At 35.7% G+C, this 121,896-nt stretch overlaps 1 protein-coding gene across 1 annotated transcript; it reads right to left on the bottom strand.

Annotated features, from left to right (window-relative positions):
- Nucleotides 1-4,821: 4,821 nt before the first annotated feature.
- On the bottom strand, nt 4,822-66,902 carry LOC105212557 (uncharacterized). Its single transcript, XM_054227648.1, has 8 exons — nt 66,716-66,902; nt 66,018-66,173; nt 63,248-63,376; nt 58,825-58,962; nt 41,025-41,189; nt 40,303-40,362; nt 33,672-33,752; nt 4,822-12,097 (listed from the first exon to the last, which is right to left on the bottom strand). Exons 1-8 carry the CDS (start codon nt 66,771-66,773, stop codon nt 10,422-10,424), a joined length of 2,463 nt encoding a protein of 820 aa, XP_054083623.1. The 5' UTR covers nt 66,774-66,902; the 3' UTR covers nt 4,822-10,421.
- Between the last annotated feature and the right edge of the window lie 54,994 nt (nt 66,903-121,896).

Here is a 121,896-nt window from a genome sequence, read left to right as displayed (position 1 = left end):
CTGCATCGAACACTTTCAGGGCTGGAGTGTTTTCGTCCATTCGGACAACATGACCTAGCCAGCGTAGCCGCTGTCTTTTTATTCGCTGAACTATGTCAATGTCGTCGTATAACTCGTACAGCTCATCGTTCCATCGTCTGCAGTATTCGCCGATGCCAATGTTCTGAGGACCATAAATCTTACGCAAAATTTTCTTCTCGAAAACTAATAGCGTCGTCTCATCTGATGTTGACATCGTCCAAGCTTCTGCACCGTAAAGCAGGACGGGAATGATAAGCGACTTGTAGAGCTTGATTTTGGTTCGTCGAGAGAGGACTTTACTGTTCAATTGCCTACTCAGTCCAAAGTAGCACCTGTTGGCAAGAGTTATTCTGCGCTGGATTTCGAGGCTGACTCATATATTAGCAATGTTTCATACCGTTTCCAGTTTTGGAATATTTTTTCGGGTTTGGAATAATGCCTTGGAATAATTAGGTTCTCCGAGAAATTCCAGCATATAAATATAAATAGTCGTTATCATTGATTCTAGACCTTGAGAATGAACCAGATCTGGTATGGACTTCGCATAGCTTTTTGGCATGAAATTGGTACTGGAAAGTGTTAATCTCTCCATCTATCAAGTGGAGTATCTTGGAATTGATATTCGAGAACATATATCAAGCAACAGTGCTCCGTTACAAATTTTATGACATTTTATACCACAAGCGAATTTGTAAAGTGTGCAATTTAAAGTTTAATTGTAAAATAATTCTTAAATTCATTTATAAATATATTAAGCAGATTTTCTTGTTGGCTACACTTGATTCGCAATATTACATTTATTTTTCAACTCCTCTCCAAAAAAGCATTACACAATGGCGTTTAAATTTGTATTTAGACACGAAGGTGTTATTGCAAAGGTGTTATTGAAAAATATTTACTGCAAATACGCAATATTATTAAACGCAATAACTATATACACATACATATATATAAACTCATATTGAAAAGAAAACGCATAAAACCGATTTCAATATTTTTATGCAATTTATTTAAGTTTTTATTATGTCAGGTTTATTTTGCCAGCTTTTTAAATTAAATGTAAATATTTATACAATTTATTTTCTGCTTACTTAAATCGATAGTATTCATAAATATTTTGGGAAATGAATAAAAAAGGAAATACACAAACAAATGCATACAAATATTTAACACTAAATTAGAGAATTAACGGTTGTTGTTGTACCTGCTGGTACATACTACATACAATACTTAATACTATGCTTATATATATAACATATATATTTATTGTTAATATTAAACTAATACTATTGCAAATCACAAATACATACTCACAAATTCATTTGTATGTATTGGTTTTGATTCTCACTTAAATATTTATGTACAAAGTATGCAGTTTATCGAAGCTTCGCTTTAATTGGTTCATTTTTTTCGTTCTGCTTCTCTGATTTAGCCTCTTAATCTGCATATAGTTTTAAGTCTTCCTTAACTTACTATTTATTTGTAATTTGAATGAACGTTTTGTTGTTGTGGAAAGTTTAGCTGCTATATAATACATATTTGTAGTTGTAAACTTTTGAGATTTCATTTTCAGCTTAGTGGAACACTCTCGAATATTTCTAATAAAATGCTTTTGAAATTAAAAATTAAAAACATTTTTAATTTTTTGAAAATATTTTAATTTTAATAATTTATATTATGGAAGTTTATAATTCGAAATTAATTAATCACCTAATATTAATCAAAAAAATCCTGAACTCCTTTTATTATAAAATTATTGATGAATAAGTCGGAGACACAAACAGGTTCTTTGGAGTTCTATAAAGGAAGTGCGAAATGACAATTATAAATACCTGGTTGAGGATTCAAATTTTCGACAATTATAGACTCGCTAGAATTGGCTCGATAAACTTGATGAAAGATGAAAGATAAGCTACTTAATGCCAAGTTGAAACTGATCTAGAACTTAGGAGCAACCGAGGGAATTTTGACAATATAAAACAGTGGCACGAGAGAAATTGTGACTGTATAGGTGAGCACGAAATACTGAATACCCAGTGGGAACTCTGTAGCCTAACATTTTAAGAATGCTTTTAATTTTTTCATAAAACATGAATTTTTGTGGCTCATTTATTCATTTTAGTTATTTTATTATTTAAACAAATATATTAGAACACAAAAGCATTAACTTTTCTGTTTTAAAATAGCTTAAAACCATAAATATAATACATAACATAAAACGACATTAATAAAAGTAGGCATTTCGCGCAGGGCACTTATGCAAAGTGCCATAGACATCCACGATGTTTACCGTTGCTGGTTCGACTGAATGGTAGAGCGTAAGCGTACGTGTGACTTGAGTCGGCACAATTGTGGTATGGAGTGCCGACCACTGATTTAAAAACTAATTGTTCTAAATTTATCTCAATTAAAATTGAGATTGAGATTAATTGTTTGTTTAATATTGAATGGACCATAAATTAGAAAAGGAATTTGCATGCAACTCAGGGAAGTATTTTATTTGAGAAAAGGATATGCTAAATGAGAGAGCGAATTATTGATCTATTGAGTAGAATTATATTAATTATATATTGTAATTTCTCGGTTCTTAACGCCAGAAGGGTCGAATAACTGTCAAGTTTTTAATTTTTTTTTTCATATACAGTACTAGTCCACATACAAAATTTGTTCTCTGACTGGAAAACTTCAATATTTTATTGTATTGAAGTTGTTATAACTTTATATACGGGGAATTTTTCAAAAACGCATTATTTAAATTGAGTACATTTAGTACATATGTACATTACAACACCAAGTGCTATGAGTTAATTAACATCTTAATTACTTCAACTAATATACCTTGGGTGATGAGCCATTTACGAAAGGAAGGAAAGCTTTTGACTGACATTCAGTTGAGAGTGGACAGCAACGATTCTTCTCCACATGGTTCAAGCTCACAACTTCCGATCTTAAACCAAGTATCCTCTGCGTAGTCAATAATCTTCCGTTTGGAAGTGAGCTAAAATGAAAAGGCGTAAATGGGTTTGGGACCCACCATATAAAAAACGTGTCCTCTGATGACACACCCATCTATTGTTGACGACCCCTTAATTCAAAGCTGAGTCATAAGTCATAAGAATAGGGTTTGAAGTTCAACTTAATTCAATTAAGTGACCTAAGCTACTTCCTAAAATTTTTTTAACAAAGCAAAAAATGATTATATTGTTTATTGAGTTTGTTTAAAACTTGAACAAGCAAATGCTGAAGCGATATAATATAATGGGGATATCACTTTAGTGAGGCATACTGATACTCTCTATGTTGATTTGTAATTTCTCGGTTCTGCTCGCTCTCTTTTAGCGCTGCTCTCAACAACATAGTAAAAAAGTAGCGAGTTGAAATTATACAATAGAATATGGGGATATCCGATCAAAAAATATATATTTAATGCTACCAAGCTTTATTTTACAGATGATATATTAACGCTAGTTTGCTTCATAAGTATTGATATATTAGTTTTTCGATTCGCTAGTTTCTTACGGTTGACGAATCGAAGACAACATGTATTGAAGGTGAACTTTCTAGAGCTCAATTTTTTGCTTTATTATGGATTATAAAGATGCTTTGTGCATAGCATAAAATATTATAACAAAAATATAATGTATTTATATATGTAAATAAATATAATAATTTAAATTTTTTTTTGAACATTTGCTTCAATTATCATAAATCAAAATATACACAGAAATATTAAATATTTCGCTATTTTTGATATTAAGTTTTTATTCATTTCTTTACACATCAATAAATAAATTAGTATTCATTTACAGCTTATGTATGTACATATAGAATTTCTATATTTTATATTGAATTTGGAGAACTCAAAACTTTGCGAGTAATCGCCAGCGAGTTTTTTTTAATACTAAGAGCATGTTTATTATTTATATACAAAATTTTTATATATTATATTTTGCTTTTATTTACAATAATTTTTGATATTTTATACATTAAAATAACCTATGATTTTTACATGCTCGTATATTAATTCTTAATAAATGCTTTTTAAGCTGTACATTAAATATATTATTTTTTTTTGTTTTATTCCACAATTATAAATAAATTTATTTTACTTTTACTTTTGCTCATATATTAATTACTTATTTATTTTTAATGCTTGTTTTGCAGCAAATACCTATATATATATATTTATTTGTTTAATAGTTTCCACTTAAATATGCTGATGTACTTTCATTTCAAGCTGTCCGCTTCAGTAAATTTATTTTATATTTGTGTAAATTCGCATACACGTACTCGTTTGTATTAATATGTAAAATCTAAATATTTGTACATATATAAATGTAATATATATATAAGTATTAGTTGTCAGCTAAATGCAAATTTGATTAACAGCTTTCAATATATTGTAGCATACATACAAACATACTTACACATATACATATAAACTCGCTCTTTAGTCATTTTCATATGTATATATGTTTGTATGTATGTATGGATTTTTCTGAATTTGATATCGTACTTATTTCATTTCTAAATTTTTTTCTATGCCATTAACATTACAACGAGGCGCAAAAACCAGCAGCAATCATATTTCTTTTCATATATTTTTTAAATTTTTTTCAATAATTACCTAATACTAATTTTCTAACATCCTTAACAATTTATAGTTTTCAATATTTTTTTCAAAATATTTTTAAAATATTTTTTTTAGTATTTTTTACTTTTTTTCTTATATTTTTTCAAAATTTTGTTTATACTTTTTTCCTTATTGATATATAATTTTTTATGTTTGATTGTTTTTTTTTTGTTTTTGTAACTTAAAAACAATCCATTTGTTGAGCTATACACTTACATACATAATATTTATTTTCTCTCATAAACTAGAAATGCAATTATTGTTATTGTTTTTTGGTTTGATGAAATTCTTTCATTTGTTTTTCAACTTTTTGTCTTGTTTGCAATTAGTTAATTCTCAGTTATGTTGGAAAATGTTGAGATCCCCTAAATCTGATAAGAGTATTCTTTAAGAAATAAATAATAGAACACTTTTTTTGGTGACTTAACTAGCAATTTTATCGCAAGCTTAACAGAAATCAGGAATATTGTAGAAAATATTAAAAAACATATTATATTTTACCGACCCCGCTTTAAAACATAGGTTTAAAAATTTTTTGTGTTGAAAATAAGGGCTCTTTAATTTAACCTATATAGCTTAAAGCTTTGAGCTTTTATAAGGTAGAGTTTTAAGTTTAGTAGAAGCTTTCGAAATATTCTTCGGGATTCATATTGTTATATATAAATTTCAATTCCAAAAGTTTTTGAAAAATAAATCTTCGAGCAGTCAATAAAAAAGGTGGCAATTAGATCTATAATAGAACATTTAGATGGACCTGTTAATTAATAATTTTTTGGAAGAACTTTGGAAAAGTTTCAATTTCGGTATGCTTCTAAAATTGTATAGGGTTATCCCAGGTTTCGAAAAAAAACTTCGAGTTCGAGGCTACTTTCAGGGGAGGCTATAAGGGGACCCCTCCATTCTCGATTTCAAATTTTGACGATTCTCAATGGGCTGGTAAATGAACATAAATTATTTTTTAAGGCTGTAACTCTGCATGCATTTATTGAAAGACTTAAACAAGAAGAAACAAATTTTATATAATTTTTTTTTGTTGTTGTTTTTTATGGTCAAACAAAAGCCCTTCTTTTCAGCAGCGCTTGTGATTTACGCTCATTGGATCATCTGAAACCAAAAATTCCAATGGGATTAGAAATAGTACATGTTTGACTCTGGTATGAACTAGGATTATTAATTTCGCACAAAAATTAACAAAATGGTGGACCTTTGAATTTTTTTTGAAAATCGCCTTTTTTAGTCACAAATAAAGTTGAAAAGTAAAGAAGATCTTCTCCCTGATTTGATTTATCCTAGTTCATACACACATAGCTATGTATGTATAGAATAACTTATTAAAATTTGGAACCGATTTGATTAATAGGTTTTGAGTAACCTCATGCACTAGTCGTAAAAACACTGATTCGAGAAAAACCCGTTTAAAGTTTTGAGAAGCTCTCGCCGCCGCCTGACGCTTCCACCATAAATCGGCTATATCTTCTAGAGTTTTTGAAATTTTAACTTGAAATTGTAAAGGAACATTCTTGAATAGTTATAGGTTCGAAGTAAATGAAAAAAAAAAAATCGATTTTTTGAAACCGAGAATGAGGGGGTCTACTTAAGTCAATTGACGTTTTGAAGAATAATTTTCAGTTATATTCAAAGGTTACAATGCTATTATATTTAAATCGGTATAACCTGATTGAAAGCTATCATTCCTGGACTGAGCTGTAGTACCAATAAAGAAACAGGTTGGAATAGATAGAATATTAAAATGAGTCAGCGAATAATAAGACGACCACACTAATAGACTGACTTTTCGGAATACGACTATAGGCTCAAGTCTCCGAGTAATTGGTACAATCAGGATGTCATTAGGGATACATTATCTTTGTACACGTAATATCATATTTTCTGTTACCGGACTTTAGTTAAGCTTTTGAATAGTGAAAAAATATATATCGAAGACTAATCTGAAATGATTATTCTTACATTCAACTGAGATTGTGGACAGACATTACAACCATAACACAGTACCCATTTTCACATCAAAATACTCTTCAAATAATCGCCTGTTGATAATTATTTTTATTTCGTTTTCGATTTATTTTCAACTAAATATTTTCCTGATGTATACTTTGTGAAGTTGAATAATAACTAATGTACTCAGAGAGCACCTGAACCAGTATGGGACTTGCAATGCTGAGATGATTTCAATCTTAACTACGTTACTTCCCTTGTAGCCACTGACTATTCATCACTTTTTGAAGAAAAAGTCGGAATAAAACCCAAATTTTGTAAAGAATTTGTCAATGAAATGGATTTTTGCTGTCTCAGTTTTACTCTCCAATTCCTTTAAGAGTTCTATTTTGTGTGCTAGACTTTTATAAAATATTATACATAAAGACAAACAGAAGAAGAAGACAATATTATTGTTTTCCAGTAAGTGTTTCTTTGACAGTGTTTCTTTATTTCTGAAAGCTCCATTAAGTTCAAACAACTTCATCCTCGAAAGCTCAGCGCTTGCATTAAGTGCATTTCACAGAAGTGGTTTTGGGCTCTCTTTGCTTGAAGCACCTTTATTTCCACTTCCGCAAGCCCGGCATGCCCACATGTAAGCACTTATTTTCCTTTTCTCTGCTCAATGAAGGCATCGTTTCCAATATTCATTCATTCATTCATTAGCCATACAAAGTACGGCAATCATCAAATCAAGCAATCAGTACTCCCACGCACTTATAACGCTTTTGACGGCAACCCACTCATTTCTATGTAAATCTGTGCGATTGTAGCATTCATTAAATCTCGGCGAAATCAACATTTTCCAACAACAAAAACATGTATGGTACGAGTGTATTTAACTGTCGGTTTGCGGAAGTCCTTATTGGAGTGTGTGCCCACATGCATATAGGATTGAGTGTATGAGTATTTATGTATTTGTTTGAATGTTTACGTATGTGTAGGAGTGTTAAGCCTGGAGTACATCAGCATTTTACCGATTTCTGCTACTGCAAGTAAATTACGTCGGTTGTACCCGTCGCTGCGTCTTGCCATTTATTTATCGCGGCAATAAACGTTTGATTCAAGGATATGTGAGTTATGTGTGTTTAGCAATTTTCCGCGTTTCGCTTTGCGGTATAATTTTCCTATTATTTACATGTTCTTTTTATGTTTTTTATGCGTCTCGATTTCCTTGTTTGTTGGTTTACAATTTTCGCGACAATTGCGATTTCGCTTTCATGATGTTTTTGGTTTCTTTAGAAAGCGCCGCAGTGTTTCTGGTTACATTAGGGTGGTGAGGAAATATTAAGGACATTCAAATAATGTTACTTTATTTTAAAGCATAAGCTTCTTCTAGAAAACATAATTTATTTGGTAAGAGAAGTAAGAAAACAATAAGAACTGTTTGAAGGAAAATTTTCTTCCACAGCTGAAAACAAGTGGAACAAGATTTAAGTTATAGAGAAACTCTAAAAAGGCTAGTTAAGTCAGAGGTCTATGTTTGTTTAAAGTTAGGACGATGAGACGCATCGTAATACATCTATGGTTAAAATTTTAGGAAAAATAAGTGAGAAGGTTATTGATGCGACAATTTTAAATAAACTTTACAAAATACATGTGCTTTATATATAAAGTACTATTAAAAAAAACTAATAAAATCCAAGTATTATACTTTTTCAAATAATTTGAAAATTCATTGACTTTCATTTAACACTTTCTAACCAACTTAATATCTGATTGTGCGAAACAACAAAGTACACTCAGCGACAATAAAGTGTACAGGACTAGAAATTACGTTCTTTTATTTAGGTTGGTTGCAATTTCACTAATTATTAATAAACATTTCAATTGGACTCGTTTTAAGAGACACAATACAAATATTTTTTAAAATGCAGAATTATGTACTACCTTATACAGTCCAAAAATGGAGGAAATCTGATTATAACCTTACCTACCTCCCATACAAATTTTATGTTGAAAACTACTAAAAATGCTTTAATTCAGTAAGGGAAAACATCAGAAACCTTAAATTTCATTATAAAGAAGGTACGGAAGAGCTACACTCAAATTGGTATACAAAATTTTAAATGGGTGTGGCTCCGCCTACTTATGGGTCAAAAACCATATCTCCGAAACTGCTCGACAAATTTCAATGAAATCGGATTGTAATATTTTCCTTACATCCCAATGATATGTTGTGAAAATAGTCCAAATCGGATCACAAGCACGCCTCTAGTTCCCATATACCAGAACTTTGAAGTCGGTTTGAATAATTTACTTTACAATATATAAAGTAAGCACTAGTGAAGATATCGGAACAGAACTTTGCATAAATTCTGCATTTATAGTTTGGCAGTCCCTTTCGAAAAATCGCCAAAATCGGACCATAAATTTTCATGGTCTCATATATGTATCGAACATGAGGACCTCAGTGCTTATGAATCGATGCCAATCGACGACAACTATAGACACATACTTAAAAAAACTGTTAAACTTTGCCCTTAAAGTTAATAAACTTGATTAAAATTAGATTTTGAAAAAAAAAGATCCTTAAAATTACTTATTAATCTGTAAAGTCCAGCTTAATGATCATTCATACCAGAGAGTTCAGAATGCTTAAGGTTTGATTGACGTTCTACTTCGACTGAAAATTTATTGAATTTTTTTATAATTGTCTTTTCGAAGTTTCTCATATGTTAAGATCTGATGGTGAGTATGTTTGTTCTCAATTTCTTCGGCATCGTTGCAATTGACATACCGGCCTATGTACACAGTATGAAGTTCAAACTGTAATTTTAATAGCAGCAGAACATACAATGGCTCTTCGCTAAATGACGTTACTTACTATTGATATCGTTTTCATAACCCCTCAGATTTACCTCAATGAAGCTTCTTTAACTGTTAACGGACTTTAGCCCAAAGAACTTAATACCATTATCGTTAAAAAAAGAAGTGAATTAAACTTGCTGTCTCTAGTAAGTCTTTACTAAAGCACTGTAGGCTCTGAGTCAAGTAATAAGAAGAACTAAAAAGGTTATGTTAGTTCATGAAAAAACAAATCTAAAGCCTTTTGAGTCCTTTTTCGTTACTTAACGAATAAGTTATCAAACTTTTGTCCTGTTTGAAAGCTTTATACTGGTTTAACACTCCCAAAGCGTATACGTTTTAATTCCATCTCATTGCAAGAGATATACACATTTCTTGCTCGAAATTGTACTGATAGTACGAATGAATAGATTTGGTTAATTGATCAGAACTTAAGGAAATAGTATGAAAGTAAGAATGAACAAAAAAAGTTGAATGGAAATATTTATACTACCGCCACCAGATGTCGCAGAGTGTAAACTTCCATAGCTTCCCAACAACTAAGCGGATATCAGAGACTTACCTATGTACATTCTCAAGGGTTTCATGTTTTGATTTTCTTGGGCTTCTTTGCATCTTGTGTGTATGTGTATGATGAGCATGTGTGTGTGTTTACTCGTATGTATGATTATGGGCACATGTTCTTGAAATTCACTCTTTGCAACTTTTGTCTTTGTATATTTTTTTGTATATGTCTACATATGTTGTATACAATGTTTACATACATACATATGTACTAAATAACTGTGTAAATGTATACGCTTATGTGATTTCTTTCGTTTTTTCAATTATAAATATTGTACCTATTGTGCGCCTACTCTCTAGCCTTGGCTGATGGGTTTTCGCAAATCATCAGCGTCATCAACCGCAAATACCGAACCCCGCCCCCTTCGCTTATACGCCGACAGCATGTAATCATTTGATTTCATCTGAATGAGGCGGCGCAGCAGAGCACACGTAGGCGCGTTACGATTGCAGTAGTCGTTAATGTTGCCCTCACGGTAACTGATGCGCTACACGTTGTTGTTGCTTTTGTTGTTGGTGTGTTTATTGTGCTACATGCAGCCACTGTGGCTGGCACCGCTAAGTTGCGGTTTATTGTTGGCCTCTTGCGGCTGTCGATTGTTGCTGGCCGTTGTGAGTTGGTGGCTGCTGTTGGTGTTGCTGATTTCCACAGCACGCATTGCCCTTGGCGCAGCAATCTTATTATTCGGGCGTATGAAATGTTCTTCATGGCTTTGCTTAACCTTTGGCAGCTAATCGGAAATGCTTCTGTTGTTGTTGTTGTTGTTTTTATTGGTGTGTTGTTGTTGCCGCTGGCATTGCTATGCGCAGCCTTTTGGTGGCGTCGTGCGCCTACAGTCAACATTGGTGGCACTCTAGTTCGCACTTGCTCACATGCTTGTTGTATTTGTTTTTGTACATAAGCCTCACTTGCATATGCCGCTAATAATAGCGGCGATAAATAGCGCTCTAAGATAATTGCGATGTCTGCGTGTGTCAGCAGCAGCAGCACAACGGCTGCCAACAACAATGCGAACATGAGCTTTGTAGGTGACACAAGAAGGTTAACGGTTGTTTTGCTGTCAAATACATTGTAACGGCACAAATTAGCACAAACTTTGTAGACGGTCTTATTGCCAAGCTTGTTGTTGTTGTTGCAGAAATTTTTGTTTGGCTCAGCGTCTTTATGCGTGCGCTCACTCTCACGCACACACGTGAGAGCGGCATAACTGTTACCATTTGCATTTTCACTATTGTTGTTGTTATTGTTGTTCCCATTATTGTTGTTACTGTTGTTGTTGTTGCCTTCTAGTGCGTCTGTGGAATTTCCATCGCTATTTGTCGCCATTCTCTCTACAAGCAACAAATTCCTGAGCAATTGCATAGATCGCCTTGTTGCTTTTGTTGTTGCCGATGTGTTGGCGTGTAAAAATGACGCTGTCAACGCAAGTTGCCGCAAAGTCATATGACTGACTTTGTTACGCAACTCATTAATTTTCGCGTTTTCACATTCCATTTGCACCTCACTGTCCTCGAGAGCCGTCTTCAGCGCATCAATTCGCCTTATCAGCCATTGAGATGGCTGCTGTAAGCCACCGCATTGCGTGTAAGCAACAACATCACAAGTAGACCCGGCATCCACCTCCACTTCCATTTCCATCTCCATCTGCTCTGCTTTGTCTCGCCCGGCTGTTGATTGCTCATACGCACTGGCGCACCGCTGAAGCGAAGAACAATGATTTTTTGGTCGGCACATTAATGGTAGCCATTTAATTTGTTGTTGTTGTTGTTGTTGTGCGTGTTGTTTTCCCGCTTTTTGCTGCTTCGCCGCCAGCTGTTGTGGTTGTCTTTGCTTTTGCTCCGGTTGCGTGGTGGCTTGCCATTGGCGTTGGTGTTGGTGTTGTCGTTGCCGCTTGCTTTGCCACCAACCCGATAAACGCTTGTAAATCCCAAATGATTGCATTTTAATCCAAAGAATTATGCCGCCAAGTAGATTATGTTGCGCCAGTGAGTTTGCTGAATTGTGAAAAGCGCCCGGAGGATTACGCACTGGCGTTTGATTATTATCGCCCAACGAATTGCCTGCCACGTCGTTGCCTGTAGCAGCCGGAAGTGTAGTGTGTGCAGTTATGAAAAGAGAGAATGAAAGAGAAAGTAGAAAAACGAAGGCTTGTGAGTTAAGCAGTACATTGTGTTAAATAGCAAATATCGAAAATTCATTGAAAATACATACTTAATATAAACATTAAAAATATACTAGTGCTGCAGCGATATTTGGTACTCGATTTGAGGAGATATACAATTCTTATATGTATTTATTTAATACTAGCAGACCGCTCCGGCTTCGCACGGGTTCAAACAAACATTTCAAAAGTTATAATTTTTTACAAACTTAACTCTCCCACTCTCCCATACATATGTATGTACTTTCCCGTTTCTTGCGTGGGGTCAGATAAAAAAGTAAAATTAGTAATTTTATTTGTAATAAGCTAAAACCTATTACGACCTCTAGTCTTTTGTGTCCGTTGTCTTTCTATCTGATTATGAAGGCGTTGGAAACGCTCAGAGTTCGACTCCCTAGTGCGAGCTTGTATATTTCTAATATTTTGTTCTTCAAGCCGCTGCACACGCTCCGCACTCGACTCTCAAGCGCGTAGTCTTCTCCGCGTATTAGACTCCATCAGGGAGTCTTTCTGATACCCTCACCTTGGAACTATTTCCAGAAAGTTGAGATTCTTAAAAAAATATAGCCTATGTTACTCGGGGTGAGTGTAGCTTTCCAATGGTGAAATAATTTTTGAAATCGACACAGTAGTTTTTGAGTTTATTCAAACCTACATACAAATCTTTCCTCTTTATAATAGTAGTATAGATATACTGTAAATATGAAAATAAAGTTTTAATTTTTTTTTTTTTTTGAAATTCTTCTTCTTCTTAACTGGCGTAGAAACCGCTTACGCGGTTATAGCCGAGTCCACAACAGTGCGCCACGCATCTCTCCTTTTGGCGGTTTGGCGCCAATTGGTAATACCAAGTGAAGACAGGTCCTTCTCCACCTGGTCCTTCCATCGGAGTGGAGGTCTCCCTCTTCCTCGGCTTCCACCAGCGGGTACTGCATCGAAAACTTTCAGAGCTGGGGCACTTTCATCCATTCGAACAACATGACCCAGCCAGCGTAGCCGCTGTCTTTTTATTCGCTGGACTATGTCTATGTCGTCGAACAACACATACAGCTCATCATTCCATCTTCTGCGGTATTCGCCGTTGCCAATGTTTAAGGGACCGTAAATCTTCCGCAAAACCTTTCTCTCGAAAACTCCTAGTGCCGTCTCATCGGATGTTGACACCGTCCACGCTTCTGCACCATAAAGTAGGACGGGAATGATGAGGGACTTGTAGAGTTTAGTTTTTGTTCGTCGAGAGAGGACTTTACTTTTCAATTGCCTACTCAGTCCATAGTAGCACCTGTTGGCAAGAGTGATTCTGCGTTGGATTTCAAGGCTGACATTATTATCGGTGTTAATGTTGGTTCCTAGGTATACGAAATTATCTACAACTTCAAAGTTATGACTGTCAACAGTGACGTGGGAGCCAAGACGCGAATGCGCTGACTGTTTGTTTGATGACAGGAGATATTTCGTCTTGTCCTCGTTCACCACCAGACCCATTCGCTTCGCTTCCTTATCCAGGCGGGAAAAAGCAGAACTAACGGCGCGGGTGTTGTTTCCGATGATATCAATATCATCGGCGTACGCCAGAAATTGGGCATAGGAAATTCGTGAACTCGGATAGCAATACAGATTTACAGGTTTGGATCATATATTATATTAACTTAGAATTCACCCATTTTTTCCACGAAGATAGATTACTCGTTCACTGATTTATGCTATTATATAATATCTCACTTATGACCCAATGTATACGGTATAAAGTCCACTAATCGATAGGGACAGCAAACAATACCATATTTTTTCCGCTCTTTTGACATTTATCTTCAGTTAAATTTGCCGTTTCATCATGGAAAGATATACGATCCAACAACGAGTCCAAATTATCAAAATTTACTACTGAAATTCGGAGTCAGTGGCCTGAACTTTAAGAGCGCTACGTCCAATTTATGGTCGTCATAATCATCCTGTCAGATCAACAACTGAGCGTCTAGTGGAAAAATTTGAATCCGCAGTCACAGTACAAAATGTTCCCGTTCCAGTCAGACAAAGAGTGCCCGTAGGTCGCGAATATTGCTGCCGCTAGCGCGTCAATTGAGGAATCAGTCTCTCACACCTCGTTCTCAAGCGTTGAGAATCTCTGTGACGTCGTTGTGGCGAATTCTGCGAAAGGATCTTGGCCTTCATCCTTATAAGATCAAATTGACGCAAGACCTGAGGCTGCTTGACCATCAGAATCGTCGTATGTTCCTGACTTGGGCTGAGCAACAACTTGAAAATGATCCAGATTTTCATTGAAAAATCATCTTCGGCGATGGCTGAATGACTGCGTCAATAAGCAAAATATGAATTATTGGTCAGACAGCAACCCACACGTACTCCATGAGTCACCATTGCATCCCGAAAAAATTACGGTTTGGTGCGGTTATATGGGAATCGCTACCGCTCAATGATAACCGAATATTTTTGGACCGAATTGATATGGACTTGCATAATATATGGTTCCAACAGGACGGCACCACAAGCCGCGAACGCTTTATCTCACGAATTGGCCCAGTCAATTGGTCACGGTCGTGCATCGTTAGACTATTTCCTGTGGGGCTACGTCAATTTTATGGTCTATGCCAACAAGCTAGTTTGATATGCCAAACCGATTTTTGTAGCGTTATCGCCTTAGGGTAAAACAAGTCGGTCCTCTATCTCGAAATTTACGAATTTGTTAATTTTTTTGCCGATTTTGTATAGAAGTCTTCGTTAAATATGATTTTGATTTTTGACACAATTTGAGGTACGAGAACCTTTATATATATATATATATGCAGTTAACTACACTTGTATGTGATATAAGCCTAATATATACACAATCGAACTCATTAAAAGCCACATTGAGGTAGTTAAAATATAATAAATATTAAGACAGTAAGTAGAATGAAGTGAACCACAAAGCCCTAAATGCTTATACAAACAAAGAAAAATTGCTATAGGAAACACAATGAAGTCATGATGACAGAGCGCTTTCATGATAGTCCTTTTCACTTCCACTCAAGCGTTGCTCTTATGCTTGCCTAAACCGTTATATATTGCTTTTCTCACTTTCGCTCTTTCTCTCTCTCCATATATCAGGCTTTCCCACCTCCAATTTCTACTTGTTTGCTCAAGCATATCAAATTGCTTGACTCCACCTCGATAATTTCCATTCAAACATATCAATCATAATTCAACAAAAGCCCGACGTTTATATATAGGTATATATCATAAATATAAATATAAGTAACTAATAACTGCCTTATTGTCCTATTATTATGCCTAGACAAAGCTCCATGCATATAGTGAAAAGGTGGAGTAGCTGTTGTTGTGGGGTGCGATGTGCTACTTGAGGTGCTTATGATGACAAGTGCGGATAAGCGAAAACAAAAACAACAATTTGATTGTATAGCTTTAACGCTTAGCGAAATGTAAGCATAAATCGGTCCTTAAACAAATTTATTTATATGCACATATCGATATGTGATATGACTATATATGTATATATGTCGAACTCATATGTTGCCCGAAAATCATAATATCGTATACAGTAGTATGCTTTCTTAGAAATCAATACATATTATTTGTTGTTGCCTTCTCCGTTTGCCCTTTGGCGTGTCAAATTTACATGTGAGCAAAAGATGTTTAAGCAAATCTCTTAATATCTTTTGTAATCGCCTTGAGAAGCGGTCAATTAATGATGACATTGCTGGCGTCTTAAAGCAACTAAGAGAGCTTGAGGTATACATATGAAATCATATTACATTTTACAGTTATTTACCAATTTTTGGCAACTTAAAATATTTATTTAAAATTTTGCGTTTTACTTCTCAAAAGATTAATCATGTATTCAGAAATACGTGTCAATATGTAACATGTTGGAAGGAGATGAAAGCTATTCAAAATGGACAACATTTGTAAGTTTAATGAGATTAAAACATATTTGGGGGCGGGGCCACGCCCACTTTCTCAAAAATATTAAATCAAATAATATAACGCTTCTTAGTGCGATTCTTTCTACCAAATTTTACTTTTATAACTTTATTTATGGCTTAGTTATAACACTACATGTGTTTTCGGTTTTCGCCATTTTGTGGGCGTGGCAGTAGTCCGATTTTGCCCATTTTCGAAAGCAATGTCTCAATTTTTACTCAAGTTATCCGTTGCACGGATAGACGGACGGACGGACAGACAGATATCGGATTTGAACTCCACTCTTCACCCTGATCATTTTGATATATATAACCCTATATCTAACTCGTTTAGTTTTATGACTTACAAACAACCGTTATGTGAACAAAACTGTAATACTCTCTTAGCAACTTTTGTTGCGAGAGTATAAAAAATTTTCCTAAATAATTTTTCAAACTGACATAACTTGATTGGCGGTACTTCAAGGGTATAACTCTTAAAATAGTACTCGGATCAATATGATACTTTTGGATAACATTTTAAACATATTGGGGGTATTCATACCGAACGTGTTAATTTGTTAATTCGTTAGTTAATACTTCGTTAATGCTCTTGACCGTGAACATACTCATCTCAGTAGTGGGGAAATTTTAAATTTAAATGAAAACAAATAGAAAATTTGATGTTATTAAGTAACGAAAAAAATAACAAGCATGTCAGACTGGTACTTCGTTAGTCGGTAGAGCAATACTTTGTTTATTTTTACAAAAACAAAATACACATAAAAAACTATCGAATAATGACTAACGAACTAACAGAGCTGATCTGAATACCCCTATTGTACTACAGTGGAACTTCTATAACTCGAACATCTATAACTCGAATATCTCCATAAAAAAAAAAAGCAAAATTACATAGAGATTTCTTTTATAAATCGAACTTTTCGACCAGGGCATAATACAAAAGTTAAAATTTTACTATCAAGGCAGAATTTTATTTGTGTGGAAGTGAACAAAAAATATGATATTATACTTATGGATTGTATAAATCATGTAACAAAGGCATGGGATACAAACGTCTAGAGCCAAATTATAACAAACTGCAACAAACAAAATTGTTGTTTTAAAATGTATAAATCTATATTTTACAGATTTTTGAAACATATATATTTTAATGAAATTATCTCTAACTTGAAGTGGTGATCCTATTTGTGGAAATTTCAAAGTTTTGTAATTTTGAACTCACTTGTGACACCCTCAGTCTTTTCTTATAATAGAACCAGATAATAAGCGATTCATCTCTTTGAAGTTAAGTGTATTTAAGGTGTGTAGTAGAGAAGTATTAAATTTAGATTAACATTGCCTTTAACACTATATGTATATGCAATATATTTCAGAGCTACTATTTATATTCAGTGATTGGTTTAAATGTCACTGTACAATATTGAATACAATTTTTCGAACAAATCTTAAGAACTCAGACTGAGGATCAGGCGTTACAATAGTAAATCATTTGTATCGTTAGATACTGACTACCGGCTTACCTAACGGGATAATACCATGTAATTCGTCTTAGACGGCCGACTAAGAATTATTATATTATTATTTTTTTATTATTATATTTCTCCAGTAGCATTTCCTTTTCTTTTATTTAAAATTTTGCTTACTTTAGGCCAAAAACAAAATTTTGGAGTTTTTATTTATAAAATAACAAATTATTTATTTCTGGAACTCGCTAAATTTATATCACACTTTCGGAGGTTTGGTTTATAGCAGATTTTATACATTATAGCCGTCATCGATTTCTGCTCGCTAACTTTGTGCTTCTTTATTCAGCAAAAATTTACATGAGAAGGCAACACAAAAATTAGCAAGTTGAATGCGTTACAAGAGAGTAAACGGAAACCTCATTAATGTGGGGAATAATAGTTTTCAAATGTCAAGTTTTGTTTTAAAGATTTTAGACCAGTTATACCCCAAAACATAAACTGCTGTCAAAAATTAAAATATTAGTTTACTGACTTCAAAAATTCGAATCTAGAAATACGATATAATATTTTACTGAAAATGTGAAGTACGGACACTACCTGAAACCATTCCAGTCTGTTTGAATAACTGGTATAATATGTTCTATTCGGTAGTCTCTAACGCGAAGGTGACTTCTTAGAAACTCTTTTGTATCAACAACACACTCGGGTATTGCCTTCCGCGGCTCAATCGTCTTTAGAAGAACTCTTTTCTAAAATTTCAAACCAACATATTCCATAGAGCTGCGAAAAATCTCTTTCTTATTAAAAAGTGTGGCTAGACAGCCTCACTGCCAGACGATAAATTAATGCTGCTAATTTATATATGTTAAATTGTCTCGATATATCTTGTTCGCCATGCACAAATGGCACAACTCATGGCATTACTCCCACTGGGGTTATTAAATTCGCTTTTCGTGACAAACGTTAACCACTGAGCTTTCATCAATATTGTCATAAATAAAAGCGACAGCAGTAACAACAACAACAGCAGCAGCAGAGCAATGAATAGAAAACGACTGCAACATAAATTCAGTGGCTCCTACGCCACACACACCCCACTCACCCAACCAAAATGTCAGAAATGGTAGAAATGGTAACTATGGAAGTGGCTATCAAATGACGTTGAACGCTCAACTCATGCGAATATTGATACTGCGTAGCAGTGCTTTCATCGTTATTGTAACTGCAAGTTCAGTTGAGTAATAAATTCTTAAAAGCTACAGTTACAGTGTAAATGCGGGCGAACACGCTGACGCACCGACGCACCGTTACATGGACTCAGTGGTGGTGCTGCTAGTGATGGTGGCGGAGGATTGTTATTGTCTCTTGTGCGATTGGGAAAGTGTTACTGGATTAAGCGTCGAGCGTGTGTGTGTGTATGTATACATGTGAGGCATATATATGCAGCAACCCAGAAGAATATATGTGTGTCTTCGCTTTTTATTGGTATTGCTTTATATTTATGGCTTTCCCGACATGCACGCACAGGCTAAGCAGTTAAACGGCTAAATAAATTTCCATACACACCCCCAATTGAGCTGCGAGCTGCCGGGCTGACGAGCAGGCAACTGGCAAAACAAACAACCAAGGGGGCGTATGAGTAATATGCATGCGGCTGCAAAGGAGACTCACTATACATACCTACATTTGTTTACAAGGAAAACAGCACAAAGAAAGTGAGTGTATGTGTGTGTGCATTGCAATGAAATGCTATCAGCTAACAGCAAAGTGGTGCTGCGGCACTGTGGGAGTGTGTGTATGCGCCCGACTAAAGTGCGTAAAAATTTTGATTGATCACTTTGTTGCGGCTAGTAGCAGAGTGGCCTGATGACCGCAAGCGCTTAGGTTGGCCGGCCACTTCGTTGCCAGACTGGCCACGTATCCGCACAGTCAACAGCTATTTGACTGTCTGTCTGCAATGTGTTGGCTTGCTTTCTTGCTTTCTTGCCTTCCTGCCATACAAACTTCCTGCTTTTCTCACACGGATGTGCGGGTGTGCGGGTGTTGGTGTTCCTGTGTATCTGTTCAGCCAGCTATTGTTGCAGAATGTTATTTTGCTGATAGTGTCAACAGCTTGACAGCTGCAACAATGTTATTGTTATCGCTGCTATACACTCACTGTTTGTGTTCATTGTGTTATTGTTGTTGCTGCTGACATGTATTGTTGTCATTCATTAGCTAGACGCTTATTTGTGTGTTTGTGTTAGTGTTAGTCCCCCCTCACAAATACTTGTGTATCACATAAGATGATGATTTATTTCATTTTCATATTGCATCAAGCGGTTGCGTTGAAATGCCGATGCACTTGGCGATTGTGGAAATCGGAAACCTTGTCTACACATCGAAATGTGTGTGTTTGTACATTCTTGTAGATATCTATAAATATGAGAGTTTAATGAGAGAGCTGCTTTCTCTTTGTATTAGTAAATGCGAAAATGATAGCTTGCTAGTGTAGGGCACAAGTGTATTCAGTGTCAGAAATGTATACGAGTCTTTTTCAGTATCTTTAAACCGGGATTTGTCTTTACTTTAATATTAATTTCTACTTCATTTGAAGAATAGAAATACTAAAATTATCAAATTGATTACATATAACCGTAGAATGTCCTTTATCAAAACAAGCATTAGAAATTAATCAAATTGACCAAACTACATGAACCAAAGCATATTTCGTTGACAAGTAGTAGTAATCCTCAAACATTTTCTTCAAATACAGCTTACAGCTCACAGCATCTGTATTCTGGATCTACTAAATGACTTGATCTACCGCTTGACATAAAATCATTTGCAGCTTCGTAGAGAACTATTGAGTATAGTACCTTACGCAGCAACCGAATCCTTTATCTCTACATATGTTACTAGTTAGAGTTAGAGTGCTACATAGTTAGAGTTATCCGATTTAGTTCAATTAGGTCACTGTTTTGTTCGATAACTTGTTACAATTTCCCTCATCGCTTTGCGACAATCGATTCTCACAAGCTTCTCTTAAGGCGAATCGTTACCCTGCAATATCATTCCTCTTCTATTGACCAATGCTGTTCATTTCTGTGCACTTGCTTTCTTCAGACGGTCCAATTGTTGCCAGTATAAGTCCGCATTAAGAGTTTGGCCCTAGAAGAGCTGCTCATAGTAGCCGATATCTACAAACAAATAGTAAAATCTTCCTCACCGTCAATCCTGGCTTGGTTACCGTTTGCATCGGCTCACCGCGAGTCGACCACGACAAGATATTTCATCAGAAATGATGTTGTTACGACTCAACAGCGATTCGGAGATGGTAATTATGTCCATGAGCTATTTTGACTTTAATTTGAGTTGCACCCATACATCGAATTTTCTTCATTTCAAGTCTTATTTAAATGGTCCCACACGATTTTTTGTGCAATGTTTAGCTTACTTTATTAATGTTGAACCCCAAATCTATTGGAAGTCACTTCAAGAATAATTTCGAGAGTAAACCGGCCAAAAAACAGAACCAAACACGTTCAGAATAAATCAATATAGCTTAAGCCTTATCGATGACAATCTTATCTAAAGTGATCAAAGATACGTCTGCGCCTTAACAAGAAGAGACGAACATCGCTTAGGACGAGTAGTTTAATGGAGACCTTGAGATCTACCCTCGAAAGAGGTACATTGCAATCATGCAAGCGCATGTGGCTGACCAGAGCTCGCCGAGCTCACGAGAGTTCGCGATCGCCAGTAGTGGAATGCATGAAGACAGTAAACCTCTTTGAAGGAGGCACCTCTCTGGAGGAGTATGTTGGTAATTACTTTAAGGACAGCATTTCCTTGAAAAACGTTAAAGGGATCAGAATGTCTAAAGCTAGATCTTATTAAAAGCTCTCTGGAAAAAATCACCGTCTACTTTTGGCACTGAACTCCAGTCCATACATGAAATATCTAACTGCTTTCGCTGAGGCAACCTCAAAAAGGCATTATATATTTAAGAACAGCGTTAAGTTTCTTGTATTTAAGAAACACCGTATGCTTCTGTCTGTGTTCGTGAACTATGCAACATTTTTACATTTGTTCCTATGTACTTGTTATGCGCATGCAACAGACTGCACTCTCAACGTTGTTGCAATATTTGCAGGCACCCACTCGAAGCAGTTCAAATAATAACTCCATTGCGGGCGAGTACATAGTTATGTTGGTGCGAGTAAATGATAAACATTGCGTTTCGTAATATTTGCACTTTATATTGCCGAAAATAACAGCAACTCCAGAAGCACATGGTATATATGTATCTGGCCAAGTGAGCATATCGGGAAAGGCAACAAAAGCAAAAAAACGAGTTGGGAGTAATTGAAAAATTTTCGCCTGACGTGTTGCGAAGCCAACAATTTAAATTACGAGTTACACCAAAAAGGCCACACCAAATGCGCTGTAGAGTCCAAATTAATACCGTGTCTGCAAGGTAGAACTAAGCGCTGCGTTCAGAGGGGACCGTCAACAGAGTTTATTAAATGTGTTATATTCGACTCCGAATAAGTATTGTATTATGTTGCATATGAACATATTGTAAAAACTCTGTAACCTGTAATACTAACTCATGACGATCGTCTTAGTATTGACTTTTACGCACTATATGTACTTGCCACAAATTTCTAAATAGGAAAAAGCCGAATCAGTTCTCCTGGTATATTTTGGTCAGAAATTATCCAGTAAAAACTGTAATTCTCCGAAGGCGACAGAAAACAAGAACCGATGTATTTTTCTTCTCGTTTTCATGACCTTAAGACACTTATACGGAAATCTGGTAACCTAAATTGTATATTGATAAGGGTGGTCCAACGACATATGGATATTTTTAAACTCTCTACAAGTTTGGATCATCTTACAAAGGACTATGATCGTTTACTTCAAATGTCGAAATCAGTCTAGTATGGTACAGACTAATGGTAAGAATCGAGAAGTTAAAGTCTATAATAAAACACAAACAGGAATTGACTTGTCTCATGGGTTCGGTCCACATTTCTGATCCACTTTGGTAATCAGAATAGATCTGCATAGGTTACTAAGTGGTTTAGAAAGTCAGCCATTGCATATGCTTTAAATAGATCCGTTATTAAGACATATTATATATTCGCGAAACTCTTTATGATCCCGTTATGTAATTGACAAATGTCATAGAGTCTGTAAGCAAAATCAACAATAGATTGTCTCTTCTGTGATATTCTGACCTTATGTGATCTTGACTCTAGGAATATCCTCCAACTAATCATAATTACTACGGACTCCATTTCCTACTGGGTGAGAGCACCTACATTTAAGTCGGCCGCACGCGGAAATCCCGTTGCTCTTACAAACAAATACATATCTCTCGATACACACCTACACTCAGCCTTTTTGTAAGCATATGTCTGCCGAGTTCATGCGGCAGTTGGTCAATATGCAGTTGGTAAGGCTATCCGCCTGCCCGGCGACAAGCGAATTGTTATCAGTTCGTTAAAGTCTGCTTGGCGGTGATGGCGTTCATCATGCGGTGCACTCCAAACAGACGAACGCACGCAGGCACGAACGCTCATTTGCATATATGCATTTGTTTGTGTGCATTTCCACACTCGATTTTGTCCGTAATCCAATTTAAATTGTAATGGATTTTCGTTACAACGGCAGCGCATGATGGACATGCTGACAGAGCGATGGACAGTGGATGGACAGTGGACGAGCGATGGGCAGTCGTTGTTTTAGGCGGCGGTGAAGAATTTATGATGGCAGAAAAAGTGTTGCCAATGTCAAAATAAATTACGCAATGGAATTTTATTTTAAACACTTTTATCAACAGTGGCGAAGTATTAGATGAAAAAAGCTGCCGTGAGGTTTAAGTCACAGATAAAGCTTAAAATTCCGACCATATTTGTATTATTTTAGAGATTTAGAGATAGTAAAGTGGAAACTTCAGAGCTCACCATGACAGTTTACTCTATCAGTTAAGTGTGATAAACGTAAAACAGTTTATTGAATGAAAGGAATGTAAAAATCATGAGTTTCGAACAACCCCAATTTCAAATCTCGTTAATAATTACTAATTTTATAAGCTTTTTTCTTAGACATAAGCTCGATTTATTAAGTACTTTGTTCTATGGAAATATTACTTCAAAATCACTCTTGAGTGATTCCAGACTAATTAAGCTATATGGAAATATCGGGATTTATATCGAATTATTAAGAGCTTTCGGAGCTTTCACCGAAATAAACGATTTTTTTTAAAGCTGAAGTCGACAACAATGAAACCAATGTCGATTGAAATTAAATGTACCTTGAAAAGTTTAGAAGCTTTCACTGAAAACGAATTTATCAAAGCTTATAGTCGAAAACAATTAAAGCGATGTCAGATGCATTACTAAGCCTAATTGTTAGCCTCACATCATTAAATTTGTAAATCAGAAAAGCTTTTATGCTTTCACCGGGATAAACAAATTTTTTAAAACAAAAGTCAACAGTGATGAAATCGATGTCCAATGAATTTGAAATCAAATATTTATACGCTTAAACTTTAAACGAATGAACTACCTAGTAAGGCTTTTGAAGCTTTTACTGAAATAAGTGAATTTATCAAAGCTCAAGAGGGAAATCAATGGCGAGTGTAATTTAAATGTGCCTCGAGAAGCTTTTGAAGCTCTCACTGTATTTAATGAATTTTCCAAAGCTTAAATTCGACAACATTGAAATCGATGTCGAGTGAATTGTTAAGCAGAATATACATATGTTTAAGCTCGGAAATGTTAGGCTTATTGAAAAAAGCGTTTGAAGCTTTCGCCGAAATAATATATTAATAATATATACATATAATAATAATCAATACTTAACTTCAAACGAGCTTGCTAAATAAATTTAGTTGTTAAATCATACAAATTGTTATGCATTGAACTTAGGGATTTACAAATGGCAACAAATTCCGATTACATGTGATTTTCTATTTTTTTTTTAATTTTAAAATGTGTTGATTTATGTCACTTCACTATTCGCATGCACGTTACATTCGAAATCAAAAGTATGCTCGCCTAAAAACTCTATAAATTTATGCCCTTAATAGAATTATGCGAATATGATTTTGCGTAACTCACTAACTCTGCACGCGACTACCGGTATTTTCAGTTGAACGACTACCTAACTGATAATCACACACAGATTGATTGGTTGCCGAGGTAACGCTAGCCACACGAGTCCAACGCATCAAATCCATGGAGGCCAGTTATGCAAGTTCATTGCGTACGAATCGTGCGGTAATCGTGTTTTGTGCGATTTCACCACTTAACTAAATACAATTGTGACTGATTGGTAAATGGTTAAGGCGGTTTGCTGTCAAAGTGCGTTCGCAATTTAGGCTAACAGAATTTGCAGTTGCAATATTTCATTAAAATTCGACAGAATTGCGTAAAAATATTTGAAATTTTGGAAAATTGTGGGTACTGGAATACAGAGAACGTTATGTAATATAAAAAATATATGCATTTATGGAGATAAAAACTTTGTGTGTCTTCCAGTTGAAAACTATTAAAGCAGTTATCAAAATTTCCTTATAATCGTTGCTTTCATACTAAATAGCATCGCTATCATTCAAATGTCAATCACTGAATTCGTTGACTCATATTTATAAAGTCAGACATTCCATACTGAGCAGTAAAAAAAAAATCAGCAGTGATTTCGAAATCTCAGACGCCATAAAAAATTATTGATTTCTCGTCAAATTTCATTTGCATCATAATCAGTGATTGATGGCTTTTATCACTATGACATATTTGGAGCGAGAAATGTCACGATATTTAGGTTTGGCGAGTATAATAGAGCAGCATAATTACGCATAACACTAAAAAGTTAATAGAGAGCAGTATTTCGAAAGTTTAATAAAGTCTATTTTATTGCTGCCTAGTCATACTCTTCTTCAGCCGTCATCGATTCTCCATTCCATTTCTCTGCTTGGTCTGCTTGGGCCAAAATCTTGACTCTCGTCAAGAAAAGCCAAAATTGAATACCTCCGTCAAGTTGTATAATAGCTTGGCATATCCCTCTTGCTTGATTATATCAGTCTCATGCGTTTATACCGGTTGTTTGTTCGATTTGTCACACTCTAGGCCGTAGCGTAGACCACTTCTGCAAGAGAATACTTAATTGTATACTATATTTCATACCCCCTACCAAACGCGCTATTAAATAAATATTGTCTTTCTATTCAACATTTATATTTATTCGTTCACACACGTTTAAGCACAACAACAAACAATCAGAAATTCGCGAAAATTTTTTGCACCATTAGGTGCCATACAATTCATTAAATTGCATTGCCGAAAAATGCCGCAATACACATCAGTTGCATTTATTTTCGAATAAATAAATTTTGATTGACACCGACATTATTGTGCTCTTTTTGAGGCGAAAATATGTGAATATTTCGCCTGCTGTTTTACCGCGATATAAATTTTACGAGCTGTCAGAAAAAAATCACAACTCAAATGTCAACAATATATATGTGTGTGTATATTATACAAATATAGTGGTGCATAAAATAATAGCAGTGCTTGGCGAATATAGCTATTTGGATATCTTGAGTCACTTCTTAGGTATTACTTACAACGAAAAGTTCTTTGAAAGCGGTTTCCAGCTAGTTCAATAGATCTTTATTGTTACACTTGTGTATGAAAATAATGTAAAATTATATAAAAATTAATTAAAGACAGAAAACTAAGTATGGTACTATTACCCTAAACGAAAATGTGAAGCCTCAAACACAATCTTACCCAATGGAAACCATCTGGAGACAATTTAAAAAAGTTTGGTTTTTTGAAAATGTTTGATATTAATTTCGAAAATTTTCGAAAATCTGAGAATAAGTTCGAATATAATACCTTTTGCTTTAAATAAAATCTGATACAACGCCAAGTAATCTACAGTCTGATCAGATAAAAATATGACTGGATTAAATCATCTTTTCGACATCCCGAAATGAAAAATATCAGTTCTCCAATTCACAATCACTCTATCAGTCCAATTCACAAGCCCACAAAGTGTGTTTAACTGAGCTTTTATTATTGAAAAAATAATCTAATACATATTTTTCTGCCTTGTTCCACAGAAATGAGCAGTATTCTAGAGATTTAAGATAGTCCGAAAAATATATGAAAATTTGTGATTTTATTTCAGATTTGATATTTTTTCGTAAAGCTGTAAAATATTGGAATGTCGAGGAGAATCTGATATGCAGTCCGCATGGATTAAACCTAAGTAAAATCGGACAATAACCACGCCTTCTTTCTGTGAAATATTATTGCTTGAAACCACTAAGGCTACTACAACACTCACGAAAGGGCAAAATTAGGAGCTTAGGGAGATATATAATCAATAGATCTGTTATGTACATATATAAAACAAGTAAGGAAGGGCTTAATTTTAATAATATAATACAATACAAATAAACACAATATAATATATGGTATAAAGTCCATTGACAGTTTGAAAACCCTAATATTAAATATATGGGAGAAAGGGGAAGTTATGACCCGATTTAAGTAATTTTTGGCACGGAGACATATTATTAGTAGAAACATATTCACTCTAAATTTGTTCAGAATATCTGAGAGTCTTACCTATATTTTCTGTTAAAAATTTGTTAGAAGCACTGAAGTCTTCATATATATAGGGTCTTGGAAACTTATGGACCGATTTCGACGATTTTTAGAAGGGCGATGCCACTCTTTAAATGCAGTATGTTTGCAAAGTTCTGTTCCGATATCTTCACTAGTGCTTACTTTATATATAGTAGAGTACAAGATTCAGTTCGACTTCAAAGTTCCGGTATGTGGGAAGTAGGTGTGAGTGTGATCCGATTTATAATGAAATTTAAAGTTTCTGTTGATTTTCCTTACTGAATTAAAGCATTTTAGTAGTTTTCAACATAACCTTTGTATGGGAGGTGGGTGTGGTTATGATCCGATTTCCTTCATTTTTGGACTGTATAAGGTAGTACCGAAAAGAAACGAATCCTTGATATATCTTTAGTAGTTTACGAGATATGTACAAAAAACTTAGTAGGGGGCGGGGCCACGCCAACTTCTCCAAAAAAATTACATCCAAATATGCCAATTCATAGTTGGATTTGTACCAAATTTGATTTCCATAGCTTTATTTATGGCTTGGTTACGGCCCTTTATGTTTTCGGTTTTCGCCATTTTGTGGGCGTGGCAGTGGTCCGATTACACCCATCTTCGAACTTAACCTTCTTATGGTCCCAAGAAATACGTCTTCCAAGTTTCATTAAGATATCTCAATTTTTACTCAAGTTACAGCTTGCACGGACGGACGGGCAGACAAACATCCGATCATTTTGATCATTTTGATATATATAACCCTATATATAACTCGATTACTTTTAGGACTTACAACCAACCGTTATGTGAACAAAACTATAATAATCTCTTTAGCAAGTTTTGTTGCGAGAGTATAAATATAGTAATAATAAGTAAACAGACTTAAAACTAATTTGGAACGATACCTTCTCCATGTGACCGCTTAGCATAGCATTGAAATGGGCGAAGTCGCATTCAAGCCACGCCTGCTTATCATATGAGAGTATTTTCAGTTAAATCAAATTAATTAATTAACTCACGCAATCACTGTTATTATTTTGCACATGACTGCATGTACACGCGAACATATATTGATTATATTGGCTATATATAAATATGTATGTATGGTTATATAATTCACATCCACACCAAAATAACCGCAAATAAATCAGCTAAATTGGCAGCCACACGCACAAACACACAGAGAAAAGCAGAGACACACACATTCCCCACACTCCCCCACTAATACATTCACATTTATTATTAAATATTTATCTTTGAAAGCAAACATATTGGTGTGTGCGTGTGGTTGAATGGTCATTTTTTGCCATCGCTGCGGCTATATTTATTTCATAAATACGCTGCTGGCGTCGCTGTCGCTGTGGCTGCCACTGCCGCCGCTGTTGTTGGTGCTGCACTTTATCGCGGTTAACTGATGCGGTCGCACTGACAGCTTTGGCATTTCCAATAAAAAGCCAAATTTCGCCAATTTCGCGGGGGTGCGGGTAACGTGCGCGAATGCCATATCCAAAAGTTATTGGTTGTGTAATTTAAGCTTTGATCAGTGAAATTCATTTTATTCGCATGGATTAAAAGGATATTAAACTAAGCTGTGCGGTCAACTGACTGACTGACTGGTTGGTTGGCTGACACCCCGATAATACACATCATATTTCATTAATAAAATATTGCAAAAGAGTGCATTTGCAATTTCGTTTTTCTATACGAACACAATATTTTATAGATTTAGTTTTTCAATATATGTAAATGGTTTTGGTTTTTTATTAAAACATTTGAAGTGGAATAATAAATATATATTATATATTTACATAAAGTTACCAGCATTTTTTCAGGCATTGTAACTGTTTACATATTGTATTTATATAACGAGAAATATCAATGACGTTAGGTGTGTTGTACCAAAAAAAAAGTTACTAAAAATTTTAATTTTTTTTCGATAAAATAAATTTTTTTTATTTTTTTTACTTGTTGAAACTAATCACCTGAAATCCCTTTTTAATTTATTGTATTATAGCATTGAAGTGTAACACTAAATACAGCAACGACCTCTATTCTTTGTTTTCAGTTATATGTATATGGTTTATTTCAGGACTTTCACATATTGATGATTTGCATCGGGTTTTTAAGAAACACAAAAGAAGTTAGGTGGTGTGAAATCTCGGCCATGTTGACCAGACCGCTGTTGATTGGAAAAATACATTCGTTCAAGCATCAGTCCAAGTTCTGCTTGACAAGTGAGAAAAATAAAAGTTGAATTTGTTATGAATTTTTGCTGTTTGGATATCCCTCCATGCAACAATTATACCTCCGATAGGACGGTCGATGCCTTACAATTTTAGCAGCAAACGTTGGAATAGTAATATCATTACTGCCATCTGGTTTTCTTTGAAACTATTGAAGCAAAATAAGCATAGGTCTTAACCCTTAAATGCATGACGATTAAATTAATCTGTATCGCAGTTTAGTTTACTCATAAAGGCAAATAGTTAGTTTAAAATATCAAAAATTGATACTCAGTTGACAATAGCCTAAAGAAGTGGTCGGAAGTCTTCATAGTGGGGGATGACCTCATGAGTTTAAGGGTGAATGTTTATTATAAGGTATAGTTCATTTGAATAATCCCACATAAAACACGAGATTTTTTTTATTATTTTCCTTTCCAGCAATTAGCAATTATTGTGAATAAAGAATTCGCTCTTCTAGAAAGTCTATAACCTATTATACGGATGCTACAGTGAAGTGTCACGAGGGTTGGACATTATATCACAAATGAAAACTACAATAGAACTACATACTGTCTTCTCGCATAATAATTGTATTACTGAAGTGTTCGTATCATTCTTTTGGGAAACATAAGAAACTTAGTTCATATATTTTGTTGTTAGACCAAACTTCAAAATGTCCATATATTAGTTCTTAAATTGACCGATTATTTAATCGTGAGATAACCTAATTTTAAGTTATCTTATCTGTTCCATGGAACCGTTGGAAGGTTGCTATTGAAAATGGATGAAATCGGACCATTGCCACGAACACAAAATGGTAATATCCAAAAATCTAAGACATAAATAAAGTCATGAAAGTAATTTATGGTACAGAGGACATCCATTTCGAGGTTCCTCACTTTTTTTTTAAAGAAAAAACACTGAAAATTCAAATTTAATGGGGAATGTTTATTACCATTCACAAGAACATTCTTTGGCATTTGTTTTTTCTCTTTCGAACATTGGCCGCGGCTACGTCTCAGATGGTCCATCCTTTGAGTGCAATTTTCGATGACTGGTAACTAGCGATGTGTCAGTGTGATGTGTTGCTCCATTGCCTGAATCGAAACGGTATTGTCCTCATGCACTTTAGACTTTACATACCTTACAGGAAAAAGTCTAACGGTGTGATATTATATGATCTTGGTGGCCAAACGAGCGTGAAATTATCGGCTCACCGAAGTGTGCTCTTAATAAATCCATTGATTAATGCGATGTGTGGTATTATGTTAACCATAAGATGAGCGAAAATAAAGTAGCAATTATATTGTTTTAACTAATATCTGCCTATATTATATATAGGGTGTTAGGTAATAGTCCTTTTTTATCTTTTAAAGTTAAACAATACTACTAGTAGTTCAATAGTTCTCTTTAAATCGTAACCTAAATTGCAAAAGGCCGTAAATAACAAAAAATTCAAAATTGACTTTTTGATTGATTATGAAGTACTTAACCGAAACACGTGTACACAGCAAATTTTACATGCATACGTCCAAAAATAACGACTTTATAGGCGAGAATCAGAAGGCCGCAACTACAACTTCAACAATTTCATAAACCAAAAAGCCGAAACTACCTTTTTTTCATTCTCTTTGATTCAATTTCAATGTGACACATTGTGTTATCCGTAATTACAGTTGTTTTCATTATCTTTCATTCTTTATCAAATTGTGTTATTGTGTTTTGCCTTCTTCAATACAGGCAAAAAATCCGGAGAGCCAACTGTTAATATGATCCGTGCCTTGGCATATGATCCATCTGGAATAATTTATTATAAAGCAAATATCAACGACGATTATAACGTTTTGCCACAACGTACACAACAAAAATTTAGGAACATCGAACCTTCACAGTTACATACCGAAAGAATATCAATATCCAAAAAGAAATGGGAACACCTGCAGGAACTTAAATTTTTACTTCCGGCTGACTGCCACAGCTTTTATGATAATATACCGTTAACATCTTAAACCTATTCTAATTTGTTATTTGTCTTGCAGGTTTTGTTGTTTTCAAATGAATTATTTTGTTTTTCTTAACCAGTTTAATTTAATTTTATTTTCTCGAATTAAATGTATTAATTAAATAATTTCTTTTGTGTTAAAATACTTACAATAAATAGATACAAAAAGACATAACTAGTTAAAAACATTTTTAGTTACAGCCTAAAAGCACATTTTCTTATTTTAACCATTGCTTTCATTTTATACATTTTAGTTACGGCTTTTTGGTTTCAGAAAAATAGAGTGCAAAAGGCCGTAACTAACATTTCTTAAAAACTGCTTTTTTCCCATTAATTTGGTTTTCAGAAACAAATCAGTCTTTCTTTTCTAAGCTTAAATCTACAATTTGGAAATTTACCTTTAAGTAGTTTTTAATCTATAACGTTTTTTGCTTCTCCAGTAAAATACTAAAAATGTTAGTTACTTTTGCATTTTAGGTGACGAAATGATACCTGAAAACTAATTGGATTTAAGGCTAAAGTTCCGAGAGAAAATTTTTCCAAAAATGTTACATTAAATCCAATTAATTTTATTTCTCTAATACTTCAGAAACTTACTTTAAAAACAGGAACAACTTCACTATTTTGTAGAGCTAATTAATAATGTCGTCCAAACAAGATTCTCCCCACATTAATATGTATGTATATATTGTTGGTAACAATAGCTATTGAAACCAAATTCTGTACTTCAGCTAATTTACTTTCCAAAGTCAACATAAAAGGCGATTCGAATTGATTTCAAAATAATAACAACTTAATCGCCATAAATTATAAATAAACATACATACGTATATACATATATACGTACGATATATATTTATGCCGCAAGCGCAACACAATTTATTATGCAGATAATGACAAGCTTTGCTCAAAAACTTCCGTTACTACAGGCGCGCAACGCCACCCTCCTCCTTGGCAATGGTACGCGTGAGTTGTACAAAAAGTTTTTATGCTCATGATTTGCATTTTAAAGTGAATCATTTTTCATTGGACGCACAAAAACTCGTTAAAAAAGTGTACAATAACAAAAACAAGAAAAACAAGAAATCTGAAAAAATTAAAAAACAAAAACAACAAAATGTGGGAAAAATCAAAAAAAACTGGCGCAAAGTGTGGAAAAGCATAACAAATTGTTATAACGAACGCAATTATGTTTGTGTGTGTGTGTCTGTGCCACAGCAGCGTCACGACCACTGATGCGTGGCATTAAGGTTCAATTAATCTGTGTCAGTTTTGTTTTTGTTTTTGCACACTTTATATTTTTATGCAATTTCGTTTCGCAATGAAACAAATTTCACCAAACCAAGCAGTGAAATAACAGCATTTTGTTGCATACCAACAGGCGCAACAAAAACCAAGCAAAACCAAAATAATTATAATAGTTTTGGTAGCAACGAAATTAAGCAACATCATTTTTCAAATTAATTAATGCACGTACAGCTGCATAATGCCTTAGCAACAACAAAAACAATTACAACAACAACACTAACAACAAATGTGTTTGTCGAAAATTGCAGTGAAATGAAAAAATTTGAAAAATCGCAAAACTAATTGAGAAAATCAGAAATATAAATTGAATTAAAAGTACAGTTGTGTGAAAAATATTACTTTAGCGTAATTTGCAAAGCAAAAATGCTTGGAAGAGTATGAGTTATTTTGCTGTTCATAACTTACTCTTTTTAACCGTCAAAATAAAATAACGGTAACTTGTTTTCGCGCACAAAAGTCTTTCTAAAGGCGCTTAGCAAAACTGATTATACTTATTACATTAATGACGTTCATTCAAAGGCACGGTGAAACGGTCAGGGTTGGCTGATGCCGCAGAGAAGATTTCAACAGCGAAGATTTCTGCGGTGTAGATTTCTTTTTCAACGCGCCATTCATAGCAAGGCATAAGCATTTAGCAGAAAAATGCATAAAAGTCAGCAGACAAAAGGTGGCAAACGCGAAAGTCAAAATGCGAATGCGAAAAACAAGGTAAACAACCTAAAAGTATGCAATGCATAACGTAGAACAGCAAATCAGAGCACACAAAATGGACTTGACTCGAGACAGGCGCGTCTATAGCGCACAACAGAGATGAAAAGCGTCGAAAAAATCTTCATTTTTAATTTTATTTGCATTTATTTTGATTTGATTTCATTTTTTTATGCAATTTAGTGGAAATGTTAGCAGGTACTTACCGACACCGTCGCGCCACTCCTCGACCCCATAATCAGGTAAGGCATTCAAGTCAAATTTATTTCTATGACGGTGTTTACCAACTTGTTTTCGTTTAAAGTTTTTTGTTGTTTTTGATTTTTTTCGCAGTCATAATTTTCAGCGAATTTTTAATTTTCGCGAAAAAGCGGCAAGGCGTGTGAGTTGCGGAAGTCAGGCGAAAATGTAGACGAAAAAGTTGAAAATTTTATAAATGTTTATTTAATCGTTTTCGCCGATTTTTTTTTCAGTTTTTTAGTTCGCAAATTTATTTTGGTGTCCGAGTGGCAGACGAAAATTCGCGTCAGCAGGCAGGAGAGTGGTAAGCGCCGGTAGTGAAGTGGTTGTTGCCGTTAAGTGGACATTGCACACACACATTTAGAGTCAAATTGGTGTGTATTAGTGACAGAGAGTGTGAAGGTAGACAGCGCACGGCACAGTAGACAGATGTTGATTTACATGTAAAGAAAAAATAGCAGAAAGAAAAGTCAAATAAATGCAGTTTACTCGTATATAAATATGATTTTAATGTAGTGGGGAAATTTTTTGTGCGCCTTACAGTGAAAATGAAACGATAAATTAAAGATAATAATAATATTTGCGTTAAATACGACATTATTCACATTTGGCGGCCTTTTCAGTTTCCATTGTCGGGATTTCACATTATTATTTTTCTTCAGACATTTTCCAATTTCTACGAAATATTGTTTGAGTGAAAAGTGAAAATGATGCAAAATGTAATTAGAATTCAGTCACTAAATGTAGCAAGTGAAGTAAATAAAATTTTTTGTCATAGAATTTAGTTGGTATGAGCTCTAGGCTGACTGCTTGTTACATATCTTCCAAAGAAATTATTGTCTCTAATCAAGTGAACCGGACTGTATGTAAATCCTAAGTTTCAATTAGAAATATCTCTAAGAAAGTTGAACGTCTTATCTCTCTTGCGCCTTTTTGTTTCTTGTTACGCGGCTATTTATAAAGCGCTACAGAGCTCGTATCTGGAAATACTATACATCTTTGAAAGGTCTTGCCATGACCTACAAAACGACGCTATGTCTGATTAGTTTTAATATTGCGTTCAATAGTTATAGATATGTAAACCTGGAGTTCACTAACGACGAAATTTGCGCTATTTTCAAGTTTCCTTTCGTTAAAGGCAAATCCGTTAGAGAAACGTTCTGTGAGATTAATTGGGTTTTGGGGAATGGTACTGTATCACTTCGGTTCAATGGTTTCGACAATCCAGAGCGAGTGAAAACGACACAATGGATAAGCCAGCGGACGGAAATTCTGTGACGACTAATACCGATCAAATCATGGAAAAAATCGAGTTAGACAGGCATGTGGCATTTCATGACATCGCTCAGGAGATGCGAGTTAGTCACCAAACCATTTTAAACCATCTGCAGAAGGCTGGATACACAAAAAGCTTGACGTTTGGGTGCCGAATGATTTGACGCATAAAACCCTTTTGGACCGAATCGACGTCTGCGATATGCAGCTGAAACCCAATTTTTGAAGCGGATGGTGACTGGCGACGAAAAATGGATCACATACGACAATATCAAGCGAAAACGGTCGTGGTCGAAAGGGATCCAGGAACCTTCTAACCAATCCAATTGGTTAGCAAATGTTAATGTCAAAAAATAGTTGCATATCGAGAAACCAAGATAATTAATTCAGAAAATGAGCTGAGATATTGGAAAATTATTTTTGGAAACTCAAAGCAATTCGCAGTATTAAATCGAACACAGCTTTTACTCTACTATATATTTTTCTAGTCTTTCGAAGAGTATACGTTGTATGATCGATATTTTTTTCACATGTTGTATCGCTTTTCTTGCACTGTAGTACAATATTAAGACTAATTCAACAACCACATATGTATACATCGAGGTATCTGCTTGTTATTGACATTCTTGATTGTGAAGTCAGTTGATCTCATCAGGGCTTACTCAAGACGAAAGAGCCTTTGTGATGTTCCTAAGATAATGGCCAAAACTGAAACATACCTCTTTTTCCCTTAAAGCAAAGTAATTTATGTCCGAATAGAGCCTAATAGCTTGACATATATTTATAAAATGGAACATTTCTCCATGAACATGGAGACCCAAGATCACCAATTTTACAACATGGCTTTAATATTACCTAACATTATTTTTATATCGTGACTGTGCTGTACTCATAGAGCAAATATTTGTATTTTTCGTCTTACAGACAGAGTCTGTCGCTGACCAAAATTCGATATCTCATTTGTGACTATTTTCAGGAACGCTGTAAATGATGTCACAAGATCTAATTAAATTGCAATCTTATTTCTTATCATAAGCCACTTATAATCTTTCCTTGATTCGTCTAAGTGATTTCTATATATAATATAGTACTATAGCTAATATTGTTAGATCCTTCAGGGGAAGGCAAGCCCTTGGTTCAAATTCCAGATATACATCGTAAAATTGTAATACTTAATCATATATAAAGATCTTTGTCAGGTGTGAAAAATTTGATAATTTTACCCAATTGAAATAACACGCAGACAATTGTTCTGCTATAAAAAAGTTTGCTTTAAATTAAACGTTAAAGTCTGAAGCTTTTTGTTTATCGTCCACCTGCTTATCATGCTTTAATCGCTATCATTGTTTTCAAAGGATCAGCATGATTTTCGGAGGATAGGGGTTACCTTTTGTGCTACAATTCACTCCTGCAATCTCAAAGCCACTTCCAAAGACAACGTTGTTTAGCCCTTCGACGATTATTATAATTATATTATTAGCGCGAATTTGAAATATTTATATACATATTACTCAGCGATGTTTATCTTCATTATACCACACTATATTCAGCAAGAAGCGAGCGCTGTAGCGCAATTCTCGAAGCATTCAAGGAAATCACTAAACGCGCCATAAAAAGAAGATGGCTAAGACGTTGAGCGCTTCGCTTGAGCTTTGTAAAATATGATAGCCTCGTTGCTGTGGATAACAGATCCCCAGAAACGCACAGACTGCGCGCTGCCGTGGACCTACCACTCTTTTTTGTGCCATTAATAGACGTTGAGTCTTACGCTCCTCTGAACTGCAAGTCACAAATGAAGTGGCGAATTAAACTAAAAAAGGATTATACTCGTTGCAGTGCACAAGTGGCACGAAAGTGGCAACTGGAGACTTGTGCAGACACTGCCGTGTTGTTGTAGCTCATTATGCTACGTTGCACGCTGCCGAAACAAGAACTACAAAATAACTGATGAATGGTGGCAAAATCTGTTGGATTTTAAATTTAATAAGACAAGAGCGCAGTTCTTCAATATTCGGTTTTCGGTTAGTTGAATAGAATTTAATATTAAATTATTGTTGCCTTTCTGTCTTTCTAGAAATAACTATCAGTAGGGAACATTATAGTACACATTCGATATGGAAAAGAAGGGAAATTTGTATTTTCATTTCATAACCCCAGCGTCATATTACTGATCTCTGGTATAGACGGATGGTCGAATAGGTTTTTGAGTTTGAGAATGGTTGATAAATCTCCTTAAGAAGATGCCTTAGGTTCTAATCTTCAATTAAAACAATACCTAATATATATTATTGAAATTAAAGCAATAATATCTTCTTGAATGATGAATCACAAATGGCTGTATCTCATATTATAACGAAAACTTCGTCATAAAAAAATTTGAAACGTTAGAAATAGACGAGCCAGTTGACAAAGATAGGAAAGATAGGAGCTTCTCAGGATGAAGCCGAAGCAGAGCGAATACCATGCCCATCAGGCACTATCGAGCGAGATCTTCACACACAGTATGAAAAAATTGCTCATGAAAGATGGAAATTGACAATCGAATACAAAATACCAAAGCAGATTTGGCCTATATATGGCAGGAAAAGAATCAAGGATCTATTAAATTGATCCAGAAAAAGCATATAAAAACTTACAGCTACCATAACGGGACATTGGCCAACTGGAGAACATGCGCAAAAAATTGGTTTGCACTATAACGATATTTGTCGTTCATGTAAATTGGATGGGAATATGGAAACGTATTTCCACTTTCTCTGCGAATGCCCAGCCCTATCACAAACCAGACATAAAACTTTTGGGATTCATCAAGCACCAGACCTCACCAGAACGGATGTCCACAAAAAGTATTACAGAGATAAGTAGTTTCATTGGAAGCACCAACTGGTTTGATGATGAAACGAGATAACAAGATATAAAGGTCTCACACTGAAATTGTATCTTATTATCTCCTAATTAGTCCAAGTTTTTTTTTTTGGGTGTTTCATTCAGTAGCCGATGTAATGAAGTTAACATCAAAACGCCAAAGGCAATTACCGCAAATCCGTCCAGTTAATTTCAATACAGCAAAGTGGTATAATCCTCTTCGATTCGTCCTTCTACAGTCTATGTGCGAACTCTACTCTCTATTTTCCAAAATTAGATGTGGAAGTAACCACAAGTTTAGCCGATTAAACATAAAAAGTTAAAAATAAAATAAAACAACTAAGGAAAGGCTAAGTTCGGGTGCAACCGAACATTTTATACTCTCGCAATTTATTGAAGAAATTTAACCAATACATATATGCGGAATAAAACTCACCGTATTTTTGAAAAACCTATAATTAGGTATATGGGAGCTAGGAGAAGATACTTTTGAAAAACCTACAATGAGGTATATGGAAAGGTTATGACCCGATTTTAATAATTTTTGGAACAGAGACACACTATTAGAAGAAAACAATTTCCTCTGAATTAAATTCAGATATCTGAGAGATTTACCCATATTTTCGGTTAAAATTTATCCCTAGGCGCTGAGTTCAACATGTTCGATATCTGGGGCCTTGAAATGTTATGGTCCGTTTTCGACAATTTTTTCACAAGTGAAGCCAGATGATATGCACTAATTGCGTAAAGTTTTATTCCGTTATCTTCATTGATTCCTTATGTTTACATTATAAAGTGAAGGAATAAGATGGATTTCTAAATTGAGTTACAAGGAAAGTAGTAGTGGTTGTGAACCAATTTCGCCCATTCCATATTATCAGGGTGTCAAGAAAAAATTATATACCGAATTTCATTCGAATAGGTCGAGTAGTTCCTGAGATATGGTTTTTGACCCATAAGTGGGCTATGCCACGCCCATTTTCCATTTTGTAAAAAAATCTGAGTACAGCTCCCTTCTGCTATTTCTTCTGCAAAATTTAGTGTTTCTGACGTTTTTCGTTAGTTAGTTAACCCACTTTTAGTAATTGTCAACCTAACCTTTGTATGGGAGGTGGGCGTGGTTATTATCCGATTTCAACTATTTTCATGGTGTGTGGTGGGGTATGTAAGAGAACCGACTGCAGAAAGGTTGGTTTATATAGCTTTATCAGTTTGCGAGTTAAATACAAATAAGCGATTTGTGGGCGGGGCCACGCCCACTTCCCCAAAAAAATTACATCCAAATATGCCCCCTCCTAGTACGATCCTTTATTCCAAATTTTACTTTTATAACTTCATTTATGGCTTAGTTATGACACTTTATGTGTTTTTGGTTTTCGCCATTTTGTGGGCGTGGCAATGGTCCGATTCTGCCAATTTTCGAACTTGATCTTCTTATGGTGCCAAGGAATATTTGTGCCAAGTTTCGTCAAGGTATCTTAGAGAATTTTTACTCAAGTTACAGCTTGCACAGACGGACAGACGGACAGACATCCGGATTTCAAATCTACTCGTCATCCTGATCACTTTGGTATATATGACTCTATATCTAACTCTTTTAGTTTTAGGTGTTACAAACAACCGTTATGTGAACAAAACTATAATACTCTCGTAGCAACTTTGCTGCGAGAGTATAAAAATATACCACTTATATATACATAAATTGGGAAACGGCGGAAGCAAAGTTGTAGACCATACCATTTTATATAATTTATACCAGCTTTTTAATTCGACTTCCTGCAATCAAAGCCTAGGTTAAAACCAACATCTATTAAAGTTTGCCGTTATATCGTAATTATACGAGTTTATATTCGATTCGAAAGCAACCAGAAACAAGAAAAAACGTTAACTTCGGCTGTACCGAAGCTAATATACCCTTCACAGGTGCATTTCTTTTAGTAACTATGTGTTTAAGCAAATCTAAAGACGTAAGAAAAGGTAAGTACAAAAAAAAGAAAACATTTTACTAATTCTTTTTAGCCGGGTTGTTTGCTAGAAACATTAAGGTTATATAGTTAACCGATATGAACAATTTCTTCGGAGATTGTATTATTACCTTAATCAGTAATCTCCATATCGGCAGTTCCGACAAATGAGCAGCTTCTTGAAGAGAAAATAACATCTGCAAAATTTCAAAACGATATCTTACGACTAGTTCGTATATATACAGACATGGCTAAATCGACTCAGTTCAACATACTGATCATTTATATATATACTTTATAGGGCCTCCGACGCTTCCTTCTCGGTGTTACAAACTTCGTGGCAAACTTAATATACCCTGTTCAGGGTATAAAAATAATGGCTTAATAAATAGTATGGACTTTTCATGTATTTTTTGGGGATTGTTTATGCAAAAAAACAAGATATGTATAACTAAGTGCGTTAAATACTGTTTAATTATCGTAATCAACTTACCTAAACTACGATTCCAACCTGACACCTCCGATATTACTGCAGTTGTGGGTGTTGGCATTTCTGTAAAAGAGAAACGATTGAATAAAAACAGAGAATTTCGTGAACGAATATAATTTAAAATGCAGTCAAATAAAAAGCGATTAACTTAATTTTACTTTTACCCCAATCAATACAAATTTAAAGCGCACAAAAATAACAAGTTAATTTCAACTCAAATGCGGACATTAATGGCGGGCTACAAATGCTTCCACTTTCTCTCTTTTTGGTATTTTTCCTTTTTTTGTGCAGTCAATGAGCATTTGAGCTTAAGCGCAAATTCCAACAGCATTTCGTAAATTTCAAAATTTCAATGAGTTTTATGCGCGTTGCGCCATTTTTTCTTTTAATTTGAAATCAACACTACCACCATTGCACTTTTACGCAACATTTATTTTGGTATCATTCCATTTTGCCGAGTTTCCCCGTTTTGTCTTTCGCAATCCACACCTCAATTTTACTTTCCATTTCAAAGCACCGTTCATTTAGCGTAGCGCCCACCGCCCGTTTATAGCGCCAGCTAAACCATGAATTCTAATTGCATGCACTCAACTGTATATGGATCTGTTTCTAAATGTATGTGTATATGTATAATTGTATCTGTGTTTGCGTGTAGTTGTCTCTTAGCGCAATAGTAGTTGATTTTGCAGATGCGCTTGTACGCGGCTCGTAGAGATTCCACCTACCATCAAGTTTAATGTTGCCATCCGTTTCGCCCAATGAATTTTTAGCGACGCATCGATAAGTACCGAAATCGTTGGGGCCCACAGAGCGTATTTTTAATTTCATGTATTTCGTGTAACCGCTAACCGTTGAGGTTGTCTCGTATTTGTCGCCAGCACGTGAGGTGTCTGCAAAAAAACGGAAAGAGAGAGAGTGAGTAGTAGAAAGGAACATATAAAAATTTGATTTTATTGGGTCATTCATTCAGCAAGGGTTAGAAATGACAAAAGTGTTCGCCATTTCAAGCGATAAAAATAAATTTAATTATGCGGTACAAGGATAGCAGCACTTAAAGATGAGTAATTATAGTGGACGTAATGCGATTTTCACACAAAAAGTCACTCATTAAGGTGAGAAGGATACTCAAATAACTTTTCGGCGTCCTCAAATTTAATAATTTTTTTGGACGTGGAGGTGGAAAAGAACATGATGAAATATTGTCAAATTAATGTTGTGGAAAATTATTTAAAAGTATTTCTTCAAAATTCAAGGAATTACAATTCAAATATTGATTTGAACAATTAAATTAAGTGCTACTCTCTGATCTTAGGCAGCACTGAAGTCGATCGCTAGAGTTATCTTAAGGATAACTTTAGATCAATACTACTTATTCGAATAAAATTTTATGAGAATTCATATTTATAATTTTTTATATTTACTTTATCAACTTTTATACTAGTATTTCTTCAGTAGGAGTTTGGTTCTAACTCAGAAGTGATGTCTTTATGTCTTTGTCACCAACATAGAAGTATTAAAGTCTGATCGATTCGCTGAAAAATACATATGTACAGATATATGTATACGCCAAGACAAATTCTATCAAGAGATCAACATATCGACTTACAAAAAGCTTAGAAACATATATAAGCTACATATTAGAGCTCTTAAATTATTCGAATAACCCGAAAACTTATTAATCAAATATGCGGTTTGTAACCGTTCGTATGAATATTAACCGATTAATACTATTCGAATAGTCGTAACATTGCGAATAGTCGTTCTACTATATAGATATAAGATTATATATATCAAAAAGATCAGGGTGACGAGACGAGTCAAAATCCGAATACCGAAAACACATAAAGTGTTATAACTAAGCCATAAATAAAGTTAAAGTACAAAGGATCGTCCTAGTAAGGGCCATATTTGGATGGAAGTGGGCGTGGCTCAGAGGACTTTTTGTCTTCTAAAAGTACGCCTTTGTTCCAAAAATTATTAAAATCGAGTTATAAATTCCCCTAGCTAATTATAGGTTTTTTCAAAAATCCGCATATATCGGTTAATATGTGAAATATCTGAGCCAAATTATCTAATCTTGAATATAATGTATGTTGGTGGTGAAAATGGTTCAGGAATTACCTCAAACCTCATAAACCTTGTGTGACGATTTTCGTTATTCTATTGGACTTTATGCCGAATATAGGGGTCAAATTGTGTGATATCTTAATAAAACTATAGCAAATAATTGTGAGAGTATAAAATGTTCGGTTGCACCCGAACTTAGCATTTCCTTACTTGTTTTATAATGATATTTATTAAGATAAGTTAGAAAAGTATTTTCAATCTTAAAGATTGAGTCTGATAGATAAAATGTTGTGGAAATGGAATAACCATTATGACATATTCGGCGACAAAGTTTATTATGGATGATATAAAAAATACTCATGCAGTAGCGAAAAATCGTGAATCTCGTTGAGTGATCATAAAATGAAAGTGATCATAAGTGAAATTCATTGAACCTCAAAAGAAAGGATCTATTGTATTCGCCAGGTTTTACTCCAGAGACTACTTCCACTTTACCAGATCAAAAAGTAGCCAAATAAAAATGCCACTCAAATACATATATCAAATCTTCGAAAATATTCATAGGATACTTGGAGGTAACTCGACCAAGCTAAAGGGAAAGGGAGAGAGGTAACTTAAGGCAAATATTGTTAACGCGAAATCGATGCTATTATCTTGATGGAACTGACCCGATTCAAAAATGTTAATTAGGCGTCCCATAAAAGAAATTTTTTTTGATGTCACCGAATCATGCGGTTAAATTCCGTCTTACAAATACGACTTTATCTAACGAAGCTCATAACTCAGAATGTTTTTTTACTTTAATTTGCAATCTAAAATTAAATTGACAGTAACCTACGAGTTAATTGAATGAATTAAGAACTTATGGCATATCTCTGATAAAACAACTTCAAAAAAGTTTTTAAATAGTATCGAAAAAAAAATTTCTTAAAATCCATCAGATAGTTCGTACTTGGCTTAACCTAGAGCAGCCTTTATTTAACTGATAATTAAGAGGAGAAAACTCGAGCAATCCATAAAAGTTCCTTCTCCTTTGATTTACAGTATCTCATATTCGCTGTAATCTGATTTTGTGGTACGTTTTCATTAAGAATATTCAAAAATCTATCAGCAAAACCGGCAAATATTGAGAGAGATGATGCGAAGGCAATATTGTTATAACAAATTCGAAGCTAACATCTGATGTTGATAGAACTAACCAGATTCAAAACTCGATTTGCCACCGCAAAACTCGGTGGAAATCATTGTGTCTATATGTATTTAAAATTCGAAACAATTCGAGGCAAGTCATTTGTGTAGTTATTGTTACAGTAGCTAATGTTTTCTTTTTAATTTATCTCATTCTATAATCGAGATATCTGCGAGTCATGTATGTCACATTAAAATTATTGGCATAAAAATTATACTTTTATATATAATAAAATAAATAAGTAGACCAACTCCACAGAATGCTACTGAATATTTGTTAGAATTACAGCTTAAGAAAGTTACGCACATATATACCCATAGATTTGTCCATGTATGAGTTGCGTTTTAACTGCACGCAAACATATAATTTCCTTTAACAAATGCTTGCCTTTACCACCACACTTTTATTACAGTTATTTCCAAAAGCTGTTTTATATAAATTTTATTACATATGTGTATTCATGTATGTATATATGTAGATGCATGAATAAGTATGGAAATTCATGTGTGAACTTGCCAAATAAGGTCAAAAACTTTTAATAACTCCAAATAGAGTGTATGTGAAAAAGTTTGTAGAAATATCATTATAAAAACGCATGCGTGTGTATGTGTGTGTGTGTGCAATACTATTAACGGTAGTGCTGTGTGAAATTGCCGTTCTTCTTGGGAACTTTCTTTCACTCGTGCAACTAAAGGCGCACATGCGACGGAATTTTGTGCGACTACCACGAGCTTAAGTTTGTTTTAGCGCCTGAAAGTATGCTTGCATGTGATTTTGTGTCTTTTGTTTATTGTCGCTCCACATAACTATTTATTTCTTTTTTTTTGGCTATACACATGAAACGAAAATGAGCTTTTGATTCATTTCTTCGTTTGCGTTTCTTTTATTGAACAAACAAATAATTATTGTGCATAAATGTAGGCGCACACACATGGTTACAGTTACTCATATGCAGAAAGTGCGCTCTTGGTGGCGTCGTATTTTTGTCGCTGCGCCAACTGTCAGCTTATTTGGCATATTTTATGTCTTTCGCAACTGTCTTTATTGCATTTGTTTTTTATTTTCGCTGAAATTTCTGCCTTTTTTGTTGTTGCTGCCTGCAGCGCTTCGGTGTTGCTGGAGACATTTTTATTCATTAATATGTGATATCTGGGCAAAAAATAGAAGACATAACGCGAGTATGGAAAATTGTTTAACTGTCGCATGTCAAATATGGCATGTCATTTGTGAGCTACGGCTGGCAGCACACATGCGATTTGTTTGACAGAATTTCTGGCATTTTTTCGTACATTCGTGTGTGTGTCTCGCGTTTCACAGACAGCCTTGAAGTTATTCGGTGGCAGGTATTATTTTTACATTGTGTCAATGGAATGCTATTTCATACCTTGTATTGGCGGTAAATACACTAAATTGGGTTTAAGGCAGTTTACTGCTGTTTGTTTTAAATATCATCATCATATCATCCATGCATTTATGGATATGTATTCATTCATAGCCACGTTTCAAATCTTAAGAACTGATTTAAGGATACTTTTTTCGAGCAAATTGCTCTACCAAATAGCGTTCAATATCGAAATCTTAACTTCGAATTTTATCGAAGATGCAAAATTAATTGTAAAATATTTGAAATTTTATGGTGATAAACTTAGCGGTCTTATCTCAAAATTACCCGAGTTTCACACAACCAAAAACTCGTTCATAAATCCAATTAAAACGTATATTGTGAATCACATAAAACATTTAAAAAATTATTATTGCAGCGGATAAAATGTCATAAATATCACTTTATATATCCTTTGAAAAAAATATTCCTGAAATCAGACCGTAGTTAGTACCTACGGGATCGTTAGACCTAACCTTCAAAAGAGACGTCACTGTTGTCAGGCTATTAGGTTAAGTTAGGTTTGTCTGGAGGGCCAGCAGGCTCCGCGTAGACCAGTTATGGTCCTTTGCGATACAAGATGGAGTCTCGTTACGTATTCCTTGCGTAGTCATCGATTAGGATGTCAGCGCTTGACGCGAATTTTAAGAGATTATAAGGCATCACGATATATCCTCCAACTTATCGTACTGTGGGGCTCCTAAATGCCTGAAGCGTGAAACTAGCGCAGAACAAATGCACAAGAGCTGCTCCACAGTTTCCTTGATGCCCTGCTCTTGATACTTTCTGCATTCCTCCGATCTGACAGCCCCATTTTATAGGAGTGCATCCTTACTGGACTGTGAGTATGCTAACCATGGTCCTATAGCCCTTATATCACTGGATAGCTAATAGGAAACTTGTATATGTACGATCCACCACTTTGCCCATGACCTTTGCAGTTTTACAACGCGGTAGATTATTCCATTGCGCTTTGATTCCTTCGTCATGCATCTGTCTATGTCGTCGTACAAAATATCCTAAATTCCACAAATTATTTTGGATGATGATGATGATCTAGCTGGTACTCTGAAGATATTATAGAAAAGATCTGTACTTAATGAGTTCCTGGAAAGTTTACAAACGGGATAGTTAATACTGTATCAAATCTATGACTCCGATAGCAAAATTGCATAAATTGTGATTCGAATTATATCGATATATACCGTTATTTATCGAGTCAAGCGTCAGTTAGTTTATCTTGTTCTGAAATCACTAGATAATTCTCGCTATAAAGAAATTACTGGAAGAGAGGCCTACTTCGAAATAACGTATCAATTGTTTTTTAATGATTATACTGAACGGTTAAAAGATCACGATGATTGGTGTAAGACTTTCGATAGAATGCTAAATCATAATATTGAATTTTTTACAAACTGATGATTTTCGTGTCTCTGGTCGTTTTTATATGGGATATTTTTCGGTCAGTATAACGGATATCTCAATAAAATGTATGATTTCATTTAGTACTATTATTGTTAAGATTGATTTCTGTTACAGTAGCACATTTATAAATAATGTACTTTAAATACCGATACATATTTGAAATACCTTCAGGAAAATAGGTGAGACTGTTTAGTATAGAGTGGTTTAGTACATAGAATTGTATTAAAGGTAGTTGTAATACAATCATCGATTTCATTTCCGCAATTATACTTACATCTAAAGTAGTCAATACCAAATTCATATTTTTTTCTTTTATAAAATATTGGCGGAATCGCGTCATAATTTTCTCTAAATTATGTTAAAGAATACTATATAAAATTTGTTACAATACATTCCATTATTCTCCAAATACATATGTTGTACCCCTACAGAGAGCAGAGAACACGTATGTTCTTCCCAAACTTAATCATGCTTTATATGTTAAGATTTGTCTTTTATTTATTTATTATTTTCTGAAAAATAAAATTAATTATGAGCTACTTAGGAAATCTTTTATTTAAATTTAGACAGCCAAATAAATTGATCAATTTACATTTTTATTGAGAAACCCTTTTTCGCCTTTGATAATGCCCGCTACTCGATAACCGATCAGCTGTTATACATTTTTGTTTTTGCGTTTCATAAGAAGTTGGTAAGTTTCATCAGCTAATTAATATTTTTCAGCCGCGACATCTACCATCGCTTTTTTCTTTCAAAAAATTCAGCCAATCGCAGACAAAGAAAGTATCGTACGTCTTTATCGCAGAGTTGCATTTGATTTTCAAGTCGATTTAAATTCAATTCAAAAAAATGCAGATTTTATTTTGTATGGTAAATCGAACTTAATAAGCGTTTAAATCGAGCAGAGGTCGTGTAATTGGTCAATTAGCTTCTGTCTAAAAATCTATTAGAATCTCTTCGAGAAGCTAAAGTCAATCATTCAAACTGTTTAGAAAGCATTGGCGATAGTCTTTGAAGGGAATTAATAAGGTCATATACTCCTACAAGAACTAATTGGTATCGGAAAAGTTCGAGGATTATAGAGAAAAACGAAGAAATATATTTGAAGCTTGTCCTTTTCCTAAGAAATTCATAATAAGATCTCCAAATAGAGGCAACGTATTAAATTCGAAGCGTTTCTTTATATACTTATACACTACAGAACATATGGATGAAAATCTAGTGCCCTTCTCTTAAAATATTGCGAAATTTTCAGCCTGTCTATAAGATAGTTTCCATAAAATATTTAGGCTTTCATCACAATAAACTAATTTCCGGACGATTCCTGCACCTATTAATAAAGATAAACTTTGAAAATATTGAAAATGAATAAATTATTCTATGAATAACATAACGACACGTACGCATTACACACCCAATTTCCACAAAAGAGGTATATGTTATGAGCACTAAAAATACATATATATGCCCTTCCACAAAATATGCCCACTCAAGGGTTAAAATAGTGCAAACATAAGCTGTTGATTACATATATAAAATATTACATTGCTGCTGTGCGCACAAATTCCCACATGAGGATCCGCTGCCGCATTTGCATAATTGTTAAAACTTTTAGTGTTTGGCGAATGGCGTCAAAACAGAGCATTTGTTTGTGTTAAATAACAAAATGACATTTAACTGCTGATTGCTAACAATTTCAATAAGTGTCGTAATTGTGTGTTTTTATACTCTCGCATTAAGCGCCTGACTACATTTGCCGGTTTATTATTGTTGTTGTTGTATATTGTTGCAAATTGTTGTTTTTGTTGTTGCATATTTGCCGCAATATAATAATAATAATGATAATCATTTGATAATATTTAAAATGATGCCATAATCATAATCAACGAGAGCAAAATGACAAAATGAGCAGCAGCCGCTAACGGCGACAGCGCCTAAAAGCGCACAACGAAAATAATTATATGCGACAGCATAATTCAAAATAATACCGAGAATGTGGCTGCAATATATACAACAAAAACATATATGTATGTAAATGGCAATGGGTGCTTCCAGGATTGCGTATAATTTGCAGAGTATGAAATTATGTTAGGAAATGTACATAGATAATCGAGCGATATTAGATGTATTAATTAGAAGAAAAGGGCTAGAAATAAAAATTGTGGATACCTTTTATTATAGTATATTAAGTGACTTGTCTAAACCACAAATTTCAGCGCACAAAATGAAACAAATCTATGGTTTCATAACAGTTTTATCCATTATAGAATCTAAAAGTTGAATGAGAGCATTTTTTGATTCAAAGAACTTATATTTATTAAAAATATTAATTATTAAATATTGAAGAAAGAAGTAAGTAATGAAAATTATTTATGATCATATTTTGATATCTCTAGTTTTAAAATTATTTTAATACGTATTTCAATAGAATATCGGTCATATAAATACCACAACAGCGCTTAATGTAGAGAAATTTGAAAATTTTATGAACTTTTGAAACACTTTTTTGAACCCAGGTCTTCGGTCTTATCTCGTAGACGCTTTTATATCGAACAGACCCTGCTGTTTCATCAGTATCGATTATTAGCTGTCTGTATTCCTATAAAAAACCGACAACCAATGTCAAGTCACTTGACTTAGATGATCCTCTTTATACGATTCGCTCACTATGGATAAAAATATTGAACAAAGAGTTTGTGTGAAATTTTGTATTTCAAACGAAATTTCTTGTGCCAAAACGTTGAAAAAACATTTGGTGATTCAACGATGTCGAAAACTACAGTTTTGGTATAAATCGTTCAAAGAGGGGCAAGAAGAAGTGAACGATTTGTCACGTTCAGGACGGCCTGACGGCCTTCGACCTCTTTAACTGAAGAAAACGTCTACAAAATAAAGGAAATGGTGCTGGAAAATCAATAGTGCACCAGCGCATAAAGCGTTCATTGTGCACGAGTTTTTGAACAAAAATTCAACAAATATCATCGAACAAACACCGTACTCTCTAAATATGACTCCGTGTGACTTTTTCCTGTTTCCAAAACTCTAATTTACACTTCGTAGAACCCGTTTTGAGAGCATTGAAGACATCAAAACCAATTCGCAACGAGAACTGAAGGCCATACCGTAATATAGCTTTAAAAAGTGTTTCGATGATTGGATTGTTCGTTGAAAGAAGTTTATTGCCTCAAATTTCCGAAAACTTATTTGACTTATTTGATATCATCGACTACCCTAGCTTAGTCTTTAAACACCAAGTTACTCTAACTATAGTCAACTCAGAATCTGCAAAATATAAATAAAATTTTTTTTCAAAGTGACCTTTGGGTACTTAGTTCACAGTATTGTTGAACTCATACAAGGCCCTGAATTCACTGAAAAATATAATTGATTTTCCAAAGATATTTTAAACTTTTTTGTTGTTGTAAATCAAGGGAGGTTCTATAATTTCATCAATTATTTATTTATACAGCATTTGGAAAAGTAACAGCTGAGATCAAAAACAATCAAATACAATGATCTTACAGGGATGATGTTGCCTTGAAAAACGATACATACGAACAGTTAGTTTCGGGAGTTCAGGGAGTGAACACGATGTCAACGTTGTTTAATGACTTAAACAATCCTCCGAATAAATATTCGGTAAATATTTTTCAAAGCCTTTGGAGAGATTCAATATTGATTTGAGTGAAGTTACTTATCCTCACTTACCATGAGTATCTGGGAAACTTTACCCAACAAATTATGGATTGAGTATTTTTGTTAAGAAAGAGAGCTGTTCTTTCGAACAACAATTTTAACGAATTTTAAACAACAATAGTCATGAATTGGTCCTAAATGTGTAGATATATAAACCAAAAATCTGTACAAGTATATTTTTGTGAAAGTCTTCCTTCTTGGAAACCTAATCGAATACTTCAAAAATTTTAGTATTGTTTTTACCTTAACCAACCCTGTATTAATGTATAAAAAAGTATTTTAAGGGTAAGACACCATTGAGTCGCATATATCTTTTGTGGCTGCTCTGATAATTTTTAATTTATATTTTTGATAAGAAATCATTATTTATTTCGTTTAAACCTGTTTTGCTGCTCATTTCAACATATTTATTCACACACATATGTATTTTTTAAAAATTATAAAAAATGTTCTCATTGCCTTAAGTAATCCTGGAAATCGCCATCTACTTAAATATATAGGTTGAGTGAACGCATTCAACCGCAATTGCACAGCATTGCCATTACCGTTGCATAATTAAATGCAACACATGTTAACAGCCATAACACATACATACATATGTATGTATCAGTAGGACATATATGGTTATGAGTGTATCAGTGTGTGCTTGGCGCGTAATTATATGACACTGCAATGGCGCATGAAAATCGCAACGCCAAAAAAGACAAAAGCAACCGCAACAACTGTAAACCAATTTTTGCATTGCTTGTGCTTGTTTTTGTTTTTGTGCAAATCCTCTACCACAAGCACATTTGCACTTACACAATGAAGCAAGTGTATTTGTGTATTTCATTTACAAACACAATTCTGTTGCTTAATGCATGTAACACTTATTTCCCTTTGTTCTTGTTGTTATTGTTGTTTTGCTTACCTTGGGCCAGTTGTGTAAGCTATTAATATTGCTCAGCTTAAAATGCACAAACACAGCTGCATAATTGTACATATGTATATGAATATGCATAACTAGTCAGATGGAAGAACGCATACATACATTTAAATAAGTAAATAACCACTTTGAGCACACATACACACATACATATATACATGTAACTGAAATCTCTGCGTCGACACAGTTTCACCGATACAAAGGCAGCTAATCTCGCATTTTAACCACATTGCCACAAATGTACATATGTATGTGAATGCCCCGAGAAATCTTTTAATGCACACTTTTGTCGCAAGGTCAAATCAGTGAGCTTTGCCAGTGCACCAAATATGCAGATATATATACATATGTAATAAGAGTTCTTTAAGTTTACGGTTTTATGAAAATCTTTGCCATTCAACAATGCTGAATAATTGAAGAGGTCAACCTAAAGCTCGTTGGCAATGTTGAAAATAAGCTCTCTTGGAAATGCATAAATAATTGCAATCATGCAACTGATTGCCAAACCTGAACAAATGAAGTGAAAGACAACAGAATATTTGAATGAAATAATTTCGGAATACACGCTTATTGAACTTATTAGCACAGACCACAGTCATTAATAATTCAGTTAACGGACGCTATTAATTTAAATCTTCAAAGGAAATATATTGCTATTCAATAATAAATAACCGCAATAGTATGTTGCCTTTGGTTATATTAGATTGAAATAATGGTTTTAATGACTAATTCATGCAAAAGCTCTTAAAAGCTTTGATTTATAAAGATTTTGTAGTACAATAATACTTAGCGGTTTAATCGTTAGAATAAAGCATCACTGAGGGGACAACATTGCATACTTAAGAAGATTTATCATATAATAAAAATAGAACAAGAAAGGAAGGGCTAAGTTCGGGTGTAACCGAATATTTTATACTCTCGCAATTTATTTATTTAACTTTATTTATATTATATAATACACAATTTGACCCACATATTCGTCATATATATTGTATAGAGTCCATTGAAAGTTGGAAACCATAATATTAGGTTAGAAGCACCGAGGTCCTCGTGTTCGATATATGGGGCCTTAAAAACCTATGGTCCGATTTCGGTGATTTTTAGAATGGGGCTGCCACACTATAAACGTAGTATTTGTGCAAAGTTCTGCAACGATATCTTCACTAGTGCTTACTTTAAACATTGTAAAGTTAACGATTCAGATCGTCTTCAAAGTTCTGGTAAATAGGAAGTTGGCGTGGTTGTGAAGCGATTTGGCCTATTTTCACAACATATCATTGGGATGTAAGGAAACTATTACAAACCAAGTTTCATTGAAATCGGTCGAGTATGAGATATGGTTTTTGACCCATAAGTGGGCGACACCACGCCCATTTTCCATTTTGTAAAAAAATATGAGTGTAGCTTCTATCTGCCATTTCCTATGTGAAATTTAGTGTTTCTGACGTTTTTGTTTAGTGAGCTAACCCACTTTTAGTAATTTTCAGCCTAACCTTTGCATGGGAGGTGGGCGTGGTTATTATCCGATTTCTTTCATTTTAGGACTGTATTAAGAAGTAACTAAAAAAACGACTGCAGAAAGTTTGGTTTATATAGCTCTATTGGTTTGCGAGATATATACAAAAAACCTATTTGGGGGCGGGGCCACGCCCACTTCCCCAAAAAAATTACATCCAAATATGCCTCTTCATAGTGCGATCCTTCATACCAAATTTTATTTCCATAGCTTTAATTATGGCTTAGTTATGGCACTTTATGTGTTTTCGGTTTTCGCCATTTTGTGTTTCATTAAGATATCTCAATTTTTACTGAAGTTACAGCTTCACGGACGGACGGACAGACGGTCGGACAGACAGACATCCGGATTTGAACTTTTCTCGTCACTCTGATCATTTTGATATATATAACCCTATATCTAACTCGTTTAGTTTTAGGACTTACAACCAACCGTTATGTGGACAAAACTATAATACTCTCGTAGCAACTTTGCTGCGAGAGTATAAAAATATACCACTTTTACTCTGATGGATATAATTCGAAATCAATTAGTATTTGTATTATACATCTCGTGATACCATAAATATGTTTTCAGTATGCAGATATCACATTCTCTCTATTCTTGTTCTTATTTATTTAATACTCAAGTTCTTTCGACCCCGACTCCGCCCCAGTTGAAGCTTTCAAGTTAGGAACCAGGTGTAGATGTTTTACACCGTAATAGGAGTGATCATGCGCCACAAGCCCAAAAAGTATGGCATTAGTTATGGAGATGATAGACAGATATTGGCAGACAGTGTACATTACTTCCAGTGATAGATTTCCAAACGTATAGAGTCACACTAAGTCCATTAAAAGTTAAAATTCCCGAGCAAGAATGAGCATACACAGTAGTACCGATGATTTGATGGATAAGTATGAGGGATTTTTTTCTAGATATTGTTTTTTTAACAGTTAGCGATAAAGTAAAAACCTGTGCTTGACATTTATGTTCGGCATAATTTTCGTATTTGGTGCGATTTTGATGCGAATCATTTTGATACTACTTTCTATACTATTGATATGATTTTCATATTTTTCGCTTTTAAAGATCACAAGGTCACCTCTCTTTTGATATGCATTCTCAAATGTACAAATATATGTGATTCATAGCAAAAATTGCATTTTTTTTTATGAAAAATAATAAAGAAAAGTTATATGCCGCCACAGACACCTTCACTTTCTGCCACATTAAATACACAAATTGTCAGTTTGATGCGTATGTCAGACGTTCGCGCCACAGGATGTCAATGAAAAATTATGTGTCGGTAGTGATATGCTCAAAGTGGCATGGCATTTTTATTATTTTTTATAGCAATGAACAGAAGTGACGTTCTTTAAATGACTTATGCTTGTATGTATGTACATATGAGATTGAATTATCTATTTTTAAAATATATTTATTTATTCGTTGTTTCAAGTTTTATCAAGTAATTTTCTGAATATAAATATAAGAATATCTGGAAATATATCGAGAGAATATAAAATGATAATATGAACTGCTTCTCCCGCAGAGATTATATTTTTACTTTAATTACCGTTTTCACAGTTTCTGCTTGTAATACTGTCAATATATCTTTTATCCCAATTAAAGTATATGATTCCATAGTGAAGTTCTTTCAAAAATAAATGCAGATATTTTTCTGACCCACCAAGTCTTATTTAACTATTTAATGTTGTCATTCAAAACAGTGGAAACTAAATTTTATTATTCAGTTGCATAGAGTTAATATCATCAGAGCTTTATTTTCTGTCGGAGAATATCTTCAAATTCCGTAAAGAAACAGTTGTGAAAAATGTTTGTTTGTGTTTTATTTAAGTTAATATTATAAGTGTGGTACAGCCACAACTCAAAAAGACTTAGTTAAAAATATCGCAGTTACAATATCAAAAACACAACCCTATTAAAACCTTTTACCTTAACATTAAACCTTAGGAAGAGCTTTGAGGCTTTTTCATCCATTGAGCTCTCGTAAGACTTTTTGCACCATACTATGGACTACTCTTGTTGAAATGATATTAGCGAATCTTAAAATTTAATTATTAATTGATGAAGTGGACTTTTAAGATATGAACTTAAAGTTAGATAAATTAAAAAAATTTCGAAATGTGGTAACATCTCTTTAATCCCTTATTAATTCTATATCGAGATGAAAATTTGGATAAGTATGACTCGAAAAAACGCCAGCTGATACTATCATACCATTTTCGAATAACTTCTATAAGTCAGTAGCCTTACACATTTTCCTTTGCAGACCTGTTTCCAATTAAATATCATGTTACTTGTATATACCTTTTGACAACATTAATGGTATCTTTATTTTCATGATTTTAGCCAAGGTTGAAGTATTCCAATAAGACTATCGACGTCTTCAGTGAAAGTTTAAATTACATTCACTGTTTGATTTTACGTACGAAAGTGACGAAAAGCTCGTTCATCGCATAAGTTGAAATTGATAGTCTAATTTTGCCTTGTGTATGAGGGAAGAAATAAGTCTTATGTAGAGTCTTCTCAGACATAGATTATTGTAGGAACAAATACCTACTCTTGATTTGCTATAGCTCACTTTCTAGTAATCGTAAACTATTTCCCTTAAACAATTTTTAAATTAACTAGCGCCTGCAGCAGCCAAAAGGTTATGGTCTCCCTTAAATCAACGAGAATTTAGCCGCAGTCAGACAGCATTATCCATTTAGAAATGCTTTAGACGTGTGCTAAAACTGTTTGCTATATACTACTGTAGAAATGTATTGAAGTGGAGCTTGTAGTCGCTCACTTCATTCACATGCTCACACACACATCAAAGCTGGCAACGTTCTATATATTTTGCGCTCAATTGTTAATGCTACATTCATTTGTACCGTTAACTCATTCATTTGCCATACAGGTGACGCCTGAGCATACGCGCAATGAAAATGGCGCGCACACACTGGAAAGGAAAGCGAGCGTGAGGCGAGTGCTGAGCACAACGCTTTGTAGGTTAAATTGCACACGGCGTATACGCAATTGTAAATGAGTTACAAATGTAATCAACGAATTACGCGCCGTTGGCGGTTGCTCGATTCCAACCTACCTATGTATGTATGTATGTATGTATGTATGTACGCGTACAATGAACAGCAACAACGAAAGCGAATGCACACACATGTATGTGTCGCATGACACATATACATACATGAATGCATTTGAGAATAAAAGTGCAACGATGCAGTTGGTTGTGCACAACAACAACAACAACAACAAGTAACCATCGTCAAAACAACAACAACAAAAGTAAAAACAACCAAAGCAATAACAACAACACAAGAGAATAACAACAACAGCAACTATAACAGAAACAGTGAAAGTGCAACAAAGGCATACAACAACAAAACAATCATATATGTATATAAATAAGCACAATAAGTACTTGGTAGTAAGCATTAAAAAAATAAAAAATTACTGTAACGGCACTACCACAGCAACAGCAACAGCTGAATGATACTTCCTGTATGTTAACGCTTTAAGCGACAAGTGGCCTTTAATATAAATGGGAAATTGCATTAAAATTCATGCATAAGCAGTTTAATTTTGTAAATGTGTGCAAGGATCGTAGTAGTATAATATCTACGATATATAAATACGTATTTATATATTTAGCTAGTAAATAGATGATAGTGAACGTTACATATTTATTATATGAAGGCTTGAAGTAAGAGTGTTGCGCATGACTGCCATATATAATAAATATATATAATATACTGCTAATTTTAACTGTATGTGTATGTGTGCAGGTTCATCTGTCGCTTATTTATGCAAGCTCTTGTTTTTATGCGTGCGTACGCTCTAATTTATTTACTTGCAATGCAAGCGCTTACACCTTATAAATAGGTGTGCATCATGGATGCTGGATATTTTTGCAGTCATATGCAGTAAATAGGTTCAAAGTTTCAGTATAGCATTTAAAAAGATATATACACGCCCACATACTTTGCATCTCAACTATTCCCAACCATGTTGCAACTTCCATCGCTGTAGCTCATTGCTTACTCTGCTAAATATAATTAGTTTTTGCGGTGTTTTGGTTAAACTTAAATAGTTTATTCAAATGTTAAATATTATGTTATTTAATTTTTTAAAATACTTTAAGTGTTCAAAGTTAAAAAAAGAATCCAAATCTAATTACACTGTTAACTATGTACTATGGAGCGTCTTAGAGTTTACCTCTTTTAAGTAGATTGGTAAGAGATCTAATATATTAAATTAAGACATATTAAATATCGGATTTTCAAAGAAGGAATTAAATATTCTGATAAGTTCAGTTCAATCTATTTGTTTTTTGAAATAAATATTTATTCATTCGTCTATATGAATATTGTCGCCTTTAAACTGTTCCCAAATCAATGTTATGCACTTATGCCAGCACTTCTTTAGTCGTCGAAACCATTCTTAAACTTAATCTTTGAAATAGCCTTTGGCTCTCTCAACGATTTCTCGTATGCTTGGTTTGCCCTTTAAGGTTCTCTTTATTTTTGAAAATAGGACAGGGTCACACGGAGTCATATCTGGCGAATATGGTGGCTGAGGCATCTTTACTGCGGCTGCTACAGACAAAGTAAGCAATGACTACAGTTGAAAATTGTATCGTACTTCAGGGCCATGTACATCAACATAAAAAAATACATTTGACCTCTTCAAACCCGCGAATCATTTTTTTTCCGTTATTTTTTGACCAGACCATGTATTTGACTTTCTAGTTTTAAGTGAGTAAGAGTGAAATCCAAAATACTGATTTTTATCACTGATTTTTACTTTTGGCTTGAAATCTTTTAAAGACAATTCATTTTCTTCCAAATAGTATTCTCGCAATATTCCTTCGAATAATCGGTTTTGTATACTAATAAGATTGTCCTCATGGTACATTTTTTGAGCCCATCAGCATGAGAAAGGTTTTAGGGAAATTCTTATATACAGTTTATTATAAAACTTGACAATTTCATTTGCCATTTTACCACAGAGCTAAGTTATGGATATTACTACATGATCAAACCTGGTGACCAAGTTTTTCAATATTTTAAATCGTTAGAGACAAAAAAACAGCGATAAAGAATGTCGTTACATCTTTTTTTAAAACCGCTTCAGAAATAATCTCCAAAATTTTCTCAAATTTATAGTAATATCTGGTTATTAATCCAAAATTATTCTTTTGGATAGATTTCATTTACAGAAAAAGTTTGACGAAAGAGGCATGAGATGTTCCAATGAAAGGATCCAACATCATGATGATCATGATCCAAGGATCATAAAATTTAGTTTTGGTTTGGGGGAAGCTTTAGCTACAGTGGTCAATCAACATTGGTAATGGTCGAAGGCAAATGACGTGAGAGTTTTACATATTAATTCTGAGTATAATTTTAAAGCCCGCAAAGCAAAAATTGAGCTTAGAAGATAACTTTATATACCAGCAGGAGATGACCTCAAAAATTCAAGTCGGGTGGCAAAAGAATATTTCAATCAATAGCGCTCTTACTATGGCCTGCCCAAGCCCCTGACTTAAATCGTATTAAGCAACATTAAATCTTAATGGTCTACTTAGAAGCTAACCTTATAATATATATGTAGGTGTATCCATCCTTTGTCGTTGTTAAATATTTATTTTTGTTTTTCAGATAATCGCGTATTTTGCAACAAATAGTAAAATACAATATTTAAATTTAATTTTTTATGCAATATACCCATAAACAAAATAACAAAACACACAAATCGATAAATTTCACTGCTCAAAAGGTATACTCATTTTGGTCTTTACATTCATAGGGTAGACAAAATTTTGTCGGATACTGTGTATGCTGACATTACATTATTATCGAAATGGGTTGGGAAAGTTTGGAAGTAATGTTTGCCGACAGAAGAAATATATGGACCCTGTCGACGGCCCAACCAACACAGGGTTATGTCAATGTATCCCATGCCTTTGTTACTATTTCTGCAATTCATAACTATATTATCATATTTTTTGTTATATATAGAGGGACACTTTTAAAATTCTGCCTCGATAGTAAAATCCTACATTTTGTATTACGCCCTGGTCGAAAAGTTCGATTTATGGTAGCAAACTTTAACTTTTATTTTTTTAACTTCTATTGCCAATTCAAGATTTCGAGTTAAGGAAATTTGTATGAAATTTGACTTCTAAACGCTATTACCATTTTCATAGTTCGAGTTATGGAAGTTCAACTGTATATTGCAATTATTAATAGTGGTGCTGAATGAAAATTTACTGTAACCAAACACAGTCGGGCGACTATTAAAATTTAAATACTTACCCGATATAATCATATCACCGCGTTCGGTGGTCCAGTAGTTTATGGATGCTGGATACGCCTCCGTATGACATTCCAACATCACATCTTGTCCTACATATGCACCCTCTAACTGATTAGGAATGGAAAGCATTGGCGGAACTGTAAAATAACGCAAGATAACGGTTTTATTTATTTATTTTATTTATTAGATAAAGATACATAAATTTCATAAATAATAATAACGAGCAAGAAAATATTTCTTCGTTGCTAACCGAACTCATAGCATATTGGTTAACTGTATTGTTTTTCCAGATGTAGATACCGTAAGGCCATAATGCAAACTAAAGAAGATATATTAAAAGCAGCTGGCAGATACAGCCCTATTACCTTTAATTGAAATTAATGAATGAATGCATTTCTACTGGGTTTCGTATATTCACATTAGTCCCTTTACACACACCAACAACTGCACAATCCTAGCGACACAGACGAAATCACGTACGGCTCAGATATGCCAAAAGTTATTTCGCTTTTTCGTGTCGCGTTTGAGTAGCCACTGCTAACTTTCCAACGGCCAAAAGCGTCATGTCGCGGTGGGCGGTATGAGTATGTGGCATTGTAAGAGCGCTGCAGAGCTGGTGTCACAGCGGAGGCGGCACAAAAATGTCGCCACTAATATGGCATGCTCCATCCGCGAGCAGCTACTGACTTTTACCACGCAGGGCGGGTGTCGCTTTTGCGGTAACGGCTGCGGCGAACGGATTGGACTTTTGACACCAGCACTGGCTCATGTGCTCGTTTGCATGTGTAAATTTTGTATGTGCACCTATGTATGTGTGTATCTGAGGACAGGACAAGAGGTGTTACATTGCATTTAAGCAGCTGCCACTGCACTTTCCGAGCATTTTCCGCGTCGCGAAATTTTCAGTGCATTTTGGCAACGAAGTAGTTTGGTGAGCTTCAGTTGAGCTAATTTCGTCAGATGCAGTGGTGTTTGGTAGTTTTAATGTTAAATAAGGCCAACTTTGCTGTTAGCCATTAACATTCGAGCAGTTACAAGTTAAATTTAAATTTATAATCAAAGCTGAAATATTTATGGAAGTGCTTTAAGTATTATGAGCACTAATATAACATATCAAATCGAGGGTTATTTTGGACTATTAAAATAATATGATCTTAAGGGGCTAAACCAGTGTAACCTATGAAATATTAGGCGATTTTCGTGAATTTTTTTTAAAAGAAAGTACTCGATCGATTGTTTCGAAGTTATTTGCACATAATAAGGTATATTTTCAGCTACATTTCAATATTTTTTTTTTACAAAAATATTGGAAAATAGCGGAGTTATATGCTACCTTCCGAGGTGCCAAAAAAAAGTTCCCTAACTGCTGACATGATAACTCCTTAAAGTTGGTTTCGCAATTTAATGATGGATGTTTTATCCTCATTATACTGATTCATTTGACCTCAAATATTCCATTTAAAACTTGAAAAATAAAATCAAAATGGCGATAAGGTGTCTCAAACAAATTTCTGGCCATCAACAAATCGCTTTGGAGATTGGACTGGGCTTATAGTAATGGTGAACTCAACATAGTTCTCTGTTTCAATTCAATATTATATACCTCTCTATTTCTCCTACTAACAAATAAGAAACCTCTCTTTGGGATGAAACGTGTGAAAGCGGTGGTTCAATTCGTGGATGATGTATCTCTGTTCGATTAGAAATATGTTTATCGAGTTTCAACGGAGTCAGTGCCGGATTAAGCCAGCGCGGGGCCTGTAGCAAATACCGTCAAGAGGCCCTCGGTTTGCTAAAGGTTCTCAAGTTAAGGTTAATAAAACATAACTGTTACAAATAAAATTTTCTGGATTTAATATGGGCAAAATATTGAGATAACACTTTCAATATCGATTTCTTTATGCAAATCATAATCTATATTCATTAAGGTGAGATGATTAAGACGTTCTTGGCTCATCGTGTTTCACAACTATATTGAATACGTTTTAACGTCGAAAAAGAACGTTCGAGAGAGATAAGTAAATGTGCAAAGCAATTCATATGTTTTGGAAACACGATTCTAAGGACTTATTTAGTAAAAATTTATAAAATTGCAGTTCCAGAAGCTCTTGTTTATTGCTGTTAATAAGAGTATCCACATCTGTGCCCAGAACTCAGCGAGCTGCACTAGTTCGCCTAGGCTGGTCTCCAACTTATATTCGTAAACACTGGCCATACTTCAGGCGTTTTCCACGATCTCTTCTATTTGAAGAGGTCGTACTTAGCATTCCGCTTACTTCACCTTGAAGTGTTTTGCTAATAATCTTCACAGCCGGTCAAATATTTGGCTTTTATTTCAATATCTGAAAATATGGATCGCATTGCTTGGACGTATCGTGGGCGTGTCCTGTATTAAGGTCTTGATCAGATGACTACAGCAAAGCACTAGATGTTTTATTACGGCACTCTGCATTTTGTTCCCCGTTATTGATAATGTCTTCCAAAACTTGCTTAATAGGGATAAAACCATATAAAAGCACCTTCGTAGCATCACTAGGTGGTCAGTGTGCGATAACGTTCCAAAATCGGAATTTTTGAAGTAGAATCTTTCAATGCTTACGTTAGAAGACCACATCGATAGGTAGAACCCGAAAAAAATTTTATAGAGGTTTTTAAGGTAATCGAAAAAAATTAATGCTTCTGTACAAGACAGTAAATATATTCTGCGTACTTGTCTTGATTCGTGCTTGTATTGCTGTCCATGATAAGCTTTGATATTAATGCCAAATTCACTTAGGAAATCTAGTGAATTTTGGGTGAGTTGTTCAGCAGTATGACCTTCCATGTCCAAGAACTTAACGAGTCTTTCCACTGTTCCAGGTTGTAAAACATAGCGCACTACCAGAGTCAGTTGGTCTACATGCGATAAATCTGGAGTAGAATCCAATGAAACTGAGTAATATGACTTCTTGGCAGTTTTTTACGAGGTCTAAGAAAAATTCGAAGGACCGGCACACATCAGAGACTTGAGAAACTGCTCTGAATGAGCCAGGGACTGTCCTATCGGCCGATCTGTTTGCGATCTACATCGACTATCAAGATAAGGGTAAAACGGTTCCAGGATGCTACCATGACGAGTTATAAGACGATTTGGCGAAGAAAAAGGTCCTTTTCCAAACATGAAAAGTCATTCTCATTTTAATCGAATGAAGAAGTTTTCGCTAACACAGAGGCCTATGCAGATCTCCAAAAAACGATGGGTGAGTTTGGACGTCATTTTTCCAAAGCTTTCGTTTTCCTTTTGTGGGCCAAGTACTTATTAGACCGCAACTCTTTGGTTTGGTCTCTATATAAAAACTAGATAAACTCCCACTAATCGCTTTGATGTATTATCTACTAACCAAAAATTGCATAATGAAATTTGTTAATCTTTATTTAATTGTTTCAATGTCGGTTTATTGAAAAAGCACACAAATTCGAACACTTTTAGAGCGCCAAACCTGCCACAATCAGCATTTATTAGTTCGCGCAAACAACTAAAGCCAAACCGATTGTTGGTGAAAATTTCGGTGGCAACAAAAAGTTTTAATTAAACAATTGATGTTTGGCCAACAGGGCGCAGCGGGCGAGCCCGATGCCACTCGGCATTACGTACGTGCAGGAGGAGGAACAAGTAGCTACCGTGTTGTTGCATGCTAATCACCGTAAAACCAATACAATAAAAGCCGTAATTATAACTATTTTAATATCAGCCACAGTCAAAAACGTGAGAATGCGCAGCAACAACAACAATTGTACAAAATTCAACGGCACTTTGCGACTCATTGCAGGCGCCACTCGTGTGGCATGTTATAAATGTTGAACGTGCAACGTGCAATTGTGGCGGCTGCCAAGCATGTTGCACAAATTGTGGTAAAATTGATAGCAGCTAAAACGGGCTAAATAACAACAACAAGGAAAAAACCTGTTAGCTGTCGAAAATTTTGTTAGCCAAAATTGGTTGGGAGTTGGCGGTCGGAGTGAGAGTGTGCGGCAGTCAGCATGCTTGTTGGCAAATTATTCACGTATGTATTTGTTGTTGTTGTGCATGCAGCATTGTTTGTTTGTAACTGGCAATTTTGGCAATTCTAATTTTTGGCAGCCAAATTTAATTAAAATATTTTGCTGGTTTTGACCACTCAATGTGCGCGTGGAGCGCTGAAAAGTTTTAGATGCCACTAATGCCAGCCGCTGAGCGCTGAGTGTGAAAAATGAAATAATACCTTCAATTGGTGTGTGCAATTTTTATGCATATTTAATGAGTTTAGCGCTGTTGTTGTTCCATTAAAATTTTGTAAAAACATTTAAATCGCCAACAAAATGGATTTTTGTTTTTTTCCGAAAACTTCTGTATAAATCAAAATGCATTTTTACTTAGTTGAGCCATTTTGCCATTTTACTTACATTGCACGCGCAGGTGTACCCGCTTGCTGATGGAGGGCGGCACGCCATTCGACGCTACGCAGAGGTATGCGGCCATATGCAGGCGACTCACTTTGGTTATGTGCAGCAATTCGCCATCAACCACGTTCACTGGAAAATAATTGGGAAAATGAAATGTGAGCATTAGTTTTTAATTACTGAATACCTAGTGTAATAATGTATTATTCATATTGGTATTTATAAAACCACGAGCTGCAGAGCTAAATAGAGAAGGTACAATCTTCTACAAGAGTGTACAGCTACTGGCGTATGCCGATGACATTGATATCATCGGTAGTAACAACCGCGCCGTTTGTTCTGCTTTTTCCAGACTAGATAAAGAAGCGAAGCGTATGGGTCTGGTGGTGAATGAGGACAAGACGAAATATCTCCTGTCATCAAACAAACAGTCAGCACACTCGCGTCTTGGCTCCCACGACACTGTTGACAGTCTTACCTTTGAAGAAGTAGATAGCTTCGTCTACTTGGGAGCCAGCGTTAACAACACCAACAATGTCAGCCTTGAAATCCAACGCAGAATCACTCTTGCCAACAGGTGCTACTTTGGACTGAGTAGGCAATTGAACAGTAAAGTCCTCTCTCGACGAACAAAAATCAAACTCTACAAGTCGCTCATTATTCCCGTCCTGATGTATGGCGCTGAAGCGTGGACGATGACAACATCCGATGAGACGACTCTTGGGGTTTTTGAGAGAAAGGTTTTGCGCAAGATTTATGGTCCTCTAAACATTGGCAACGGCGAATACCGCAGACGATGGAACGATGAGCTGTACGATTTATACGACGACATTGACATAGTTCAGCGAATAAAAAGACAGCGGCTACGCTGGCTAGGTCATATTGTACGAATGGATGAAAACACTCCAGCTCTGAAAGTGTTCGATGCAGTACCCGCAGGAGGAAGCCGCGGAAGAGGACGACCTCCACTCCGGTGGAAAGACCAAGTGCAAAGTGACCTGGCTTCACTTGGTGTTTCCAGTTGGTGCCAAAAAGCAAAAAGGAGGAACGAGTGGCGCGCTCTGGTGGATTCGGCTATAATCGCTTAAGCGGTTTCTACGCCAAATATATATATACATATATATATATATATATATAGAGAGATATACCATGTTACCAGCTAACAATCTTGCCAATCTACCACAGAAACAATTTTGTCCCCGGTAATTAACTTATCTTGTTAAGTTACTCAATGCAACTTGGTGGACCCCCATCACAACTAGATCCATAAATAACGAAGGCAATTTTATAATCAAAGCAGCTGGCAATTTGCAATTGGAAGCTCTTATATAAAAGGCTGAGATGTTTTGCGCAAAACCTTTCTCTCGAAAAATCCTAGTGTCGTCTAGTAGTGTGTCGTAGTGCCTAGTGTTGACATCATCCGCGCTTCTGCTCCATAAAGTAGGAAGGAATGATGAGAGACTTGTAGAAGTTGGGTTTTGTTCGTCGAGTGTCCAAGGTAGCAAGAGTGATTTCTAGAGCGTTGGATTTCTATGTCAAAAGCAGCTTAAAAATCGACAAAGAGATGGTGTGTGTCGATTCTCTTTTCATTGGTTTTTCCAAGACTTGGCGCATGGTATTTATTATATATTATATATTTTCCAGGTCTAAAGCCACTTTGAGAAGACTACATTTTGTTACTATATCACGATTGGCCGTTCTTTATATTGAGGCATTTTCTCCACTGTGGAAGATGAAGGTCGTGGATAAGGTTGATCATCCGCCATGCTCTAGGGCTCGTATCTGGCTTGCAGCAAAAAACTTCCCGCAGGACAGAATGAAGAGATAATGAGGTACTATTACCCTCACTACCACTCAAAATTCGATTGTAAAAAGGCTAGAAAAAAAGCGCCCTTATTGGTAAGCGCAGATACTGCTTAACTTGGAGTTTCTCAATCCTCTCAGTGACACCAAGGTCATATGCTATGTGTTCGAAAGAGTGATTCTTAGGATCCCCTTAACAGAACTCAGTTTTAATGCGCGATGCATGGGTCAAAAGAAGAGACGCAAACATAAATGGACTTCTGCACCATCGGAATCAAGCAATTAGAGTCGGTTTATGAAGTGACGAATCCGATGCAATCCTGATCAAGGAACCGTGACAGCAACGGGATCTCTTAGTTGAGGGTGTGGTAGAGCAGGAGACTATTTGCTGGTCACAATGAATTAACCGGATTTATCTTAATATAATTCTAATTTCCTCGGTGCTGATAATGTAACATTGGGTGGTCGAGAAATCTTGATACAACTTTTTACTAATTATAAATCTTTGAGCTTTCTGATTATAGATATGTTCTAAGCAAATAAAAACCAAGCGTTATTTTCATAGTTAAATATTTTTTGATGGTAAATGAAAGGCGAGAAAGATCTTCTCACATGTCCACCACACAAATTATGTTTTTAACTGGGAACTCAGTGGTTAATAACGGATGATTCAATATTTACTTAAGAAAAGCTAGAAAATTATGGATTTCAAAACTGTTGAGGCATTTTTAGGTACTATTACAGGAATCTTGTTGAAACGACTACTTAATTATCTAAATAATAATTATTGAGGGAAAAACGTTATCTTTGAATTTTATCTTAGTAAAAATCGGAGTGGCAGTTCTAAAAAAAGGAGCGATTGATATACGAGAGTATTTTAAGTAATGTTTAAATTTTTTTTTACTAGAACTTAGTTTGGATATTACAATTATTCTCCACTCTGACTTGCCTATCTTTTTGTTGAACTTACCATGTTCACCACCGATGAGCATTTCTTCGCCATCTTCACGTCGCCACATCACATATGGTTCCGGGTAACCACGCGCTTTGCACATCAGCGTCACATTGAGACCTTCACGAACAACCATGTCATTGCTGGTCATGCTTTCAATTATGACGGGAGGTACTATGGAGAAAGAAGATGAAATAATTATTTGAAAATATAAGATGAAGTGTTCAACAATAATTATTATTTATGAATATATGTACATATTAGGGCTTTTCAAATTATTCGATTAACCTGAAAACCGATTATTCGAATATCCGGTTTGTAACCGCTCGTACGAATATTAATCGGTTAGTACTATTCGATTAGTCGCAATGTTATGACTATTCGAATACCCGTTCTACTGCGGTTATTCGAATAGTTATACTGTTACTATTCGAATAAATGAAAATTGTTTGAAATCCAATCAGCCTTTGATGTTTGTTTGTTTTTACTTGTGAAAATGTCAATTGCGCGCATTTTTCCTGTGTTTCACTTTTTTCAATAAAAACAGAACGGTTAACCGGATAGTCGGAAATAAGCGGTTAATCGAATATTCGATGACTGACGACTACCCGAATAGTGCAAACCGAATATTATTATTCGAATAATGCCCTTTTCGGTTAATTCGGTTAGTCGATTTGAAATTAAAGTTAATAAATATTTGCAATTAATAAACTCACCGACAACTTGCAGATATCCCTTTTGCGAGCGCATCGGATCCGTATTTACCTGACACATGTACCAACCACGATCACTCTCTTCCACCTCTTTGATATGCAAGTACCACGATCGATGATCATTATAACTCAAACTGATGCGATTATTTTGCGAGATCACATTGTGATGTATGGAGAGTATTGTCTGTGTGTCCACACGCACCCAAGCGACCTGCAAGAGTTTGACAAGAAATTGTATTTAATTGCGATATTGATTTGTGTTTAAGTTATATGTAAATAAATGCTCTAAGTTATAAGCGCTCAAAATATTTACATTTAAGTGTATGTGTTTCAATCCATCAGCATCCGTCAAAACATATTCCCTCACTCAACTCGTAATCTAATGAAACCTGACAAATTATCAATGCTTTGCTGTCATACTTTGGCAAACATTAATCAAAATGTCTTTGCTCCGATTCAGAGACCTCATTCATTTACCACAAAATTGTGTTTAAGTGCTGCCATGTTTAATTTTCAATTACATTTGTGTGTGTGCATTAACAACAGGGTGGCTCTTTTGGTAGAAACGTATATTACGAATATTTTCAAAGCTTAACATGCTATTCTTGCAATGTGCAACAATTTATTTAACATGGCTCCATCGTTTAACTCCCAATTATAAGTATAGTTATCTGTGTTGGCTACATCCGATCAGTCGAGTCCTAAGCTTGGTGAGAAGTAATAACCAGCTGTCAATATCGCGACGTCTATATTCCTCCCGTATCTTAAAAATGTACTCAGCAGCGAATTTTATAACGATTAAACGATTGAATCAAACGATTAGGTGTAGAACCACCTTTAGGAGCTTTTCATAACCAAAGAGTCTGCGTACAACTGTCAAAGGATGACCTTTATTGCGTGGATCACCTGACCAAATGTCTGATTTATTATAAAAAATGTAGATTTATTATGTAAACGTCAATACTTCAAACAACTCACCCTAATGCACATACATTTAAATGTTCTATTTACAAGAAGCACTCTCCATATGCGATAGATGTTACTCATACGCTATGTGTGCACTTAGTGATACAAGTGTGTATTTATATACGCTCTATTAGAAACTATATCACCCATTTACGTTTGTACCGAAAGCGTTTAATCGACAGTTGCTAATTTATGCTCTCATTGATTTGCTACTCAGTTTATAAACTGGATTTTTTGTTGTTGGGGAACTTTATTGGTAGGAAAAACTTGTGTAATCGCATGATTTTGGCATCGATGGCATGATTCCGCATATGCACACAAATAATTATGATATTTATCAATATATCAATTGAAGAATTATGTCGATGTTGTAGAAGAAAGCGACAATGACAAATACATTTTCAAATTAAAAAAAAAAATTTGTTTCAATAGCTTGTCTTAAAAATGACATCAACTAATAAATACCGTCCTCTGTGATGCCAAACAGTTCCTATAGTTGGTTCTCATGTTTCAACAAAACCCCTTGAATGCTGTCGCTTGATTACAAGTGGATAGAAATAGTTTTCGCACGGATCAATTTCTGAATTAAGGTTGCGGTAGATGAACTGCTCCGAAGTGCCACCTCCTTCAGGCTGGTAAATATTCTGATAGTAGAGCTCCTATAAGTTAAGGATTGTCATAGATAGCGTCAAGCATTATCACTATCAGACTTGATTGGGGGGGCTGGTCTCAGTGAAATTGCTGTGAACAGCAGAGCTGATAAGCTAACTAGGATACCTAGGCTAGAAACGAGCCGGGCCTCCATTATCCTCTTGCGTTTTAGTTCGGACCAGTATTTGCAAAGTCCCCCTTGCCGAAATAGTGGGAGTACTCACCGGACACTGCGGAATAGGCATACATGCGTTGAGGTTAGAAATCTTGTCAAACGCAAACTTCCATAGCTATATAGAGGAAGCCGAGGGCGAATCATCAAGGCATTTCTTCCCCCGCTGTTTATCGTTTGAAAGACTAAGATTGAAACATCTCAGTACCTATACCTTTGGATGAACAAAACGAACTAGCTGTGATGGAGACAAGAGAAAAAGGTCCAAATGAAGATAATTCGAATGATGTTGAGCCGGTTTTTTTTTCACTTTAGTAGAAAAAGCTTAGTGCTATATTGTGACTTCATAGTTTCTAGATTCTTAAATATACACTACGCTTCTAATACTCTCCTTGCTAGATATTTTTATACTCTCGCAACAAAGTTGCTAAGTGAGTATAATAGTTTTGTTCACGGTTGTTTGTAACACCTAAAACTAAAAGAGTTAGATATAGGGTCATATATACCAAAATGATCAGACTGATTTGAAATCCGGATGTCTGTCCGTTCGCCCGTCTGTGCGTCTGAGTAAAAATTGAGATATCTTGATGAAACTTGGTACACGTGTTACTTGGCAAGATAGGAAGGTTGCAATCGAACCATTGTCACGCCTACAAACTAACTATAACTAAGCCATAAATTGAGCTATTGAAGTAAAATTTGGTGTGAAGGATCGCACTATGAAGGGGAATATGTGGATAATATCTCGTAAACTACTACACCTGTATCAACGAAACTTTCTGGAGTAGTTTCTTTTAGGTACTACCTCTTACAGTCCAAAAGTGGAGGTTATCGGATTATTACCACGCCAATACCCATACATAGTTTATGTTGAAAACTACTAAAACTGCTTTAATTCAGTAAGGAAAACCACCAGAAACTTCAAATTGCATTATAAAAAAGGTATAGAAGGGCTCCACCCAAATAGGGCTCCGCCCACTTATGGGTCAAAAACCATATCTCCGAAACTACTCGACCAATATCAATGAAATTTGGTTTACAATATCTTCCCAGCTTCCCAATGATATGATGTGAAAATAGTCCAAGTCGAATCACAACCACACCTACTTCCGATATACCAAAATTTTGATGTCTATCTAAATCGTGTACTTTACAATATATAAAGTAAGCACTAGTGAAGATATCGGAATATGTGGGTCAAATTGTGTATTATATTAATAAAATTAAATAAATAAATTGCGAGAGTATAAAATATTCGGTGACACCCGAAGTTAGCCCTTCCTTACTTGATTTATTAAGGTGTATAAATTGTTTTCAAGTATAACTACAATGTAGGTTGATTAACTTACCTTATATCCTTTCAGATTATCCACGACGCACGCCAGCAACGCATCTCTACCCACAGATACTGTCACATTATTGATAGGTTCCGGAAAGCCAGGCGCAGTGGGATCTGAAAAAAGTAAGTGTTTTACGAAAATGTTTACAGATAAATTTCGAAACCCACAAGAATTGCAACTAAAGTGAACTATTAACAAAATTATCAAAATCATCTAATCCTTTTCTACTACAGTAGTCACTGGAGTTCTCTGTAGAACATATAATTATCTTTAATTCTCAACTTAAAATTTCATAAACGTCAATTTATTATACTTCAGCTTTATTTGCAAACCACTAGCCATCAATCAGAATCCACTGCAAGGAGCAAAACTTTGTTGCATAAAACTCGCCACCGCGCGCTTACCCAACTCTCCGCACACAGCTGTGGCGGACAAAAGACGCGCACAACTTTCCTAAGAGCAGTAATTGCAGAGAAATGTTTGTCAACTTGCTGATTTTACGATTACAATATTGCACATTGGTAAACTTTTGTTGCACAACATTTAATGCGACAAAGTTGCAATTACACGCGCATTTTCAATTAAAGCGAAAAATATCCACCGTGGACGCATGAAAGTGGAGGGAGACGAGTATAAGGAGAGTCGAGAAGAGTGTTAGAAGAGAGTAGTAAACTGTAAGAAAGCAGAGAAGGGTGGAAACAGAATTGAGAAGAGTGCAAGCACAGCACTTGCTCACTTGCTTCTCTCCAGGTCCGCATAACCCGCATAAATTCTTGTCGCTGCGAAATTTCTCAATCGTGACTTTTTCGTTTCTTTTTTCTTCTTTCTTCGTAAAATTTTTTCCATTACTTTGTCTACTGTGTCTTTCACGAACTTGTTCTCCCTCAATTCTGGCACATTTTGCACTGACAAATAGAATTAAAGATTTGCTGTTGCAGTATATTTGTCTACAGCAAACAGTATCCTTACAATCCTTTTGTCCCCGAGAGCCCTCGAAGTTACCCCCTCTGGGGTCTGTTGGTATTTTAAAGTATGCTTGCATTTGTGGACATTCCTCTATGTATTATTACTTAATGAAAGCAAAAAAGTAATAACGATTTGTGTTTTCGTCTTATTCTACTTTTAATTACCATTTTCGTCGATTTTCTGCGCGTCCTGCACCCGCGTGTGTTTGCCTGCAAATAGAAGAAGCAAAAGAGAAGCGGTGTAAATAAATAAAATTTTACTGCAGTTCTTGTATTTGTATGTGTGTTTGTGTGTGTGTGTCTTCGAAATATAGTCGTAGTAGATAATGCAATAGTTCGTAAAACTTAGTTGGCAAAGTAGTAAAATATGAGAATATGTTGTTGCACACTGTATACTGTTAGATTGTCAGCGGGCAGCTAATTTCGACGATCGTAAAAATGTTCAAAGTAAATAGCAAATAGTCTCCACACACTGAGTCAAAGTACATCCATCCGCATGTCGCTCTGTGTATTTTTGTAGCATTGTGACAGGCGTAGGGCAAGCTCTTGGCGACACTCAAGTTTGCTTTGGTGTCATTAAAAATTTTCGACAAAGAATAGCTATAAATGTATCTTGAACGTAGCTACTTTTTGGCTAATATTTACACTCATGACCCAAAATTAGAAAAATGAGAGCAAGATTTCGCATAATGCATTTTAATTGCTTTCGTGGATATACGAGTAAGTTAAGTTGTCCTTCTTGAGAGATAATATTTCAATTTTTGTATCATAAAAAGGAAATTAATAGATAATGTCGTTCGAAAACTAAAGATTGATGTATTATAGATAGATACACTTGACATTTGATCTTCAAAATAAGCCTTAAAGTTTAATTTTTCTTGAATTGGGAAACAAAAAGAAGCCGCACGGTATAAATTCTATAGAATAAAATTGAAATGACGTCACATTCGAACCAAGCAGGCCACCACAATGGCGGAAGTATGAAATAGTACATGGTCTTGGGAAAGTATTTTGACATTGCAAAGTACCGTGACCCCGGGTGCCCCAGTGGATCTATAGTTCATCGACTCTTGCGCAAGGACAGAGTAACAACATTATATTGCGCTTAAGTAGCTTCAAATACTGCTGTTATTTGGCCTCATGGTCTTGGTCTTTTTATCCGGAGAACTTTCTTATTCCCAAACTCATGTCTCAATAATGTACAGCTTCGTCAATAGGTGGTTTACAAATACAAGCTTGTGGACTTTTGCACGATTTCCTCGATGGTGGCAAGGTGAAGGATCACTAAATCCGGCATCCAACCAAAACAGAAATCTTGTCTCTTTCAGATAACACAGCCACACAAAAAAAGTTTTTGTCATGACATGTGGCTCTTACAATGAGTACTATATGGTTTTGCGGTCGAAGCCGAGGTCCATTTAATTCCATCAGATCAGGATTTTGACATAACCGCAGAAAACCAATATGACGGACAGAGTTTTTTTAAAATTCAACGGATTCGGTTAAAAGTCACTATGCGGTGGTTTTCAGGGTGTGGGTTTTCTAAATTCAAAATGGCGAATCCAATATGGTGGACGGTTTTTTGAAAAATTCTTCGGAATCGCTTGAATCTCGTTACTCGGGGCTTTTCGGGGTCTCTGATTACAAATCCGGTATCGGTTTTACAAAATTCAAAATGTCGGATGCAGTATGGAAAATTTTTAAAATATGTCCGCCATATTGGTTCGCCCCTTTAAATTTTTATAATGGATCCGCCAACCGTGAGTCCGGTTCGTGTCTGAAATTATCATTATCTGTTATCTAGAATGGATGACAACATACGAATTTTGTCTTACGATAATGGTGCTATCGGATTGGGCAACTAAGTACTTTTTAAACGAGTTAACGTTCTGTTTCATACTGCTTTTGGATAAGATTTATTCTTATTAAAGCGACAATCGCATGAAAAAGTCGTTTTCCTTTGTGATGACTGGAAGAAGGAAAGGTTCACCATATCAAGCAAACTTTTAACTCATAGCTCTTTCTGACGAAACGTCTCGTAATCAGAAATGAGAGTATCGTCTAATGCAGTGTGGTTAGTATACAACACAAGACTCAAACATTAATAAAGATTTATAAGACTTCTTCAAGTAGGTCGCATGACAGAAGTCGCATAAATTTGGTGACACAATAGTGATGAGATTAAGCCTGACCTAAAAATTAGAGAATTTCAGCTTTTCGCTCTTACTATTACAACAAAAAAAGGAATACTATTCTCTTTAGTTGTAAACACATATTTGACAACCTACTCTTAGTTGTAAACATTGAAAATTCCAATCATTAATACGTTAACTTCTTTTATCCGAATATAAAAGGCCTGTCCATTTTCTAGCATGTCTGAATTTATAAACAATGCTCTTATACTGTTGTTATTACCCATCGATTTTCTTATTCTTCTTCATCACTCAATTTTCATTTTTTTTTTCTCCATTATTTTATCAGCAGATGCCTATCACATTTCGTTACCTACAGTGGCACTCATCTCAAAGCTAACCCTTTTCACGAAGAGAAAAACTAAATAAAGTGTGTCAACTACTCAGCGCTGTGAGGTCACCGCCTGTCACTTTTTTACTTAAAGCGTCACAATTTCCAAATAACTCAACTACGAAAAATGTCGACTCACGAGCAACCAGGGTAACCTCAGCGGCGAAGGAAGGAAATATGCATGCTACATCCTACAACAGGATATCAACTCACACCAGTTGGCAACAGCTGTTGCAACGATAGAGCGCCCTGGAGACGCTTCAGCATACAAAAGAACAAATGCCAGCTAAGGCAATGCTGATACCCGAGGAGTAAATTTCAGCAATGTGCGCGTATATAGCTGCGTCACGGCTGTCAAAACTGATTTCTTGTCATCAACAGCAGCAGGAGCCGTTGTGCTTGCAGGCAGCAGTTGCAGCCACTACACTTCACCAGTGGCGAAAAGAGTTAATATTTTTTTCTTTGGCAAATATTTAGGTATGAGCTGCTGCCACCGCTTTCCTTATGCTTCCACATGCACATGCACTTACACTGGTTGGTGGATTATATACAAAGTACATAACTGGCGTTGGCTATACTTCATATTTTGGCAGTGCATATTTCATATCAGCAGCTTTCAAGCGCGAAATTGCCACATTGCTGCCACGTGCTGCATGTTGCATGCCATTTTCCAGTTTTACCTGCTCGCTGCAGTGGCTTGCTGGCGCAGCAGGAAACAGCTACTTACACGGCTGCTCAGCTGTTTGCTTACCACACTATTTCCTGTCACAGCAGCGGTCGCATTACTCGAATGTTCTGTGGGTTCGTTCGCTTTTTCTGCTTCGGAATTTTCACAATGAAATTTTAGACTTTTCAATGGATTTTTTAGCAAATAGTTGCGATTCTTGTGCACATAACTTGAGGCATATTTAGTAGCATAAAGGCATAGTTAGGAAGTAAAACTGGTTTAGTCAGGTGGGAATTAGAAGTATGTGTTCTTTGTTCACGAAATTTTTCCATTTAAGTCCCTTATAGAGAGGTCATGTTGGTCTTAGTTATTGCTTCGACTAAAAATGGATAAAAAATTTGTTTGATGAGACCAATTTTGGTGTCTTTTAGTGTACTCATAAAATATTGACTCCCTTTGCTTTAGATCTGAATTAATTTCTTCTGCGACCTCTGCTGGTACCATGTAATGACCCCCAGAACATGATGTCTAATCTTTCTGGAACCATCCGGGATAAGCTCGAATCTACCGCATGCCGGTTTAAGGATTCGTAGTCCGACTACGATCCCTCCAATCACCCATATTTCTGATATGAAAGTCAATATTTTTTAAGCTCCAAATATATCTAAATCTACGAAAGAACGAAGCTTTAGTAGACTAATTTTTCTAAACTAGTTGTCTATTGGAGGATAGGGTCATGTGTAGAAGTTCACTTAGGAATGGCCAGTTACGATTCTTTTGCATGTGGCTCAAGCAGCGACTTTCGGTATTACCAAGTATCCTCTGGGTAGCCAACAGACAGATACCCGTTTGAATGTGAGCTAAAGTGATAAGGCGAAACCCGCTTATGTGGTATGATGTTGTCCGAATGGACGCAAACGATCAAGATCTAAAACTGTTCAATGTAGTACCCGCTGGTGAAAACCAAGGAAGACCTCCACTCCGTTGGAAAGGCCAGGTGGAGAAGGAGCTGGCTGAACTTGCGATTTCCAAGTTGTCTGGTAGAAACAGAATATGCTTATTTTTTGCTCATTTGCCTATCAAGAGATGGAGAACTAGAAGCGATATGTTTTATTTCAAAATTTCATTTAGTAAATATTATAAAATTTTTAGAAAGAGGTTTCCATAATCCGAAGATATAATATAATTTTTATAAGGAAGACAATTTTGTATTATCTTACCTCGAGTTTACGGTTTTGATTTTAGAAATGCTGTTAAATGATATCATCTACATATTTAAAAGAGTCCGCCTTTAAGTTTCATTTTTGTATATGATACGAAGTCAATTCTTTGCTTAAAAACAGCAATCAAAGCAATCAAAGGCCCTTATTGCAATGCTTAAGATCTGTCATAAGTTTGTCAGCTGTCATAAGTTGGGCAAGTCTTGCATCCATGAGGACAACAGCTCAGTCTTCAGAAGTGGTTATTTGAAATATTGGAATGAAACTGATTATATTCTAATGAAGTGGTGTTTAAAGTTAGTTAAATCACAATTACTTCTTTAGTCTAGGGGTTTTAGCAGTGGAAGTAATGAGAACCCTCCGCAAATACAATTTTTCGGACCTAAGCATCATCGAGCTAAATATTATTTGTTGTAGAGGCGGAAGTAAAAGGGTGTGTCAGCTTTTTATGCTGCGCTTTCACGAATTTTGGATCTAAATGAGGCGATCATTTTATTCGGACTGTCAACGTGACAATATTACCTGTATAAATATTTTAAATTTTATGTTGCCTTGCCTATATTAATAAAATTGAGACTAATACCCCCTATTCGATCTATGTTTAGAATTAAACATGTTCTCTCGAGACCCTGTTCTACGTATTAGTACAATTCAATGATTCGAAGCCTTCTATACTCTTATAAACCAAATTTTCTCTCCTCCTCAGCAATATTTTTTTATAAAGACATACAACCATATCTCTCTCTATCTATATGTATTTCTCATTCATAGTTGCTCCCACCACAGCCACCGGCGGAAATGCGTATGTGAACTCAAAGGCACGCCAACTCGCGCTGCAGTGTGCATGTTCGTTGCATGTTCTATTCACAAAAACTGTGTTTCAGTTGAACCGTTTTAGTTATTATTGCCGCGAGCAACAACATAAATTCACAAGCAACATGGTACATATAATGCACTACAAATGCTACAATTGTTGGTTGCTGCTGTTCCGGACGGCATTTGCTGCGCGATATTTGATATTGTTCTGCTATTTGTTGCAGCCTTTATGCTGGTGTTGCCAGTTAAATTGCTAGTTTTGTTTTGAAAAAATTTCTAGTTTTTTATAGCAAACATAGAGGATTACATATATGGACATATTGTAGATACACGGATGTGTGTAACGATGCAATTACCAAGAGTGTGGCACTACATGTGTGAATATATATCTACAGTAATCCAGCAGTGAAAACTACTGCATTTACTAAATAGACATGTTCGGAGTACTTTTTAGTTCGAGAAGACCTGCTGTAGAACTCTGCTAATATTATTATTTATTTCCTTGAAAAAAGTCATTTTGAGGCATTTAGGAGAATCTCAAATCTCACTAGTATTAGATCTTGTTTAATTTAGTAAAATCTTCATCCATCAAACCAAATCAAAATCTTCATCCATACTTAACTCGACTTGTAACGTACTCTATTTGGACTGCGATAGTTTCCATGGAATTATACCTGTGCTATTCCTTATTCAATGTAAGAACAGTGACTTGAAAAGCAAATTGGATTTTGGAGAGTCTTTTAAAAGTCGTAGCATTATTTCAGTGACCTTGAAATAACTATGCATTAGTTTATTACTCAATAGATTATCCGAAAGTATATTGTATAGAACAGATAAGCCTTTGGCCGGTACTCTGTTTTGGATTACTGATATTGATAAATGACTGGTATAGATATAGAAAGAGCTTTAGCTCAGATCAATTTTGTCTTTATATCAATGAAAATACTCAAAGAATAATGTAAACGTGGAGAAAGTTTCTCAGTACTTTCTTCTAATATAGAACAATCTCTTAACCTGTTATAATATTACGGATTTTTTATGTAAATGATTTGATAATGAATCTCTGTTAATCCAGCAATCCTGATTAGGTACTTCAGCTTAAGGCAAGATAGTAATTGTCTCAAGTCTTCTTTAAATTAATTATAGATTGTTGAATACTCATGTATCTCTAAGCTTACGAATTGCTTCTGGATAAATGGGTGAACTGACCAGACGCTGGACAGTCACTAGACCTATTCTGTCGCAAGATTCATCTGGCCCAAAGTAAATCACAAGAGGTCAAGAGAGCTCTTCGCCCTTAGCAAGGCCACTAGTCACTAGTCATAGGAGTTCTAACTCAGCTCTCTTAAATAATATGAGTAGCCTCAAAAGTACTAGATATTTGTGTAGAAAAACAAAACGCTAGTTTTTAACTAGTCAGCTTCGGGGTACATAAAGAACATCCATCTTTAAAAATGTGTGTGCCTGGTAGGGTTTCGCTATGCGTTGCAGTTGCACCGTGAAACGTTTATCGTTTTATTGTTTTCATGTCCATGGGCGGTGGCAAATGAACTGGTGTTTTAGTCCAAAAAAATAAAACTTTGAATATTAAAAAATAATACTGGCATTTGTTAGGGCTTTGGCTACATTTTTTCGATTTTTCTATGCATGCCTGAATATATTTTTTTGTCGTTTTTATGCAATTGATTCTTTTCATTAAACATTTGTGGAATTTTAATTGTCCATGCATTTCTGGTTGAAAAATTTTCATATGTAGAAAAATTTAAAAACAAATGCATTTTTTATGTCGAATCAAAAGTGCCTTAGTTTGCTGGAAATATTCCATAAAAATCTTTAATTTGGTGGTTTTCTTAGCTAAAATATACTTTCAAATACTTTCAAACATAGTTCTGCAACACTTTGGACGATCCTCTTATCTTGCCTTCATTCTCTAAAAGAAAATGTCTTGATTTCAATTTATTTTTTTCAAAATTGTCCCCAATCATCACTCGACTAAAAATACTAAATACAAAGCGTGCTTCTGAGTTGGAGAAAAAAATATCGAACTGTTTAACTCTTTTTCCATTGCCTCAGGTTAAATAAGGCATACAGCTAGTTAGTTTATAATATGATATGTAAGTAAGAGCAAGCATATACCCCTGTTGAAATATAACTTCATAAAGCTAACCCACTATTTCTCCAACTATTATTCCACACACTTGACCCCAGTTGCTCTCGCCGCTCGTACTTTCCTTTTGTTTGAAGTTTTGCGCCTCTGGGATGGAGGCGGAAAGTTTTACTGCTTGCTTAGCAGAACTTTAATTTCTCATTTTTAGCGCTGTTATGTTGAAGGAGAAATGCTATGGAGTCATAAATGCACGAGGAACTATGAGTACGTGCAAAAAGCATGTGAAAGCAGTAAAAATGGAAAACGTAGAATATTTTCATATTTTTGGTGGAAAGCGCAGCAGCTTTGGGAATCACGAAAATTAAAAACAAAACTTTTATAATTATTGCACTCATTTCATTCGAGTAAAACAAAAAACAAAATAACCAAAAAGAGAATTGAAATAATCAAATCTGCAATTTCAACACATTTTAAATTTTATATAATAATTACAGCTCTCCTCGATTCAACAAGTGTCTAACAATGAGTGGCGTTTCGATCAAAATAAAATTTCAAACTAAACATTCAAATGGGAATGTTAATTATCATTCGAAAGAACATTCTTCGTCATTTATTCAATAAAGATCATCTTTTTCAAATGTTGGCCGTGGCTATGTCTTAGATGGTCCATCCGTTGAGTCCAATTCTCGATGACTCGTTCGATCATTGCGACTGGTAACTGGCGAATGACACGCATGATGTTTTGCTCCAAGGCCTGAATCGGAGCGTGGCATAGACTTTAGACTACATATCCTCACAGGAAAAACTCTCCTTCTTCTTGATTGGCGCAGAAAACGCTTACGCGGTTATAGCCACAACAGCGCGCCACGCATCTCTCCTTTTGACAGTCTGGCGCCAATTGGTGAAGACAGAATCTTCTCCACCTGGTCCTTCCATCGGAGTGGAGGTCTCCCTCTTCCTCGGCTTCCACCAGCGGGTACTGCATCGAACACTTTCAGAGTAGGGTCCCAAACCCTACGCACAACCGCATAAGCGGGATTCGCCTTCCCACTTTTGCGCTTCCAAACGGATGTCTGTTGGCTACCCAGAGGATACTTGGTCTAAGACCGGAAGTCGTGAGCTGCTTGAGCCACATGCAGAAGAATCGTTCCTGGCCACTCCCAAGTGAATGACAGTCAGAAAATTTCCTTACTTACGTGTACCTCTAGATATGACTCCATCTTCCCAGGAGAAACTCTAACGGTGTAATATCATACGATCTTGGTAGCAAATTGGCCGGCCCAAAGCGAGAAATTATCTGGTCACCGAAGTGTTCTCTCAATAACTCCATTGATTGATACAATGTGTAGGAAGTGGAGCGGTCACGTTGAAACCAAATTGCGCAAAGATCACGCGCTTCAATTTCAGGCATCAAATCATGGTGCGATAATGGTCGCCATTGACGGTTACGCTCTCAGCGGCTTCATTTTTGAAGTAATATGGACCGATGTTTCCACCGTCCTATAATCCGCAAACCGTTGCTTTTCTGGATGAAATGGCAGCTCTTGAATCTCTTCAGGTTGTTCTTCGTCCCAAATGCGGCTATTTTGCTTGTTTACATACCCATAGAGCCAGAAATGTTCCTCACTGTTGAACAGAATTTAGTTCGAAAACGTGGGATCTTCTTGGAACTTTTCAAGAGCCCATAGAGCGAAACAATGTCTTTTGATAAGGTCGAGCGGCTTCATTCTTGCACAAGCTGTCCACTTTTCTCAATTGGGAAATCAGTTTGGTTCAAATTCCCTAATTATTTCGATGTACGAAAGACAATAATCTAATATTTTACAAAAAAATGGAAAGGTATGAGCGTACAAATATTATATTCGATAGCGATAGGAATCTCTTAAGTAATGAGAAGAGCTTTGTACTACTAAATACTGTATTCTATGATCTGAATTCCGGCTAATAAGGAAAAAATATTTTATCTAATGGATCTCGCTTCTATATGGGGAAGTGCCTTCATCTACTGTTTTTCGTGGTTCACAACTTTTATAATAAGAAAAGTGGTACAATTTAGTAACTTCACCCATCAGAGTTTTTACATTGAAAGCAGAAACCATTTGAGTTGATCAACAAGAGAGTTCTCACTAATAATTGCGAAAATCAAATATTGTCTCAAATAAATTTTTCAGTAAACGAAACAAAATTTATCTCGAACACACACACACTTGAAACAAACAATCAACCAGTTATTCCACACTTGAGTTTGCCTAACTTTTAGGCTGCAAATTGCCAAGCCGAGACAGTCAATCTAAGTCGGTGTGAAAATTGTGTTGGCAACTGTGTGGCCAAGTTGTAGGTAAATTGAGGAATTGTTGAAATAGTTTAAAGCAATTTGAGAGAGCGACGTGAAGGAGGAACCATTGTGAAATTGGAAAATTCACACAAAACTGCTTACGTTCAGGCAAAGCTGCCAGTATAAATTTGTTGTTATGTAGCTTGTTATGAAAGCGTAGCGACTCAAATAAGTAAATATTTTTGTAAGTCTAAGCGTATGGCTGCTAAGCTGAATTGACTGCAAAACTATGGGACCTTTCACACTTCATATTCTAACACCTGTGACACATACACACAGAAATACACCTGCAAACAGTTGTATATGGCTGCAGCATGGCAGCGCTGGCATCTGAGCGATTTCGAAGTACCTGCATGTACTTGTCACTTCTGTGTGAAAATATGTGTATTTTATTTATGAATTTTGTGGGCAATTCGTAGTCAGACAAGCGACACGAGAATGTTTGTATTCCTGTCACGTCATTGTGGTTGTGGTACACAAATGTTGGCAGTTTAAATAGTTGGCAAGCATTTTGCGCAATATCAATATTGGCAGTTAGAGCGGAGAGCGGAGAGCGGGTGATTTAAACTTGAATGACTTTTGCAGGGGATATAAATATACGTTATTAGATATTTTTTGCATCACAGAAAATAAGGAAAAATTTAAAAGACTGCCTTATCCTTATTGGTGTATATGATGAAATTCTATAAGAATTATTCAACAGTCATACATTTGACTCAGTCTGATAAATTTGGAAAATATCGATTAACTAATCCAGCTTCAAGGTGCTGAATATGAAAAACTTGATCTCGACGGCTGAATTCCACCGAATATTCCAATCAATTGGTGTGATATTTTAATAAAATAAAGTGGGCATATTCTTTTTTCAGAAGTGAGGTTTAGCCTCAAATATAAACTAAATCATTACAGACCTTATTCTAGTCTATAGATTCCCAATATGAAAATACCGATCGATTTATGAGTTATGTAAATGAAATTAAGTAGGCGCATTTTCGTGACATTAATCTAGTCCGGTGCTAAATATATATAAAATCGGTTCAGACCTCCTTCTGTTACCATGAGATTACCATTTCCATATCACTGGATGACGTAGCTATGGTTTACTCAATAATATATATTTCGGTAAAAATTTACTGCGGAGTTAAGGAAAGTTTATTAGCAGTCCCTCTAACCTGAACACATTCAATCCGACCTTCCCCATCTATATTTCGGATATAAATACAGATATAGTAATTGAGTCTTTGATCTATTAAGATGGAAAATCTCGAATACACTGATAACGGTTGCGGAGACCAGGAAATATTTCCACGCCTAAGACTATTAAAAGTTGACTACTTATACGATATAATATTTGATTGTACACCACCAAATGTCTGCCATACCTAAGAAACTTAAATAATAGAGATTATAGGTTAGGTTATGTTCGGTCTGATTTCCAAAGAAAACACACATAGACTATTGAGGACAGTTGCCAAAACATATACTGCCTCACTTAAATTTAAGAATCGACAAAGCACCTAAAATCTACCACAAATCTGCAGAGGTTTTTTACTTCAATATCTACTAATTCCCGAAGATGCACAAAAAAGTGAATTTCAAGAAAAAAGATCTCGCGTAGAAGACAAGATATTTCAAAGGAAATATTGGGAAGTTTTCACCTCTTCCTCCTCGAAGCAGCTCATACAGATAGCGTCCGGTAGAATTTCTAGTTTGACCGCGTGAATTTCGATGGGACAATGGCCATTTGGAAATCCTATGACTAGCGAAATATCGACCTTACAGAGGGCGAAAAATTCCATTTACCTCTTGTGATTTACTTTGGGCCGGAAGAATCTAGCGACACAACTAGTGCTAGTGACTGTCAGGCACTTGCTTAGTTCTGCTGAGACCCATTCATCCAGAACCAAATTGCAAGATGATAGTGGTGCTCCTACTTGTTCCCATTCCACTGTAGGTGAGACCGACGTGCCTAGCCTAGCAAGCTCATCAACCTTGCAATTTTCTGGGATTAAGCTGTGGCCTGGCATCCACCCAAACTAGTTTGATTGCGAAGTGATCCGATGCAACTGATAGCGATGACTGGTATCACTTCACAAGCTCAAAGCTAGTATCGCCGCTTTACTACCAGAGTGGATCGTCACCTCATTATAGAAAAGAGAAAGAGAGAACACGAATAGCAACTTAATACTCAGTGACTTATGGAGATTTTATAGACGAATTTTAAACGGAATTTTTAAACCGTTATTTTTTTAACTTTTTGGAAAAGACATGTCAAAATGACCTATATGAATATGCGTTATAGAGTTATGAATGTTCCCAGAAAAGCCTGGCATTAAACAAGAGTGGCAAAGAAAAGCCAGGTTTATACCTCTGTTATTGTTAGAAACTACGTAAAACTGATTTCGTTCCTGCCAAAAATATGCATAACACTTTATAAAATTCAATCCACTCAATCAAAATGACACATATACAAACCAAAGCTTAGAGTTGCGCAATAAACGTCATTTAAATAACTCACTGTAAAGCCTCATCGCACAATTTCCAATTTTTCTGACCATTAGCAGTTACAGAGCTTTTGAGAAATAATTTTAGAATATACATTACTTCGTTTTCGGGTCACTAAGCTTAAAATCGTTGACAAATTGTTGATCTCAAATGATATATCGAATATGCGCCCAGAAGAAAGTATAAGCGGCTTAAAGAAAGCGTAGGTTGCAAAAGACATTTAACTGTTTTATTACGGAGACACCAATTTCAAAACTGTACACTAACTTTCGCTTGCCTTTTCTTGTTTCGAGTCCGAGTTGTCTCACCCCCACAGCACATTTAAATAATGCCAAACAATCAGTGTTGACTGATTGCCTTAATAAAAATGGACCATAAAAACGATAACATAATATTTATATCCGGTGTAGGATGCGGCTAAGTGGAGCGATTATATGCGTAAATATAAATAAAGGCAATAATAAAAGCATGGAGATGGATAAACAAAAGTAGCAATAACAATGAAGAGGAAGACACAGCGAAGATTGCTCAAGCGAAGATAAGAAAGAAAAAAGTGAAGAAAATAAAGGAAAGCACAGAAATTGCGACCACCTTTCGGACATAAAAATACCAAACGTATAAGTGATATAAGGCAAAAGGAGACAAAATAGGCACAAGAAAGCAACAAAAAACAACAAAAATGGACATTCCACAAGCATTCGAACAAAAATATTTGAGCCAACAACACATAAACAAATAAAGATTGCACATAAGCTCCCGCAAGGGCACATTTAATAGCTGATAAAGAGCATAACAGTAAAGAACTTGCAATCTTTTTCCACTTCACACACACATACACACATAGATAATGTATGAGAAGTAACGGGTGATTTTTTTGAGGTTAGGATTTTCATGCATTAGTATTTGACAGATCACGTGGGATTTCAGACATGGTGTCAAAGAGAAAGATGCTCAGTATGCTTTGACATTTCATCATGAATAGACTTACTAACGAGCAACGCTTGCAAATCAGTGAATGGGCCCTAGAAAAGTTGGCAGAAAATCCGCTTTTTTATCGACAAATTTTGTTCAGCGATGAGGCTCATTTCTGGTTGAATGGCTACGTAAATAAGCAAAATTGCCGCATTTGGGGTGAAGAGCAACCAGAAGCCGTTCAAGAACTGCCCATGCATCCCGAAAAATGCACTGTTTGGTGTGGTTTGTACGCTGGTGGAATCATTGGACCGTATTTTTTCAAAGATGCTGTTGGACGCAACGTTACGGTGAATGGCGATCGCTATCGTTCGATGCTAACAAACTTTTTGTTGCCAAAAATGGAAGAACTGAACTTGGTTGACATGTGGTTTCAACAAGATGGCGCTACATGCCACACAGCTCGCGATTCTATGGCCATTTTGAGGGAAAACTTCGGAGAACAATTCATCTCAAGAAATGGACCCGTAAGTTGGCCACCAAGATCATGCGATTTAACGCCTTTAGACTATTTTTTGTGGGGCTACGTCAAGTCTAAAGTCTACAGAAATAAGCCAGCAACTATTCCAGCTTTGGAAGACAACATTTCCGAAGAAATTCGGGCTATTCCGGCCGAAATGCTCGAAAAAGTTGCCCAAAATTGGACTTTCCGAATGGACCACCTAAGACGCAGCCGCGGTCAACATTTAAATGAAATTATCTTCAAAAAGTAAATGTCATGAACCAATCTAACGTTTCAAATAAAGAACCGATGAGATTTTGCAAATTTTATGCGTTTTTTTTTTTTAAAAAGTTATCAAGCTCTTAAAAAATCACCCTTTATATGTTGACCTTTTCTGCCAAGCATTGCCATGTAGAAGACAACAAATTTATGTTGTTTATAACTTGTCTACAGCTGAGATTAGACGTTGTTGCGCCTTAAAGTAGTCTATGTATTGTGGGCAACAAAAATGCCGCTAAACTGGCGTCTCCTATTGTTGTCCAAAGGTCGATAGACGTCTAAGGAAAAAGAATAACGTGAAGCAGGGGAAAAGAAAACAAAGCTAGGTGCAGATAAGCCCAAGCGTGTATGATTTAGTGTTGGGTCAAACTTGGTGGCAGCCTAAAAGTATGCGTCGCTAGAGATACGTGTGGGTGATTTACGCATAAATATATCATATATGTATAGTAAACAGTAGTTCATGAGAACAATGATTTTTAGATATTTGAGATTTTTGGTTAGATTATGGTTCGTTCCTTTCATAAGGACTGACGTCTATGGAAACACTTATGAGATATAGTCATATTAGAAATATTAATCAGATCTGTATAGTAAATTTCCGTAGAATTTTATATGTGCTAATGGACACATTTTCGTCTCAACCTTTACCTGGGTTACCTGCTGATATATTTGTCCTGCTAGATATTACCGGTTTGACAATAATTTTTTTAGCGAATGGTAATCAACTAATGCAAACAAATTCCTATACTAAAAAGTTGAACTTAGTCTAACAACTCTATTAAACACCAATAATAGCAAATTGTTCGAATATTTTTACTCAAGCATTTCTCGTTTTGCATTCACTGTAAATAGGACATATTTCTCGTATACCAAGTACGCCCTGTAGGAAATGTTTAGATGCAGACAACTTTGTAGTAAAAAGAGATTTGTTTTTCGAGAGTTTCAAGGTATTTTCGTATTAGAAGCTGGGTCTCGTGCTTAATTCGGACAAAACAGAATTTCTGCAGTCATTAAACTGGTTGGTATTTTATCTTGGCTGTCACTTTTGAGAAATATTTTACAATAGAGCAATAATTTTAAGCGGATAACGATATGCAAAGGGGTGTATTGAATGAAAACCCCTGAGTTTTGATACTTCGATATTTCTTTGTTGAAATTACAACAAAACTAACTTAAAGAATTCTAGGTCGCTAATAAGTTCAAACACTTTGTATTTCACTGTCTCCTTTGGTTTATGTTTTTCCTACTGGGTATTAAAGGAATGTCTAAATGCTCAACCACTTGTGTGCTGATCCGCTTATAGTATATCACATAATTCTATAGATATAAATACATACATATAAACATATATATCTATATATACGTGCTTGTTCGTGTGCTCGTTATCTTTATGGGCCTGAAATATGTGCCGGTCGCGACAGTAATGCTGACACTATTTCCGCTTTCACTTCCGTTTGCCACTTCTGTTTCTATTGCTATTTTCCGCTTTCGCTTTTAAGCGATTAAATTACAGTTATCGTTATAAGCTCGCATTAGTGCATTTTGTGGTTGACGTGTGGTTTATATATATTTTTGCGAAATTGTCTATCGCTGGGTGAGTTAAATCATTGCGCCTCAATAAAAAACCATTAATATTGATATTTGTGTCTATTGGTGTAATAAATATTTATATGTTATAAATGTACAATTTTAATAATATTTAATGATTTCAATCATATGCTCAAGGTCTTTATATCAACTGCAATTCGATAAACGTTAAATCAGTCCTAGTTATATACTATATTTTCATATATGGGTGTAAAACTGGTGAGTAATATATTTTTATCAATAAACTCATCTAACTGTGGCACACAAATTTATTTGAAGTGATTTCGTAGTTGATCGAATATTCGATCGAATTAATATATATTTCAAATTCTAATTTCATACCTTATAAAGGGTTTATTTTTTATTCACGTGGTTTTCAAGGAGAAATAGAACGTATATAATTTAATACTAAGACCAAGAATTTAGCTTTATTATAAAGATACTAGCAGACCCGGCCACACGTTGTTGTGGCTAAGGTATACATTAAATTAAGTTGGTCCAATCTTGGCTTCGGCGACGATATTGATTACTCGAGATCGATTTATGTTACGTATCATGATGACAACTCACACTACTTTTAATTGCTAAGTGAGTGGTGATAGTACAGACAATTTTAAATAGTTTGGGATAATTGACTACGACATCCTGGTTTGTAGCTGTGTCAACTCTCCTGAACCGAAATTCAAAATTGTCGCATTAAGATCATCGATATCTTTGTTTTTTTACCACCAATATAGGTCATTCAATCAGTCATTTATGGTTATCATATTGCGGTTTCATGTCAGGAAAACTTTTCTTTCGAGTCAATGAAGTGACGGAAATCTGTAGGAAATGCTATTAATCCATCGAGGTGTCCACTGCGACCCTACCATTTCCAACTGCTTCTACAATCGCAATTTGATATTGTTGCAAAAACACTCATATGTTAGTTGTTAATTGGCGTTACTTTATGTGTCGCCACAAATTAAATGATTTTAGGCATGCTATTAGCCCGTCAGTAACAGTTGATCCAGGAATAATTGGAAGAGTCTGGCGTAAATCACCTGTTAACAGAACCCTGGCTCCACCAAAAACGTTTATCTACAATCAAGATCTTTTAAAGTCCTGTGCAGTACCTCCAGCGACTTCTTGAATATTTGGAAAATCTTCGTTATAGCGCTATTTTTGGCGATTTTGCCGACTGGTGTTTCGTTCATTTGCAATTTAGGAGTAATTTCAAGACCGAATGTGCCGTTTGTTTGCCTACTAACAGGTGCCAAGTTACCCCTATTCCCGTTAACCTTGGTGGTGAAAATGAGTGAAATTGGTTCTGGAATCACATCAGCCCTTATATGATGTTATGATTTCTTTATAAATTGTTTTGGCTATCGACACAACCTTATACAATTGAACAATAACAAAAATATTTTAACAAAGCAACAATGACAACCTTCGAAATATTATTTTTTTGTTTTCTCTTTTTATATTTTTCTTGTCAACTCGATTAAAATTCTCTTATTGATATCTTCCTCGCAATCTTTCCATATTTACTCACTTTCTAATCTTTTTCTAGCCTTCCACGAATATTTCAAAACTAAAATTAGCCAGATCGGTTTGAACTTCAACAACCAATAACTTCCCGATTTTAGAAAATTTTTAATTTTCTTCGCGGAAAATTAAAAAAATTTAGGGGTGGACCACCCTTAACATTTAGGAGGATGGAAAATAGATGTTGTCCGATTCTCCACCCTAGCCGATATGCACGCTAAGATTCACGAAAATCGGTCAAGCGGTTTCAGAGGAGTTCAATAACATAAATTTTATATATTAGATTTTAAAAATGATTTCAGGCAAGTTAGCGCCGCGGCTGGTTCGATAAGTTCCATGAATTCGAATTGAACATAAAGCTGAAAAAATATTGCCCCACTAAAAACCTCACGTCTAAAACAATACCCTTTACATCCTATTCATATCATTTCCAGATAGTTTAACTATCTAATGTTTCCAGAAGAACGTTATGGGCATAATATAAGTCCTATAGTTGATATAAGAAATATTTTGATAGAAATCTTAAGAATTGAACTAATTTCCAAAGATATTACTTGTGCTCCAATATTCTTCTTTTTAGAATTATGATACATATTAAAAACTAACTTTTTATATATGTATAGTGTACGAATAACTCTCATCGTTTAAAACTTGTGAAATGAGACTGTTGAAGAGCTTGGACAACATATTACGTTTCTGGGAAATTTTATTCCTGAAATTATTATTTATCACAAACTTTCGTTGTCATGAATGTACTTTTTCAGACTGGATAAGGAAGCGAAGCGACAATGAATGAGGACAAGACGAAATATCTCCTGTCATTAAACAAACAGTCAGCGCATTCGCGTCTTGGCTCCCACGTCTCTGTTGACAGTCATAACTTTGAAGTTGTAGATAATTTCGTATACCTGGGAACCAGCATTAACAGCAATAACAATGTCAGCCTGGAAATCCAACGCAGAATCACTCTTGCCAACAGGTGCTACTATGGACTAAGTAGGCAATTGAAAAGTAAAGTCCTCTCTCGACGAACAAAAACCAAACTCTACAAGTCTCTCATCATTCCCGTCCTACTTTACGGTGCAGAAGCGTGGACGGTGTCAACATCCGATGAGACGGAGTTTTCGAGAGAAAGGTTTTGCGGAAGATTTACGGTCCCTTAAACATTGGCAACGGCGAATACCGCAGAAGATGGAATGATGAGCTGTATGTGTTGTTCGACGACATAGACATAGTCCAGCGAATAAAAAGACAGCGGCTACGCTGGCTAGGTTATGTTGTTCGAATGGACAAAAGTGCTCCAGCTCTGAAAGTGTTCGATGCAGTACCCGCTGGTCGAAGCCGAGGAAGAGGGAGACCTCCACTCCGATGGAAGGACCAGGTGGAGAGGAACCTGACTTCGCTTGGTATAACCAATTGGCGCGAAACTGCAAGAAGGAGAGATACGTTACGCGCTGTTGTGGACTCGGCTATAACCGAGTAAGCGGTGCCTACGCCAGTCAAGAAGAAGAAGAAGATTTGCTACTATTATTATTCATAGAACATGGCCGAAAAAAAGGAATATGGAATTAAGAGAACGGCAAGTGCAATTAATCATACGGTCCTTTCTCTATAATCACATATACATGCATTATATTGGACTTGTCACATTTTAAATAGTGATTCTGTGCAGTGATTAATAAACATAGAATAAATTTAGGCTTCTAACATGCTTGTTGAATAATTGTCTGCTTTATCTCACCAAAATAAATAAAAATATTTAATCTCTTACTTAAGTAAAACTATAAAAAAAAATCTCACATTATTGCCACCACTTACTACAATCCGCAGACATTATTTTATTGTTCCTCTATAACTTTTAACTACATTCAAGTGTGAAAACAACGACAGCGCAAGCAAAATGTTTCATTGCCGATTTTTTCAATCTTCCAATTTAAAATATCAATAAGTGCAACAGCGAAATTAATACGTTTAAGCGCTTGCTTTCGCTGGAAAATTTACGCGACGACCTCGCACACGTGAATGAATGGCGTTGCCACTGTGTGTGCCATGAAAAAGAAGCAACAACAGCAAAAATTGCAGTGAACAGACAGACTGTGTTGGGTCCATTGAAATGTTGTTGAAATGCTGCGTCACGCTTCGCACACAAAAACCTAGCTGATTTTATGTGTCACTTAAACACTGGCACACACACTCACACACATACATCACATACATGCAAATGCATATTTTTTTAAAGGCACGCAGACACACACACTCTCGACTTTACATCTGTGTGCGTTAAACGAATATGTGCCTCGGCCGGTGTCTGGTGTGTAAATAAAGCGACGTCCGAGCGCATGAGTGAAAAAGAAAAATCGAAAAATATAAATGTTTTTGTAACAACAACAAACAGCTGGCAACTAAAAAATTGCCTTCGGACGTGAGGCATTTGCTTTTTCGTGCCAAATTCATATTTACACAGCATAAAAAGGCGCAAGATTTACTTTTAGCCTTTTTTGCTTTGCGCTTTACTTGTCAAAATAGTTGCATTATTTTTTCCCTTTTTTATGCGCATGTGTGTGTATGTGTGTGAGAGTGCGACGCAGTTTTATTTGTAATTTTATTTTCAACGCGGCGCGACTTAAACAAATTCAGCAGACCAGTGAGGCGAGCGAGCGCATGAATGAGCTGGCAGTGCAACATGACAATTGTGTTGCATGCAGTCAGAATGAAACACACACACACATATACAAACATCCATATGTGGGTATATCGTACACATCATGTATATGTTTAGTGATTTAGCTGCCCCAGCAGGGGGTAGTCGAAGCGCCATTGCCATTAGACGCGGTACGTTCCAATGCATTGAGTCGCTGGCGCCCTACACACATCCGGAGGGAACGACAGACAGTTGGTTAGACGGGCAGCAGCCAGGGTATATAAAAAAACAGCCCTCTATAGAATATATCATATATACTATACGCAGCATGCTCTGTCTGCCAAAATGAATGCGACCGACATTTCTTTGAGAGAACTTGGTCTATATACACCCAAATATTCATATATATACTTATATTCATATATGTATGCACATATGTAAATATGCCTGTGCCAAACTGACCATGACTGTAAGCTGGAGTGAGTTAAGTTGTCAGCATGCTATGCATGTCCTCCTCTATGCATACTTTAATGGCATTCAACAAATTTTTGTTTGTACAATTTGCTTGCATTGTGTAAATATATGTATATATGTGTAATTGCATGTTACTTGGCTATGTCCGGCGCTTTGCACCTGTCCCCCATATATGTATGTACCCATTATATGTATGGCTCTATGTATGCCTTTGGTTACATATGCAACATTTTTGGCATGTTGGCTTAATTAGCAAAACTCGGCAAATTTACTTTTCATTTTAATTTTTTATCACGTTTACTTTACATTTTTCGCTTTTTCATATTTTTTCGGTCAATATTCGCACTTCAATTTATTAAATTACAAACTAGCACTTTTTATGGAGAGTGTAAATTAAATTTGTAGTTTAAATAGGAGAGATAGTAATATGAGGCAAATTAAATTCAAGGGATGTTATTCTTTAAGTTCTAAGCGGAAATTAATTTGCCTCTTATACAAAATTGTAGTCACACAAATATAAATCTAAGGTCGATTGAAAACATTAGAGCTAAATTGATTGATATTTGATTGATATGCATAAGCCCTTTCAACTGTAAAACTATTTCAAATTTATAATAAAGAAATAATAATAAAATATGTAATTATTATAAGGAGATTACTAAACAAAGGTAGGAACAAATCACTCCAGGGAGTGGAGAACCACCATAATATTTCTAGGTACAATAGATCAATATCTTGTCTAACGTACATATACTCCAAATTAATACTATCTTATGCATTGCTACCATTTATGGACGATTGTATAGCTTTGACCGTACTTTTGTAGTTTCTTGAATAATTAGCAATCTTCGATTCACTATTTCTCTGCTCGCTATCTTGGAAAACTGCTCTCTGGTGAAAAATTTTACAGTTAAAAGCAACTATCAACTGCCTTATGTTGGAAAAAATAACACGAGCTGCAGAGCTAAATAGAGAAGGTACAATCTTCTATAAGAGTGTACAGCTCCTGGCGTACGCCGATGATATTGATATCATCGGAAGCAACAACCGCGCCGTTTGTTCTGCTTTTTCCCGCATGGATAAGGAAGCGAAGCGAATGGTCTGGAGGTGAATGAGGTCAAGACGAAATATCTCCTGTCATCAAGCAAATAGTCGGCGCACTCGCGCCTTGGCTCCCACGTCACTGTTGCCAGTCATAACTTTGAAGTTGTAGATAATTTCGTATACCTGGGAACCAGTATCAACAACACCAACAATGTCAACCTAGAAATCCAGCGCAGAATCACTCTTGCCAACAGGTGCTACTTTGGACTGAGTAGGCAATTGAACAGTAAAGACCTCTCTCGACGAACCAAAATCAAACTCTACAAGTCGCTTATCATTCCAGTCCTGTTTTATGGTGCAGAAGCTTGGACGATGTCAACATCAGATGAGACGACACTAGGAGTTTTCGAGAGGAAAATTTTGCGCAAGATTTACGGACCTCAGAACATTGGCAACGGCGAATACCGCAGACTATGGAACGGTGAGCTGTACGAGTTATACGACGGCATTGACATAGTTCAGCGAATAAAAAGACAGCGGCTACGCTGGCTAGGTCATGTTGTCCGAATGGACGAAAACACTCCAGCCCTGAAACGGCCCGGCTAAACGGTTGAACGCCAATCACATACATCACAAAGGCAGTGAATAGAATCCAATACAGTGTAACTTCTCTAACTCGAATCACCATAATTCACCAAAAAACTTCGTGTTAGAGAGACTTCGAGTTATAGAAATTTTCATTAAAACATACATTTTTCAAAAAGCTGTGAAATATAGATTTATACACAGTTTCAGTTATTTACTTATTTAAATACATTAAAACATATATTCTGTGATTTTGTTTGCTGCACTTTGCTATTGTTTGGCTCTTGACGTCTGTATGTCATGCCTTTGTTACACGTTTTATGAAATCTATAAGTGTAATATCATTTTTCTTGTTCACCTCTATACGTATATAGGGACTCCTTTAAAATTGATAAAATTGATTCCTTGATACTAAAATTTAAAATTTTGTTTTATGCCCTGGTCGAAAAGTTAGATTTATGGCAGGAAATTTGTAAGAAATTTTGCTTCTATTCCCAATTCAAAAGTTCGAGTTATGGAGATCTTCGACTTGTAGAAATTACAATGTATCAAGAAGGTTGATATTTTCAATAATATAAAATAAATCTTTTTATGTATTTTTCGTAACCGTTTGTATGAATATTAACCGATTAATACTATTCGAATAGTCGTAACATTGCGAGTTTCACTTTTTTCAATATACATAAAAGGTAATTTAATGATCTTGCACTATTCGAATAGTCGATAATGAACGTTTAACCGAATAGTCGGAATAGAGCTGTTAATCGAATAGTCGACGACTATACGGATACTGCAAACTGAATATTATTATTCGAATAATGCCTTATCCGGTTAGTCGATTACTCGAATACCAAGACCTCTAGTAAGTATGTACATACATCAATATTTCCAAACAAAAGTAGAGTGATCTCCAAATTGAAATATTTTATTGATATACTTAAACAATTTGTGGAAATCACTTCATTTTAAACAAATGGCAAACCCTCTCAAATTTTATGAGGCAACTATTTTCCTCCAACTACATATACTGTATGATATATGTAGATGTATGTATTGAAGCAAAAAGGTTATGCAACCAAGTACTAACTAAAAGTAAATGCCATATTCCATTGTCATAAACATGCTCTGATAATATATCTTCGTTTTTAATTAGATGTCCCACTGAAATTGTAGACTTCGCATGTTTTCGAAAAAAAAAACACAAAAATATTGATACATGAATATGAATAATTTGTTTTCTATTTGTTTTTAAATTATTTATAATCCCAATGACATATATTTTTGAATGTGGTATCTTCTTTTAGTTTATATCAAGGGATTTTACACCACTTTCCTTTTTCACTTTTCATTGTAAAATTTATTTTATTTTTTCAATATAATTGATTAAAATTTTACGTAAAAAGTGATACTTTTTAAACAAAATAAAGCTTTCCTGAATCTCTTGCACTTTGACACCAATACACAGTGGTTCGGCTTGTATGAAGCGCGGCCAAAAATGCTTCCCGTTGAGATATCGCTATTAAATTTCCCTAAAAATTTAAAAAAATATTGTAAATACGAGGGCTGCTATATATATTTCTGGCCTAGGCAACATTAACTTTTTTAGCATAACATCACTCAGAACGTTTTGTCATTTAATCGTGAATTGTTTTATTTACAGGGAATAAAAAAATTCATCTCGGCCAAAAAATGGAATTAACTCGTGAACATTTTCGTGCGATCATTTTTCACAACTTTAGAGCAGCCCTCGTATATGTAAAAAAATTGGCCACCTCGACTACTAAATTCTATAGCTCACATAGCATAGGAATTGCACTTATATGGCGATAATGGACAACAATTCTTCCCAAGGTCATGGTCGGAGCGTCAAAACTTTCAGTGAGGTTTTTAAAAATATTTAAGGAAAAAAGCTGAATATGACTGGTCGTAATAGTTTCCCCCATCCAATCCCCATATTCCGCCTATAAGAATAATACAGTAAAACCTGTCTAAGCTGGACACCTGCGGTTCTGCACTTTTTGTCAAAGTTACGCGAGTGTTTATGTTATGAAGAAATTATTGTTTGTACTATATTATGTTGGTACAGAATATTTTGTCCAATTTGTGCGAATGTTCAAATTATAAGGGTGTTCAACTTACAGATTTTACTGTATCATATAAAAAAATCATGTAGGAAAAAAGCAAATTATCAACCAATTTAATACAGTTAACAAAAACTTATAATGACTCCCCTAGTAGTAGTACACAGATTGAAATAATATTCACTTATCCTCCTTTCCAAGCTTCCTTAGCCCAGTTATAATAGGCTTGAACGTAAAAATAGTGTATTCATAGGGCATTAGTATTTTGACGATTGCAAATTCAGCACCTAACTTTAACACTTTTACTACCTTAAGACTCTGCTAAAGACAATATAAAATAAACCAAATGGGGATGGTGGGGGAACATAATTAAAACTTTATATAAACAAATTGAAGACGCACAAAAAATGTACAAGTAAATAGGTCACATAAGACATTAATTTCACAAAAACCACGAATCAAGTTAAGCTTAATTAACCTCATAAGATTATGTAAATACCTTTAACTTCAAAATCCCTTAAAAATATTCTTGATTCGGTTTGCAAATAAGAAGTTGGACAATTTAAAGGCCATCGGTATAATTTTGACAAAAAAGTGTGAGATGGATTTTTTGATTTTTGGCCTATGGGCGGAGCCACTGTGCAATAGTGATGTATTTCAAATTTTACAAATTTTTATTTAAAAATTTCATTTTTATTTACCTTCAATATCAAATTCCCATTAAATTTCTGGAAAAAAATATCTTGCACTCCTAATATACTTCATTCTGAACTTAATGTGAAATGTTGAATTTTCACCTTTCCCTTATCGTTATTAAAGTTTATTAATTTTAATTGCTTTCTCGTGAAATATCTCAAACAATATTTATTTTCGCTGTGAGTATAACTCTTGTAGGATTTCATGGGAATTTATTCTTTTCTTACACAAATGAGAAGTGAAACCTTTTGCACCAAGCTTTCATTATTTCGAATTCTATTTGCAACGTTTTACTTCCAAAGAAATGCAAATTCGTTTTAAATAGCAATTAGGTGTAAAAAAGTCGATGAGATTCTATAAAAAAGAATTTGTTAACAGATAAATCTTCTGTGAGTAGCAGTGGAGTGCAACGCATACGTATTATGTGAAATGGATATATAGAAGATGAATATGTATAATGAATACAAACTTATGTGTTTGCAAATGAAATCAACTGCTCTGTATAAAAGTATATAGTCATATTATAGATACTCCGCAAAAGAGAGAGAGAGAGTTCAGAAAGCAATAGTTTAGCATACTATAGATAAAAGTTTGTGAGTATCCAAGAACTGGTTCTAAAGCGGTGTAGAGTGGAACTGTTGGTGCAAATATTTTCGTTTGCGAGGCTCACAAAACAATTAAAATTTGATATTTTAAATTAAATAACAAACTATCGAAAAACTTTCAATCTCTAACTACTATTGAAAATAATCGATCTCTTAAACTTTTGAAAATTAGGCTTGGCCTATGTTTATATGTTGCTCCGGTCGACTTTACGTCGTATTTAGCAGTCTGAATGTGAGGTACTTATATTCATAAAATTAATTAAATAAGTTACAATTAATATATTTTTATTTAGTACTAAAATCCGTCCATTTCGTTAAGTTGCTGACTCAGTCGATCAATCTCATATAGTACCTGTTCACAACTCTTTCATATAGTCTCCCAATAGAGCACCAGTACCAGCACCGCCTTCTAATGGTACAGTATTTTAACTGGCGTATATTAATATACTCGTATACCTATTTAAACTATACTATAGATTTACTTGATTTCATAGAATTACATTAGATAAACTTTCGCATGTGTACATTATTTATCTTTGCATTTTCCTGAACTTGTGTGTTTCTATTTATATTTCCATATACCGATAAATACACTAGGGTGATCCTTAAAGTAAAATAAAAACATTACAAAAGTGTTTTTAAATTCAACACTTGAACGAAGCTAGTATATAAATTCCGATTGAAGGTTATTAGGGCGGGTATAACAAATATTAGACATCTTTAGGTAAACTCAACCCAAACTCCAGCGCAACATAACTTAGTTGGAATAAAATTCTTATGATCTGATCGTCTTATCACACACTGTAAATATAAATATATACGTTTATATTAGGTTGGCAAATATCTACCTTTCGCTTTTCTGCTCTTTATTTAATGCTTTATAAAAAGTGTTACAGTGATCGGATTTAGTTCAAATATGCGCCGTTTCGTTAGATAATCTGTTTCTATCTGGACGGCGACTTCATAATACCCCCTCGTAGAAGCCCCGTCCTTATTTGCGAAGAACTCGGACAACCACTTTTAACAAGCCTCTTTTGAGTTCAACTTTACACCACCAAGGGCGTTCACCATGGACAGGAACAAGTTGTACTCACTTGGCGCTATGTCCGGGCGATATGGTGGATTTGGTAACACATCTCATCCTCGCTCCTGTAGCTTCTGAAGTGTCATCAACGAAGTGTGTGGTCTGGCGTTGTCCTGATGGAACACTACACCCTTCCTGTTGGCCAATTCTGGACGCTTCTGGTCGATCGCCTGTTTCAAGCGGTCCATTTGTTCGCAGTAGATGGTAGAATTAAGCGTTTGGCTATATAGAAGCAGCTCATAGTAGGCGATTCCTACAAAGCAAAACCTTCCAGGCTGTCAATCCCGGCTTGGCCACTGTGTGGGACGGTTCACTGGCCCTCGACCACGACCGTTTTCGCTTGATATTGTTGCAAGTGATCAATTTTAATTCCCCAGTCACCATCCGCTTTAAAAATGAGTTCGTTTTGTTTCAGCAGCATATCGCAGGCTTTGATTCGGTCCAGAAGGTTTTTTTGCGTCAAATCATCCCAAACATCAATCTTTTTTGTGTATCCAGCCTTCTGCAGATGATTTAAAAGATTTGCCTTTAACGGACTAATCATGCATAGCGTCGTTTAGTAAGTTATGTCAAGACCTTTCAAAGATCTACAGTATTGCCAGATTCGAGCTCTTTATACATAGCCGCGAAATTCAAAAGACAAAAAGGCGTTATTTGCCAACCTAATGTATGACTTACAAAGTTACTATTTTCATAGGACATGTATTTTTGTTGAACATTATTTAGAGTAAGAAATAAATTTTCTCGAAATTTATTATTACCACCCTAATATGGATAGACACATATAATATTATTTTTCACAACATTTATATTTATTTTTTATATGCTCTCCTTTAAACTTGGCACTCTACACTAAAGTTCAACAACGCTCGCGGATATTCATCGGCGGAAGCGGTAGGAGGTGTGGCATGAAGCAGATAAACTTCAAAAACTTCAATCACGGCACGCAGCACAAGCATAGCTTTATTCATCAAAATACCTGAAAAGTGAAAAGTAGTTTGGCGTGCAACTACAACGCCTGGTGTTTGGATAAAGTGGAAATAAAAGCTGGCTGCGTCTCGTTCAACATGGAGTCTGATGCGAACGCAACATTTCTACAATAGATTTATTTTGCCCACATAAATACATTCGTATATACATATAGAAGTTTATATTTTTTATATTTTGTATATTTACACAACTATTGAAAGCTATCTATTGGAGCAACATTAACGCCAATACCACTCATGGCTGCCTTGCCAGTCTGCAGCGCACTTAGCATCTCCGACCGCTGCGTTTGCTTGCCTCCGCCAAATTTTATGTTTTTGTTTTTGTTACGCTCGGAAAAATAGTAATAAAATAAATAGGTGAAATGGACGAAAATGGTGAGTAGAAAAAAATTAAAAGTGGCTATGGCAGCATTCTTGGCTGAGCATAAGGAAACTCGCAATTCAATGCAAAGTGACAGTGAAAGAATGCAAAAAAAAAATATTTAAAATACGAGCAGCAAACGAAATCAATATGGCAGCACGTTAAGTTGCAATAAAATTTAAAAATAAATCCACTACGTCTAAGGCGAATACAAAAACAAGAAAAGACAACAAAAAATACCACCCGCTAATGCCTCGACCGGATGCTGCTAGACTGCGGTCTTCTCAGCTGGGTGAAAATAAAATTTAAAATGTCCATTATTTCTTCTATATTGAATTACAACGTTTTTCACTTTTGCTACACTTTTTATTTGCGAAACTTTGCCGCGCTAAGAACATCAAAAGTAGGAGGTAACTCAATGCGTTTTGCTCTCCCTTAAGCATAATGGCTGGCTCTTGTACTGTTCAATAGTTCAAGTGCTATGTCTCGCTAGGAGTGGCTACTGGTGAGCTGTAGAGAGGAAAAGGTATTTATTTTTGTAATAAAATAGTGGACCGAAAGCAGGTCCCGCAGAGTAGAAGAGATATTGATGTTCTGTCGCAAAATATTCACACTAGAAAAGGCTCTAAACATCATGTGAAGATGAAAGTAAATCATGGTCGATTCAGTTTGCTCCGACTCGAGGGTAGATCATACAACATCCAGTAAGCCCTTCGCCCGCAGTAACAATGATAATTCCCTAATTGTAACAGCTCCATCCAAGGAGTTTGGAGTTTGCTCTGTAAAATCAACACATTTCCGGATACAATTGACAGCAGTTGCATAGAAGAAGACGAGATAGAATGTAGCAATATTCCTTTCTTGACTGTTCTGACTTTGTGACACAATCCTTGAGACATCCACATGAACCTTATGTATATTTAGGATGAGTTCAAATAGCTAGATTAGGGCTATGGTTAGGAAGCAGGTGCTTGCGTTTGAGGTAGAAAATTTCGATACATTGTGGTGAATTTTTATGGATCAAGACCAACCTCAAGCATAGACAAATCACTTGGAGTCTTTCACAAATTTTTTAAGCCGGCTAATAACAATGACAACCAGTTCCCTGGGTTCGCCGAAGCCATTGTTACCGAGATGTTTCGACCAAGTGCCAAGTCTCTGAAGCTGGACTGAGCATGCAACTATAAAAATCCTAACTCTGTTTTATAAAACTTGCTGATTAAAGAACATCCTACTAACTAATTAAATATCGGCAAATTGTTTGAGAAGAGAGTTTTAATTTTTCTTTCTTTCGAATACACATTCCCCAATTCGTCACTATTTTCCACAGCAAAGGGTTTCGCGAAGGTTCTTTTATGCTTTCAACTATAATTTTAGTTAGCAATGCCGTCGCAGCCGCTAACTCAACCCATTGCGTTTATGTCTCTTCACTTGTCGGCTCTCACCAGGCTCCCATTCACAATGTCTGTCTGTCTGTCTGTCTGTCGCTGCTACGGCGTCGCTTGAACTACTCAACTATTGGCAGTCCATTTACTCCGCCAAGTCTGCCATGAATGTTGATGAATTTTTCGTATCACTTTGCATTTACGGTTTCATCTTCCTATGATGGCTTGAACTCTTAGCTTCGTGACTTCAAGTGTGCCAAGTGCTTGAGTTTTATTTTCGCAATTGCTTTGAATTTAAATGGAACGTTTTTTTCTACTTCGTCACGTGTCTACTTCCGTTAGAATTTTGGTATTTGCAAATGTCTATAGCGATCGATATATGAATGAAGTGTTGAAAATTAAAATAATTGAAAATGGAAAATCGATTGCGTTGCCATAAAAACTGCACCCTGTAAACCTCGTACCTTTGTAGGTCGTTAAATTTTTATAAAGAACATGCATCTTGAACCGACTCTAATAAGTGAGCTCTCTTTACCGCGACTAAAAAAAGGAGCATCAATACATCCTACTTAGATAAAACCTGAAGTTATAAGTTGAGGTGTGGATAATTTGTTCTTCTTGAAGTAATCGCAAAGTCCAATAATCTTGTCAACCTGAAATCAGTCTTGGAATTGATCTCCCTCTGATTTTACAGGATCATGGAGAGAAGGAATTGACTTCTTATGGTTTAAATGGCTGAATACTTACGAAGCAAAGGAACTATTGCCTAATCTCATGAAATGTAACCTCCATAGACCCCTCTGGATCCACAATAATCGTTGAGTTAAAGCAGTTGAAAGGTAAAATTTAAGTTTTATCTCCGAGGTTGTACAAAAACTCTTTAAGTCTCCTGACATCCACTAATCAAATGAAAATTTTCTGAAACTATTGAATATCTTTGGTGTATATGAACCTATGGATTAGAAACATTTTTAAAGCTTAATTTGGAATAATTCTAACCATAGATTCCTTTAATTCTAGTTGCAAACTCGAGCGGATAACCGAACAATTATTGTTTGTGTCCAATCCTTTATTAGAAATACTATGTCAAGTAGTATGGTCACCTAGATGATAACTATCTAGGCCACTGAAGAGCTCAAGACAAGCATTCCTAGCGGAATTTTTCACTAAAACTCATTGCACTACTCATAACTCATACTCATACTCATCATTAGATTCATAATTCCACCACGTGCTAACACTTCATCACTTCAGAATGAGTACTCCCCATCAGTTCGTTCGTGCGTGTGGGGAGTAATCATAAATAATCGTATAAATTTTTAATTCAATTTTCACACCTTCTGCACACCAAACACAGCGTGAGGCGGCAGCGCAAACAAATGAAATGACACCAGTCTGACAACAATAAGAATGATTATTTTAAAACGGGAATTCTGAAAATGAAAAATCAACAGAGAATTGCAAATATTCCGAGTTTCACATTACTAACACATTATAAAATTGTTTGCCGGAATAAAATACTACAAGCGAGTGCGCATTTTCATAATTTAATTGTTGAATGAATGAATTAAAATTTTATATATATACAATTATACAGTGAGGTGAATACACACTAAGGCTCTTGAAATTATTCGAATAACCTGAAAACCGATTATTCGAATATCCGTTTTGTAAGCGTTCATATGAATATTAACCGATTAATACTATTGGAATAGTTGTAACGTTGCGAATATTCGAATAGTCGTTCAACTACGATTGTTCGAATTGTTGTTCCACTGCGACTATTCGAATAGTTGCTCTGCTGCGAGTATTTTAATGAAAATGTCAATTGTGCTCATTTTTTGTGAGTTTCACTTTTTTCTATAAAAAATATAGATTTAATGAATTTGCACTATTCGAAAAGTCGACAACGAGCGATTAACCGGATAGTCGGAAATGAGCGGTTAATCGACCACTTACGACTATCCAGATACTGCAAACCGAATATTATTATTCGAATAATGCCCTATCTGGTTAATTCGGTTAATCGATTAGTCGAATACCAAGAGCTCTAGTACATACTTTACTTATTTATATAAAATTAAAAAAGGAAATAATGCGATAATGAAAGAAATATTTAATTTTTTTTATTTTTTTTTTTTTTGTTTTAATTGTTATTTTTTTCTTTTATAATAATAATATCAATTATATTTATTTTTTGTTATTGTCTACGTATCACATAAATCGCATATTAGTAATGCATGAACACTTCCACACATAATACACATAATTGTGCGCCACATCAACATGCGATTTAAGCGCTTGGTCCCCCCTTTGTTGCTGTGTTCTTGGCGCTTTTCACTTTGTTTGGTATTTTAAATAATTTAGGTGTGAAGATTATACGCCACGATACGGTTAAATTGTTGACAGCTTAATTTGTATTGCATGACAGGGGCAACACAAGTGGATTCCCATGTGAAATGCAAACGAAAAGGATATGGTGTGACCATGCTCTTCATGAGCCAGAGCGTGATACACTTCCAGCGGGCCTACAACTCTCGAAATACATACAGTTTATGTTTAAGTAAACGTCAGGCACAATATACATATGTGCATATACATATGTTGAAATTTAAAAGTACTTTGTCAAATAGACCGCTTCGCTGTGAAGCCACTTGCCTACCTCGAGTCAGTGGTAGTGAAAATATGTGCGTTTAAAGTATTTTCGTGGGTGGTGTGTTATCCGCTAGTTTAAACATATAATTTAGCTTGCTGAAAATTGATTTACAAACTACTATTTAACACCTAATGGCTAACAGCTAACTCTAGCTAGTAATTATTTAAAATACTTTCATGCGACGAGTAAGAGAGAACTGAAGTGCTTTAAAGTGCTCCTTTAAGTTTCTAGTGCGGCAGGCAGTACAGACTACGTTTATTTATTTACAAATTTACTTGTATATTTGAGTATATGTTTTGAAGTGCCGAACAGCGTTGCAATTCTTGCGTCCAGTCGTACAGTGTTATGAGTAAATGATAATAACAGTAAATTCTGCTGTCAGAAAATGTTTACTATAAAATTTTGACCCAAGAACAGATTATATGTAATTCTTCATACTAAAAATTTTAAGAGTGGTTAAGAGTATGCAGTGGGTTCTCTACCCTGATATGTTAATAGTGACATCTTTTAAATAAAGTAAATTTCAGTTTCCCAAAAAAATTTCAGATTTGAATAAATAAAATGACGATCTTGCTTCTAGAATCATATTCGCCTCAACGTTGGAGGGTATATTTGTTTTACGATAATTGCTATAAGTAAGGGATGCTATAAGTCCCACTATTGAATTGTTTTCTCAACCATATCTGTTTAGGCAATTGGTACTATTGAGGTCATTGGATTTATTTAATAGAATTTTATGACAGATCAATGCTATATACTGATCGAAAGCTCTTAAACAACACTGAGCAAGATATTGTATTTGTTAAATGCAGCTTCAAATCGACAAAAAGGTAAAGGAAAACATAGTTGAAGGATAGCGTTGAAAAATATTTCTGTTAAAAAATTAATAACCCACCCGCTCGTTACTGTTTTACAAATTGACTACGTTCCTTACGAAGAACCCGCTGTATTATTCTCATACATTTTAATATAAATATTAAGCTGTTTTCGATTTACCAAGCGTTAGAGAATAGTGAATCGATCAAACAGATGGTACAGTCTTGAGCTAAGAGGTCCACGTATCACATCGGTTGAAACTGTCACACCTTTAGTCGAACAGGAAACGTCTTTAGACTAGTCGAAAGCGACACGTTTTGGAACTTAATATATACTATTCTCGATTAACCTAATATACATCATCTACTGCACATATTATTGTATCAGACTAACTACTCTGACTCTTAGATTAGGTTAGGTCAAGGGGTGGATCTCCGCATCTACAGATAATCTCACTTAGACCGCATCGACTGTCCTTTGTGTCACCCAAATACTCCTAACGGATCGCCAATACCCTTATGACAAAGCGCTTGGACTCTGTTATGAAGCTCTTAAGTCGATTCCAGTCACATTGCTGGGATCGCCTTGCCAACTTAGCCTATAAATTCATGTTCGTTCCAGTTAAGTAGACCCAACTATCATGAAAACCTGATCAATTATGTCACAATTTTCACAAAAATAACGGTTACACCAGAAGATTAATGCGTGTGCAAGATAAATTAAACAATCGTTTATTTATAATTTTTATCACAACTTTATAACAACACCGACAATCCTTGACACACTGTTGCAACCGCCCAAGCATTTAATGTAACGTAATTTTACTGCTTCGTTGAGTCATTATCAATCGCTTTGCGCGGGTTTTCAACGCTGTAAAGTGGTTGTAAAAGCAGTGGCTTGAGGCGTGCGGCGTGCGGCCACCCAAGCTGACTGCTGCCGGTCACACACACACACACACACACTTGAACACATATAAACAGTCGAAATAGCAGGCGGCAGTCTGTCTGGTAGGCTGCACTGCTGTCCCGCCGGTTAGCTGGTTGGTTCGTTGCTTGGTAGCCACCCGACCGCTCGCTGTTTGGCTGGTTGACGACGCGTCCTCGAACGACGGCGACGTGTATAAATTGTAATTTAAACGGTTCTGCGCCTGAAGTGCTTACTGCGTAATTATTTATGAGCCGCCGCCGCCACTGGCGCTCACATACGTTCAGCGCCGCATGCCGCATGCCACATACCAACATGAGGCAGCAGCGAATAAACGTCGACCAACGACACAGCACTTTCGTCGCGTGAAAGCGTTGAGGGAATTTTAAAATGCGCTACTCGCATTTTTTATTAAACTGCGGCGTGTGTCACTTACCCTTCCACAATTGAATGTGAGCCAACACACGCACACATACATATGTATGTCTCCATTTGCTGCATGCGTGCGTGTTCGCGGCGTGGTATGCGTGTCACGCCGCGCATAATTCAAGTTAAATGACAATTTCTGATTGTGCATTGAGTTATCAAGCAATTGCCGCAACAACAGCAACAGCAACTACTACAATGACGACCAACAACCACAACAACAATAGCGAGTTTGTTGTTAATAACGCCGCAGCGTCGCGTAAAAGCGCAATAAAAGCTTCGTGTAATATAATTTGAAACTTTTGTGGCAGCCATGGCGTATGAGTGTCGTCCCAATGCAACGTAATGCCAATTACGCGCGTACGTGTGTTGGCGCCGAACTTGCGTTTGTGCTTTTGTAGGTGTGACGCTTGTAAGCTTTATGTAGGCATGACATTGGCAGCAACGGTTAAATATTGTTGTCAAGTGCTAATTGTTGCATAATTGCTTGCAATGAAATTTCATTAAACGACACTGCAGCATGGCAGCCGCCGGCATAAGCAATGAGACGTCACACTCCAAGTTTGGCACTAGAAAAATACTATATTCATTTACCCAAGTATATCGCAAGCTGTAGAAGAGTGAGACAAAATCTGAAATGTGATGCCAATGATTGTCAGCCCTGAGTTGTAGTTGTAGAGCAAATGGCATAGCTTAAGAGTAGAAATCGATCGGTGAAAGTTGAAAATCATAAAAATCACTTGAGCGCAAGGCAAAACACTGAAAAGTGAAGGAAGAACGAAAGTAGTTTTAATAAATTGCTTCTAAAAGAAGGTTGCCTAAAATAAAGTTGATATCGAATTGCTACAGTGGCCAGTGCATGGAGAACCTTACCTTCCTTTTGTTGCATGTAACTTGGGGTGACCTACATGTTAGTACGGATAACCACTAGATTTTATAAGAAGCTCTTTTATAGTTGAATGCTCAAAGAAAATAATAATTTTCTTCGTTTTGGTGAAACTGGAATCGTTGGGCATGGAAGTAAGCACTTATAACATTCATTGAAAACTTTATCGTCCTAAAACAGTTCGCTAGACGTTTGGGTTTTACATACTTCTAGATATTTTCTGCCTTAAATTACGAATGGCTTGAAACAAGTTTATGACAATAAGATTGCTCCTGCTCGGCTTCTCATAGCACGTTATATTAGTCAAAATCACATTGGTAATTCAAGCATTTGGGCATGGTACCCATTATTTAAATAGTTTACCAATATAACTAATTTTTGAATGACAACGATTTATTTGGCAGGAATTTGCAAATAAAGCACCTTGATCGACACTAAATAGGTTGATTCTCATGAAAATCAATTATAATCCTGCTTACCAATTCGGCAAGATATTGTATGGTGCCCCTATCTCAGTCGACTATCGAGAGAAATACTCTAACCTCTTCAAAGGCGTATGTAGTACCAACTTTGCTATCCGACTTGTGTGCGAACCCGATCACAGCGAAATCGTTGGAAACGACAATGCGAACCAGCTTGACAGAGAAGGTGCCCCAGCAATATTAACACTGGAATAGTTCACTTGCGCATGAGCGCTGGACGTACAGGCATCGCATGAGCTCGCCAAGGGCTCGAGGTCCTTTTGGCCCGCAATGGAGAGACAAGATTCTTCTAGGTGCTATCATATGTGTGCTTACGAGATGTACACATGCGGTGAGGCTAGGGGTCCTGACAGATGCAAGTTGGAAAAACTGTTTGGAGGAAGGCGAGATAGAATCTTCTAAGCATTTCCTCCTACAATGTCCAGCTTTTGCCATACTGTGGTTGAAACACTTTGGTAAGCACACCTTCGGCGAACGTGGTGAATTGACATTAGCCGAAAGAATTTTGTAGTAGATTCCTTTCGCTTTGTCGAATCGTGAGCGTCTTTATGATCAATTCAGAGTTTTTTGGTATCACAAAGGAAAGTGACCATAACAGTCCAATGAGCAGGGATCTGTATTATAACCTAACCTAAAAATCTAGATGAAACAGAATATATGGCAAGTAAGAGGGGGATCTAGCACATCAAAGCTTGTGGTAAAAGCGACCAAGTCGAATTGTGGTAAAGTCCTCTTAGCAGATTAACCCATCTTTTTTGAGTATTGTTAGGTATGGATTATAATTAGTTCCCCATTGTTTAAAAGCTTTATTGAGCTCATAGGATGCTGGAATACGTTTTTCACTACAGAAGTTACTGAGCCTAGAAAAAGAGAATAAAATGCGATTATTTTCGTAGGTGAATTTCTATTTCGAGCGATAGTTTATAGATCGTTTTTGGGGGATGGATACCTCGCCAACATTTCTCCGAATTACTTCGGGATAGCCTTCTCATGTTACAGCAAGAACAAAGTACTTTGATCAATCAGAAATACACCGGATTGTCCCTTAGATACATTTTCAGGAAATAACGAAGTCAAACCCAGAGCCTACTCTAAACACTATATAGTTCTCCCAAACCCTGCACAGCTTTCACAATTTTTCAGATGTCAGATGTCAAATCTTACAACGTTCACGAAAAGAAGAAGAAGATTTACATGCATAGCCACTCAGCACAGCACTAATAAAACAAAATCGTTTCATTTTACAGTCACTCAAATTAAACTACTCCCACAGCACAAGTTATTGTGGGCTGTAAAAAAACGTGCAACTTTTTACAGCACATTTATAAAAACAACAACAACAAAGACGCACGCAAGACATAGTTGTAAACAGAGATTTGCTCGTCCGTCGTCTAGGGAGCTAAAAGCCGTTTAACTTAAATTGGACTAAATTTAAATAGAACGGAATTGTAGCTGTTAACTGCTGATGCTCGGCGACAACTTCTGCTGCTGCTGCTAGCTCTTGCAACATTTATAAACACCGCCAACACTGTAAAAAAGGACTACACAACAGACTAACCGTTGGACATCTGTTGGAGTCTCTCAGCTGCGAAGCGTCGGTGCGAAGTTGCGTAGCTTGCTCTCAAGCTGTTTGTTTATTTGTGCGAAAGTTTGCGTGTTGCATACCGTTAACAGCACACACACACTCACAAAAGACGCGACCAAGAAAATAGCTCTGCGGAAGACGCAACGCTCAAATTATTTCCCCGAGGTACAGAAGTGAAAATCTTTGGGCCAATCAGGCCTTTGTTGCACGGCAATCAGAGGTTATGGCACAAAGTGTATGCCACAAAGCGGCAGTGCAATGCAAAGTCGGTGTGAAGAGGTAGCGAAGCGGCTGGGAGTGGTGGCGTTGTGCTGCTGAATGTGTTAAGCGGCAAAGCTGAGCCGAGTTGAGGTTTTGCTTCTGCTGTATCTCAGTTGGTGAGTAAAATTATACTCCATTGTTGTTGTTGATAGAAATTTTGTTGTTTTTATTGCTATTGCTGTTGCTGTTGCTCTCTGGGTGCAATTTCACATTGGCTGCCGCTTGATTACTCATTTATTCATGGTCAAGCTAAATGACTTTAAACGGCACGTTGCTGCAGAGGCCACATACAACAACAATAGCAACAGTAGTGAGCTAAATATATGTGATTTTGCTAAGAGAATATATATAAATTATTCGTATAATAAAAAAGTTATATTTTTACGGTTTTATTCCAAAGTAGCTTTTGGAACTTTGATCTGTTTTGTGGGTTCTCCAATAGTATAAGTCGAGTCCATAACATAGTAGATCAAAAGATCGGCCAGTCAAGATCCTGTTTTCTATTTTGTTTCAAAAGATTCGTAGAACTGCCGTAAGGGAGACTCTATTTAAAAAGCCCCTAGTAGGCGCTGGTTTATTTAAAAATATTTTTATAAATACACTGAAATACTTGTTTAATCAAGCCTTAGAGAGGAGATAAATTAGATTATTTTTTCCCAACCCTCGAAAAAATTGTGAAATCTTGATGACTCTAAATTGGCTGAACCCCCTAAAGTTTAGCTTTATGATTAAATATTCTGACCGAATATCAGATTTTGGCTTGTTTTACCGAAGACGTTCACCCTGCGGTGGTGGGTGCAGAATAACCCCGTGGTAAGGTATGCCTGTCGTAAGAGGCGACTAAAATCCAAACATGCACAAGATAGATGATTAGACTTTGTAATAGCTGGTACGAAGGGCCTTTGGTTACTCGGTGTGGAGTTGCATGGCAACCTAGTGCCAGACTCAAAGCATGGCAGAGGATTTAGATGGGCCTTGGCCCTACCAAGGTGGCATAAAGTGTGTCCATACCACACGCCATAGCAAGCTCAGGGCACTGATCAACGCATTGTATTTATTCGATGTGCTTTTGAGCACCATGATGATAGGCCGTCGTCGGCAAATACTCGCGTTAATCAAAAATCTTTAGTTTACCGAAGACGTAGCGAAAAATAAATAAATGTTTTTGGACGAATATTTTAGAAATTCTCCTTCGACTATCCTATAAATTGTGGATACGTTGGAAACTTTCACCCGAACTCCAACGACCTCTGGATTTTATGAAAAATATAGTAAGACCGATTAATGCAACAGTTCAACAATTTTATCTGAGCGTTTTTAGTAATATAAAAAATATTTTTCATCCCACAACACTGCAGGGTCTATTTGGTGCTACTTCCGCTAAGCCTAGCAAGAAGATATAAAATACTTCTACCAATTGAGAGACTGTGGATGATTTGAGATGGGATCTTCTTATCAGATGACTAGAGCGTAATACAGGAAGCTCAGGAACCAGATTAATAAAGTAGCTCAGTGATAACTCAATCAACTCTTAACTCTTCTTTGCAAAATCATATAATATTTCCTCTACTATATAAATATAAAATATAATTTTCTTTAAATAGTTATTGCATTATTTTTATAACTTAACTCATGCAACTTAACGCTGCGGGTCATTTTGTCATAAATTGCTGCAGTCCGCTCCTTGCCGATTACTTCGCATAAACAAGAGAACTCAAATTAATGCAAACGTAATGTATATAAGTGCTCGTGTGATTAAACGTTTTCGCTGCAGGGTGCCGCACCTCTGCTCTCAGAGTGAGTACACTTTGCAGCACTTGCGGCTACACAAAGAACGTCGTGCTGCCTGCCTTGTTATATACATTTACTATATATTTATGTGTAAATAGTTATGTACACACATTCATTTGCACTTTCATTTGCATTCACATGTATTTTATAAGAATAAATTAAGCACCGTTATATTCATATGCATACGGATACTTCCGGCATCGTGCACACATGCTGGCCAACTCTTGACCAGTTCATACAGTAATATATTCCATAAATTGTTTATAGCCCACATTTGCTGCATTATTCTTACTTGCCACTTCATTTCCTTCTTGAACTACCTTCTACTTTCACTCGCATTAAAATTCTGTTGTAATTAAAAACTCCTTTGCATTTATGTATTTTGCATTTTATTACAGTGAAATTTTAGCTTAAATACTTATTTCCTCATTTTATGGGAGCAACTGCATTGCGTGACTTTTTTTCGTAAAATAAAATATTTTCAACGCTTCGTAGCTTTAAGATTAAAGGTGTTGGCAAAGTGCTCAAAATATCTATTAAGGGTAAGCGCTTTATATTGACCCTAATCACTTGACCTCCGCTTTGGAAACAGAATCTAGACAATAAAGTTTTGCTCTTAAAAGAAAAAGTTATTCTTTAGTCTACATTTCACTTGGGGTACAATGAACCGCATCCAAAGAGTGGAAAGTTATGGCGTCCGTAAAAAATTTTTCGATCTAAAGTGGAAAAATCAACATTAGCGAACCTATTTGAAGGAGCGGATTTCAATATTACATACATTTTAGTGCGAATTGTTTTTCCATCGAGCTTTACGGAAACTTTTATCTGTTCTTACATCTCAAAATATTGTTCTCTGGTAGGAAATATTGCATAACGAAGTTGTAATGCGGAGACTGAGTACTATTATGAAGCAAAATACTTGTCATTTTCCAAAAAATATATAATGAAATAATGCGTACTCTTTAGCCTTATATGACCTTTTCGCACAGCCAAATTAATTGAATAGAAAGATTATTATTGAGAAACCAGTTTTTGCCCTTCGCGCAGCACTCGATTAACGATCAGCTGTTATACATTTTTGTTTTTACTGTCCATAAGATTGCTATTTTATCAATAAACACAGCCAAATTTCCAGCGTGGACAACTATCTGCAGAGTTGCATTCAATTTTCAATACGATTTATATTCGAGTAAAAATTAATTTAGTAAAATATGATTTTTTTGTATGGTAAATTGATCTAAATCAACGCTTTAATCGAGCAAAGACATGTTAATTGATCAATTTACTGCTGTGCGAATAGTCTATTACTTAATCTTTAGTATAATTAATCTCTCAGAAAGAATAGCCAAATATCAAAATATAATGGATTGATTACATAACATATCAGCGATAAATGCTTGACAGCCTTAATCGAACTCTAAATTGAATAAATAGGAACTTTACTTCAGTTTTTGTTTCACATACCACATAATTTCCTAATATTGATTGGGACTTAGTGAAAGGCTTAAAGATAACATTGTCAGTCTCAAAGTGCATCAAGAATGTGACTTGTTATTGATAAGTAAACTGTTGAGGGTAGTAAAAGGAGGATACCTCTTGGTTGCGAAGTGTAAGAAACTCATTCTCACTTCACTTTATTCCAACGCCAATATCATATTCTGAATTTTAGCCATCAGCATGTATAGATTCAGTCACTTAACAACGAGCTAATTGAGCACCATTTCCACCACATCTATGCATTCAATTGAAGTCCCCCTAACATACGCACATGTCAAATGACCACCCACATGCTTGGAACCACATATTTATCAACACCACAAGTGGCATCCACAGGCACATTTATGTTATTCCATCACTGCGCTTGCGGTAAGTTTCTTAGGAAAAACTTTGTGAAATTTTAACAACGCTGCAGTGTTGCGGTTAACTCAACGCCCAGCGTTGGGAGAGAAAATATTCGCTGAATGTCCTCTAGCTACACTCTCTCGTCATTGTCATGTACTCAAGTCCTTTCTGTGTGTGTGTGCGTGTTCGTGTATATGCTAGAGTTATCCAGTGGATTGTACTGCAATCCTTTAAGCGAGCAGCAGCACATGCGGGCCGAAGATGTGGCTTTGTGCGGTCTTCGTTGAGTGCATAATGAAAGTTTATCTCTCAAGTGCCGCACAAGAACGTGTCGGTGTTAGTGGTTGGCAATGTGTCCATGAAATCTTATGCGTGTGTGTATACATTTATTAGTTGCTTTTAAGAATTACGGAAACACTAATTCCTTAACTGCATTTTCGTTTTCACTTTATGCTGCAGCAACAGCAATAATTTTTGTTTTGTGAAGCTTCTCGAGTTTCGGTAAAGTAATCAATGCCGATTTATTTAAAAACTTGAAATTATTGTCTTATTGTAAGTTCCATGAGGACTTTTGGATTCATATATTTTTATATAATGGAGATCTGATATTATACTAGAGGGTTCAGGAATTATCGTAGATCATAAGAACATAATAATATATAGGAAAGTTCTAGAATCATTTTATTTATTTACTGAACTCTTGAAGGTTCAAAAATAGTTTCTGTCTCAAGGCAGTAGGTTGTGATCCGGTATCTCTCTGACCTTCCACTTTCCAAAAAAATTCGACTAATGGTAGAAGCAGTCTCTCCGCATAAATTGAGAACAGGGGTCTTACATATCTTAGTGTATCAGATTCACCAGGCTAACATTATTAAACGATCTGTCAAAGAATACATTACGGCTTAACATCCTGAGAGCTGTGGATCAAGACTGTCGGTTTTTTTTTTGTAGTGGTTCGGATGTATCCCGAAACATTTGCCGAAGAATTTTTAACAGAGTTCAGGACCTGTAAAAATAGACATTCCCGATTAACTTCCGAACTTTAGAGGTATATAGATATGGTATCGGTGGTCGTTCACAAAGCTTGAGCCATTCACCGAGTAATCACATTTTATGAGAAAATATCATTTTTGCTTCTGTTTTATCATGTTAGTGGACTATTATAATAGTGATAATTATCAGTGGAGTGGAGATCAATCTCTTTTGGGTATTCTCCAAATAACTGGAAAATGACGTAGGTGTCCGGCTTAAGCCCGTTTTGGATCCAGTAAAGTATGTAGATGTGTAGATTGTGCTGAAGGCCTGTGGGCTTGTTTAGCTCGTTGCGAGGTTGAGTAACCAGTGATACATTTAAATAGCTTGAATATTTTAGTCACCACTACCACTTAGTGAGTGAGTAGATATTTCTCAACTCATTTCTACTTTAGTGAAATAAAGTATCGGCCGCTGATCCCTTACCGGACTGGTTTTCTGCGACTAGTTTTCTCACTAATCTTTCCTTTCCGTAAAAACACTGTATGCTTGCAGCACATATATCACACTTTGATAAAAGTGAAAGCACTTTTAAGCTCTACTTGACACTTTCCTCCAGTTGCCGCTTAATCAATCCGAAAACTTTCTCACAATCTAAGCCACTAACAATCTACAGTATTTCACAACTAAGACCTTCTCACAGCACTCTTGCCACACAATCTATAGTTTTAACTAAAGCAGCTGCTACGGGGGCAAGCAGAAACTCGCACGAAAATGTTGCAGGCAACCACAGCAACGGATGTGACAGTTGTACATCTGAAAGAGATAGAGAGAGAGTGGGAGCAAAAAAGTGCCAAAGACACATTTGGCTCGAAGTGTCTGCGAATGTAGATTTGTGTATAAGAATCGTTGTTGGTGTGTGTGTGAATTGGCTGCAGTGTGGCAAGTTGCAAAACTTTGCACACTTTAATAATGATTATTCTCTTGGTAAATGAACAAAGAAGAAAATGGAAAGTGGGAGTTTTGGCATGTGGTTATAAAATATGTTGGTATGTAAACTCAGAGAGTCATACATATGAGTTTGTAAAGAAACATATGTGTCCTCGGTGCTCCTCTATGGACCTTCTGGGATAATGGCGATTAGCTTGATAATTTTTCACAAATGTTATTTCTGGAAGAGTATCTTTCATCACTTTCCCCAGTCTTTTATTCTGATATCTCTTGTTTTCATAGAACTTGTGTCTTCGGGTTCAATTGTATCACTTATTGTTTACTTTCGGTAAGAACTATTTATGAATATACAATTTTTGTAAAGTATACAATATAGAATTTCATTGATGGAATAATACAGGGCGTTTCCCAATATTAAACTCAGCACGAGCTGAAATGAACCGTCTGAGAACGTATATAGGATCCTTAATACGCACTAAATTTTTTGAAATCTACTGAGTAATATCGATTTTACAGCGGCAACTCATACTCCCAGGATACAGATTTTACCAGTTGGAGACACGTCATAATTTTGACATCGCAAAATGGCATTGCAAAGCCATTTGATTGTTTCTGTCTTGATTTTAGAAAACATCTGATTTCTTCGGCTAGAGCTCATGTATTAAAAGTAGAGCTTGTTTATAGGGTTGAACACATGTATTTAAGCCGATGCCCGAGAAACATCTCTTCACGGCGTCCCCATCCAATAAGAAGATAGCCATTATCCGAAGTAATTTTATTCGAAAGCAAATTTCGCTCCATTAGACAGAAGTACGGGTGGTATTTTATATGAGACTCCTGAAAAAACAATTTAAAGAGAGGGACTGAAGACTTTTAGACAGCTGGCAAGAGATATTGGTCTTGTAATTCACTAAAGATTAATCAATTGAAGCAGAATATTTTCTCTTCCCACGTTATTCTTATAATTTTAGGGGGAACTGAGCCAGATGATTTATCTGTTTTTACATTTTTTGAGGTATGTGAATGTTAACTTAAAGAACCAAACGACGGGTTTGATTGCAGTAAAGTACTTGGCAAGCTTCCATGAATTAACTGATAGGAATAGAGAGGTCCAATGCACTATTCGATGGCCATGATGCTATAATTATCGTCGTAGAAAATATTGATTACGTTATGAGACAGAGTAACGAGTTCAGCTCAGTTGAATTTGATGAGCATACGGGATAACCCAGGGTCTAGTTGATAACCTTGTTTGTTTCTGCTGGTATTGGAGGCTTCACCTCTAATATAGAAATATGAATTAGGCAAATCTGGCAATTCGAAAAACAGCAACTCTCTGGTCAATACTGTTGACCTTTCTGTCATAATTCCGAGTCCGCTCTAGTTATTTATATTCAAGTCCTTTCAAGTTATAGTTTTATAGATCCGAAGGACATGGGAACGAGAGAATGTGAGACTATGATAAATTATTGTATAGCTTTTCTGTTCGAAGAAACTTTAGTCATCTACCCAACTCAGTGACAAAAAAACTTTGTGAAATCTTAAATTTTATGAATTTTTTCTCCGTCTCCGTCTTTCTTCACTCATACAATTGCTCTTTCCCAGCGCTCGTCATATTGTCTAATTAGTTTTACTTTTGTAAAATTGCCAGCTCTACTCCAAAGTATAACGAAGAATTCGTTTCAACAACTTCTAACCTCAAAAGTTGTGTCAAGAAATTGTTTGTTTCAGCCACAACTACGAAATTGTCTTGCTCACCAAATGCATTCGTACAACGAAGACAAGTGCTGTTGTAGCCTTTTCCTTCTCAATACTTTCATTTTACATGCTAATAGTTGAATATGTTGGCATTGCAGCGCTGTGTTAGTTGTGCTGTTTCCTACAATTAAATTCAATTTGTCGGCTGTATCTTGGTAACAAAGTTGTTTTCTTCGTTTTTAGTTGGTCTTTTCCGGCCACAACCATTTTCCGTACAAATTAAAATTTCCTGTGATTTTCATGCAATTACATAGCAACATGTTAATACATATGGACATTTATATAAATGCGAGTGTAAAGTGTGTTTGTATGTGTCCCGGCGCCCTCAACTCCCTGTGCAGTGCTCTTGTGTACCCTTTTATTTCTGCATGTTTCCATCATTCAACTCGCTCGTCAACACTTGCACCCTACCAGTTGGCTGCCATTGCTCAGAGTGTATGTAGTGGTGCTTGTACTAGTTGTTAGCCTGTCGGATTGACTGACTGACGGGTTAAGATAAAGTTTTCGCTTTAGTTGCTTAAGTACTTAGGACAGTTTATATGCACGCATGTACGCGCAGCCATACACACACTCACATATACATATATATTTATACACACACTCGCCCATATTATATATGTATGCACTTAAATTGCAAGGTGAAAGCAATCAAGGCAGTTGCATTTAGTAGCCGTCTTCATCTACCCACATACCCATACATACCCACATACACACTCACATATGAAGACGCTTATTGACACACCTTTTTAACTTGTTGAGTAGATAGAAGTTGGCCACATCAAAGTGTCAATCATTTGTTCAGCTAATAGTTGTTAGTTGAAAATTGATGAATTTTCTAATGGAATCGTTAATTTCTTGGAAGTTAGCTAAACCCAAAACTGTGGCAATGCGATATGTAGTGCTACGTAGTAAATTGAATATATAAGCACTCAGATCAAACAAATGTGATTGAAAAGTAGAAAAATTAAGACGCTTAAAACAATTTAGGCACCCTTTAAGTTTAAAATGCACAATCGATGATTTGACGTGAATCTATAAACAATTGTGAGTCAGGCATCATCATTCTTTCGAAATACGAGTTTAATAATTTCGAAAAATTGCTCTTGAGTTATATTTCAACAAAAGTTATTTTACTTTCTTAAATGCTCAATGAATGGTATACCCTGAATATTGTCGAGTTATTTAACTGTATATCAGGCAAAAAGTGTATTGAGTACCAGAGTGGCAGTGAGGGTGCCAGGCCACAAATACATTGAGAGCAACGGGACGGGATTGCCAAAAGTGGTATGTAACTGTCATATTGTCCATACGATAATCTGGACAAGAGAATGAAAAGGAAGATCATAACGCGCTGCAAAAATATTCCGGGGTGCAAAATACCGAAGCCAAATGTCAAGACCAAGATATAAGAAAACAATGGAGCATCTCTTGTGCGCATGTCCTGCATTGTCAAGGCAACGGCTCCAGCATTTTGGGAAACCTCAGAACCTATTAAATTCGCGACAAGCGCAGGCATCCTAAAGGATGATTACTCCTCATTAACTATGTGACGGCACTCCATCTAGTATGGCAAGGACCAAAACTGGTCCATGTGTGGCTTTGTCCAACCAGACTAACCTAATTGTATTTCAAGTTCCATTTATCCAATTGTGTTCATTTTTAGATGCTCAAAGTCTTGTGGAAAGAAGTTTAGGTTTACCAACATCAGCAATAATTAAATATTGTTATTTTAACCTAATAGTTATTGCATTCCTGAAATTATTTTCAATGCTTAATTTGTGATCACAATATCATTATTTTTTTTCAGAAATTTATAACTTCGTCCTGATTTTATATGTCAACAAGACTGTGGGCACTATCTTTTTTTAAAGTATTTTAGTTGCAGCTTTAATGGCGAAAATAAACCCGAAGTTTTATCATTATCGGCCGCCTTAATTTGAATGCTATGGTCCTTTTCCCCCTTTTAATATTTTTGTTTTTTTGTTTTCTTTATTTTGTCCATTATAAATAAACCATCAATCAACAATTAATTTCTCGATTTTAAATTTATAATAATATACATATGTAGGTAATTAACATTGTTAAAGCTGTTCGTTCATACACCATGGCGTATGAGTTATATAAATTCATTATTCGACTGTTGCTTAGAAACTGTTGTTGTTAAAATTTTGAACATTTCGGTTATTTTCTTAATTAGTACATTGAAGGGACTGAAACTGACAAAATACTGACATTTGCTTTTAGTAAAATGATTATAAACATTATTGAACAATGAAAAATTAAAAGGAAAGTGCTTTTTATGAACATATTAATTTGAAGAGTTACCATCTAGTTTTACAAAATATTTAATTTTTCGTAAATAAAGTCATCTATATTAGCTATATAAACTTTATACTTACTGTATAAACTTAATGTCTGTCCTTATTTAAGTCTCTTTTGAATAATTATTAAAATAAATAAAATTTGTAGTAAGCATACGGAATTTATCAAGTGGTTATATATTATGATAAAATGTCTTGTTGCAAATCAGTACTTGAGAGAAGACATTACATATCAGATGTGGTGAAATAAGCAACGCAGAGGCTAATGTAATTATAATTTAGTTTTAAACGTGTTTAAGACTGTTTAAATGAATCTAAGTTCCCTCCCCAAGGTACCACACATTCTCATCGATATTCAACACATCACACTGTTGCACAACATTTACTCAGGCGCATATCACTGACACTCCACATTCACCACGCTTACCGCATCACCATCACTCGAGAGAATACTATGCACGAATACATTCACAACTACACCAAAATATTAGAACACAACATTCGACAGCATGACTGCTATGATCAACAAAAAAGGATTTACAGATTGTTTCATAATAAGTGTTTCATATATGTATTTTCCAGTTAGTTTTCTACTGAAATCTGATACTATAATTATTTTAACGGATAACGAAAGGATTCATCCTCCTTGGAGAGATAAATCAAATAAAGATGTTGAAGTACTAACAAGGTAACTAGCACAATTATTAGGAATACGCTTTGGATGCTGGCTATAACTATATTTGAAAGAATGCTTACCACTTTGCCAATATATTCAAAGCATTTTTTAGGTGACTTAATAAGGGGCTATTATACCAGTGTGTTACGCATAGAGACGAAAAAGTTATAGCTGGTTAATTTGAAAATTCTTAATATATATTATTGTAGATCTATATTAATCGTAAATCATCATAATTTGTTATAATTTGAATTGTAATCGTGTGTATATTGAAGTATGAAACAAATGAGCATATTTCAAAGTTGGCTCAAATTTGGCATCGATGACTATACTGATTACCTTCTTCACGACTAGTCTTGTTATATTGAAAAGTCGAGAAATATTGAAGTCAACCCACATTTCTTTTAATTGCAAGTGAGTGGGGATAGTCCAGGCAAGTTTAAATAGTCTGTGGGACATACTTGTAGCTGTGTCAACTCTCCTGGAAGGAAATTCTAAATTGTAGCATTCAGATCACCGAGCTCTTTGTTTTTCACCACAAATAGTCATTTATGGTTATCATATTGTGGTTTCATGTCAGAAAAAAGACGATGAATAAGCTTCTCCTTCGAATCAATGAAGTGACAGAAATCTGTTTGAAATGTTATTAATCCATCGAGGTGTCAACTGGGACGCTACCATTTCCTACTGCTTCCAATCGCAATTTGATATTGTTTCGAAATCACTCGTATATTAGTTGTTAATTGGCGATTCTTTATATGTCGCCACAAATTAGATTTAGGCATGCGAATAGTTCGTCAGCAACAGTTAATCCAGGAATAATTGTAAGGGTCTGACGTAAATCACCTGCCAACAGAATCATGTCTGTAACAAAAACGTTTTAGTTGTTGCGTAAATCCTTTAAAGTCCTGTGCAGTGCTTCCAGCGACTTCTGGAATATCTGGAAAATCTTCGCTATATCGCTATTTTTGGCGATTTTGAAGACTGGTTTATCATTGATTTGCTATTTATGAGTATATACATATATGTAGGACTAAAATTAGCCAGATCGGTGTGACCGTTCTCAACTTTTTGCGAGACTAACGAACAGCAATTCATTTTTATGTTCGTAGAGTAGTTAGTATGGGAGATTAGAAAAGTGTGGATTTTAGACTTTTTAAGGAATTTTTTTAATTTTTCTCTCCGTAAGAACCATCCTTGTACTTTAAGAAGCACTACAAAAAAGAATTAGCGAAATCGGTTCAGCTGTTCTCGAAAGTCCCTTAAGCCTCAAGACTTAGTTTATGGAAGTAGTAATAGGATAACTGGGTTAAAACATCTAAAATGTTAGGTAAACCAGCACTCTGACAAAATTCAGTATAGTGCTGTGAGTAAGGGAGTGGATGCGCTCCTCAGTTAGATATGAAAGTCACAAAATACTACTCCGGTTCCTGCGAAGTGCCACGCGCTCCAGTAGCAGATGAAGGGAAGTTTCCGCTTTCATATCGCAGAAACGGTAGCTGTCTGACGAGACTAAGCCTAAATTATATAATAGTTTCTTGAGCTTACAGTGTACTATATAGAGTCCCTCCCGTACCCTGAATTTACTAGTTGGACTGTTTCCTAGAATCCTAAACCTTTTGGTATGTTATCCACCTAGCAATTTTTTCGCCTGTCGCAAACCGGGTACCCGTTGTCAGTTTTTCTCTTTCCAAACTCTCCTCCACCACATCTCCGTAATCGTATGTTGTCCAACTGCCAGGAATGGTTCAGGACCCAGCAATCGTACTGTTGTTGCTTATACTAGTATATCATGGAATTACCGAAATCAAAAATTATAGCAAGGTTCTTTTTTCTAATCCCTCAGGCTTTAGGTTAGATCGTCTTCTTACAAAAACATTCTACAACTGTCGTCAGGTCGGCTTTATGATTTAGAAAAGCTTTAATTCATTTTTAATTTTCCTATTTTTAATGTATTAGATTTAGTAAGTAAAAGTTTGGAATGAACTGAATTAGCGGAACTCCGAGTGAGTTTGCGAAATGAAATGATACTTAGCAGCATAAAAGAATCACATAAGGCATGCTTAAACTCGCACACGTTTCTCAAGGGTCGGTTTTAGGTCCCCTTCTATGGAACCTGATGTATGATGGAGTGCTAAAAATACAACAACCAAAAGCAGTGAAATTAATCGCATATGCTGACGACCTTATAGTGGTAGCAGTGGCTAAGCACATAGATGACCTCCGCAGCAAATGCAATGAATGCGTAAATGGCCTGCGTCAATGGTTTTCTTCCATGAGTTTGAAATTGGCTGAGCACAAAACGGAGGTATTGCTCATAAGCACTAGAAAAATTGAAGAAAGAATAACCATCACTATAGGGGACTGTGAGATTACCTCACAGCCACAGCTGACGTACCTAGGGGTAATATTGGACTCAAAACTAAAATTCAAAGAGCACTTAGCGTACACTTCCAGAAAAGCAAATAAGGTGCATAACGCTTTATCCAGAATGATGGCAAATAAAGGTTGTTTGCGTTCCAGCCGAAGATTTATAATTGCAAAAGCAATGAGCTCTGTAATCCTGTATGCGGCTCCAATATGGATCCAGGCGCTAGACATAAAAGCGTATGCCAAGTCGATAAACGCAGTGCACAGACTCTCAGCAATAAGAGTAACAAGTGCCTTCCGAACGATATCCAGCGAAGCAGCTGAAGTACTAGCTAGTATGCCGCCCATAGACATCCAGGGAAAAGAATTCGCGCGAATGCATGAATCACCAGCGCCCCACTCTTATACAAGAAAACTCGAGGAGAGAAACAGGAGCATTACAATGTGGCAGCAACGGTGGGAAACCTCAACCAAAGGACGGTGGACCCACAGACTAATACCCGACATCCATTCGTGGATAAATAGACTGCATGGGGACCTTGATTTCCACTTGACCCAAATATTAAGTGGTCACGGGTGCTTCAGAAGCTACCTGTACAAATTCCGTCATGACACTAGTCCGTACTGTCCGATGTGCACAGAGTCATTAGAAGACTGTGAACATGTATTTTTTCATTGCCCTCGTTTTTTAAGTATACGGGATAAGCTGAGAATTACCTTAGGAGGTAGTTTACGGGTGGAAAATTTGACTGCACTTATGTGCCAGTCCTCCGATAAATGGCGCGCTGTTAGCGAAGCAGCAGCTTTAATTATGACACAACTGAGACATTTACAACAGGGTAGACGTCAGTCCGTCCGTTTCTTAGAGGAGACTTAAAATGTCTAGGCACTCCCACGAAGTAATACTTAATCCGGTGGTTCCGTGGGAGAGCCCAGGGTTGGGAGTAGGTTAGGTTTAGCGGATTAAAGTTCCGCACTTCGGCTTTCGATGCTTCCTCCTACTATAAAAAAAAAAAAAAAAAAAAAAAAAACACGTTTCTCAAGTGTTCTCCTTTAACCAATTAATGCTACAAAGCGTTCTACGCTCAACTGTATGTATATGCATATATGTATACACTTGCATATATTCACTTAAGTTAATCGTTTTACCAAGTACATGTACGTGTTCCACGGCGTTTCTACAACATCAGCAATATGTTCCTGCTGATGTTTAATTCCAATGTACATATGTAAATTGAACTCATACGATATGCAGTAATGCTTTGTTTTCGATTTTCGCCTAAGCAGATGAAATCATGTCTCGATACATTAAATCTACATTACAGCGGCAAAACCATTTGCAACATAACCGGCAAACAATGAGCACCAACAACAACAGCAAACAATAAAATAGGGAAGACATTATATGTAGATGCAGTCCGCAAGAAACAAATGAAATGAAGCGAGGC

Source organism: Zeugodacus cucurbitae, chromosome 3, assembly GCF_028554725.1.
Source record: "Zeugodacus cucurbitae isolate PBARC_wt_2022May chromosome 3, idZeuCucr1.2, whole genome shotgun sequence".
Lineage (NCBI taxonomy): Eukaryota > Metazoa > Arthropoda > Insecta > Diptera > Tephritidae > Zeugodacus > Zeugodacus cucurbitae.
Note: the sequence above shows the minus strand (reverse complement) of the source record. Positions and strands in the feature narration are given on the sequence as shown.

Excerpts from the sequence above, each read along its gene's own strand:
- LOC105212557 (XM_054227648.1), bottom strand. The coding sequence starts at position 66,773 with ATGTGTCAGGTAAATACGGATCCGATGCGCTCGCAAAAGGGATATCTG. Across the intron at positions 63,377-66,017 it reads GCTCATCGGTGGTGAACATG|TGAACGTGGTTGATGGCGAA; the intron begins GTAAGTTCAACA and ends ATTATTTTCCAG. Across the intron at positions 58,963-63,247 it reads GGTACACCTGCGCGTGCAAT|TTCCGCCAATGCTTTCCATT; the intron begins GTAAGTAAAATG and ends GTTATTTTACAG.